This window comes from Chionomys nivalis, chromosome 1 (assembly GCF_950005125.1).
Source record: "Chionomys nivalis chromosome 1, mChiNiv1.1, whole genome shotgun sequence".
NCBI classification, from domain to species: domain Eukaryota; kingdom Metazoa; phylum Chordata; class Mammalia; order Rodentia; family Cricetidae; genus Chionomys; species Chionomys nivalis.
The window spans coordinates 17,433,909-17,578,087 of NC_080086.1; the positions used below are offsets into that span (position 1 = coordinate 17,433,909).

Consider the following 144,179-nt stretch of genomic DNA (forward strand, 5'->3'; position numbering starts at 1 on the left):
CTGGAACAGACCCTCCCAGACAGAGCTGGGAACCACTTGTATAGACAAGGCAAATGTGATTAGGATTTTTGTAAAATTACAATTTCCTACCTACTACATATCATACAGATCTATCCTCCTATTACCACCATTCTGCACTAAAATGAACATTATGGAACTTTCAACAAAGTTTTGAATGATAAGAGGCAGCTACTCAATTAACTGATTTATGTTTCCCAAGGAAAGGATCAACAGATTCTGGGTGTAACAGTAAGCTGCACAGAAATAGAACATGCACAGACTAGGGACTCAAAGAAGACATCATGGAAGCATACTACATTGTTATTGCCTTTAAAAACTAAGAGCGGATACTGAAGAGATGGCTCATTAGTCAAGAGCACTTGCAGCTCCTGTAGAGGAACTAGATTTGGTTCCCAGCTTCCACAGGGTAGCTCACCACTGTCTGTAACTCAAGTTTCAGGGGATCTGATACCTTCTTCTAGACCCTACAGGTGCCAGGTACACATGCATACTATAAATATTCATACACATAAATTAAAAATATTCCTTTAAAAAATAAAAGTAAGACTCAAACAATGGCAATTCAGAGAACTGTTATGCTTAATATAAAAGGTCAAATAGAGATATTTTCTTGAAATAAATGAAAAAAGATGACAGCCATGAACAGAAAATAGAAGAAAGAATAGTACATATCAATATACATGTATGTATCATTTTCTCAAGATATATGGGGAATAATAAGGACCAGACTCTTATAAAAAAAAATCTCATGTGCTGAGGACTAATCTGATAGAACAACACTAATTGAGACTATAACTTAAGGGCATATCTCATGTCCAACTACTGACAGCCATTGACAGTCAACTCAATGGACTATTTGTAGACTTTTAATTCCATGTTTGAAAATTTTTTTATTCTAGCCTTTTGTATAAATATTATAGTTTCCATTTTAAAATTATTTTTGTGTGGCCACTTCTCTTTTCCTTTATTCTTTTCTTTTAATCTGTTTTCTTTGAGATTTTACTTGTTTATTTTCTAAAAAAATAGAAAGAAAAGGCTGGACTTGGGTGGCTGGGGAAGGTTTTTGAGGAACTGGGTGAAAGGAAGCAAAATCAGAATGTACCGTATGAAATTATATTCAATAAAAAGTGAGTGTAAAGAAGAACATGATGGTAATGTAATGGAAAATAAAAAAAACTGTATCAAACTAGCTCAGTCAAACATCAACTTCAATGATCAACAATATATTCTAGAAGAAATAATGTGCAAAATTCTGTAAAATGCACAAGGCTTGAATAAAAAGTATGCAGAAGGAGGTTGCTTGTTGGTTCCCGGCCACTTAGCCCTGAAATAATCACACGGAAACTGTATTAATTAACAACTGCTTGGCCTATTAGCTCTAGCTTCTTATTGGCTAACTCTTACATATAATTTAACCCATTTCTAGTAATCTATGTATTGCCACATGGCTGTGGCTCACAGGCAAAATTCCTGCATCTGTCTCCAGCAGGGCGACATGGCTTCCCTCTGACTCTGCCTTTCTTCCTCCCAGCATTCAGTTTGGTTTTCCCTGCCTACCTTAGTTCTGCCCTGCTATAGATCCAAAGCGGTTTCTTTATTCATTAATGGTAATCACAACATACAGAGGGAAATCCCACATTACCTCCCCTTTTCTGTTTAAATAAAAAAGGAAGTTTTAACCTTAACATAGCAAAATTACATCATCACTATAAGTCCCTCTGTCTCTAGGTGTGAATCTGGCTCAAGCTATCATTATCCTTTCAAAAGTGGAACTACCAATTTTTTTAAATTTCATTTAACCTTGCTCTAATACACCTCCCCACCCTGTGTGTTACTCTTTTTTACTTTTACAATTCTCACCCCAAACAATTTTCTAACTGTCATTTCAGGCTAAACCTACACTGACATACCTCAGGTCAACACAAACACAGCACATAAAGTGGTAAAGAGCAAAATCCAGGAGCCTGTTTAACTGTGAACATCACTCAGAGATACCTGAGAAATATCTTGTTAGTTCTTCAAAAATTCTAAGTATCTCCAAGATCCAAATATCATGTCTTTACTCCTTTAGAAGGATGCTTTAAGATTATAGTTACTTTTCTCTGTTTTTATATACTACATTTCTAAGTTCTTTCTTTCTTTTTTTATTTTATGTTTCTTAATGCTTTGTTTTTTAAAGTTGCTTTTGTAAAGCCAAACACATATCATAGAGCAAATATAATACATGTTTATGAAATCCATAACTAAATTATTTAGAACTCTTTTTAGTGTTTTGAATAATAACAAAAATATCTAGCTTCAGAGAGTGTAGTATTCCAGGTAGGAAGGAAAGCATTATACAAATCAATGGAATAAAAATCTGATTCAAATTTGTATTTTAATATATTTGACTTGAGCATTTCAAACATTATTTCAGGGGGAAATTCAAGGCTACACCAGTGATTATGTGGGCATAGAAACTGTTTGGATCAGGATTTAATGATTCTTTTAAAAAAAACTTTTGAATAGGATTATGAAAACTGTATTAATAACAGATATTTACAGATTAAGTTTGGTATTAAAGTTAAATAAGACAAAATACCCATGATTTAGAATTTCCTCAAGTATGTGTGAAACTCTATCCAAAGGAAGGAGATTCTGATCAGAGCTGAGATTACAACAAAAGGAAAAAAGATAAATATGGGAAACAGGAAGTTCTGTAGAAATTTGACTAAGAACTGATCAGCAAAGCAACGTGGTAGAAGTGTGGATCCTTTTTCCTATAAGACTGCTTACCTGATGGGATTAAATGTTTATGACATTGATGACAGCAGGATTCACCACTGGAATGCTGGGGAATGTGTTCATTGGACTGGTAAACTGCTCTGACTGGGTCAAGAACCACAAAGTCACCTTCACCAACTTCATCCTGATCTGTTTGGCAGTTTCCAGAATGAGCTCCCTGCTTGTGGTATTTGCTGATGCAATTATATTGAAACTAGCTCCTCATGTCTATGATTCTTCCAGTCTAGCAAAATGCTTTGATATATTATGGATCATGACTGATCAACTGTCTATATGGTTTGCCACCTGCCTCAGCATCTTCTACTTCCTCAAAATTGCCCATTTCTCCCATCCCCTTTTCCTCTGGTTGAAGTGGAGAATGAGAAGCATGATTGTTGTTTTTCTTGCATTTTCTTTGTTCTTACTGATTTTTTATTTTCTACTGCTTGGAACACTTCCTATTTTCAGGGAGATTTACATGATGGCTAAAAACAATCAGACTTTATTTTCAGATACACTTGAAACCATTGCTGTAAAAAACCTAATTGTTTTTCACCTGATATACTTGGTACCATTTCTTGTGTCCCTAGTATCATTGCTCCTTTTATTTTTGTCCTTGGTCAAGCACTCCAGAAACCGCCACCTCATTTCTACCAGCTCTGAAGATTCTAGAACCAAAGTCCACAAGAAGGCAATGAAAATTCTGTTGTCTTTCCTCATTCTCTTTATAATTCACATTTTTTTCGTGCAGCTGACACGTTGGTTATTTATGTATTGTCCAATGAACAGCTCAGTTAACTTGATTATGTTAACATTAGATATCTTTCCTTTAAGTCACTCATATATTCTGATCCTGGGAAATAGCAAGCTTCGGCAGACAGCAGTGAGGGCCCTTCAACATCTTAAAAGCCAGCTGCAAGAGATGATCCTCTCCCTTCATAGATTCTCCAGAGTCTTTACTAAGTGACTAAGCTAATGGGGAGCCTCGGAAAGTCACTGTTCTTCTGCTGGGTTCTAAATACTGCTGAACATACACAAACAGTTCTTTAAACACACTACCTTTTCTGACAGTTTGCACATAGTCAGGCTATAAAACAGAAACCTATCCTTTTTGTTTCCAGCATTGGTAATCAAACCTAGTAGTCTCAAACATTTTAAACATTTTAACTATTTAAAGGAATCAAATAGTTAATTTTACAGGCAAAAGAAATGTAATAACCATTAAGAAGGAAGGTTTGTTGATGTAGGATTCCCCTCTGTATGTTGTGATTACCATCAATGAATAAAGAAACTTCTTTGGACCTATAGCAGGGCAGAACTTAGGCAGGGAAAACTAAACTGAATGCTGGAAGAAAGAAGATGGAGTCAGGGAGAAGCCATGTAGCCCTGCCAGAGACAGACACCAGAACATTATTCGGTAAACCACAACCTTGTGGTAATACATAGATTACTAGAAATGGGTTAAATTAATATGTAAGAGTTAGCCAATAAGAAGTTAGAGATAATTGGCCAAGAAGTGATTTAATTAATACAGTTTCTGTGTGGTTATTTTAGAAGTCTGGGCAGCCAGGAAATGAACAAGCAGCCTCCTTACAACAAATTGGTTCTCCAACGTGGCTAATTATATCCACATAAAACCTGAGAAAGCTTGGAAAGGAACTCTAGACACTAAAAAACAAAGTTTAGCCGCATACCCCCTCCCCCCCATGGGCTTTGCTTGCTGGAAACATGCTGCAGCTCCTTTAAGAGATGTCTTCCTGATTCAGCAGGGTTTCAAATGGCAGTAGATTGTGGCTCTTTCTAGAGGCTGAACACCTGAATGGCGTTTGTAGGCATGGGTGCTTATGTACCCACTTGGGATCAGGAGCAAAGTAGCTGAGACCATGCCCACAGCTCAGCGCTCCCTGCCTTGGGCAGGCAGTGGAATCAGGTCTGCCAAGCATGTACAGGGAGGTAAGCATGGCAGATTCCTGACACCAGACACTGAAATATTCCCAGACTGTACATTGTGCTGCATGGCAGATTTAGCTATTACTCAGATAAAAAGGATTTATGTGCTGCATACTCCTGCTCAGAGTTAAAACTGGTGAGCACAGATCCTACCTGGAAGTCCCAGAGCTGGTGGTAATGGTACTTTCACCATTTTAAAAAGCAGAAAGAGGTGGAGCCAGCACCCAGGGCCATTGTGACCAAGCTGCTTAGCATTTTAAAAGCTCTCTAGGACAGAAAAGGATCACTAGATACACAATAAATAGAAATTCAGATGAAAAGGACCTCTGCATGGGTCACAATGTTGGATAAATCTACATAGGCTTGGGATAGAAAAAGAGAATAGAGAGTCATAAAAGGAAGTAAATGGTTTAGAAAAACCCAAGTCTTTAAAGAGACAGTCACAGATTAAAGGAGTAAAAGTAATAAAATAAATATTAAACATAGGGTTAAAAATAATAAGCCAAATAAAGATGGAAAATACACAGAGTCTGGATTATGTGTATTATTGTGTTTTCTTTGAATTTTTTTGACTATGAAGGAGCTAAGTAACCAACATATATACTTTAGAGGTATTTTGTCTTCGAAATATGGATCTAAGGATATGTTGTTTTGGTAAAGAGGTTCTTCTTTTGTTTCCACAGAGGATGAGAACCTGTGTAATCCTTCTAGATTAATGTGGTTTGATGGACTAAGACTCCAGAAAGGTTACCGTGAACACCTCCAAAAATTACTTCATCCAACAAAAATCAGGAAGCAGTTTGGATAGAACTATGCCCAAATTCCTTAAATGATTGTTTATAAATGTTTGTTTACATTTAAAGGGGGATATGCTATAGAGATTTGCATTGGTAGGATCGTGGTTTATTGATACAAATTTAAGGTCAATTTTGTTATACTGTGTCTATGTATATTTCCGCTCTTGGTTAAGGTATTATGTTTGTACAGCTCATTTAAAAATGTAAGAAATACAGGTTAATAGATAATCATCTATAATAGTCAAGCTTCTAGTCATGTTAGTTAGGTTTTTCTAGATACATAGAGATATATTTCTGTTAGATAGGTATTCTTCAAATTTTTCAGAGACCTTCAGAATATGGCACTTAAAATTTTAATAGCTTAAGACTTTTCATGACAGTGAGACACATATGCTTCTGGTAGCACCAATTACTTAAAGAGGAAGATGGGCATTGAAGAGGCTCCTTATGGAGTTTGTTAACCATTTGGGCAGGAAACTGTTCTTGCCTGGACTGCTTGATGAACTGGACATGCAGGACCCACAGAGAAATGACTGGTGAACTTGCCTAAAGGTGAGACGATCCTTTGGGTTTCCTGTTTCATGAAAGATTCTGCCAGACATTCTGCAGGACACAGAAGAAAGCAACTAATGTACTTTGCCATTGAAAGGCAGAACAGATAGATCTTTAAATTTCCTGCTTCATGGAAAACTCTGTTGGATACTATGTGCCCGTTGGCTGAAGATTGGATGCCCCAACAACACAGAAGAATTTTGGATGACTGTTAGGGCAATGAGATGTCTCTGTCATTTCTAGAGTTTTGGAAGTTGCTTACAATGCATTTCCTGTTAATTTAGGTAATATTATATCCTTCTGGAGTCTTTGATGAAGTTGAAGAATATGTAGTTATAGTTTTTCTTAGTTATCATTAAAGGTAAAGTACATATAAATATTGTAACTGAGAATGAAAACATATTTGTGCATACATTTCATTGCAATCTGATTTCCAGAGTTCTGAGCGTAAGTCACAGTTATTAGACGAAGGAAGATGAGGAGGGCAAAGTTTATAGTAAATGGCAAATTTAATGGGGAGTGTGGATGTGTAGATGCATTTGTAATGCTGTAATTTAAGTGTAGATATAATAGATGTAAATTCCAAATAAGAGAGTGGTAGTGGGAATTATAACATTACACAGCTACTAGACATTACATACAATATACTAGCGGTTGCATTTGTTTAGTCTATATAGTCATAATGTAAATAAGAAGCTACAATGATGATATATACTTGCTGGTTTGGCTCAGATGAGTTATAAGTAAGTTATTGTTAGAAATATTCACATTTTCTATCCAACTATATCTGAGCTGTGTGGTTCTTCTACATATAGACGGTAAGAATGATGTTGACAATGGCTTTCATGATAACAGAGCATATATTTATTAGTAATCTCTATTTGATAAAGCAAAACATATAATTTCAGTCATTATATTTTAGTTATCTTGCCTTGGAAAATAAAATGGGCAAATTCAGCCTTAGATATTGACCTTGTTTTTATTTTAAAGAATTTATTTTATATTTATTTTATTTAGTGTTTAGTGTTACTGAAATTCGATAATTAAGACAAGCTAATGAAGTAAACTTGTGAGCAACTTTTGATTCTAATGAAATGGTTTTTTGGTGGAATGAGCTAATGAATAGCTAGGAGTAACCCATACTTAAGAAACAAACTTTAGAAGCTGGGCAGTGGTGGCACACATCTTTAATAACAGCACTCAGGGAGGCAGAGACAGGCAGATCTCTCTGAGTTCAAAGTTATCCTGGTCTACAGAGTGAGTTCCGGGACAGCCAGAGCTACACAGAGAAATCCTGTCTCAAAAAACCAAAAAACCAAACAAACAAAAAGAAACAAACTTTAGGAGAGAGAAATATAAAGACTGGGGTTTTATTCTTGACAGTAGAAGAATGGCAAAATATCAGTAAATGAATCCCAGGCCATAGCTAGGTTATTTAGTGACTGGTTTGTAATCCACATTTGAATGGCAAGTGACTCAAGTCCTGTGCCTCCACCATCTCCATCTGCCACTTTCCTGTCAGCCTCAGCAGCATGAGATCCTCTGCCAGCACATTCATGCAACCTGGAATTAGTGACCAAAATGTTGGGGAAAGAGGGAAATCATTACTTCTTTTTCACCACTAACCTCTTACCTGACAAATAAATGTTCATTTTGAGAATTTATTTTGAATAATTTCTTCTTTCCATTCAGAGAGGTAGGCAGTTGACAGGAGAGGAATACCTGACTCTGCTGATAAAACTGGCTAAACTCTGATGCCAAGTCCTAAAGCTATCAGGTATACCAAGGCATGCTTTCTTGAGTATATCTGGATACATATACCAGATAAAAACTTCTATCTGTACTGACTTCTGAGAATGGTTTATAGATTTGTTTCAAGTGGGTCACATGCCACTTTTTAGGTGGTTTCTGCTAGCAAAACCTCACTAGACCTTTTAATCGTTGTTCACATTATGCAAAATGCTCCCAAATGTCTCATTTTAGATATGCACAAGAAAAATTATCTGAAATTTTGTTAAATGCATTGAAAAACAAACAGGCAATCATTTTTGACTCCTCATACACCAAATCTCATTTAGAGCTTTTCTAATTGTTTTGTGTGTGTTTGCTATAACAAAATTAATATATTCTCTGAGACTGAGAACATGTCCAGTCATTCTCATTCTAACCCTATACTATACTTCCTGCCACTGAGGAACCTGCCCTTCTATGTTAGGCTAGTTCTACCTTATGTTTGCTGTGAGCAAGAGCCAGTGAAGGGTATTTTCCTCTATTTTAATTTTGTTTCCCCTTTTCTGTGATAAAATATTCTGACAGAACAACTTAAAGGAGACAGAATTTATCTTAGTTCACAGTTCAAGGCACTGTCCATTATGGTAGGAAAAATCACTATCAGGAGTTTGAAGTAGGGGATCACATCAGACCCACAACTGGGAAATAAAGACCTAAACTCAATTTTTGTTCAGCTTCTTTCTTCCATGCACACAGTTCAGGATCTTCAATCCAGGCAATGATCCCACCCACAATTAAGGTACTTATTCCAACATCAATTAATATCATCAAGATAAGTCCCACAGCCATACGCAGAGGCCCATCACCTAGGTGAGAGTAGATCTGTCAAACTGGCAATTAACACTAACCATCACATCCTTTGAGAATTGTGAAGAACAACTGTAGCCCTCGGGTTTGAAAATGAAAGGGGTATGCTATTCGAAGTGAATCAGGAATCCACAGAGAAACACAAGTGGAGTATTTGTAGTCGACAGTGATAAAGTTGGGGAAATACTCTTTAAACGTGGGAGATGAATGTGACACTTAAAATTTTGTTTTTGGTCCCTGGTATAGCTCTTTGTGTTAGGATTAGCCCTTAAAAATTTAAGACCTCTTACAACTTAAAAGTGCCAAAAGGCTTTAGTTTGGTGTCTCTCAAAGGAAAAGTTGCTAAGGTCAGCATATTAGAACAATAACAAGAATTGGGCACATTTCTTTACTCATGAACATCTTCCTATTGATGGAACATCAGAGTGTCATGGTGTTGGGAACACTTGCCACTGGGCTTTGTTGGCCATTGAGACCATTGGGAGACTTAAAGATAAGTGTTGAAGTGGTGAGAGAAACAGAAAAAGGCAAACATGAAGTTCACTGGAGTATCACACACACACACACACACACACACACACACACACACAGATTTAAAAGGCTGTGCAATTCAAACAGAAAAATGAGATGTGTTCGTGAAAAGAGGTGATAAGATCATTCACAGATAAAGTTCTTTGTTTTGATTTTTTAAACTTCCCATCATGTTTTGTATTAATTAGGTCAGAGTGGATTTCCATAAGTGCTTTCTCACTATTCCTTGGATTGGTGCCAGCATGGTGGACTAAATCCATGTAAAACCTAAGAGGGCTTGAAAAAGAATTCTAGAAAAAATAATATAGAGTTTAACACAGCTTCTTGCTGTTTGCTGGCAGCTTGCCGCAGCTCCATTAAGAGTTTTTTCTGATGCTGCCATGGCAGAAAAAAAAAAGCTACAGTTTTAAAACGTGGCTTCCTGGACCATGCTGCCAGCATGAACTCTGGCTATGTAGCATTTGAATGGCATTTGTGGGCTTGGGTGTTTGTGTGTCCACTTGGGGTCGGGAGGAAAGTAGCTGAGACCATGCCTATGGCCCAATGCTCTCCGCCTGGGTAGGTGGTAGGATCAGGTCTACTGGGCATGCACAAGCAGGAGAACATGTCAGATTCCTGCTACCATACACAGAGATATTTCCAGGCCACACAGTGTGCTGCATGGCAGATTTAGCTATTACTCCAATAAAAAGGGTTCATTTGCTGCATGCTCAATCTCAGAATTAAAGTGTTGAGTGTGGCCCCTACCAAACCTGGCAGTAATGGTACGTTCACCATTTTAAAAGTGAAGAGAGGCAGAGCCAGCATCCAGAGCAGCTGCAACCAAGCTGCTTACCATTTTAAAAGGTCTTCAAGACAGTAAAGAATTACAGATAATGCAGTAAGGACAGATTCAGACATAAAAGATCTCCAAATGGGTCACAGTGTTGCATAAATGTATGTAGGCTTGGGAATGAGAAGAAAAAGAGTACAGAGAATTGGAAAAGAAGTAAATTGTTTTTTTAAAAAAAAGTCTTTAAAGAGACAAAGTACAGACAGTCATAGATTAAAAGGAGTAAAGAAAAATAAGCTACGTAAAGATGAACTATGCACAGAGTCCGAATTATGTATATTATTGTGGTTTTTTGAATTTTTTGACTGTGAAGGAGCTAAGTACAGGGAGACATTTTGTTGTATGGGCTGTTAAGCTAAACCAGCATGTATATTATAAAGGTATCATGACTTCCAAATTTGGGTCTAAGGATATGCTGCCTTGAAAAAGAGGTTGTTCTCTTGTTTCCACAGAAGAGAAAAACCTGGGGATTGTTTCCAGATCAATATGGTTTCATGGATCAAGACCTCCTGAAAGGTTGCCTTGAACACCCCTCAAAAAGTTACTTTGTCCAATAAACAGCAGGAAGAAGTTTGGACAGACTGCTCCCATATTCACAAATATTATTTGTAAATGTTTCTTTACATTTAAAGAGGGATATGATATAGACATGAATAATTTGCATTGGTATGGATCTTGGTTTACTGATACAAATATAACATTTTGTTTTATGTATATTTCTGTTCTTGATTAAGGTACTGTTACTGTGTAGCTCATTTAAAAAATGTAATATATAATTAAGAAATATAGGTTAATAGATAATCATTTATAAAAGTCAAGCTTGTAGTCATGTTAGATTATCTAGATGTATAGAGATATATTTCTGTTAGATAAGTATTCTTTAAATCTTTCAGAGACCTTCAGAATATGGCATTTAAAATGTTTTAATAACTTAGGATTTTTCATAATGAGACACATCTGCTCCTGGCAGCACCAAGCTAGTTCAAGAAGGAAGATAGGCATCGAAGAAGCTCCTTATGGAGTTGGTTAGCCATTTGGGCAGGAAACTGCTTTTGCCTGGGCTGCTTGATGAACTGGACATGCAGGACCCACAGAGAAATGACTGCTGAACTTGCCTGAAGGTGAGATGATCTTTCAGGGTTCCTGCTTCATGAAAGAGTCTGTGAGACAGTCTGCAGGATAGAAAAAAAAGTGACTGGCAAACTGCCAATATAGGCAGAACTGTCTTTGAAATTTCCTGCTTTGTGGAAAAGTCTGCTGGATGCTATGGGTCTGTAGGCTGAAGATGGATGCCCCAATAACACAAAAGAACTTTGGGTGACTGTCTAGGTAGTGGGATGTCTGCCATTTCTAGAGTTTCAGAAGTTGCTTGCAATGTACTTCCTGTTTACTTAAGTAATATTATATCCTTCTGGAGTCTTTGATGGAGTTGAAGAATTTATAGTTATAGTTTTCCTTAGTTATGATAAAAGATAAAGTATATATAAATATTGTAATTGTAATTTTTGCTTGATATCTGTTTCATTATATGTAATTTTTCTATGTTAAAGTCAAAACCTTCCTTTTTATTTAAACAGAAAAGGGGAGGTGATGTGGGAGTCCCTCTGTGTGCTGTGATTACCATTAATGAATAAAGAAACTGCCTTGGCCTGTTGATAGGGCAGAACTTAGGTAGGTGGGGAAAACTGGACTGAATGCTGGGAGAAGGAAGGCAGAGATGAGAAGCCATGGAGCTGCCACTGTCAGAGACAGACATGTTGAAACTTTGCTGATAGACCATGACCTCATGGTGATACACAGATTAATGGAGATGGGTCAAATTAATATGTAATATTAGCCAATAAGAAGCTAGAGCTAATTGGCCAAGCAGTGATTTAATTACTACAGTTTTTGTGTGATTATTTCAGTGCTAAGCTAGCTGGGCAGCCAGGACGAACAAGTGGGCCCTCCTCCTACACCTTGGTGAGAAATATTATTTGCTTTTTTTAGCCCAATACATCATGGAATCAATGATCATCTGTTTTCTGATTTTCAAATTTTATCTTAATATGTATGTATGAGTATTTGCCTGCACATGTGTATGAGCAGCATGTATATTCCTGGTGTCCGTGGAGACTACAAGAGGGCATCAGATACCCTGGAACTGGGGTTACAGATAGTTGTGAACCATTATGTGCTACTGAGTTCTGTGAGAGGAGCAAATACTCTTAACAGCTGAGCCATCTCTCCATCCAAATTTTCTGATTTTAACTATAGCTATCATTAGATTGTTTTGATTGCAACTATAAAACATAAAGATTAATTCAGCCAAGTTACCTGTACATTTTTTTTTTTTTTTTTTTTTTTTGGTTTTTCAAGACAGGGTTTCTCTGTAGCTTTGGTGCCCGTCCTGGAACTAGCGCTTGTAGACCAGGCTGGCCTCGAACTCCCAGAGATCTGCCTGCCTCTGCCTCCCGAGTGCTGGGATTAAAGGTGTGCGCCACCACTGCCCGGCACCTGTACATTTTATAGTGATACACATTATATATACATTAACAATTTCTCAATCATCTATAGCTCAACCATTTGATATTTTAAAGAAAGTTATAAAAATTCAACATAGGATTATAAATAATATCTATAGTTATATAGCTTTTAAAAATGCAAATATTCACTTGGATTTTTATTTGCTTATAGTATATGATAGACATGATTATATAATTCGCAACGTTTTCTTCATAAAGAACTTCCTCTTTAATGTAACTATGAACATAAATGTTTTTCAGTGAGTATCACTGGACTTGTTTTCTTATTTTTTTTTAAACTTAACTCTCATGTTTTGGTCATTTTTCAAATCATGTTTACATATGATTCTTTTTCTGGTGGCCTTTCTATTATCTTCAGAGTATTTCTTTTTTTTTTTTTTTTTTTTTTGGTTTTTCGAGACGGGTTTCTCTGTGGTTTTGGAGCCTGTCCTGGAACTAGCTCTTGTAGACCAGGCTGGTCTCGAACTCACAGAGATCCGCCTGCCTCTGCCTCCCAAGTGCTGGGATTAAAGGCGTGCGCCACCACCGCCCAGCCAGAGTATTTCTAAAGCATCAGTAACTTCTAGGTCTCTTGGTTTCCATACCATAATATCTAGGATTATCTAGCCCTTTCCAAATCTCGGGACTAGAAGGAATTCCTTCGTATGTGGGTCTGACAGGTGCTTTGAGGCACACGTTTTGGGGAAGCTCCCAGGAAATACATGAGTTGGCTTTTCATTATGTGGCTCAGGATAGCCCAATATTCACTGTATAATTTCAGCTGGGCTCAAACTCAAAATCCTTCTGACTCAACCCCTGGAGTACTAGAATTACAGACATGTAACACCATGCCTAATACTTTTTCCAAATCTCTCAAATTAATTATATAATGTAGTCAAGATAGAACCTGATTATATTAGAATCATAAAATATCTATTTACAATGATTAGCTTTTATAAGGTATAAATTAATAAAAAGAATATTACTGTTGTTCTCTACCTCAACTGGACAGATATGTTTAAAAAGCCATTATAGAAGAGAAGGAAAAAAGTAAAAGGGAGGACGAGGAAGAGTGCTATGAATTTCAAACTTTTAGATATGATATGGCTATTACACACATGAGCTGCAATAATCACATTAGACCAGCCAAGATTAAGCCAGTTCAAAGACTCTATCATGGAATAAGTGGGGATCCTGTGGCCCAGTTCCCAGCTGAGGGGCTATAGGCAGATAGCTACTGTCACTTTTCTTTTTTTTAAAATTTATTTATTATGTATACAATATTCTGCCTGAGTGTATGCCTGAAGGCCAGAAGAGGGCACCAGACCTCATTATAGATGGTTGTGAGCCACCATGTGGTTGCTGGCAGGACCTTTAGGAGAGCAGGCAATGCTCTTAATCGCTGAGCCATCTCTCCAGCACCATCACTTTTCTTTAGGTATATGGATGACCCAACACCCATGTATATATGGGTAACATGAATTGGACTCTAGATTTAAAGAAAAAAGGATAAAAGGAGGATATTAAGTAGGGAGATGTGCAGGAGGCAGCTAGTGGTTAAACACTGAGTATAATTCTTCAGGCATTGTTAAAGACAGCGATTTTCAACATCCTAGAACTTTCCAAGTAGGCTAGGGTTGCTGGTTAGAGCCTCAGGGATCCTTAGCACTGTGGCTGCAAGCATACTACCAAGCCTGGCTTACTTGTGAATGCTCTGGGGGATTAAACTTATATCTTCAAGCTTTTACAGAATGTACTGCACTGACTGAACTATGTTTCCAGATCTTTCTCTCTGTGGTCACTGTTTCTGTCCTATTACAGTCAGATTTTTCTGATATTTTAAAACATCTGTAATATTTCTTTATCAATTAAAAACTGATGATTTTTCCCTTCAAAGCACCCATTTAGACTAAAATTTTAGCAAAGGAACCTTAGTCAAATAGCCTTGGGACTCATCTGGCAAGATTAAATACTTATTTGCACGTCAGGGGGATCAGTCTTGTCTATACAGCAAATTCCCAAGCAACCCTGTCAAAACAAAACAAAACGAAACAAAAAAAGAAAAAAAGAAGGAAGAAAAAGCACAAACAAAATAGTACAACAAAAGAAAAATGAAATCTTTGGGTTCTTAAGCTTTTCTAGAATTAAACTAATAAAGAGACACTGGATTTCCGTCTGAAATATTGTTCTTAATCACTGGACCCTTTAGCTTTTGTTTCTGTGGTACAGATTTTTCAACACGTGGCCCAGGTTGTTTTTGAACACATGATGCTCCAATTCAACCTGAGTACTGGGATAACAGCTGTGTACTACTATGTCTGGCTCTCACTTTGATCCTTTTAGTTATCTTTGAGCATCATGAGATTTTCCTAGAAGAGCCTAGAAACTGGCAATTTGCTCACAAAGACGGCAGAGGGCTTACAAAAGAGCATGCACTATCTTAACATGTGCTCCTAGGGAGGAAATAACCGTGACAGTTCCACTTCCATGTCAAGTCTGTAGCAGCATATATTCATCTTACATGAGTTTAGAACAAATACAATTACATTTATATGCAAGGAAAATCACAAGTAGAAATGAAAATTATTTCCAAGCTAGAGTAGGTAGAATGTTTCTATATTAATATATATTAATATTATCAAGCAGGAACAGTGTTCTGTATGATTTAGAATTTCAATCCCACGATCTTTGTGCATCATTTAAACTGTAGCACACATAATTACCTGGGGAACTATTTTAAATGAAATATTTTAAATTAGACTTTAAGAAAATCATATACATGATTAAATACGAATCACATAATAGTGTTAGACTAGTAACAAAAAAGAACAAACCGTTGCTTTTCCTCTATTTCCATTTCTTTTCTTCAGAAATAACGATTTTAACTCTTAGATGTTTCTGCACTGATTTTTCTAATCATAGTTTATGCTTCCTTTTATATATCAGATCTTTTTTTTGTAGTGTTGGGGACCAAACATAGAGCATGCTAGGCAACACTCTGCAACTGAACCAAATCTCCAGTCCTCTGTAACAGCTCCTGATGGACTTCCCATCAGTACATACACAGGCTTTCCCTCTTCAAGCTACCCAATGTTACATTATCATTTCTTGCCAACCAAGTACTTATATTACAGGTACAGTATTAGTCACATGAGGTATGACAGTATAACTTTTGACTATTTTATTTCTCATGGGGTTTATAATGACTTCAGTTTTAATTTCAAAATAAAATATAAGTACTAACTCACCCCAGACTTGGAAAAATCTCTAGCATACATTCACACATACACCAGACATTTGCTCTTTTTTGGAAGTTCGGTACACTCCATCCTTGGGCATTTCCTGTTTATTTCATCTGGTTACCCCCTCCATTTTAGCAGTTAGAAACTTCCTGGCTGTCCATAATGCACAAAACGTCCCAATCATTCACAACAGATCATATATATTACCCTCCCACTGCACAAGGACAGCAACATTCCATTTACTTTCTTGTCCTTCCACGTGTCAACTGTATTTTCGCAAGGTTTGTAACTTCTGTATTTTACTCTGTAACCGAAATTAAGTATTCCCTTTAAAGAAGAAAGCCATGTTTGGTCCATTTGCATTACTATCAGTTTGCATTACTAGCAGAGAATAGTCAGTTCCTTTCGTTTTGCTTCGACTGGACCTTTTTTTGGCTCTAATGTCTCTTTGACAGGGACATCTTCTCACACTCCCACCATTTGTTCAAAAGCCCGGTGTCACATTTGGCAATGGGGACAAGCTTTCCTGTAGTCCGGCTCTGATCCAGTTTCAATGTATCCTCTTGTGTGAGGAAGCGACACATACTTTTCAGGTCACATTCATGGTATATCAGAGGGATTCAATGACAGTCCAATATTCTCAGAATGTAAGTTGGATGTAAATCTGTGTTCTTGAAAACCTTTTTTCCCCCTTTCTCACAATGCAATCTGTGAATGCCAAGATTCGCCAGGGATTTACTGAAGCGTACTCCTTAGGTACGTCCTTGGGCTTTAGTTTCTCTGCTTCTGGAACGTCTTTGCTCTTAACAGACCGGGCGAGCTTTCAAAAACCACCTCCAAACCCCAGGCAGGGGAGGCAGGGAGCAGGTCGCGCGCGAGCGCGCTCTCGCGAGTCTGCCCGTTCTTCACGCGCGTCCCGGCGGCGCCGCGGGCGGGGCGGCCCGGGCGGAGGCCATTTTGCGGGTGTCCCCGGAGGCCGGCCAAGCAGGCGCGCCCCTAAATGTGTACCTGCAGGCGGATGTTGAGGATCACCGAGCCGGCGATGTAGAAGTACGGGAAGTTCGTGCGCAGCTGCCAGGCCAGCTCGAAGAAGGCGAGCAGGGTCCGGGAGAGCCCCTTGCAGAAGGCACAGTACGGGGTGGCGGCCGCGGGGCCCAAGGCCGTGAGCGCCAGGGCGGACGGGACGTCGGCGGGGGCCATGGTGCTGTCCCACTCGGCTGAGGGTCTCCGCAGCTCCGCGCGGTCCCGAGCAGGGTCGGGCCGTGGCCCGGACGACTTGGCCACCCGTTCCCCGCTACCCTGGCAACGGCTTCCGCGCCCTCCGCGCCCTCCGGCCGCTCCTTCCCTAGTGGCGCGGGGCTGCGTGGGCTCCGCCCCTTCCTGTCAGCTTCCCGGGGAAGGTCCGCTGCTGGCGGTTATGTAACGTGTAGGGACAGCTGCGCAGAGATCGCTGTCGCTTTAAAGAGCTCAGTAAGCTGATGCAATTCAGCCAACAGTACACATTTTTTTTTTTTTTGCAAGGATCAAAGGTGGATTAAAATGAATTCGTCTGCTCCGTGATCCTGTAGCGTTCACTCTGATACTAAGACAAGATGGTTACCGTACACAAGCTGATACAGGCAGTCTGCATTTGTAGCATGCTGTAACTGTGAAAAGTCACCTTATTAGGTTATGAATTTAACTGTGTATTAGGACGATTTAGATTGCTAGTTACGAGCAAAAATATATACGCTCCCTATTCACTGTGTGTCTATCTATCTATCTATCTATCTATCTATCTATCTATCTATCATCTATCTATCTATCGTGTGTCTCCACTTAATATAAACCCATAAAAAGTGTAGATTAGGTATAAAACGCAGCTTTTTTGCATGGAAATGTAATGGTGAGAAACCTAAAGTAGGCTCTAATGATAACACTACTATTATCTATTTTCATATCCTTGGTACCCTTATAGAAATATGTGTCTTCATTAGTCACAATGCTTTATGTGGTGCACTTTTATTGTGTTTTTGAGTGATCCCTTCGTTTAGCTACATGTATGTATAATTCATGTACATTAGTGCTGATCATGACTTTCACAATACAGTATAGTTTTAAATATCAATGTTAAAATGCTCCATATCTAACCCTGAACTGCATGTGTGTGTTACATATTCAAAGCCCCCCTGTGCTCTAAATAGTGTCAGGTGGAAAGGACACTCTAATCCTCCAAACTTCAAAAGGAAGTTCAAATATCGAAAAATGAACTCAACCTGGACTGTAGGAAGCTTCTTGGTGGTTAGATAAAAGCCAACATTCCAGAAGTCAGGGTTATAACCACAGAGGAAGGGTTCATTATTATTTCTATTATACTAATTGATACAGTGTTAGTTTGTATCTTTCCCTTTTCCTCTCAAAAAAATAGAATATATAATATTGATTGCTGGCCAGAAACTTTATTGTATGAGTGACTTCTAATTGCATTGTTATAGTAAATATGTCATTATATAATCAAATGCAACACATCACTTTCTCTGTTAATAAATGAGCTGTTCTCTTGCATACTAAAAAAAAAAATAAAAATAAAAGCCAGCATTCCTCCAGGAACCTGTTTCTATCTGGCAAAAAAAAAAAAAAAAAAAAAAAAAAAAAAAAAAAAAGCCAGCATTCCTCCAGGAACTTGTTCCTATCTGCCAAAGGGGGTCATTTCCCTTACCTCTTGCCAATAGGACATATAGCTCTCTTGTTAACACATACTTCTGGGCTCCGTCAGCATATCAAGGTCCTTAGCCTTATCCCTCAGTCCCTACTCATAGTACTTATACATTTCAAAACCCATATGTCCATCTCCTAGCCCTTCCTTCCCTCCAGCACCTCACTCTTCTTTTAACCATTGCTATTCTCATTATGCCTTATAACCAATATTCTCAGATGGTTAAGAAGAAGAAAGGAAGAAAGAAGAAAGGAAAGAAAGAAAGGAAAGGAAGAAAAGAAAGGAAGAAAGAAAAAGAAAAAAGAAACACACTAATCCTTCCAAATGTTTTGACAAATTCAATATTACTCTAATATAAAACTGAGATAAGGCTACATCAAAAACCAGACAGATGCAGGTTAAGATCTTCCCTTGTAAGCCAGCTCGTGGTGCTACACAGAATATTAGAAATGGGTTAGATCAATATGTAAGAGCTAGCCAATAAGAGGCTGGAACTAATGGACCAGGCAGTGTTCAAAAGAAAAAAAACAAGTATTTCAGACCAAGGACAATCTTCTCACTGACAAAGGTAGGTGGCAAGTACTGGAAGGGGCCTTAGTGTTAAAAAGAATTCATAAGGTAGCCCGGTTCTGAGACAAGGTATTAGACAAGTGTTGAGAGCTTTTCGATTGTTTAATGTGTGGCTGCTACATGTTAAAATCAATGCAAAAAGTGTTTTCCAATAAATGCAATTCTTAAAAAAAAAAAAGAAAATTGCAGAGTAATGTCTGTGATGAACAAAAATGCTATAATCCTTATGACAAGGTTTGATATAGAAAAAAGATCACCTATCACAACCAAGTTGGGTTTATCCTGGAGATGCAGAGATAGATCAACATACATAAGTCAATAGTATAATAAATCATAACAGTGGACATAAAGACAACCATAAAATCCTCCCAATCGATGTAGAAAAGATCGTTGAAAAAATCCAACATGACTTCATGATAAAAGTTCTGGGGAGAAAAGGAGAGAAATACAAAGGAAGGAAGCACATGTGGATATGCTGATAGAGATGCTAAAGTGAAAAGAACATGGATCTGTTAGAGAAGCTAGGCAAAGTGGTACACAGCACTTGGGAGACTGGTGTAGGAGGATTGCCACAAGTCTGGGTTAGAAAGCTTTGCCTATTAGGCTATAAAGATTATAAGAATATTTTCTCACTTGTCTAGAATTATTATTATTCGTTTGTAATAAGGTTTGTTACCAACTCACATTAACGTTTTGTTTTATGTGGAATTTGAGTAGAAGTTCATTTTTTCCATATTGTAATCAAGATTTTCAGTCTCATTTATTGAAGAAAATTTTGTTTACAATTTAATATGATTGGTGCTTTACTTGAAAGTATTTGTGGACTGCATAAGTGAGTTGATCATTAGACTCGTTATTCTGATTTTTGATCCATTTATATAAGCAAATTTACTGTGTTTGTACAGTATTGAAATCACAGGAAAAATTTAAACCTTGATCATGTGAATTGCAGATTATTTGAAAAAAATTAATTATTTTAAAACTGGACCCAAACCAGTAGCTTCACCAAAGGTCTAAATATGAGGAATATTTTTGACAAACGATGATAAAAAACTGAAAAGTCTGAAGGGCATGAAAGGTGCTTTGACTTTTAATTATCTACAAGAGAAACACATTTGAGAAGATAAACAATAATTCTCTTAGGAGGCATGTGTGTGTGCCTCTGTATAAGTGCACAAGTGCACAGTTTTAAACAAAGTTACACATAGTTACTAGCTCTTGAAGGAGTATTAGTTTCCTGGGTTCCCAAGAAAACACTCTGAATAATCTACTTATTAAATCTGACATTTTATTAACAGAAAACCAAAGTTGTTTAACACAAATAATGGAGAAATTAAGTAAAAGTGTTTACAAATGTTGAAACAGAATATGTCCTTATTTGCATGCTAGCAAACAAGAATACTGCATCAATCCAAAGTCAACCATGAATTCCATTATCTATATGAGGGACAAAGAGTATGTAAACAAGAGTTAATTTGAGCAGTTATGGGAATTTACTGTTTGCAGAAAGATGGGATCGAGTAGATCTACTGACACACTGTAGTGCTGTTTGCTTGACATTGGTCATAGAATTGTAAAGAATAACTGACTACATCCACAATTCAAGGGCACATGTAAAGTAGATATATTGAAGGAGAGGCAGGGAAGATGACTTATCTAGTAAGAGAATCTTCACTGCCATGGAGATCTAAGTTCAAATCCACAGAACTCATAAGAAACAGGGCATGATGGTGTGTGTCTGTAACACCAGCACTGTGGGGGGTGGGAACTGCAGACTGGAGGATCACTGAGGCTTGCTGGCCACCAGCTCTGCTCCAGGCTCAGTGAGATATCCTAGCTCAAGGAAATGGGACAGAGTAATAAATGAAGATACCTGATATCCTCTATGGTCTTTTCTTTGTAGGGCATGTATACTATCACACATGAGTATGCAAATATCACATACATACACTCTCACAAATGTGTTGCTTGTTTTTTATTTTTATTTTTATGAATACAGGCAAGACAGGTCTGGTGAGAAAGTATGAAAGCAACATGACTGGAAAGACAGAGATGAAGGGCACAACAGCTTTTCACATGTGCCTATTCTCATGTAGACTCTTCACACTCACATGGGACTGTCCTCACTGTGGACACTTCACCCTCTACACTACATCCCTGCTTTGTGCTCTGGGGTTAATCTTCCTGTGCCAGAGGCCCAGAAAGATGTTGCTCCACACAATGGATGATAAGATCCCAACATCACAGTCCACATGAAGGGCCTGCAAAAGGCGAGCTCCTATATCTTTAAAATTGAGGTGTTATGAAATCTTATCATCATTATGTAAAAGTAAAGTCAGATCACTTCAGTCACAGAATTAATCTGTTCATCATCAGTCTCCTTAAATACATGAAAAGCATCCTGGGAGGGGAAATCATGCCAGTTCTGTTTATTTTTAGCACCTAAAAGTGAAAACAAAATAGTTGTCAAAATATTTTATAGAATTAATAAATGGGTGAAGGAATGAGTGAATTATGTGAAGGCTGTCAAGCTATTTCTGCTTTCATTTGGTTCACTTTGAGATTGAAAACTTATACAAACAGAAGCATTTCTCAGAAAAAAGGCTAGCTATTATACAATTTTCAGTGAAATGTTAGTAGATTATTAAAATGCCAGAAGTATCAACTGCAGCATGCAGGAACACCAAAGTATATGGCATTTGTGAAAATATGGTAGTTTTTGAAAACCATATAAAAGATTTTAATAAAATCTCATATACTTTTCAACTGTGGATAATGTTACTATCATTACATTTCCTAATACTTATTTTGTTTGTAAAATGCCACTTAACATTATAAAATCTAGTTAGTAAGAAGAATAATTTCCTTATTTTTTATTTTTTTTAAATATTTATTTATTTATTTATTATGTATACAATATTCTGTCTGTGTGTATGTCTGCAGGCCAGAAGAGGGCACCAGACCTCAATCCAGATGGTTGTGAGCCACCATGTGGTTGCCGGGAATTGAACTCAGGACCTTTGGAAGAGCAGGCAATGCTCTTAACTGCTGAGCCATCTCTCCAGCCCCCTTATTTTTTATTTTTATGGTTGTTGATTAAACCCAGGGTCTCGTACCTCCACTGAAGTACACTGAAGGCCTACCAGCATCCTTTCTCAATTGTTACTTTTGTATGATTTTTTCCCCCAACATTTCTAAAAGCTTTTTAAGTGTGCATATTGTATGATTATAGAAGTGAAGCAGCAAAATCTAGACTACAATGGATATTTTCCCTGGCACCATCCAGTTCCTGATGGCCATTTTCAAAATTAGACCTAATGCCCATAATGTTCCATTATAGTTCAAAATGCAAGGATATCCTTGTTGACACAAAATATTCACCAAGAAAAAATAGAAAACAAAATATCTGAGGTCTCAAACAGATTCATGATCAAAATATTCATGGACTGTGCCACTTTTAACAGTGAATTTATAAACACATGACTACACCGTTGCTAAGTTACCTGCGCTGGGGATAGAGACTATGCTTGTTCTGTAGCTCTGTTTTTGCTGCATTGTCTCTTGAATATGGGTTACTTCTCTCTTGAAGCAGTGCCTTGTATCAGTTGAGTAGGAGTTTGGGCTCTTTGCCTACAACTGTGTCAGAGACTTTTACAGCAATCTTGTCACTATAATACAGTTGTAGCTTTGAATCTGAACAAAGCAACTTAGCCTACAGAGTTCAGCAGCTACAGATATTCCAGTAGAACCTCAAATGTTTCCTTTCCAGAGTGTAAGGTGGAGAAAAGGGGTTCAGGGAAGCTTCTGGGCTGGCTTTACTGTCTCCCATGGATACAAGCTTTGTCACTTTTCCTGAAGCCTTGAAGCTCTTGTACCAGCGTTTTCCCCTCACTGCCCCACCCTCAATGTGTTTTGCATTTCTCTTTGTCTTCTTCTGTCTCTCTGTTATGGAAGGAGCCATCCCATGAGGACCTTTCTGTGTTCAGGTATGTTAATGTTTCTGTTTTAGAAATTTTGTCACTTTCTTTGTTCACTATTGCCCCAATTTCCAGTTATAATCCATCTTTCACATACTAACCTTTGCTTTTCCTTCCATCTAAACATTTTTGTTAGTGTTATGTTTATACAGGGTCTTACCAACTAGCCCAATCTCCTTTAGTGCTGAGCCACATATACCAGTGTGCTGTCTTATTTTGATGCTTCTCTTTTGTGTTATTGATTCTTTGACTATCCATTAGGTCTTGAAGAATATTCTGACCCATAATTTCATTCCCTACTTGACTGGGGTTTGTATTGATCTTTATATGCCTTGATGCCTACAGTGACACTACAGGAGCAGATGTCAGCGAAAACTGGAGAAAAATGAATAGTGCCTAGTGCTCACACTGGTGAAGGAGTCAGATGCATTAACAAAGGTAGGAGACATGGATAATGAAAAAGATTCTTGTTGTGCAAATGAATTCATGTAAACTTATTGTCTGCTTTGTAACAGAATAGGAATTATTCCATATTTATTTACGTGTCACAATTAATAAGATAGTCACAACTCTTTAGAATATTTATATTACTATTGCATCAATTAAAAATGAAAGTAATTTTATACCATCTTCTAACAACTACCGTAGCACTAATTGTAAGTGAAATGCACAATGAATTTTAAGAAAATGATAAACCTTAAGTAAGTCAGAAATGTAAGGCATTATGATGTAAAAACTGCATATTTACGAACTATCATATATTAGTTTATGCATGTTATGCATGCATATATGACCTTATAAAAAGTAAAATTATTCATTTTCCCAGTCCCAGGTATTTGAAGAATAACTAACTAACTATGTAAGATTATTAGGTAATTGTTTTCTTGTAGAAAGAAGTTTGGAAAATATGTATAGGGCTTAAGTGGCTTCATTTTGAAATATTTAATAGAATTCTTATGTTACATAGAAGTTAAGATACTTTGCCTTTTACGTGAGTCAGAATTTTATATTTTTTCCTTGTTAGAGATTAAATAGTTACAATTTAATGTGCAAACTGTCAAAGCAATGCAAATAAACTTATTTGTTTTGATGACAGTGCATGAGAATTCTGCTTTTTTCAGCATCAAGTATGGAGGACTCCAATCTATTGTGTGTAATGTATGAAGCATCTGCATGAAGCTCAGCTGGGTTTTCTTGCAAAGTGTAAGATTTTTGTGAAGAAAACGATAAACCACTTCTTTAGTACATCTTGTTGTTTAATTGATATTGTACATATGAGTTCAGTAAATTAGTATGTTATGAATTGTCAAGAGTCAGCTAGACATACATCAGAAGTCTATATTTACAAATATGACACTATAGTGGAATTTGGAACATCATCTTGGAAACAATGAATGGTGTCCCACATTACATATTATTAATTACTCTAAGTGTGGAATTTCTAATGGGAACTTTAGGCAATGCATTCACAGTGCTAGTGAACATTATGGACTGGGTAAAGAGGAGAAAGATATCTTTCATAGATCAGATCTTGACTACTCTGGCAATTTCCAGAATTGCTTATCTCTTTTCACTTACTGCAAATTTATTTCTATATGAACGGTATCGAGCCATAATAATGACTTCAAGAATTTTGAGACACAAAAGTACTTTTTGGACAGTAACCAATCATTTCAGTATCTGGCTTGCTACATGTCTCAGCATCGTCTATTTTCTCAAGATAGCCAATTTTTCAAACTCTATTTTTCTTCATCTAAAGTGGAGAATAAAAAAAATGGTTTCAGGAACACTTTTGGCATCTCTGCTATTCTTGTTTTTAAACATTTTAGTTGCAAACACACGTGTTCATGTCTTCATTTACAGAACTGAAGCAAATACTTCCTTCAGTGCCATATCAAGTAATTATTCTCAAGTTCCTAGGCACATTATACTCACCAACACTATGTTCACACTCATTCCCTTCACCGTGACCCTGACTGTGTTTCTCCTGCTCATCTTCTCCCTGTGGCAACATCTGAAGAGCATGCGGTACAATGCCCAAGGGTCCAGAGATGTCAGCACTGTGGCCCACATAAAGGCTCTGCAAATGGTGGTCAGTTTCCTGTTACTGTATTCCTTTTATTTTCTCTCACTTCTTTTGCAGTATTGTAACATTAAGTATAAGCAAAAAAGCTCAGTTTCTCTCCTTTTCTGGGCTATTGGAGTTGTTTTCCCTTCTGGCCACTCGTATGTCTTGATCCTGGGAAACACTAAGCTTAGACAAGCATTTATTTCCATGGTGTGGTGGCTGAGGTGCAGGCTCAGTGTTGTGGAGCCCTCAGTTTCCTAAAATGTACATCATCTTTTGTATTTTAGAGAAACATTAGTTCTTAATAAATTATTTTTGTATAAATTTCAAACTTCTGTATTTCATTTGTAGCCTTGTGAATTTTGCAAAATTTTGTGTAGATTAGGTACTTCCCTAACCATTAAAGCCTTGGCAGAAAATATGGAAATATCTATATTGTTTTTATAAGGATAGATATGAACATGGACTTAATAAATATATGAACACAAAATATTAGCAAAATTAATTTTTCTATCTATAATCAGACACTTTGACATTTTCAATTGATTTATGTTTAATGTAAAATACATGGGATATGTAGTCATGTGGCAAGTATTCAATGTTGTTAAAACTGTTGTAAGAAATCTGGGACTCTTTAGAAGTGACCCCTTTATATTACTAGATTTGTTTTATCAAAGTTTTGTCTTCTAAAATTGTTAATTTATTTTCATACTTATTGGAAAAAAATGTTGTTTTCATTTTCTGTATGTCTTTCAGAGACAATTTGAAGGGGATGCGCATGTTATAAAATGTGAACATGTGTAATAAGTAGCTACTTGGAGGATGATGTTATAGTACTCACACATGGCTCATTGACATTTGAAAATTTCAGCCTATTTTTGAATATTGTATGAATAAGTTCTCTTATTGAAAAGAGGTTAAAGTTCTCAATTGGGAAACAGGAAAATTGTTCAGTGAGTAGTTGTTTGTTATTCTGTTGCTTAGGAAACATTAAGAAAAGGAAGTATGTATATATTCAATGCTGAGAGAAATGCTCTGCTTTGTAAAGTATCTGAAGTTGAATAAATTTTTAGAGATGGAACCTATGAATGTGAAATGCTAACAGTCAAAGATGAAGTTCAGTAAAAGAAAAACTAGATAAGAGTCAATGTATAGCTTTCTTGATGAAAATAATTAAATAGAGTAAATATGAATAAAAGATAAAATGTAAATTGTGTAACGAAAACATTTCAAACACAGTTTAATTCACAGGGCAATAAAAATGGAAGTACACAGAACAATTTTCACTAAAAAACATCTCAGAGAAATCTCACATTTTCAGCATCAAGATGGAAGCCTGTTTAGTTTCCTTCTACTATGCTGCCAAGGTACTGGTAAACCACAGAACACAGCATTCAATAGGCTTTTAAAACACTATTTTAAATAACTTTTACACAACACGTCTACCAAGATTCCTGTCTGTTAGTAGCTTTCACTTCATCAACACACTAGATTTACTGCCATACCTAGACAGTGGAATTCTAGCTCAGTGATTACAGCAATGATTTCTTGAATGGTGTCTTGTTCTCAGCCTTGAATTGGTGTGTGCGTGTGTCACTTTTTCACTTAATATAATGAAGGCATAAGATATTAATTACCATCAGATAATTGTAGAGCAGAAAAATTTCCCAAGGAGATACTATAAATAACAAGACACCTTAGAAAGAAAAAGCTCTTCTTCATGAATGCAATTTATCTGCTGAAACAAAATCCTGATGTTGAAGAACCATATGATATCACCTGAGTGTTGAAATATCTGTGGCAGGGCTACGTCCCCGGGACCCAGCCGCCCGCATGGTTAGCTTATACCCCGAAATAATTACACGGAAACTGTATTCTTTTAATCACTGCCTGGCCCATTAGTTCCAGCCTCTTATTGGCTAGCTCTTACATATTGATCTAACCCATTTCTAATATTCTGTGTAGTATCACGAGCTGGCTTACCAGGAAAGATCTTAACCTGTGTCTGTCTGGAGTGGGAGAATCATGGCGACTCCTTGACTCGGCTTCTTTCTCCCAGCATTCTGTCTGTTTACTCCACCCACCTAAGGGCTGGCCTATAAATGGGCCAAGGCAGTTTCTTTATTAAATGAAAGTAACTCCTCCATCACCTGAGGACTGAAGCTCACACATTCCTGCATTCACCAGTTCTTCTTCTTTTTTTATTAAAAAAAGGTTTGTAACTTTAAAAATTTAAAGCTTTGCTGCATGGCATTCACACTTCATGAACTCAAATTTCAAAGATGCTAGACAAAGGAAAATGCTTGCAAAACAATCAAAGAGAGTCTGCCTTTATTTGCATGCTAGTAAATGAGAATTCATCTTTACCTCCAGGACAAACAGATGACGCCTGGGGCTGGGGTAAGGGTGTACAGTGCATGGTTCGAGTTATTTTTGGATAGCAGGTTTTTTTATTTTTTTTCTATAAACTAGCATTGAACTAAGGTGTTGTTTAGTTAATGTTGCATTCCTCCTTAACATGGTTCACAGAAAATAAAAGTCAGTAGAAAATCATTCAGACTGAAATGTTTGTTTGTGTGTGTACCAAAAATTATGAAAAAAACAAGTAGTGAATTTGAAAGCTAGCAAGGAGAAGTAAATGGGAGAGTTAAGATGGAGGAAAAATGATGTAGAAATGTTGCAAATACACTAAACTCTAAAAGGTAAATGACAAAATGAACAGAAAAGAAATAAGATTTTATTGTCCACCCAGAAACGGTATTTGTAGAGATTTTTGTGTGGAGATTACACAGGCTTAGTTACTATTGAGCATGCTTTTCTTCCAGTTATTGAGAGAATTTGGTTTTGGAAAATCTGCCAATGTCTTCATAGCATTGAAAATGGCTTGAGTGTTACTGGGAGAAAAGACATCCCTGGTGATAGAATTCTTACCCCTTGAACTATCTTCAGAATTATGTCCTTAGGCAAATATAACATAGTGCATTCAACTGTAGTTCACCTGGGTTCAAATAACGAGCACGTGAAGAAAAGTGTCCTTAAAACCCATTGTGGAAGTGATCCTTGTACTGTCTGGTGGGCCTCAACTTGTTTTGTTTGTTCAAGGTAGCTAAGATCTCTAATCTACATTTCCTTACCTAAAAAGGAGAGAATAATTTTCCCTGGTGATATTTAGAGTTTTTGTTTTCTTTTCTTTGATTCTTTTATTTTAAGAATATTTTTTATTATTTCCTTGAAAATTTCATGCAATGTATTTTGAACATATTATCTCAGTCCTCCAACAGCTCCCATAACTGTCATCTCCACTTTCTCTACCTTCACACCCAAACATCGAGTTCTCTTCATTTCTCTTCATCCACATAGAGTCCTCTTTTTTGTATGTTTTTTCCTTGTAATATTTCTAAAAGTTTTTATTTTTATTTTTATTTATTAAAAATTTCGACCTCCTCCCATTTTCCTCCCCCTCTCCCGTTTCCCTCCCCCTCCCTTTCCAGTCCTAAGAGAAGTCAAGATGTCCTGCCCTGTGGAACAACCAAGGCCCTCCCCCTTCCATCTAGGTCTAGGAAGGCGTGCATCCAAACAGGCTAGGCTCCCAAAAAGCCAGTACATGCAGTGGAAGCAAAACCCAGTGCCATTATCATTGGCTTCTCAGTCAGTCCCCATTGTCAGCCACATTCAGAATCCGGTCTGATCACATGCTCATTTATTCCCAGTTCAGGTGGCCTTGGTGAGCTCCCATTAGATCAATCGCACCATCTCAGTGGGTGGATGCACCCCTCTCAGTCTTGACTTCCTTGCTCATGTTCTCCCTCCTTCTGTCTCTTCATCTGGGCCTTGGGAGCTCAGTCCAGTGTTCCGATGTGGGTCTCTGTCTCTATCTCCATCCATTGCCAGATGAAGGTTCTATAGTGATATGCAATATATTCATCAGTGTGGCTATGGGAGAAGGCCAGTTCAGGCACCCTCTTCTCTGCTCAACAAGGACATAGCTGGGGACATCCCGTGGACACCTGGGAACCCCTCTAGAGCCAAGTATGTTGCCAACCCTAAAATGCCTCCCTTAATTAAGATATCTTCTTCCCTGTTCCCATATACACCTTTCCTCCATCTCAACCATCCCATTCTTTCAAGCTCTCCCCAATCCTCCCCTTCTCCCTTCTCTCTTCCTATCTTCCCTCCTCCCCCACCCCATGCCCACCCCCGTGCTCCCAACTTTTGCCCAGTGATCTTGTCTACTTCCAATATCCAGAAGGATAAATATATGTTTTTCTTAGGGTTCATCTTATTATTTAGCTTCTCTAGGGCCACGAACTATAGGCTTAATGTTCTTTGTAGGATACAAGATCAACTCCAAAAAATCAGTAGCCCTCTTATACAGAAAGAACAAAGAAGCAGAGAAGGAAATCAGAGAAACATCACCTTTCACAATAGCCACAAATAGCATAAAGCATCTTGGGGTAACTCTAATCATGGAAGTGAAAGATCTATTTGACAAGGACTTTAAGCCTTTGAAGAAAGAAATTGAAGAGGATACCAGAAAATGGAAGGATCTCCCATGCTCTTTGATTGGGAGGATCAACATAGTAAAAGTGACACTTCTACCAACAGCAATCTATAGATTCAATGCAATCCCCATCAAATCTCAACAAAATTCTTCACAGACCTTGAGAGAACAATAATAAATTTTATATGGAAAAACAATAAACCCAGGATAGCCAAAACAATCCTATACAATAAAAGTACTTTCGGAGGCATTACCATCCCTGACTTCAAACTTTATTACAGAGCTATAGTAATGAAAACAGCTTGGTACCGGCATAAAAACAGAGATGTTTCGGCTCCCACAAAGCCAGAACCTGAAGTAGGATCAAAACCCCATGCCATTGTCCTTGGCCTCTCGTCAGCTCTCATTGTCCGCCATGTTCAGAGAGTCCGGTTTTATCCCATGCTTTTTCAGTCACAGTCCAGCTGGCCTTGGTGAGCTCCCAATAGATCGGCCCCACTGTCTCAGTGGGTGGGTGCACCCCTCGTGGTCCTGACTTCGTTGTACATGTTCTCCCTCCTTCTGCTCCTCATTAGGACCTTGGGAGCTCAGTCCGGTGCTCCAGTGTGGGTCTCTGTCTCTATCTCCATCCATCGCTAGATGAAGGTTCTATGGTGATATGCAAGATATTCATCAGTATGGCTATAGGATAGGGTCATTTCAGGTTCCCTATCCTCAGGTGCCCAAGGAACTAACTGGGGACATTGCCCTGGGCATTTGGTAGCCACTCCAAGTTCAAGTCTCTTGCCAACCCTTAGGTGGTTCCCTTAACTAAGATATGAGTTTCCCTGCTCCCCTATCCAACCTTCCTATATCCCCAATCATCTCGTTTCCCCCTAGATCTGGATGGAGAGGGGAGGACCTTGGACTTTCCACAGGGCAGGGAACCCTGACTGCTCCTGGAACTGGAGAGGGAGGGGAAGAGTAGTGGGGGCGGGGGAGAGGGGCGGGAGGAGGGGGAGGGAAATGGGAGGCGGGGAGGAGGCGGAAAATTTTTTTTTCAATTAAAAAAAAAACCAGAGATGTTGATCAATGGAATCAAATTTAAAAGCTTTTTAAGTGTGCATATTGTGTGCTCATAGAAGTGAAGCAACAAAATCTAGACTTCAATGAATATTTTCCCTGTCACTGTGCAGTCCCTGGATGATCACTTACAAAATTAGACCTAATGCTCACAAGTTCTGTTATAGTTCAAAATGGAGGAATATCATTGATGATATAAGATATTCACCAGAAAAATTTCAAAACATAAAAAATTTGAGGTCTCACACAGGTTTATAATTAAAATAATCATGAACTGTGCCAATCAAAGAGTGACTGAATTTATAAACACATGAATTACACCTTTGCTGAATGCCCTGCACTGGGGATGGAAGGCTATGCTTTTTCTGTAGCTCTGTTTTTGCTACTTTGTCTCTTGAATTTAAGTTACTCCTTTTGCAAAGGAGTGCCTTGCATCAATTCAGTAGGAGTTAGACTCTTTTCCTACAACTGTGTCAGAGACTTTCACAGCAATCTTGCCGCTATTAATACAGTTGAGGTTTTGAATCCGAATGAAGCAACTTGGCCTAGAGAGTACAGCATCTACAGCCATTCCAGTAGAACCTCAAATGTTTGCTGTCCAATTGGAAGGTGGAGAAGAGGGGCTCAGGGAAGCTCTTGGGCTGGTGTTACTGCCTCCCACGAATACAAGCTTTGTCACTTGTCCTAAATGCCCTGAAGCTCTTGTACTAGCAATTTCTCCACAAAGCCCCACCCTCAATGTGTTTTGCATTTCTCTTTGTCTTCTTCTGCCTTTTTGCTATGGAAAGAGCCATCCCATGAGGACCTTTCTGTTTTCAGGTATGTTAATGTTTCTGTTCTAGAAGTTCTGTCACTTTCTTTGTTCACAATTACCAGTTATAATCCATCTTTCATATGCAATAGTCTGTGGCTTTTCCTTCTATTTCAGAACTTTTGTTAGTGTTATGTTGATACAGGGTCTCACTAACTGGCCCAGTTTCCTTCAGTGTTGAGCCACGTATACTGGTGTGCACCACTAGGCCAAGTTTACTATAGTTAATGATACATGTTTTTCTGTTTTCTTGCTTTAATACTTCTCTTTTGTGTTTTTGCTCCTTTGACTATCCATTAGGTTTTGAAGAATGTTATGAACCATTGCTCCATTCCCTTTCTTTCCTGGGCTGTATATTGCTCTTTATATGCCTTGATACCTACAGTGACATTACAGGAACAAATGCCAGTGCAAACTGAAGGAAAATGAATAATGCCTAGTGTTCATACTGGTGAAGGAATCAGATGTATTAATGAAGGTAAGAGGCATGGATAATGAAAAAGATTCTTGTTGTGCAAATGAATTCATGTAAACTTATTGTCTTCATAACCGAATAGGAATTATTCCATATTTATTTACATGTTTGAAGAAGATAGTCCCAAGTCTTTAGAATATTTACATTACTATTGCATCAATTAAAAATGGAAACAATTTTATACCATCTCCTAACAACTATCACATTACTAATTGTAAGTGAAATGCACAATAAATTTAAATAAACTATAAATCTGAATTATTTCAATCAGATACGAAAGGGATTATAATGTAAAATGAATATTTATGAACTAGCATATTTTAGTATCTATGGATGTGTATTCATGCATATATAACTTTATAAAAAGTAAAATTGTTAATCTCAGTCCCAGATATTTGAAGAGTAACTAAGTAGGTAAGATTACTAGGTAATTGTTTGCTTATAGAAAAACTCTTTTGAAAATATATATAGGTGCCTACCTGGATTCATTTTGAAATATTTAATGGAAATCTTATGTTACATAGAAGTTAAGATACTTTGCCTTTTATGTGAGTTATAATTTTATAATTTTTCCTTATCAGAGATTAAATGGTTACAATTTAATATGCAAACAGTCAAAGAAATGCAAATAAATTTATTTATTTTGATGACAGTGTGCATGAGAATTCTGCTTTCTTTAGCATCAACTATGGAGGACTCCGGTACATTGTGTATAAGGTATGAGGCATCTGGATGAAGCTCACCAGGGTTTTCTTGCAAAGTGTAAGATTTTTGTGAAGAAAACTACAATCCACTTCATTAGAAAATCTTGATGTTTACTTGACATTGTATGTATGAGTTCAGTAAATTAGTATGTTATGAAATATCAAGAATCAGCTAGACATACATCAGAAGACTGTATTCACAAATATCACTATAGTGTAATTCGGAACATCGTCTTGAATACAATGAATGGTGTCCTGTATTACATAGTATTAACTACTTTAAGTGTGGAAATCCTAATGGGAACTTTAGGCAATGCATTCACAGTGCTAGTGAACGTTACGGACTGGGTAAAGAGGAGAAAGATATCTTTCATAGATCAGATCTTGACTACTCTGGCAATTTCCAGAATTGCTTTTCTCTTTTCACTAATTGCAAATTTATTTGTATATAAATGGTATCCAGCCATAATAATAACTAGAAGAATTGTGAGACAAACTTTTATTTTCTTGACAGCAACCAATCATTTCAATATCTGGCTTGCTACATGTCTTAGCATCTTCTATTTTCTCAAGATAGCCAATTTTTCAAACTCTATTTTTCTTCATCTAAAATGGAGAGTAAAAAAAGTGGTTTCAGGGACACTGTTGGCATCTCTGCTCCTTTTGTTTTTAAATGTTTTAGTCATAGACACACACACTGATGTCTTCATTTACAGAATTGAAGCAAATATATTCTTCAGTATTATCTCAAGTAATTATTCTCAAGTTCCTAGGCTTATTTTATTCACCAACACTATGTTCACACTCATACCCTTCACCGTGACCCTGACCGTGTTTCTCTTGCTCATCTTCTCCCTATGGAGACATCTGAAGAGTATGTGGTACAAGGCCAAAGGCTCTAGAGATGTCAGCAAGGCAGCCCACATAAAGGCACTGCAAATGGTTGTCACATTCCTTTTACTATACAGCATTTTTTTCTGTCACTTCTTTTTCAGTTTTGTAACATTAAATATAAGCAGAAAAATTCAGTTTCTCTGCTTTTCTGGACTGCTGGAATTGCTTTCCCTTCTGGCCACTCATATGTCTTGATTCTGGGAAACACTAAACTTAGACAGGCATTTATTTCCATGTTGTGGTGGCTGAGGTGCAGGCTCAGTGCTGTGAAGCCCTCAGTTTCCTAAAATGTCCATCATCTTTTGTATTTTATAAGAACATTAGTTCTTAATAAGTTATTTTTGTATAAATTTCAACCTTCTGTACTTTACTTGTAACAATTTGAATTTGGCAAAATTTTGTATAGTTTAGGTACTTCTCTAACTATTACTGCATTGGCAGAAAATATGGAAATATATATATATTGTTTTATAAGGATCAATATAAATATGGACTAATACATATATGAACACATAACATTAGCAAAATATAATTTTATATATAATTAATCACTTTGACATTTTAAAATGTTTTATGATAATATGTGAAATACATGTTTGTATATATTTATGTGGCATGTGTCCAATGATGTTAAATCTGTTGTAAGAATTCTGTGAATCTTTAGACGTTATCCCTTCATATTGCTAGGTTTGTTTTATCATTTTCCTCTTCTAATATTGTTTATTTATTTACCTATTTATTGGAAAAATGTTGAGTTTATTTTAGTATGTCATCCAGAGACAGTTTGATGGGGATGCACTTGTTATAAAATGTGAACATTTGTAATAGGTAACTACTTGGAGCAGGATGTTATAGTACTTATAGATGACTCATTGAAATTTGAAAATTTTATCCTATATTTGAATGTTGTATGAATAAATTTCATTTTTGAAAAGATGTTAAAGGACCGAATTGCTAAGGAGGAAAATTGTGTAGTGAATAGTTGCTTGTTATTCTGTTGCTTAGGAAACAATAAGAAAAGAAAGTACATATATATTCAGTGGTGAGAGAAATTTTCAGCTTTATAAAGTATCTGTAGTTGAATGAATTTTAGCGACGGAACCTATGAATATGAAATGCTATCAGTCAAAGTTGAAGTTCAATAAAACAAAAACTAGATAAGAATCAAAGTATGAATTCTTGGTAAAAGTAGATAGAGTACATATCAAAGAAAGATGAAATGTAAATAGCATAATGGATACATTTCAAACACAATATAATCCACAGGGAGATAAAAATGGATGTATACAGAACAATTTTCACTAGAAAAACAGATTTCAGAGAAATCTCACATTTTCAGTATGAAGTTGGAAGCCTGTCCACTTTCCTTCTACTATGTTGCCATGGCACTGGGAAACCACAGAACACAGCACTCAGCATGCTTTTAAAGCATTATTTCAAATAAATCATACACAGCACTTCTAACAAGATTTCTGTCTGTTAGATACTTTTACTTCCTCAGGACACTAGATTTACTGCAATAACTAGACAGTTGAATTCTAGCTCCGTGATTATAGAAATGATTTTTTGAATGGTGTCTTGTTCTCAGACTTGGATTGCTGTGTGTGTGTGTGTTTGTGTGTGCACTTTTTGACTGAATATAATGAAGCTATAATACATTAATTACCAGCAGATAATTGTAGAGAAGAGGAATTTCCCAAGGAGATCCTATAGACAATGAGACACCTTAGAAAGAAAAAAAACCTCTTCTTAATGAATGCAATTTATCTGCTGAAACTAAATCCTGATGTTGAAGCACCATTCATGATATCACCTGAGGACTAAAACTCACCCTTCCCTGTATTCATCATTCATTCCTTTTTCTTCTTTTTTAAAAAATTTATTTATAAAATTTCCACCTCCTTCCATCCTCCCATTTCCCTCCAACTCCCTCCACTCTCTCTTCCCCCCCGCCTCCAATCCTAAGAGAAGTCAGGGTGCCCTGCCCTGTGAGAAGTCCAAGGGTCTTCCCCCTTCCATCCAGTCTAGGAAGGTGTGCATCCAAACAGACTAGGCTCCCAAAAAGCCAGTACATGCAGTAGAATCAAAACCCAGTGCCATTATTATTGGCTACTCAGTCAGCCCTCATTTTCAGCCACATTCAGAGTCAAGTTTGATCACATGCTCATTCAGTCCAAGTCTAACTGGATTTGTTGAGCTCCCATTAGATCAGTCCAACCATTCTCAACAGAAGAAGTTCAAATGGCCAAAAGACACTTAAGGTCATGCTCAACCTTCTTGGAGATCAGTTAAATGCAAATCAAAACAACTTTGAGATACCATCTTACACCTGTCAGAATGGCTAAAATCAAAAACACCAATGTTAGCCTATGCTGGAGAGGATGTGGTGGGAATTGTTGGTGGGAATGCAAACTTGTGCAACCACTTTGGAAATCAGTGTCGTAGTTTCTTAGGAAATTGGGAGTCAACCTACCTCAGGATCCAGCAATATCACTCTTGGGAATATACCCAAGAGATGCCCAATCATACTACAAAAGCATTTGTTCAACTATGTTCATAGCAGCACTATTTGTAATAGCCAGAACCTGGAAACAACCTAGATGCCCCTCAATAGAAGAATGGATAAAGAAGATATTGTGCAAATATACTTTAGAGTTCTACTCAGCAGTAAAAAACAATGACATCTTGAATTTTGCATGCAAATGGATGGAAATAAAAAACACTTTCCTGAGTGAGATAATCCAGACCCCAAAAGATGAATATGGTATGTACTCATTCATAAGTGGATTCTAGTCACAAACAAAGAACATTGAGCCTATAATTCATGATCCTAGAGAAGCTAAATAAGAAGGTGATCCTAAAGAAAAACATATATTTATCCTCCTAAATACTGAAAGTAGACAAGATCGCCAGGCAAAAGTTGGCAGCACAAGGGTAGAGGTGGGGTGCAGGGAAGGGGAGATGGGAAGAGAGAAGGGAGAAGGGGAGGACTGGGGAGAGCTTGGAGGAATGGGATGTTTGAGATGTAGGAAGGACAGATATGGGACCAGGGAAGAAGATATCTTAATTAAGGGAGTCATTTTAGAGTTGGCAGGCACTTCACTCTACAGGGGTTCCCAGGTGTCATTCTTCTTTTTTAAAAACAAAACAAAACAAAACTTTGTAATGTTAAAACTTATAAAACTTTGCTGAATGAGTTCAAATTCCAAAGATGCTAGACAAAGGAAAATGTTTGCAAAACAGTGAAAGAGAGTATGCCTTCATTTGCATGCTTGTAAATGAGAATTCAGCTTTACCTTCAGGACCAGCAGTTGAAGTCTGGGACTGATGTTGCGGGCAAACAATGGATAGTTCAAGTTGTTGTGGGCAAGTAGTTTTTTTTCTATGGAACTAGCATTGAGCTAAGGAGTTGTCTTAGTTAATGTTGCGTTCCTCTTTAACATGGTCCAGTCCACAGAATATAAAAGTCAGTAGAATATCATTTAGACGGAAAGATTTATTTGTGTGTGTGTAACAAAAATTATGAAAAAAAATATGTCATGAATTTGAAAGAGAGCAAAGAGAGGTATATGGGAGAGTTCAGAGGGAGCTAAAAGGATGTAGAAATGGTGCACATTAACCAAACTCTCAAAGGTAAATGAAAAAATGAACACAAAGGAAATAGGACTCCTTGTCCACCCAGAAACAGTATTGCTAGAATTTTGGTCAGGAGATTATTAATCATAACCAGTAACAAGGCTTAGTTAATACTGAGCTTGTTTTTTTCATCCAGTTAGGGTGAGAATATTTGGATTTGGAAAATCTGCCAATGTCTTTATAACATTGAAAATGGCTTGGGTATTACTGGGAGAAAAACATGTCCCTGGTGATAGGATTATTACTCCTTGAACTGTCTCTAGAGAATTGTTTCCTTTGGTACAGTTAACATGGTGTACTCAATTGTAGTTCATCTGTGTTCAAATAACGAGCACATGAAGAAGTGTGTCCTTAAAGCTCCTGGTGAAAGTGAGCCTTATACTGTCTTGTGTACCAATAGCCTCAGCTTGTTTTGTTTGTTCATGGTGGCTAAGATCTAATCCTACATTTTCTTACCTAAGAAAGAGAGATAAGAATTTGCTCTGGTGATATATACGGTTTTTGTTTTCTCTTTTCTTTGATTCTTTCATTTTAAGTATATGATGGAGGAGGGTCATCTGTCTATCTGTTGCTTTCATTGGTTAATTAATAAAGAAACTGTTTGGCCTGATAGGTCAGAACATAGGTGGGTATAGTAGACAGAACAGAATGCTGGGAAGAAGAGAAGTGAGGCAGACATGATGAAACTCCAGCCCAAGATGGATGTAGGCTAGAATCTTTCCCGATAAGCCACCACCTCGTGGTGCTACACAGATTATTAGAAATGGGTTAATCAAGATGGGAGAATTAGCCAGTAAGAGCCTAGAGCTAATGGGCCAAACAGTGTTTAAAAGAATACAGTTTCCATGTAATTATTTCGAGTAGAGCTAGCCGGTGGCAGGGAGCTGGGAGGTGGGAAGCGGCCCGCAGCTCCCATCAACAAGTATATATTTATTAATTCTTCGGAAATTTCATGCAATGTATTGGGAACTGAGTACATCCCGTGTTCCTCTTTTTGGGTCTGGCTTACCTCACTCAGGATAGTGTTTTCTATTTCCGTCCATTTGCATGCAAAATTCAAGAAGTCATTGTTTTTTACTGCTGAGTAGTACTCTAATATGTATATATTCCATACTTTTTTCACATTTGAGTCTTTTTGTAGTTATGAGTAGCAGTGTGTGCGTGTATGCATGACCCTGCAAAATGTAAGATGATCATTTTTCTTAGTACAGAATATCAGAAGCACAATCATATCTATGAGACTCTTAGGCAACTCTGTTACCTTGCTATAAAAACTAGGGAAACATGCATAGTTCCCTAAGCAAGCACTACTTTGATATACATACATATATATATATATATATATATATATATATATATATATATATATATATATTGTTTTTTTGAGGCAGGGTTTCTCTGTGGTTTTGGAGCCTGTCCTGGAACTAGCTCTGTAGACCAGGATGGTCTCGAACTCACAGAGATCCGCCTGCGTCTGCCTCCCAAGTGCTGGGATTAAAGGCATGCGCCACCACCGCCCGGCTACTTTGATATATTTAATGTTGTTTTTCTTCTGTATGTCACTGTGGATTTGGTTACTGGCTATGAGTTATAATTCCTTAATGTTACTTGTCCATAAATCAAATATCTAGGTTAAAATATGTATAAAGAAAAACCAGTAAAAACCAATGCATGTAAGAATATCTTTATTTTGATAACAACATATAAAAATTATGTGTTTCTTCCATATCTACACAAAAAACTATAGGGTGCATTATGTAAGGTACATAATATCTGAATAAACTCTAACCTACCTTCCTCACGGGTTCTTAAATTTTGTGCAGAAAATTGTGGACCAACTCAGTAGTGAATCAATATTTGATTGGCACTGTGTTAAGGGGTTATGGCAGTGAATGCTATGACAGTCCAAGAATTTCATAGCATTTTAGAGGACTGATTAGCACAACTTCATCAGTGTGCCATGAACTAAAGCATCCTCCTAGTAACAATGAGTTATATTCTACATGTCACATTAACATTTATTTTAAGTGTGGAATTTGTAATAGGAAACATAGGAAATGGATTCATGGCACTGGTGAACATCAAGGACTGGGTCAAGAGAAGAAAGATCTCTTTAGTGGGTCAGATGCTCACTGCTCTGGCCATCTCCAGGATCACTCTCCTCTGGTCTCTTCTCATAGTCCATTTGATATCTGAGTTGTTTCCATCCTTACTGATAACTGGAAAAGTAGAAAGAAGAATCAATATTTTCTGGATGGTGACCAGTCATGTCAGCTTCTGATTTGCTATAAACATCAGCATCATTTATTTGCTCACAATGGCCATTTTTTTCTTTTTTTAAAATTTATTTATTTATTAAAGATTTCTGCCTCCTCCCCACCACCACCTCCCATTTCCCTCCCCCTCCCCCAAACAAGTCCCCCTCCCTCGTCAGCCCGAAAAGCAAGCAATCAGGGTTCCCTGCCCTGTGGGAAGTTCAAGGACCACCCACCTCCATCCCAGTCTAGTAAGGTGAGCATCCAAACTGCCTAGGCTCCCACAAAGCCAGTACGTGCAGTAGGATCAAGAACCCATTGCCATTGTTCTTGAGTTCTCAGTAGTCCTCATTGTCCATTATGTTCAGCAAGTCCGGTTTTATCCCATGCTTTTTCAGACCCAGGCCAGCTGGCCTTGGTGAGTTCCCGATAGAACATCCCCATTGTCTCAGTGTGTGAGTGCACCCCTCGCGGTCCTGAGTTCCTTGCTTGTGCTCACTCCTTCTGCTCCTGATTTGGACCTTGAGATTTCATTCCGGTGCTCCAGTGTGGATCTCTGTCTCTGTCTCCTTTCATCGCCCGATGAAGTTTAATATTCAGGAGGATGCCTATATATTTTTCTTTGGGTTCACCTTCTTATTTAGCTTCTCTAGGATCACGAATTATAGGCTCAATGTCCTTTATTTACGGCTAGAAACCAAATATGAGTGAGTATATCCCATGTTCCTCTTTTTGGGTCTGGCTTACCTCACTCAGGATAGTGTTTTCTATTTCTGTCCATTTGCCTGCAAAATTCAGGAAGTCATTGTTTTTCACTGCTGAGTAGTACTTTAATATGTATATATTCCATACTTTCTTCCATTGAAGGGCATCTAGGTTGTTTCCAGGTTCTGGCTATTGTGAACAATGCTGCTATGAACATAGTTGAGCATATGAAGAAAGAAATTGAAGAGGACACCAGAAAATGGAAGGATCTCCCCTGCTCTTGGATTGGGAGGATCAACATAGTAAAAATGGCAATTCTCCTAAAAGCAATCTATAGATTCAATGCAATCCCCATCAAAATCCCATCAAAATTCTTCACAGATCTGGAGAAGACAATAATCAACTTTATAGAAAAACAAAAAAACCCAGGATAGCCAAAACAATCTTATACAATAAAGGATCGTCTGGAGGCATTACCATCCCTGACTTCAAACTCTATTACAGAGCTACAGTATTGAAAACAGATGGTATTGGCATAAAAACAGAGAAGTCGACCAATGGAATCGAATAGAAGACCCGTACTTTAACCCACAAACCTATGAACACCTCATTTTCGATAAAGGAGCTAAAAGTATACAATGGCCATTTTTTCCAAACTCTAAATTTCTTCACCTAAAGTGGAGAGTTAAAAAAGTTGTTTTGATGACATTGCTGGAACCTCTGCTTCTCTTGTCTTTGAATATTTTAGTCATAAACAGACATAATCATGTGTGGATTGATGGACATGAACCAAATATATTCTATCTTGTTATTTCAATCCACTCCAGGATTATTTTATTCACCAACAATATGTTCACACTTATCCCCTTCGCCATCACGTTGATTACTTTCCTCCTGCTCATATTCTTCCCGTGGAGAGGTATTAAGGGCTTGCAGAAATGGACACTTTTTTTAGATGAATACCATATACCAAAGTTAAACCAGGACCAGGTGAACAACCTAAATAGACCTGTTAGTCGTGAAGAATTAGAAGCGGTTTTCAAAAAAATCCCTTCCAAAAAAAGTCCAGGACCAGATGGTTTCAATGCGGAATTCTACCAGAACTTCCAAGAAGACCTAATACCTATACTCCTTAATGTATTTCACAATATAGAAACAGAAGAGTCATTGCCAAATTCCTTTTATGAAACTACAGTAACTCTGATACCAAAACCACACAAAGACCCAACCAAGAAAGAGAATTACAGGCCAATCTCACTAATGAACATCGACGCAAAAATCCTCAACAAAATACTGGCAAACCAAATCCAAGAACACATTAGAAAAATTATCCATTATGATCAAGTAGGCTTCATCCCAGAGATGCAGGGCTGGTTTAACATATGCAAATCTATCAATGTAATCCATCATATAAATAAACTGAAAGAAAAAAACCATATGATCGTTTCATTAGATGCTAAAAAAGCATTTGACAAAATTTAACATTCCTTTATGATAAAAGTCTTGGAGAGATTAGGGATACAAGGGTCATACCTAAATATAATTAAAGCTATTTACAGCAAGCCGACAGCTAACATCAAATTAAACGGAGAGAAACTTAAAGCCATCCCACTCAAATCAGGAACATGCCAAGGCTGTCCACTCTCTCCATACCTCTTCAATATAGTTCTTGAAGTCTTAGCAATAGCAATAAGACAACATAAGGGGATAAAGAGGATTCGAATTGGAAAGGAAGAAGTTAAACTTGCATTATTTGCAGATGATATGATAGTGTACATAAGCGACCCCAAAAACTCCACCAAAGAACTCCTACAACTGATAAACATTTTTAGTAATGTGGCAGGATACAAGAACAACTCCAAAAATCAGTCGCCCTCTTATACACAAAGGATATGGAAGCAGAGAGGGAAATAAGAGAATCATCACCTTTCACGATAGCCACAAACAGCATAAAATATCTTGGGGTAACTCTAACCAAGGAAGTGAAAGATCTATTTGACAAGAACTTTAAGTCATTGAAGAAAGAAATTGAGGAGGATACCAGAAAATGGAAGGATCTCCCTTGCTCTTTGATTGGGAGGATCAACATAGTAAAAATGGCAATTCTACCAAAGGCAATTTATAGATTCAATGCAATCCCCATCAAGGTTCCATCAAAATTCTTTACAGATCTTGAGAGGACAATAATCAACTTTATATGGAAAAACAAAAAACCCAGGATAGCCAAAACAATCTTATACAATAAAGGAACTTCTGGAGACATTACCATCCCTGACTTCAAACTCTATTACAGAGCTACAGTAATGAAAACAGCGTGGTACTGGCATAAAAACAGAGAAGTCGACCAATGGAATCATATAGAAGACCCGGATTTTAACCCACAAACATATGAACACTTCATTTTCGATAAAGGAGCTAAAAGTATACAATGGAAGAAAGAAAGCATCTTCAGCTGGCACAACTGGATGTCAACCTGTCAAAGAATGAAAATAGACCCATATCTATCACCATGCACAAAACTCAAGTTCAAATGGATCAAAGACCCCAATATCAATCTGAACACACTGAACCTGATAGAAGAGAAAATGGGAAGTACCCTACAACATATGGGCACAGGAGATCGCTTCCTATGTATAACCCCAGCAGCACAGACATTAAGGGCAACATTGAATAAATGGGACCTCCTGAAACTGAGAAGCTTCTGTAAAGCAAAGGACACTCTCATTAAGACAAAAAGGCAGCCTACTGACTGGGAGAAGATCTTCACCAACCCCGCAACAGACAGAGGTCTGATCTCCAAAAAATATAAAGAACTCAAGAAACTAGACTATAAAATGATAATTAACCCAATTAAAATATGGGGCACTGAACTGAACAGAGAATTCTCAACAGAAGAAGTTCAAATGGCCAAAAGATACTTAAGGTCATGTTCAACCTCCTTAGTGATCAGAGAAATGCAAATCAAAACAACTTTGAGATAACATCTTACACCTGTCAGAATGGCTAAAATCAAAAACACCAAGGATAGCCTTTGTGGGAGAGGTTGTGGAGAAAGGGGTACCCTCATCCATTGCTGGTGGGACTGCAAACTTGTGCAACCACTTTGGAAATCAGTGTGGCGGTTTCTCAGAAAAATTGGGATCAACCTACCCCTGGACTCAGCAATACCACTCTTGGGAATATATCCAAGAGATGCCCTATCATATGACAAAAGCATTTGTTCAACTATGTTCATAGCAGCATTATTTGTAATAGCCAGAACCTGGAAGCAACCTAGATGTCCTTCAATGGAAGAATGGATGAAGAAAGTGTGGAATATATACACATTAGAGTACTACTCTGCGGTAAAAAACAATGACTTCTCGAATTTTGCATGCAAATGGATGGAAATAGAAAATACTATCCTGAGTGAGGTAACCCAGACCCAAAAAGAAGATCATGGGATGTACTCACTCATAATTGGTTTCTAGCCATGGATAGGGGCCACTGAGTCTATAATTTGTCGTCCTAAAGAAGCTAAACAAGAGGGTAAACCCAAAGAAAAACATATAGTTATCCTCCTGGCTATGGGAAATAGACAAGATTGCCGGGCAAAAAATTGGAATCTTGGGAGTGGGGTGTAATGGGGGTGAGGGGAGATGGGGAGAGAAAAGTGTGAATGAGAGGATGAGGGGAACTGGGGGAAACGGGATGATTGGGGATAAAGGAAGGTTGGATAGGGGAGCAAGGAAACTCATATCTTAGTTAAGGGAGCCACCTAAGGGTTGGCAAGAGACTTGAACTTGGAGTGGCTACCAGATGCCCAGGGCAATGTCCCCAGTTCGTTTCTTGGGCACCTGAGGATGGGGAACCTGAAATGAACCTATCCTATAGCCATACTGATGAATATCTTGCATATCACCATAGAACCTTCATCTAGCGATGGATGGTGATAGAAACAGAGACCCACACTGGAGCACCGGACTGAGCTCCCAAGGTCCTAATGAGGAGCAGAAGGAGGGAGAACATGAAAAAGGAAGTCAGGACCACAAGGGGTGCACCCACCCACTGAGACAGTGGGGCCGATCTATTGGGAGCTTACCAAGGCCGGCTGGATTGTGACTGAAAAAGCATGGGATAAAACCGAACTCTCTGAACATGGCGGACAATGAGAGCTGGCGAGAGGCCAAGGACAATGGCGCTGGGTTTTGATCCTACTTCATGTTCTGGCTTTGTGGGAGCCTAGACAGTTTGGATGTTCACCTTCCTAGACCTGGATGGAGGGGGGAGGACCTTGGTCTTTCCACAGGGCAGGGAACCCTGACTGCTCTTGGGACTGGAGAGGGAGGAGAAGAGGAGTGGGGGAGGGGGAGAGGGGCGGGAGGAGGGGGAGGGAAATGGGAGGCGGGGAGGATGCGGAAATTTTTTTTTCCAAAAAATAAATAAATAAATAAAAAAATAAAAGCCTGTTTTTTTAAAAAATTTAGTTCTTTAAGAATTTCACATATTTTGATCATATTCATTTCTTCCAAGTATTTTCCAGACCTCCCACTCTTCCTTAACATCTAACTTTATATCCTTTTAAAAACCTGTCAAGATGAATTTGTGCCACCGAAATAGTCTTAGATATGTGGTTTTTCACTGTATCATGGTCAAATTAGCAGAAGTTACACATCATAGAAAACAGTCTCTCTTTCTCTTGGCATCTGTCAAGTAGCCAATAGCTTCAATGGTGGGAGTGGGATTTATCTGTCCAGCTGAAACCTACATAGTTTTCTATAAGGAGCCTAAGGTGCAGAGATAGGACATAGGGAAGCTCCTCAAGGTGCATCTCATTGGATAAAGTCCTGTCACTTCTCAAAAAGACCTGGATGTTCCTACAGTAGAACCCGCTTTGCACAGCCCCTCCCCAGGGTGTTTTGAATTTGTTCCTGACTCTCTCATTTTTTGACCTTTCTATCTCTACAATGAAGGTATCATTATAGTTTCCTTAAATCATTTTCTAAATATTTAATTTTTTATTTCAAAAGAAAACTATCCTTTGCATTTTATATAGCAATCTCAGTTCCCACTCTTTCTCCTCCCCCATTCCCTGTACCTACCTTCTACTCCACCCCCATCCACTCCTCAGAGAGGGTAAGGCACATTGCTTTGGGGAGGGTCTAAGGCCCTACCTACTGTATATAGGCTGAACAAGGTATCCATCTAAAAAGAATGGGTTCCCAAAAATCCAGTACAGGCATAAGGGATAAATCCTGGAGCTGCTACCAGTGGCCTCACAGTCTGCCCAATTCCGAGGGTCTAGTTTGTTCCTATTCTGGTTTCTTTTCTGTCCATTTGGAGTTGGTGAGCTCCCATTAGCTCAGGTAAACTGTCTCAGTGAGTGTCCCTATCATGGTCTTGACCTCTTCTCTCATATTCTCACTCCTCCCACTCTCCAACTGTAAACTCAGTCCAGTGCTCTGCCATAGGTCTTTGCCTCTGTTTCCATCAGTTGCTGCATTAAGGTTTAATAGTGACATTTAAGATATCTGTTTGCTTCCAATTTCAAGAGGATCTATATATGTTTTTCTTTGGCTTCACCTTGTTATTTAGCTTCTCTAGGCTTGCGAACTATAGGTGTAATGTCCTTTGCTTATGGTTAGAGTCCACTAATGAGTAAGTACATACCATATTCATCATTTTGGGTTTGGGTTAGCTCACTCAGGATAGTGTTTTCTATTTCCATCCATTTGCATGCAAAATTCAAGATGTCATTATTTTTTACCACTGAGTAGTACTCTAATGTGTATATATTCCACACTTTCTTTATCCATTCTTCCATTGAGGGGCACCTAGGTTGTTTCAGGATCTGGCAATTACAAATAATGCTGCTATGAACATAGTTATGAACATAGTTGAACAAATGCTTTTGTAGTATGATTGGGCATCTCTTGGGTATATTCCCAAGAGTGGTATTGCTGGATTCTGAGGTAGATTGATTTTCAATCTCCTGAGAAACCGCCACACTGATTTCTAAAGTGGTTGCACAAGTTTGCATTCCCACCAGCAATGGATGAGTGTTCCTGTTCCTCCACATCCTCTCCAGCATAGGCTATCATTGGTTCTTTGATTTTAGTCATTCTGACAGGTGTAAGATGTTATCTCAAAGTTGTTTTGATTTGCATTTTCCTGATCACTTGCTTAGGAGGTTGAGTGTCTTTTGGCCATTTGAACTTAATCTGCTGAGAATTTTCTTTTCAGTTTAGTACCCCATATTTAATTGAATTAATTAGAATTTTCATGTCCAGTTTCTTGAGTTCTTTATATATTTTGGAGATCAGACCTTTGTCTGATGCAGGGTTGGTGAAGATCTTCTCCCATTCAGTAGGATGCCTTACAAGGTGAACCCAAAGAAAAACATATATAGATCCTCCTGGAAACTGGAAGCAAACAAGATTGCCAGGCAAAAGTTGGGAGCATGGGGGTGGGGGTGGGGGTGGGAGAGAGAAGGAGAAGGGAAAGCTTGGAAAGCTTGGGGGAGTGGGAGGGTGGAGATGGAGGAAGGGCAGATATAGGAGCAGGGAAGAAGATATCTACATTAAGGTAGCCATTTTAGGGCTGCCAAGAGACTTGGCTCTAGAGGGGATCCCAGGTGTCCACGGGGATGTCCCCAGCTAGGTCCTTGAGCACCAGAGCAGAGGGTGCCTGAACTGGCCTTGCCCCACTATCACACTGATGATTATCTCGAATACCACCATAGAATCTTCATCCAGCAGCGGATGGAGACAGAGACAAAGTCCCTCATCAGAGCAATGGACTAAGCCCCCAAGGTCCAGTTGAAGAGCAGAAGAAGGGAGAAGATGAGCAAGGAAGTCTGGACCATGAGGGGTTGGTCCACCCACTGAGGCAGTGTGCCTGTTCTAATAGGAGCTCACCAAATCCAGCTGGACCGGAATGATTGAGTATGAGATCAAACTGGACTGTCTGAATGTGGCTGACAATGGGGGCTGACTTGTTTCTACTGCGTGTACTGGCTTTTTGGGACCCTAGTCTATTTGGATGCATCCTAGGCCTGTATGTAGGGGAGGGCTTGGACTTCCCACAGGGCAGGGTTCCCTGCCCTCTCTTAAGGAGAAAGGGCCAGGGAGGAGGGTGAATGGGGGAGTGGGAGGAGAATGGGAGGAGGGGAGTCAGTGTAAATTTTTGAATGGAAAAATAAATAAATAAATAGATAGATAGATAGATAGATAGATAGATAGATAGATAGATATTCGTCTGACTACAGGACAAAGCCAGATTGGGGACCCTCTCTATCATTTTGGGTCTTAGCAGAATTCCCTTAAATCTTAACAGATGAACTAATTTGCCTTCCCACTGTATCTGTCCCCTCAATGTTGAGCATTTCCTTCAGGATTATTTGGTTGTGTTCTCTTTGTCACACTGAAATATTCCATGTCTTTCTCCACTGTATCAAAAAATGTGTGTTTTTAGACAGTATCTCATTCATATTGTAGGTTGACTTTGAATGTTAATATCCTTTGTCCATTTTTTATTTTTCATCTTTACGTGGCTTTATTTTAACCTCTATTTCTTTTATTTTTATTTTTTTACTTTTTTTTTTTATTGAAAATTTCCACCTCCTCCTCTCCTCCCACTTCCCTCTCCTCCCTCCCTCTCCTTCCCCCTCCCTCTCCAGTCCAAGGAGCAGTCAGGGTTCCCTACCCTATGGGAAGCCCAAGGTCCTCCCCTCTTCCCCCAGGTTCAGGAAGGTGAGCATCCAAACAGATTAGGCGTCCACAAAGCCCGTCCATGCGGTAGAATCAAAACCCAGCACCATGTCCTTGACTTTTTAGTCAGCCTTCACTGTCAGCCACATTCAGAGAATATGGTTTGATCACATGCTCTATCAGTTCCAGTCCAACTGGCTTTGTCCATTTCTTCACTGATGAGCTGGTTTTACCAGTGTAGACTACCACATCAATTTTTACTGAAGTCTTTGATCACTATTTTTCTGCTATATTTGTTACTAATATTGTATTTATGTTCTTTATTCTCTGATGACTCTTAGCTCTTGAACATTCCTTACTTGTCTAGGTAATGCACTATGTTTTACGTGCCTTGATGTTTTTAGTGAATGTAATGGAGCCAATGTTGGTGCAAAGTGATAGGAAATAATCAATACCCACAGTTCTTGGTACTAAAGTGGGAAGTAGACATTCAAACAAAAAGACATGGAGAATGGAAAGGATTTTTGGTGTGTAGATGAATTCATTTTTAGCTCTTTTTTATATTACAATAGGGGGACTTCAAAATTATTCATATAATTGACTATAAAGTCATAGGTTTACATAATATATAACTATATCTGTAGCAATTATGTTTTAATGCAATTATATACCGTATCTTGACAGCTATCACAAGTGTTAGATGCACAATAAATGCTGAGTGAAAAAATAAACCTGAGTTATTCAAGGAGAAGAGTGAAGAGGATTTCAATCTAAATAAATGTATATTTCTGTGTTGGTGGATGGTTGGGTATGTGTGTGTAGGACCATGTCAAAAGTAAGATTATTAGCATTCTTAGTACTAAGTATTTGATGAATGAAGATGTCTAGAAGTTTATTAGGTAGCTTGTTGGAAGATCTTTGGAAAATATGCACAATTCCCTGTACAGAACTAATTTTGATTTATTTAATGATGTTCCTCTTCCACATTTTGCTTGTTATGAGTTACAACTTCCAAATACTATTTGTCTAGAAACCAGATGAAAATATGTAAAAGACAAAATTAGAAAAACAATGCAAATAAATGTATCTTTCTTTTGATGACAGCACATTAGAGTCTTGTGGTTTTCCTAATCAATTAAAAAAGACTTCAGGCTAACATGTAATGCACACAGAACCTGCATTAATTTCAACTGGTGTGCCTTCAACTCTGAAAGATATTCATGGAGAAATACATAAATAAATTCATTAGTAAATGTTGCTGTTTGGTTGACATTGTTTATGGAATGTTAAAAGTATAGAACTTAAAAGTGAATGTCCTATAGATTTTCAAGAATCAGGTTGATCTAGTTTTAGACTGTATTAACATATCTACAGCAGTGTAATAGAAACTGGAGAATCCTGCTCACAATGTGTGATTTCCTACAATTCATGTTGACTCTCATTTTAAGTAGAGCATCAATAGAAGAAAAGTTAGGAATTGTATTTGTGGCATTGGTAAACATCATGGACTGGGTCAAGAGAAGAAAGCTCTTGATAGTGGATCAGATTCTCACTGCTCTGGTCATCTCCAGAATCCCTCTGTTCTGGTCTCTTCTCATAGTCCCTTTTATATCTGAGCTGTACCCATCCTTACCGATAACTGGAAAAGTAGAGAGAAGAATCAATATTTTATGGATGGTGACCAATCATGACAAATTCTGACTTGCTATAAACATCAGCATCATTTATTTTCTCAAAATGGCCATTTTCTTCAAACTCTAAATTTTTTCACCTAAAGTGGAGAGTTAAAAAAGTTGTTTTGATGATGTTGCTGCAATCTCTGCTTCTCTTGTCTTTGAATATTTTAGTCATAAGAAGACATGCTCATGTCTGGATTGATGGACATGAACCAAATATATTCTATTGTGTTATTTCAATCCACTCTGGTCAACTCTAGGATTATTTTATTCACCAAAACTATGTTCATACTCATACCCTTCACCATGACCTTGATTACTTTCCTCCTGCTCATATTCTTCCTGTGGAGAGATACTAAGGGCATGCAGCTCATTTCCAAAGGCTCCAGAGACCTTAGAACACAACCCACATAAAGACCTTGAAAATAGTGGTCAGCTTGTTACTGTATACCACTTTATTTCTGGTGCTTTTCCTACTATTTTGTAACAATAACTTTAAGCAGGGAAGCCCAATAATTTTGTTTGTACTAACTCTGAGATTTTCTTTTCTCTCTGCCCATTCTTGTCCCCTGATTCTACAGAACAGGATCTTGAGACAGGCATTCCTTTCTATGCTGTGTAGATTTGTACAGGTCATTGAGAAACTATCTGCTGCATAAGATGTACTTTTTCTATGGAGTACTCAATTCATAAGTGTTACATTTCCAAGATGATCATGAATGGAGACATGGAAAGAGATCTGTCATTTTTTAGTCAAAGCATTTATTAGAGTCAGAGGAGCAGTGTGTTTGTTAACATGACAGGGTGCTGGTGTGGGTATACCCTCTGTATGCTGTGAATACTATTGGTTAATAAAGAATCTGCTTTGAGCCTATTGCAGTGCAGAATAGGGCAAGGTGGGAATTCCAAGCAGAGAGAGGAGGAGAGAGTAGGCAGAGTCAAAGAGAAGCTATGTAGCCACTTTAGGAGACAGATGCCTGATGCCAAACAGAACCTTACCAATAGGCCCCAACAACGTGGTGATACATCAATGAATAGAAACAGGTTAAATTAAGTTATAAGAGCCATCCAATGAGAAGAATGATCTAATAGACCAAGCTGTATTGTAATCAATATAGTTTCTGGGTGATTATTTGAATCAGACAGGATGGAAAACAAAGAGTAGCCTTTGCCAACAGGCTGTACAGAAAGGTCAAAAGTACCAGCCTCCCAGGGAAAGCAGGTTTTCTATTTCAAGGTTCTATTTTCTACTGTAGAAAGGAGGGGGGATGGAGAAAGTGTTTGGTCAGGATGGATTGGTTCTGCTATTAACTGATACTACCTAAATGCACTTAGAGGTATTGTACTTCCATTTATTTTTTGCCTGAAACAGGTTTTTAAAAAAAACATAATAAAATCATAAGAAAAATTTAAACCTTGATTCTGTGAATTGCAGATTATCTTGAAAAAATAATTATTTTAAAACTTAATGGACTCAAGCCAGTAACTTCACCAAAGCTCTAAACATGAAAAATATGTTTGACAAACATTGATAAAAGGCCAAAAGTCTGAATATCATGAAATGTGGTTTGAATTTTATTTATATACAAGAGAAACACATTTGAGAAGATAGAACAATAATTCTCCTATGAGGCATGTGTGTGTGCCTCTATGTAATTACACAAGCACACAGTTTTAAACACAGTTATGCATAGTTACTAGCTCTTGAAGGAGTATTAATTTCCTGGGTTCCCAAGAAAACACTGTGAATATTATGCTTATTGAGTCTAACATGTTATTAAAAGAAAACTAAATTATTTAACACAAATAATGTGTTTACAGATGTTGAAACAGAATATGTCCTTATTTGCATGCTGGCAAACAAGAATGCAGTTTCAATTCAAAGTCAACTGTGAATTCCATTGGTCTACAGTAGGAACACAGAGTATATGAAGAAGAGTTAATTTGAGCAGTTATGGAATTTACTATTTTCAAGAAGAGAGGATTGAGTTCACCTGTAACACACCGTGGTGCTGTTTGCTTGAACTTGGTCATGGAATTGTAAAGAATAACTGACTACATCCACAATTCAAGGGCACATATAAAGTAAATATATTGAAGGGGAGGCAGAGAAGATGAATTATCTGGTAAGAGAATCTTCACAACCATGGGGATCTCAGTTCAAATACACAAAATTCATAAAATCAGGGCATGATGGTGTGTGTCTGTAACACCAGCACTGTGGGGGGTGGGAACTGCAGACTGGAGGATCACTGAGGCCTGCTAGCCACCAGTTCTGCTCCAGGCTCAGTGAGATATCCTAGCTCAAGGAAATGGGACATAGTGATAGATGAAGACACCTGATATCCTCTATGGTCTTTGCTTTGTGGAGCATGTATACTATTTCACAGGAGCATGCAAATACCACATACATACACTCTAACACATGTTTTACTTGGTTTTATTGATTTACTTTTTATTTTTATGGGTGTGAGCATAGGAAAGATAACTCTAGTGAGAAAGTATGAAAGCATCATGACTGGAAAGACAAAGATGAAAAACACAACAGCTTTTCACATGGTACTGTCCTCACTACATTGCACCCTCTGCACTATATCTGGTGCAGGAGAATTGTCTATATTCTATCAATTATATTTTATATAAACACTGATTGGCCAGGCAGGAAATATAGGTGGGAAAACCAGACAGGAAGTAGAAATGATGTAAAGAAAAAGGAGAATTCTGGGAAGGAGGAAGTTGATTCATCCCACTCCTGCCCAGACCATCGAAGCAGCAGGATGTGATCTGCCTCACTGAAAAAGGTACTGAGCCACATGGCTAACATCGATCAGACAAATGGGTTAATCAAGATATGAGAGTTAGCCAGTGAGAAGCTAGAGCTAATGGGCCAATCAGCTTATAATTTATGGAGACCTATGTGTGATTTTCTTTGGGGCTAAACAGTTGAGGGGAACTGGGCAGGGCAGAAACCACAACAACTCAGGCCCTCATGTTACAGAATGGCACCCATGTGGATAACTGCATCCACAGAAAGCTTGAAAAAGCTTTTAAAAGACTAGAGTAAAGCATTTTGGTTTTCAGTCATAGGAAAAAAAAAAAGCTAAACTGTTTTAAAATGCCGGCTTTCTAGGCTGTCCTGCCAGGGAAAACTTTGACTCTTTCAAGCAGGCAGTCCCAATGGATACACTGTTGCAGCTTGCTTCCTGGAAAGGACCTTAAAACACCATAGAGTTGTGGCTAAAAACTTCTCCATATTCCTTAGAAAATTAAAGACCCATGTGTTCAAAAAAGGAGAGAGATACAGTAAAGAGAAATTCAAAGAGTAAGAAAACCTATAACTGGTTTACAGTATGTTAAAAATATATACAGGCTAAAGATTAAAGTTCTCAAAAAGAAAAGAAAAAAAAAAAAGAAAGAGAGTAGCCTAGGAGGCAGAGACAGATGTATCTCTGTGAGCTCAAGGACAGCCTGGTTTACAGAGGGAGTTGCAGGACAAAGATACACAGAGAACCTGTCTCAAAAAGCCAAAAGTTAAAAGTAAAAATAAAAGGAATAGAGGTTAAAATAAAGCCACGTAAAGATGGAAACTACATCGAGAATCTTGATACTGTATGCTATTATGCTCTCTTTGAATTATTTGAATGCTGAGAAAGGAGCAAAAGCTGTTAAACGATATTTGCTTATAAATGCTGCTGAATTAATCCAAGATAGGTATTTTGAAATACCTTGGCTTTAAAATTGAAGTCAGAAGGTATGTTACTTTGGAGAAGAAATTTTGCTTCTGTTTCCACAGAAAATGAGAGGCTGTGGATTTCTTCAGAGTTAAGAAAAATCAGCTTTGATCAAGGAAGACCACCTGAGAAATCTCTGGCAAGAATAGATGGCCCAGATGTCTGAGTTCTTCATCCAGAATAGGTTCAAGACTGTTGCCTGAGATGATCAAAACTCACAGGATACTTCAGTCAGGATGTCATAACTCTAAATTTTCTTTAGGTCCCTATAATATTATCAGCACCCCCAACCAGCTGGAAGTAGCCTGGAATACTATGCCCACATTCCCAAAAAATGGACTATGGATATTTTCCTTTTTTTTTTAGAGGGGGAAGTGGTGCGAGAGAATTGTCTGTATTCTGTCAATCATATTTTAAATAAACACTGATTGGCCAGGCAGGAAATATAGGTGGGAAAACCAGACAGGAAGTAGAAATGATGTAAAGAAAAAGGAGAATTCTGGGAAGGAGGAAGTTGATTCATCCCACTTCTGCCCAGACCACCAAAGCAGCAGGATATGATCTACCTCACTGAGAAAGGTACTGAGCCACATGACTAACATAGATCAGACAAATGGGTTAATCAAGATGTGAGAGTTAGCCAGTGAGAAGCTAGAGCTAATGGGCCAATCAGCTTATAATTTATGGAGACCTATGTGTGATTTTCTTTGGGGCTAAACAGTTGAGGGGAACTGGTCAGGGCAGAAACCACAACAAACAAGACCCTCTATGTTACAAATATCCCCGCTTTGTGCTCTGGGGCTAATCTTCTTCCTGTGCAAGAAGCCCCAAAAGATGTTGCTCTACACAATGGATGATAAGATCCCAGCATCACAGTCCACATGAAGGGCCTCAAATGGTAAGCTCCTATATCTTTAAAACTGAGGTGATATGAAATCTTATCATCATTATGTAAAAGTAAAGGCAGATCATTTCAGTCACAGAATTAATCATGTTCAACATCAATCTCCTCAAATATATAAAAAGCATCCTGGGAAGGGAAATCATGCCAGCTCTGTTTATTCTTAGCACCTAATAATGAAAACAATAGGGGTGTCAAAATATTTTACAGAATCAATAATGAGTGAATTATGTGAAGGCTTTCAAGATGATAGCAAATAAAGACATTATGAAATCTGTGTGTAGCATGACGTATTTGGTTCTGTCTTCATTCGGTTTAATTTGAGGTTGCAAACTTAAACAAAGAGAAGTATCACTCACAGCAAAAGACTGGCTATTGAACAATTGTTAGGTGAAATGTTAGTATATTATTAAAATGTCAGAAGTACTAACTGAAGAAATCTTCTATGCCAAAGTAGATGGCATTTGTGACAAAATGGTAGTTTTTGAAAATCATGTAAAAGATTTTAACAAAATATATACTTCTCAACTGTGGATAATGTTACTATCATTATATTTCTTAAACTTATTTTATATGCAAAATAACATTTGACATTAGAAAATCTAGTTAAGAAACAGATTCCTTTCTTTATTATTTTTTTTAATGTTTAAGGTTATTGATTAAACCCAGGGTCTCGTACGTGACGGAAACTTATTCTTCCATTGAACTACACTGAAGGCCTACCAGCATCCTTTCTCAATTGTTACTTTTGTATGTTTTTTTTCCTCGTAACATTTCTAAAAGCTTTTTAAGTGTGCATGTTGTATGCTCCTAGAAGTGAAGCAACAAAATCTAGAATACAATGAATATTTTCCCTGCTTCTGTGCAGTCTCTGGATGACCACTTACAAAATTAGACCTAATGATCACAATGTTCTGTTATAGTTTAAATGGAGAAATATCAATGATGACACAAAATAGTCACCAGGAAAAATATCAAGACACAAGACATTTGAGGTCTCACACAGATTTATGATTGAAATATTCTGGAACTGTGCCAACCAAAGAGTGACTGAATTTATAAACACATGAATTACACCTTTGCTGAATGCCCTGTGCTGGGGATGGGAACCTATGCTTTTTTTGTAGCTCTGTTTTTGTTGCGTTGTCTCTTGAATATGGGTTACTCCTTTTGCAAAGGAGTGCCTTGAATCACTTCAGTAGGAGTTTGGGCTCTTTTCCTTCAATGTGTCAGAGACTTTCATGGCAGTCTTGCAGCTATTAATACAGTTGCAGTTTTGAATCTGAACAAAGAAACTTGGCCTACAGATTCCAGCAGCTACAGCTATTCTAGTAGAACCTCAAATGTTTCCTGTCCAGAGTGGAAGGTGGAGAATAGGGGCTCAGGGAAGCTCTTGGGCTGGTGTTACTGCCTTCCATGAATATAAGCTTTGTCATTTTTCCTAAAGGCCATGAAGCTATTGTACTAGCATTTTCTTCACACCGCCCCACCCTCAATATGTTTTGCATTTCTCTTTGTCTTCTTCAGCCTTTTTGTAATGGGAAAGAGCCATCCCATGAGGACCTTTCTATGTTCAGGTATGTTAATATTTCTGTTTTAGAAATTTTGTCATCTTCTTTGTTCACTATTGCTCCAATTACCAGTTATAATCTATCTTTCAAATGCAATAATCTGTGGCTTTTCCTTCAATCTAAACATTTTTGTTAGTGTTATGTCGATACAGGGTCTTACCAACAGTTTCTTTCAGTGCTGAGACATTTATACCAGTGTGCACCACTAGGCCAAGTTTACTATAGTTTTTGATACATGCTTTTTCTGCTTTCTTATTTTAATACTTCTCTTTTGTGTTATTGCTTCTTTGACTATCCATTAGGTCTTGAAGAATGTTATGATCCATTTCTCCATTCCCTTTCTTTCCTGGGCTGAATATTGTTTTTTATATGCCTCAATGCCTACAGTGACATTACAGGAGCAAATGTCAGTGCAAACTGAAGGAAAATGAATAGTGCCTAGTGTGCATACTGGTGAAGAAATCAGATGCATTAATGAAGGTAGGAGACATGGATAATGAAAAAGATTCTTGTTGTGCAAATGAATTCATGTAAACTTATTGTCTGCTTTGTAACATAATAGGAATTATTCCATATTTCTTTACATGTTTGTAGAAGATAGTCCCAAGTCTTTAGAATATTTATATTACTATTGCATTAATTAAAAATGAAGTAATTTTATACCATCTTCTAACAACTATCACATTACTAATTATAAGTGAAATACACAATAAATTTAAGTAAATGATAAACCTGAATTATTTCAATCAGACATGAAAGGGATTATGATGTAAAATGCACATTTATGAACTAGCATATATTAGTATATGTATGTGTAGGCATGCATATATAACCTTATAAAAAGTAAAATTGTTAATCTCAGTCCAAGATATTTGAAAAGTAACTAAATAGGTAAGATTACTATGTAATTGCTTGTAAAAAAATTCTTTTGAAAATATATATAGGTGCCTACCTGGCTTCATTTTGAAATATTTAATGAAAATCTTATGCTAAATAGAAGTTAAAATACTTTACCTTTTATGTGAGTTATAATTTTATGATTTTTTTCCTTGTCAGAGATTAAATGGTTGCAATTTAATATGCAAACAGTCAAAGCAATGCAAATGAATTTATTTGTTTTAATGACAGTGCATGAGAATTCTGCTTTCTTCAGCATTAACTATGGAGGACTTCAGTACATTGTGTGTAAGGTATGAAGCATCTGGATGAAGCTCAACAGGGTTTTCTTGCAAAGTGTAAGATTTTTGTGAAGAAAACTATAAACCACTTCATTAGAAAATCTTGATGTTTGCTTGACATTGTACACAAAAGTTCATTTAATTTGTTTGTTATGAATTCATAAGAATCAGCTAGACATACATCATAAGACTGTATTCACAAATATTTATCAGTATAGTGTAATTTGGAAATCATCTTGGAAACAATGAATGGTGTCCTATATTGCATATTATTAGCCACTTTAAGTGTGGAATTTCTAATGGGAACTTTAGGCAATGCATTCACAGTGCTAGTGAACATTATGTACTGGGTAAAGAGGAGAAGGGTATCTTTCATAGATCAGATCTTGACTACTCTGGCAGTTTCCAGAATTGCTTTTCTCTTTTCACTAACTGTACATTCATTTGTATATAAATGGTATCCAGGCATAATAATAACTAGAAGAATTGTGAGACAAACTTGTATTTTCTTTACGGTAACCAATCACTTCAGCATCTGGCTTGCTACATGTCTCAGCATCTTCTATTTTCTCAAGATAGCCAGTTTTTCAAACTCTATTTTTTTTCACCTAAAATGGAGAGTGAAAAAAATGGTTTCCGGGACACTGTTGGCATCTCTGCTCCTCTTGTTTTTAAATGTTTTAGTCATAGACACACAAATTGATGTCATCATTTACAGAACTGAATCAAATATATTCTTCAGAGCTATTTCAAGCAATTATTCTCAAGTTGCTATGTTTGTTTTATTCACGAACACTATGTTCACACTAATACCCTTCATTGTGACCCTGATGGTGTTTCTCCTGCTCATCTTCTCCCTGTGGGGACATCTGAAGAACATGCAGTACAATGCCCAAGGGTCCAGAGATGTCAGCACTGCGGCCCACATAAAGGCCCTGCAAATGGTTGTCACATTCCTGTTACTGTACAGCACATTTTTTCTGTCACTTCTTTTGCAGTTTTGTGACATTAAATATAAGCAGAAAACTTCAGTTTCTCCCCTTTTCTGGGTTATTGGAGTTGCTTTCCCTTCCGTCCACTCCTGTGTCTTGATTCTGGGAAATACTAAACTTAGACAGGCATTTATTTCCATGGTGTGGTGGCTGAGGTGCAGGCTCAGTGATGTGCAGCCCTCAGTTTCCTAAAATGTACATCATCTTTTGTATTTCAGAGGAACATTAGTTCTTAATAAGTTAATTTTGTATAAATTTCAACCTTTTGTACTTCACTTGTAACATTGTGAATTTTTCAAAATTTTGTATAGTTTAGGTATTTCTCTAACTATTACTGCCTTGGCAGAAAATATGAATATATATATATATATATATATATAGTTTTATAGGATAAATATAAAATAAATATGTTCCAAATAAATATATGGACACATAACATTAGCAAGATATAATTTTCTATATATAATTAATCACTTTAACATTTTAAAATGATTCATGTAAATATGGAAAATATTTGTGTGTATATATTCATGTGGCATGTATCCAATGATGTTAAATCTGTTGTAAGATTTCTGTGAAGCTTTAGAAGGAACCCCTTCTTATCACTAGGTTTGTCTTTATCACTTTCCTCTTCTAACATTGTTTATTTATTTACCTACGTATTGTGAAAAAGTTAATTTATTTTCTGTATGTCTTTCAGAGAGAATTTGATGGGGATACACATGCTCTAAAATGTGAACACGTGTAATAAGTAGCTACTCAGAGGAGGATGTTATAATACTTATACATGGCACATTGACATTTGAAAACTTTAACCAATTTTTGAATATTGTATAAATAAATTTCATTTTTAAAAAGAGGTTAAAGGACTGAATTGGGAAACAGGAAAATTGTGTTTGTTATTTTGTTATTCTGTTGCTTAGGAAACAATAAGAAAAGGAAGTACATATATTCAGTCCTGAGAGAAATGTTCTGCTTTGTAAAGTAACTGCAGTTGGATGAATTTTAGAGGTGGAACCTATGAATATGAAATGCTAACAGTCAAAGTTGAAGTTCAATAAAAGAAAATCTAGATAAGAATCAAAGTATGGATTCTTGGTGAAAATAGAGTACATATCAAAGAAAGATAAAATGTAAATTGCATAATGGTAACATTTCAAGCACAATACAATCCACAGGGAGATAAAAATGGATGTACACAGAACAATTTTCACTAAAAAATAAATTTCAGAGAAATCTCACATTTTCTGTATGAAGATGGAAGCCTGTCCACTTTCCTTCTGCTATGCTGTCAAGGCACTGGTAAACCACAGAACTCAGCAGTCAGCAGGCTTTTTTAGCACCACTGCAAATAACTTACAGAGAACACTTCTAGCAAGATTCCTGTCTGTTAGTAGCTTTCACTTCATCAGCACACCAGATATACTGCCATACATAGACAGTGGAATTATAGCTCAGTGATTACAGCAATGATTTTTTGAATGGTGTCTTGTTCTCAGCCTTGGATTGGTTTGTATGTGTGTGTGCGTGCACTGTGTGTTTATGTGTGCAATTTTTGACTGAAAATAGTAAAGCTACAAGACATTAATTACCAGCAGATAATTGTAGAGAAGAGAAATTTCCCAAGGAGATCCTATATACAATGAGACACCTTAGAAAGAAAAAACCTGTTGTTCATGAATGCAATTTATCTGCTGAAACAAAATCCTGATGTTGAAGGACCATTCACAATTACACCTGAGAAATAAACCTCACCATCCCTCTATTCATCACTCATTCTTTTTTCTTTTTTCTCTTTCACAACGGAGAATTTATTGGTTGAGGAGTAAAGTACACAGACATTTCAATTCTTAAAACATGTACCCAAACTCTGAGGAGTCATACATTGTGTTCACGTACCCAAAAGAGCCATGTGTTGTTTCTCTTTGAACTTACTCCAAGTGATGTTCCATCCTCAAACTTGGCAAGTCTTCCCGAAGACCTCACATAAACTGCTCACAATCCTCAACTCCACTGACTCACCATTTTATGCCACACACAGGACACACTCTAAAGTTCAATGTTTCACAGCACATTGTTACACTTGTTAGGAAAATGGACTGCCGTGGGCAGACAGTCCTGACAGGGCAAGGACCGAGGAGTGGGTTTTTAGCCAACAGTTCTACAAAACACGACACCGGATATAATGGAAAATATTCCAGATACAAACGCATGACCAAGACACCAAATTACCAATTAGTATATGCTTTGTGTTGTAGGATATAAAACTAGCCCCCTCTACGGAATGTTATGGTGACCCCTGAGACAGTCACTGCCTCTCTTGATTCAGTATCACTCATTCTTGTTTTTTTAAAAAAAGCAAAGCAAAACTTTGTAATGTTAAAGCTTATAAAACTTTGCTTAATGACATTCATACTTCATGAGCTCAAATTTCAAAAATGCTAGGCAAAGTAAAATGCTTGCAAAACAGTGAAAGAGAGTATGCCTTCATTTGCATGATAGTAAATGAGAATTCAGCTTTACTTCCAGGACCAGCAGTTGAAGTCTGGGGTTGGTGGTGAGGTCATACAATGCATGGTTCAAGATGTTGTTGGCTAGTAGTTTTTTCTATGAAGCTAGCATTGAACTAAGGGTTTGTCTTAGTTAGTGTTGCGTTCCTCCTTAATATGTTCCACAGAATGTAAAAGTCAGTAGAATATCATTCAGACTGAAAAATTTATTTGTGTGTTTGTGTGTAACAAAAATTATGCAAACAAACAGGCCATGAATTCGAAAGAGAGCAAGGAGAAGTATATGGGAGATTTCTGAGGTGCAAAAAGGATTTAGAAATTGTGCACATACACTAAACTCTCAAAGGTAAATGAAAAAATGAACAAAAAGGAAATAGGGCTTGTTGTCCACCAGAAACAGTATTGCTAAAATTATGGTCAGGAGATTATTAATCATAACTTGTAACACAGGCTTAGTTAATATGAGCTTGTTTTTCATCCAGTTAGTGTGAGAATATTTGGATTTGGGTTTTTCTCTTAACAACAGGTTTGGAATTAGAGAGGGACTGAGCCAGAGTCCAACTCCAAACCCAGCTCTATATACTTATGAATATAAATAAGCAAAAAATATTTGTAAACATTATTACTTATAGAACCTATTAGATTTTCTTGGTGATCTATATTGGGTAGTAATTTTTTTCATCTGTCAGTATTCAAATATCCAGGGTCCCTTGAATTTTTTCAAGATGAGTGCTTTCCTACAAAGACAAGAACAGAATCCTGCCTCCCATCCTCTATGTTTTTCTTACCACCTGTATGAATATCATCATTGTCTCCTTTCCAAGAGGTGTCTTCTCTTCAAACTAAACCTTTATTAATTTTGATGGTATCCACAATTTTTCTTCTCCTGTGGAAACAAGAACAAAACCCCTTACCCAAAGCATCACATCTCCTGGCTTCCATTGCAAAGGCAGCACATTCTTGAAATAAATTGGTTGATTTAGTTCAGCAGACTTTTCCATTATCCAATGTCTTTCTGCTGCTGTTGTTCCTTTCTCATTAGCGTTAAGAAAATTCAAGGTTAATAAGATATTATGCAATATATTTCTGGGGGCATTTTCCACCCATTTCTGTTTATTTAACATATCCTTTATAGTTCAATTTGATCTTTCTATGACTGCTTGGCCTGTAGGATTGTATGGTACCTGTAACATGCTTAATATTATAATAAGCAAAAACCCGTTTCATCTTCCTAGAAACATAAGCTGGACCATTATCTGTTTTTATTTGTGCAGGTATACTCATGATGGCCATAACTTCTAATAAATGTGTGATTACTGAATCAGCTTTTTCTGAGCTTAAAGCAGTTGCCCATTGAAAGCTTGAATAAGTGTCAATGATGTGATGTACATATTTTAATTTTTCAAATTCTGCAAAGTGGAACATACCCATCTGCCAGATTTCATTCCTTTGAGTACCCTTCAGGTTAGTCCCTGCAGATAGCGGTGTTTGGTTATATAAAGAACAAGTACGACAACTCTTTATAATCTCCTTAGCTTGTTCCCATGTAATGGAAAACTCTTTCTTTAAACCTTTGCTATTGACATGATGTTTTTTTTTTTTATGAAATCTGAGGCCTGCAACATGCTTCCAATCAATAATTGATCAATTCTGCATTACCTTGTGCTAGAGGACCTGGCATATCCGTATGGGACTGAATGTGTGTTATGTACATCGGACAAATCCTATTCCTGATTATGTCTTGTACCTGGATAAACAATGAAGTGAACTCTGTATCATCTGGTATAAATTCAGTGGTTTCAATATGCAAGATAACTCTTTCTGCATATTGTGAATCTGTAACTATATTAAGAGGTTCTTTAAAATCCCCTAGCATCATAAGAATGGCATATAATTCTGCCTTCTGGACAGAAGTATAAGGGCTTTGTTCCATCTCACTCAATTTGTATGATTTGTAACCCACCTTTCCTGATTTATTAGCATCAGTATAAAATGTACAGGCTTCAGTTATTGGAGCATCAAGTACAATTTGAGGAAGAATCCAAGAAGTTCTCTTTATAAGGTAGTGTCTACTGCTTTTGGGATAGTAGCTATTAATTTCTCCCCCCAAATTAACACAAGCCCTTTGCCATGGTTTATTGTCTTCCCATAACTTTTTTATTTCATCAGTAATGAAAGGCACTATTATTTTTGCTGGGTCTTTACCTGTTAGTTGATGAAGTCTCAGTTTACTTTTTATAATTAATTCAGAGATATTTTCTATATAAGTTTTTAATTTTTTATTTGGTTTGTGTGGTAGAAAGATCCATTCTAAAATAATATCTTCCCTCTGCATTAAAATTCCCATAGAAGAAATTCTGGAAGGCAATATGACTAGAATATAACTAAGATTTGGATTCACCCTATCCACAATTGCCTTCTGTAATTTTTCCTCAATCATCATCAGTTCCTTTTCTGCTGCAGCTGTTAATTCTCTGAGACTATTAAAATCTTTGTCACCATCTAAGATTTTGTTTAAATGAACTATTAGATCAGGTGTTATCCCAACAGCCGTTTGTCAACTGGAAATGTCTCCTAATAATCTTTGAAAGTCATTAAGAGTCCCTAACTGGTCTCCCCTAATTTGTGCCTTTTGTGCCCTAATTTTCTGTAAACCTATTCTGTAACCTAGGTAATTAACAGAATCTCCTCTTTGAATCTTTTCAGGAGCAATCTGTAATCTCCATTTAGGCAAAACTATATTTTCTCAAACATTCTTTTCAAAGTATCTATGTTTGAACTGGATAACAAAATGTCATCCATGTAATGATAAATTATAGACTTAGGGAATTGCTTACATATTTCCAATGGCTGACTTACAAAGTATTGACACAGGCTGGGGCTATTGAGCATTCCCTGTGGTAGGATAGTCCACTGGTATCTCCTAGTGGCTAAGAATTATTATAAGTAGGCACTATGAAGGCAAATTTTTCTCTATCCTTTTCTTGTAAAGGTATAGTGTATAAGCAATCCTTCAAGTCAATAACTATAAGAGGCCATCCTTTCGGTAACAGAGAAGGCAGAGGAATTCCAGACTGTAGAGGGCCCATAGGTTAAATTACCTTGTTGACGACCCTTAGATCTGTCACTATTCTGCATTTATCAGATTTCTTTTTTACAACAAACACAGTAAAATTCCAAGGGCTAGTTGACTGTTCTATATGTCAAGCATCTAATTGCTCCTGTACCAATTGTTCTAAAGCCTGCAATTTATCTTCAGCTAGAGGCCATTGCTTAACCCATATTGGCTTCTCAGTTAGCCATTTTAAAGGTAGGGCTGTTGGTACCTCTAAAGGTTTATTAGTTGCTTTATGTTCTTGTACAGCCTGAATGGCTGGTGACCTTCATGCATAGTACCTTATTACAACCTTCCCAGTATTATGAGTTCCTCAGACTGCAGGAATGTTAATCTGGGTATTCCATTGCTATAGCAGGTCACAGCCCCATAAATTTATTGCAATATCAGCTACATATTGTGGAGACACAGAACTGGCTTAGAATGCAGGCTCCTCCTGGGACAGATGAGACAAAATTGGGAAACGGTTGCTTGGCAAACCAAGCATAGATAAAAGCAAACTTTCTCTACCCATTTCTCAAACGTTCTGTCAGAATCTGTACCCTGGATAAGGAAGTAGCCTTTGAGCTCAGTCCTTTATGCTCTACAAGTTACAAAGGAGTGCTTTGCTTCTGTATGCATGTTGCCTTGTTTCTATGTACTTCTTTTCATTTTTATTACTGTTATTAATTGAGGTATTGTTTCATGCAAGGAGAGGCAAGGGTTTCTCATGATCATGTATGTGAGTAAAGGGGGGGTTTCAGAGTTGAGGTAATTCTTTTTAGTCTGTATAAAAGGCCATACAAAATAAAGCTTGTTATGCAGTTGTTCACACTCTGCATCCTCTGGTCCTGATTTGCATGAGACCCTTACCCAGGGACCCCAACACACTAGACGTTGACAACATATGGCATTAACTTTTCTCTTTGACCTTCTGACCCAATACAATCAACCCATCTTGTGCTTTGTTTAACTCGAGATATGGTTCCAATTCCTAGTAACTGAACATCTGCCTCTTGAAGAGTCCAATTTGGATGCCAAGATTCTGTAGTGATGATACTCACATCTGCTTCTGTGTCTATAAATCCAAGAATCACAATTCCATTTATACATAATCTTAGCCTTGGTCTCTGATCATTTATAGAGGTTTGCCAAAATATATGCTTCTTATTTTTTATTTGAATTTCTGACTTATCCTCTATATTTGAGCCATCATTTAGAACCTTGTGATCTTGCACAGAAGTTTCTAGAGTTTTTAATTTTTCTGGTGTGACATGTCTTCCACGGTTTCTGGGAATGACTGGGCCACTTTTGGCTTGGGGGCCTCCGAGAGGCCCCTCAGGGAGTTTCCTGATGTATCAGGTTGCCTTGTCTGTCTGTTGTTGATCTGCATTCATTGGTCCAATGTTGTCCTTTACCACACCTCTTACATACACCTGAAGACCGAGGTTTCCTATTCCTTCCAATCCCAGATGAAGTGTTATTCCTAAAGATTCCTTGCCTGCAATCCATTTTTAGGTGTCCTAATTTACCACAATTAAAACATTTGGCAGGTTGATGTCCACTCATCGCTTTAGAAATCGCTTCTCCTACCCAAGATTCATCATTGTAATTTAAAGGTCTGAAAATTCATGGTATGCTGGATCCATTCATCCATAGGTGCTGATCTAGACTTTCAAGGCCCAATTATCTTTTTGCAGTCTAAGTTTGCATTTTCAAAAGTCAGTGATTCAAAGAATTAGTCATCTAGCTTCTGGGTCTGTTATGCCTCTGTACAGAGCCTTAATTAATCTTTGGAAAATCAGTCTAGGGTTCTCCCTGTCCCTGCATAATCCTTGTATATTACTCTATCTTTCTCTTTAGTTCTTTTATCCTATCCCAGTCATTCAAGGCTGCTTAGTGGCATAGGGACAATACTTCTTCATCATAAAGAGCTTGGACCCATGGATCAGCATATGTTCCTATGCCAAGAATATGATCCTGTGAAACCTCCACACCTTTTGCTCTTCCTTGCTGTTTCATATGTTTGGATTCTTGTCTGAAATAAACTACAAACATCAAGGAAGTTCCATCTTCTAACACTGCTGATGCTAACTGGAAGAAATCATATGGGAGAGCACTGACATTAGAAGCCCAAGTTCTTATCATTTCCTTAACAAATGTAGAGTGCAAGTCATAATTAATGACGACTTGCTTAATTTTCTTTAGGTCATTCTTTCCCACTGGCATCCATCTAACTTCTTTGGCTCCATTTGGGCCTTTAGAATTTGATGCTTTGTCAGAATAAATTACAGGGTATGTCGCTAAAACCCTGGATAAATCAGTTCTGACAACAGGTGGTGGCATTGTATCCTGCCCTTGTATCTTCTCAACCACTTTGTCAGCTCCAATAATTTCTTCTTTTTTTATTTACTTTATTCTTTTTAAATTAAAATTTCCGCCTCCTCCCCGTTTCCCATTTCCCTCCCCCTCCTCCCACATATTGCCCCCTCCCCCACTCCCCTCCCCCTCTCCTCACTCCTCTCTCCCTCCTCCCACTCCATTCCCCCTCCCTCTCGGTACTGAAGAGCAGTCCAAATTCCCTGTCCTGCGGGAAGTCCAAGGTCCTCCCACTTCTATCTAGGTCCAGGAAGGTGAGCATCCAAACAGGCTAGGCTCCCACAAAGCCAGTTCATGTATTAGGATCGAAACCTAGTGCCATTGTCCTTGGCTTCTCATCAGCCTTCATTGTCTGTCATGTTCAGAGAGTCCGGTTTCATCCCATGTTTATTCAGTCCCAGTCCAGCTGGCCTTGGTAAGCTCCCAATAGATCAGTTCCAGTGTCACAGTGGGTGGGTGCACCCCTCGTGGTCCTGACTTCCTTGCTCATGTTCTCCCTCCTTCTGCTCCTCATTTGGACCTTAAGAGCTCAGTCTGTTGCTCCAAATTGGGTCTCTGTCTCTATCTCGATCCATCACCAGATGAAGGTTCTAAGGTGATATGTAAGATATTCATCAGTATAGGATAGGGTCATTTCAGGTTCCCTCTCCTCAGTTGTCCAAGGTACTAGCTGGGGACCTCTCCCTGAACACCTGTGAGCCCCTCTAGAGTCAAGTCTCTTGCCAACCCTAAGATGGCTCCCTTAATTAGGATATATATTTCTCTGCTCCCGTATCCACCCTTCCTATATCCCAACCATCCCATTCCCCCAAGCTCGCCCCATCCTCCCCTTCTCAAGTTTCTCACCCCATTTCCCCTTAGCCCCATGCCACCTCACCCGCAACTTCCCAGTTTTTGCCTGGCAATCTTGTCTACTTCCCCTATCCAGGTGGATGACCATACATTTTTCTTTCTGTTCACCTTCTTATTTAGCTTCTCTAGGATCACGAATTATATGCTCAATGTCCTTTATTTATGGCTAGAAACCAATTATGAGTGAGTACATCTCACGTTCCTCTTTTTGGGTCTGGGATACCTCACTCAGGATAGTGTTTTCTATTTCCATCCATTTGCATGCAAAATTCACGGTGTCATTGTTTTTTACCTCTGAGTAGTACTCTAATATGTATATATTCCACACTTTCTTCATCCATTCTTCCATTGAAGGGCATCTAGGTTGTTTCCAGGTTCTGGCTATTACAAACAATGCTGCTATGAACATAGTCAAACAAATGCTTTTGACATATGATAGAGCATCTCTTGGGTATATTCCCAAGAGTGGTATTACTGGATCTTGGGGTACGTTGATCCCGAATTTCCTGAGAAACCGCCACACTGATTTCCAAAGTGGTTGCACAAGTTTGCATTCCCACCAGCAATGGATGAGTGTGCCCCTTACACCACAACCTCTCCAGCAAAGGCTATCATTGGTGTTTTTGATTTTAGCCATTCTGACAAGGTGTAAGATGGTATCTCAAAGTTGTTTTAATTTGCATTTCCCTTATCGCTAAGGAGGTTGAGCATGACCTTAAGTGTCTTTTGGCCATTTGAATTTCTTCTGTTGAAAATTCTCTGTTCAGTTCAGTGTCCCATTTTTTTAATTGGGTTAATTATCATTTTAAAGTCTAGTTTCTTGAGTTCTTTATATATTTTGGTGATCAGACCTTTGTCTGTTGCAGGGTTGGTGAAGATCTTCTCCCAGTCAGTGGGTTGCCTTTTTGTCTTAGTGATAGTGTCCTTTGCTTTACAGAAGCTTCTCAGTTTCAGGAGGTCCCATTTATTCAATGTTGTCCTTAATGTCTGTGCTGCTGGGGATATACGTAGGAAGTGACCTCCTGTACCCATATGTTGTAGAGTACTTCCTACTTTTTCTTCTATCAGGTTCAGTGTGTTCCGACAGATATTGAGGTCTTTAATCCATTTGTACTTGAGTTTTGTGCATGGCGATAGATATGGATCTATTTTCATTCTTCTACAGGTTGGCAACCAGTTCTGTCAGCACCATTTGTTGAAGATGCTTTCTTTCTTCCATACTTTTAGCTCCTTTATCAAAAATCAGGTGTTCATATGTTTGTGGGTTAAAATCAGGGTCTTCTACTCGATTCCATTGATCGACTTCTCTGTTTTTATGCCAATACCAGGCTGTTTTCAATACTGAAGCTCTGTAGTAGAGTTTGAAGTCGGGGATGGTAATGCCTCCAGAAGTTCCTTTATTGTATAAGATTGTTTTCGCTATCCTGGGTTTTTTGTTTTTGCATATAAAGTTGATTAATGTCCTCTCAAGATGTGTGAAGAATTTTGATGGGATTTTAATGGGGATTGCATTGAATCTATAAATTGCCCTTGGTAGAATTGCATTTTTACTATGTTGATCCTCCCAATCCAAGAGCAAGGGAGATCCTTCCATTTTCTGGTATCCTCCTCAATTTCTTTCTTCAAAGACCTCAAGTTCTTGTCAAATAGATCCTTCACTTCCTTGGCTAGAGTTACCCCAAGATATTTTATGCTATTTGTGGCTATCGTGAAAGGTGATGCTTCTCTGATTTCCCTCTCTGCTTCCTTATCCTTTGTGTATAGGAGGGCAACTGATTTTTTGGAATTGATCTTGTATCCTGCCATGCTACTAAAGGTGTATATCAGCTATAGGAGTTATTTGCTGGACTTTTTGGGGTCGCTTATGTACACTATCATATCATCTGCAAATAGTGAAAGTTTAACTTCTTCCTTTCCAATTTGAATCCCCTTGATCCCCTTATGTTGTCTTATTGATATCGCTTGAACTTCAAGCACTATTTTGAAGAGGTATGGAGAGAGTGGACAGCCTTGTCGTGTTCCTGATATTAGTGGGATAGCTTTGAGTTTTTCTCTATTTAATTTGATGTTAGCTGTCGGCTTGCTATAAATAGCTTTTATTATAGTTAGGAACGACCCTCGTATCCCTCATCTCTCTAAGACCTTTATCATAAAGGGATGTTGAATTTTGTCAAATGCTTTTTCAGCATCTAATGAAATGATCATATGTTTTTTTTCTTTCAGTTCATTTATATGATGGATTACATTGATAGATTTATGTATGTTGAACCAGCCCTGCATCCTTGGGATGAAGCCTACTTGATCATAATGGATAATTTTTCTATTGTGTTCTTGGATTCGGTTTGCCAGTATTTTATTGAGGATTTTCACATCGATGTTCATGAGTGAGATTGGCCTGTAGTTCTCTTTTTTGGTTGGGTCTTTGTGTGGTTTTGGTATCAAGGTAACTGTAGCTTTATAAAAGGAATTTGGCAATGACTTCTCTGTTTCTATATGTGAAATACATTAAGGAGTATAGGTATTAGGTCTTCTTGGAAGTTCTGGTAGAATTCTGCATTGAAGCTGTCTGGACCTGGGCTCTTTTTGGTAGGGAAGTTTTTTATAACAACTTCTAATTCTTCTCGACTAACAGGTCTATTTAGATTGTTCACCTGGTCCTGGTTTAACTTTGGTATATGGTACTTATCTAAAAGAGTGTCCATTTCTTTTACATTTTCCAATTTTGTGGCATACAGGCTTTTGTAGTAAGATCTAATGATTCTCTGAATTTCCTCTGTGTCTGTGGTTATGTCTCCCTTTTTGTTTCTGATCTTGTTAATTTGCGTATTCTCTCTCTGCCATTTGATTAGTTTGGATAGAGGTTTATCAATCTTGTTGATTTTATCCAAGAACCAGCTTTTTGTTTCATTGATTCTTTGGATTGTTTTCTGTGTTTCTATTTTGTTGATTTCAGCCCTCAGCTTGATTATTTCCAGTCTTCTAGTCCTCCTAGGTGAGTCTGCTTTTTTTTTCTAGAGCTTTCAGGTGGGCTGTTAAGTCTCCAATGTGTGCTTTCTCCATTTTCTTTAAGTGGGTATTTAGTGCTATGAACTTTCCTCTTAGCACTGCTTTCATAGTGTCCCATAGATTTGAGTATGTTGAGTCTTTGTTTTCATTGAATTCAAGAAAGACTTTAATTTCTTTCTTTATTTCTTCCTTGGTCCAGGTGTGGTTCAGTAGATAACTGTCCAGTTTCCATGAGTTCGTAGGCTTTCTGGGGGTAGCATTGTTGTTGAATTCTAACTTTAATCCATGGTGATCTGATAAGACACAGAGGTTTACTGATATTTTTTTTGCTACTGTGTAAGTTTGCTTTGTTACCGAGTATGTAGTCAGTTTTTGAGAAGGTTCCATGAGCTGCAGAGAAGAAGGTATATTCTTTCCTATTTGGGTGGAATGTTCTATAGATTTCTGTTAAGTCCATTTGATTTATTACCTCCCTTAATCCTCTTATTTCTCTGTTAGGTTTCTGTCTAATTGACCTGTCCATTGGTGAGAGAGGAGTGTTGAAATCTCCTACTATTAGTATGTGTGGTTTGATGACTGCCTTGAGTTTTAGTAATGTTTCTTTTAAATAAGTGGGTGCTTTTATATTAGGGGCATAGATATTCAGGATTGAGACTTTGTCATGATGAATGGTTCCTGTTATGTGTAGAAAATGTCCCTCTCCATCTCTTCTGATTGATTTTAGTTTGAAGTCAACTTTGTTAGAAATTAGTATGGCCACACCTGCTTGTTTCTTGGGTCTGTTTGCTTGATATACCTTTTCCCAGCCTTTTACTCTGAGTAGATGTCTGTCTTTGTGGTTGAGGTGTGTTTCTTGTAAACAGCAGAATGTTGGATTCTGTTTTCGTATCCAGTCTCTTAGCCTGTGCCTTTTTATAGGTGAGTTGAGTCCATTGATATTAAGTGATATTAAGAACCAGTGGTTAACTCCAGTTTTCTTTCTTTCTTTCTTTCTTTCTTTCTTTCTTTCTTTCTTTCTTTCTTTCTTTCTTTCTTTCATTCTCTTCTTCGAGTTGTGCTGGTGAAGGGTCATTAGATGTCTGAGTTATTGTGGGTATTGTTGGACTCCTTGGGTTGTGATTTTCCTTCAATTACTTTCTGTAAGGCTGGATTTGTGGCTATGTATTGTTTAAATTTGTTTTTATCCTGGAAAATTTTGTTTTCTCCATTTATAGTGAATGAAAGCTTGGCTGGGTATAGTAGTCTGTGCTTGCATCCATGGTCTCTTAGTTTCTGCAGTACATCTATCCAGGACCTTCTGGCTTTCATGGTTTCCATAGAGAAGTCAGGTGTAAGTCTGATAGGTTTACCTTTATAGGTAACTTGACCTTTTTCCTTTGCAGCTCTTAATATTCTTTCTTTATTCTGTATGTTTTGTGTTTTGATTATTATATGGCGAGGAGATGTTTTTATTTTGATCCAGTCTATTCGGTGTTCTGTATGCTTCTTGGACCTTCAAAGGAATATCTTTCTTAAGGTTGGGAAAGTTTTCTTCTGTAATTTTATTAAATATATTTTTTGGACCATTGAGCTGTACTTCTTTTTCTTCTATCCCAATTATTCTTAGGTTTGGTCTTTTTATTGTGTCCCATAATTCCTGAATGTGTTATGATGAGAATTTGTTGGTTTTGCTGTTTTCTTTGAACAGTGTGTTTATTTTCTCTATGGTATATTCAGTGTCTGAGATTCTTTCTTCTATCTCTTGTAATCTGTTGGTAGTACTTGTCTCTTTAGTTCCTGTTCGTTTACCCAGATTTTCCATCTCCATCCTTCCCTCAGTTTGTGTTTTCTTCATTACTTCCTTTTCATTCTTTAAGTCTTCAACTGTTTCCCTTACCTGTTTGATTGTTTTTTCTTGTTTCTCTTGGTTTTCTTCTGTATCTTTGAGAGATTTATTCATTTCCTCTACCTTTTTGTTTGTAATCTCTAATTGATTATGGCAGTTTTTCACCTCCTGTTTAAGGTCCTCTATTATTTTCATATAATTCACTTTTGAGTCGAATTCTTCTAATTCTTCTGGAATAGGGTGTACAATTCTTCTTATTTCGGGATTCCTGGATTCTGGTGATGTCACGTTGCCTTTCCGGTTGTTGGAGGAATTTTTGCATTGGCGCCTGCCCATCTCTTCCTTCAAATGGAGCCAGGAGAGGCCTGGTGTCTTGGTCCAGTCTTTGCTGTGACTAACTCTCTGGGTGTATCTCCTCAGTGTAGGGGCAGGAACCGTTCCCTTCCAGATGGACTCCTCAGCACCAAAACATGGATGCCTGGTAGGTAGTCCAATGACCCACAGACAAAAGGGCAAATGTGGGGGGTTGGGCGTGGTCAAGTAGAACACAGGAGACCCTGCTGTACAAGCTGAAGGAGCCTGTGCTCCCTTTCGGGGGTCTTTGAGGCCTGCCCGGTAGGCAGGCACTCACCACTCTGAGTGGGTAGCCTTAGTGTAGGAGCAGGAAGCTGTTCCTCAGCAAAGGACCTTGCAGACAAGGCAGTCTTGGGGGGGGGGTCGTGTGTAGGAAAGAAAGCTCTGCAGCAGGAGCTGGGGGAGGAGGGTTTGTGCTCTCTTCTTGGACAGTCTGCCCCTTGATAGCACACACTCACCCGTCCAGATGGAACTCCTCATCACCTAAACAGGGATGCCTGGTAGCCCAATGAGCCAGGGACAAAAGGAAGAATGTGGCAGGCGGGGCGGGGTCCAGAAGAGCACAGCAGACCCTGCAGCCCAAGTTGAAGGTGCCCGCGCTCCCTTGAGGGGGACCTTGAGGCCTGCCCTGTAGACAGACACTCACCACTCTGGGTGGGTAGCCTTAGTGTAGGAGCGGGAAAATTGTTCTTGAGCAGAGGACCTAGCAGACAGCAGGGCAGGCTTGGGGGAGGGGAGCTGGGGGGCTGGGTCGTGTGTAAGAAAAGGGGCCCTGCAGCAGGAGCTGGGGGAGGGGGGTTTGTGCTCTCTTCCAGGACAGTCGGCCCCTGGATAGCACACACTCACCCATCCAGATGGAACCCCTCAGCACCTCTCCAATAATTTCTTCAATCATTTCAAATCTCTTAATCATTCTCTCACATAAGGCCTGAGTCTCCTGACCTGCAAAGGTTTCTAGTGATTTCCCTATTGTATTAATTTTCTAGTCCCCATTCTGCACCTGTGATTCCAAGATCTTAATGTTTCCTTTCAAAGATAACATCTCCTCCTTGAACTGCCCCCGGATAGCATGTAAGTTGCCATCCTGGAGGTATATTCTGTCTGTTACCTTATCAAAACTCTGTGATAACTTCTGAAAGTCAAATTCAACAGCCTGGACGCTTTCAGGTAAGTTCCTAGTACCCTTAGATAAGGAGTCAATTTTGCCTGTCATGTTATTAATCCTATCAATTAATGCCATATACTTCCATAATCATATAGTATAAAGAAGGAAACTGAAACCTAATAACCAGTAAATTGAGGTACCTCTATAGGCATATCATGTGATTTCTTCCAAAGTGGCAGCAAAAGCTGTGGCTAGTCTCATTAAAAATGAAACATACCACTTTACCTGTTAACCAGCAGATGGCGCTGTTCCCGAGTGGCTACCAGAATCAATGGAATGGTGTCAGGATAGCATGGCTCACCTGGGTGCCTGCCCTGTTCCGACCTGATACAAGGGGTCGTGACATAGCCGCTGTGAGAACAGTTGACTGCCCACCCAGCATCCTTATGCTGTTCCACTGGGACAAAGTCACAGTGCAAACACAAATGCTGTGGCGGGTATTTCAAATAGTGCTTCTGCTGGATGTGGCAACGGCTTGCACTCTGACTTGCGCTGCCCAAGCACTGCACTTAAAACCCACTCAGAGTGTTGCTTTAATGATGAAATATGTGGGAACTATTCCTGGTGCTAATGTCATCTTGTCTGGGCAAGTCTGGACATCCTAGGAACTGCTTGCTCTTCAGGTGCAACCTCACGTGTTTTTTGTGCAGAACAGAAGATGCAGAGCAGGAGCTCAGGGGTGCCCATTATGTGTTATATTTTGATCTTTCCTGGTGGAAACAAGTTCTGATACTTTTAAAAACCTTGCTCTTCTCCGCACTGCCCCACCCTGGACCCTGGAGTGTATTGCATTTCTCTTTGCCTCTTTTTTTTTTGTCTTATAGAAGGAGCCATGTCAGGAGGACATTTCTGTGTCTACAATGATGGTTTGCTTATTCTTCTATTCTTAGCAACTTCCCCTAAAACTTTCACCAACCCCGCAACAGACAAAGGTCTGAGCTCCAAAATAAAGAACTCAAGAAACTAGACTTTAAAATGCTAATTAACTCAATTAAAAAGGGTGCACTGAACTGAACAGAGAATTCTCAACAGAAGTTCAAATGGCCAAAAGACACTTAAGGTCATGCTTAACCTCCTTAGCAATCAGGGAAATGCAAATCAAAACAACTTTGAGATACCATCTTACACCTGTCAGAATGGCTAAAATCAAAAACACCAATGATAACCTATGCTGGAGAGGATGTGGAGTAAAGAAAGCATTTGCTCAACTATGCTCATAGCAGCATTATTTGTAATAGCCAGTACCTGGAAACAACCTAGATGCCTCTCAACTGAAGAATGGATAAAGAAAGTGTGGCTCATTTACACATTAGAATACTACTCAGTGGAAATGACATCTTAAATTTTACATGCAAATGGATGGAAATAGAAAACACTATCCTGAGTGAGATAAAACAGGCCCCCAAATACGAATTTGGTATTTACTCACTTATTAGTGAGTTCTAGCAATAAACAAAGGACATTGAGCCTATAGTTCACGATCCTAGAAAAGCTAAGTAATAAGGTGAACCCAAAGAAAAACATATATAGATCCTTCTTGAAATTGGAAGCAGACAAGATCATTAGGCAAATGTTGGGAGCATGGGGGTGGGAGTGGGGTTGGGGGAAGGGGAGAGGGGGAAGAGAAGGGGTAAGGGGTGGATGTAGTGGGAGCTGCGGGCTGTGTTCCTGCTGCCCCACCTCCTGGTAGCCTGGCTAGCTCATGCCCCAAAATAACAACACACAAACTGTATTCTTTTAAATACTGCTTGGCCCATTAGCTTTAGCCCTTACTGGCTAATTCTCATACCCCGATCAACCCATCTCTAATAATCTGTGTAGCACCAGTCTTACCAGGAAAGATTCAGCATGTCTGACCTGGCGGCTTGCTTCATCGTGTCTGGCTCCAGCGAGGAGAGCTATTGAGTGTGAGCTCACTTCCTCTTCCTCCCAGCATTCTGTTCTGTTTACTCCACCTACCTATGCTCTAACCTATGAGGGCCAAGCAGTTTCTTTATTTTTTAACCAATGATCTTCCTCCATCATTTCCCCTTTTTCTGTTTAAACACAAAAAAGGGAAGGCTTTAACTTTAACATAGCAAAATTACATATAACAAAACAGTTATCAAGTAAAAATTACAATATTTACATCTATTTTATCTTTTTCATAACTAAGGAAAACTATAACTATAACTAACTATTCTTCAACTCCATCAAAGACTCCAGAAAGATACAATATTACCTAAGCAAACAAGAAATAAGCAACTTTCAAACTCTAGAAATGACAGAGACATCTTGCTGCCTTGACAGTCACCCAAAGTTTCTCTGTACCGTTGGGGCATCCATCTTTGGCCTACAGACCCATAGTTTCCAGCAGACATTTCCATGAAGCAGGAAATTTCAAAGGCAGTTCAGTCACTATCTGCTGTGTCCTGCAGAATGTCTCGCAGACTCTTTCATGAATCAGAAACCCCGAAAGATCATCTCACCTTTAGGCAAGTTCAGCAGTCCTCTCTTTGCGGGTTCTTTGTGTCCAGTTTATGCAACAGTCCAGGAAAGAGCAGTTTCTTGCCCAAATTGTTATCAAACTCCATAAGGATCCTCTTCGAAGCCCATCTTCTTCTTGAAGTAGATTGGTGCTGCCAGGAGCAGAGTGTCTCATTGTCATGAAAAGTCCTAAGTTATTAAAACATTAAATAGCATATTCCGTAGTCTTTGAAAGATAAGAAGAATGTCTATCTAAAATATATCTATGTACATCTAAAAAATCTAACATGAGTACAAACTTGACTATTATAGATAACTATTCATTAACAACTTATATACATAACATTTTGACATGAGCTACACAATCACAATACCTTAATCAATATCAGAAATACATATACATATAACAAAATTGACCTTAAATTTAAATCACTAAAGCAAAATCCATATCAATGCAAATTATTCATACCAATATCATCTCCCCCTTTACATGTAAAAGAACATTTATAAACAATATTTGGGAATATGGATGTGGTTATTTCTCTCCAAACTGCTTCCTGCTGAATGGGGCCGCTGTTAATCAAATATTTCATGGTATAACCTGTGTGTTAGGTTCATCTCAGTCGTCAATTGAGTGAAGTAATTTTTTGAAGGTGTTCACAGCAACCTTTCAGGAGGGCATGGTCTATCATACCATATTGGAATGGAGGCAATCCGCAGGGTGTCATTGTCTGTGAAAACAAAAGAAGAATCTCTTTTCCAAAGTATCATATCCTTAGATCCAAATTCTGAAGTCAAGGTATTTTCAAAATGTCTATGTTGGATTAGTTCAGTAGCATTTATAAACAAATATCTTTTAGCAGCTGTTGCTCCTTCCTCAGCATTCAAACAATTCAAAAAGAGCATAATAGCATACAGTATCAAAATTCCCTGTGTATTTTCCATCTTTGTGCACTTTATTTTAACCTCTATTTTGTTTATTTTTAGTTTTATTTTTTGCTTTTTGAGACAGGTTCTCTGTATCTTTGCCCTGGAATAACTCTGTAGACCAGGCTGTCCTTGAACTCTCAGAGATCCTTCTGTCTCTGCCTCCCATGCATTGGGATTAAAGGTGTGTGCTGCCACACATTGAAGTCACAGAGGTCAATCTCCCTCTGCCTCCCAAGTGTTGGGATTAAAGGTGTGTACTGCCACACCCAACTACTTTCTTCCTTTTTTTCTTTTACTTTTAAGAACTTTAACTTTTAGCCTGCATATATTTTTAACATACTGTAAATCATTTAGAAGTTTTCTTTGTTTTTGATGCTCTCTTTACTGTATCTCTCTCTGTTTTTCTGACCACATGAGTCTTTAATTTATCAAGCAATCTCAGTAGGACTAAAGCCGTGGCTTTGGTGCCTGGATCCTGTCCATTCCTTAGCTTTCCAGCCTCATGTCGGAGTTACTATTGGAGCCATCTTTATTGCCACAACTCTATGGCGTTTCAAGGTCCCTGCCAGCAAGCAAGCTTCAACAGTATATCCACAGACAACACTCAAGTACTCTCTCTGTAGCTGGCCCTCCTGCCTCAAAGAGTCAGAGTTTGCCCTGGCAGAATGGCCCAAAATGCCAGCATTTTAAAACAGCACAACTTTTTTTCTTCCTCCAGCTGAAAACAAACAAGCATGTAGCCAGTTTTTATCAATACCATTTAGTGTTTCATGGCAGGACCTCTTAATGAGCTGCAGGGTTTTGCAGCTAAAGCTGAGTCAGGAAGCCTCTCTTAGATGAGAGTGCTTGCTTGCCTCTAGCAAGCAGAGCAGACCCAAGAAATTGCTGCTACCAAGAAAAGATGCTTTACTCTATTCTTTCCCAAGCTTTCTCAGGCTTTCTGTGGATATAGTCATCCACACATTGGGGGCCAGGTGGGTTGGGGAGAGCTTGGGGAGTGGAATGGTTGAGATGGAGGAAGGGTGGATATGGGAACAGGGAAGAAGATATCTTAATTAGGGGAGCCATTTTGGGCTTGGCAAGAGGCTTGTCTCTAGAGGGGTTCCCAGGTGTCCATGGGGATGTCCCCAGCTAGGACCCTGGATAGTGGAGGAGAGGGTGCCTGAACTGGCCTTGTCCTGTAGTCAGACTGATGACTATCTTGAATATCACCATAGAACCTTCTTCAGGTGACCGATGAAGATAGAGACAGAGACCCACATCGGAGCACTGGACTGAGCTCTCTAGGTTCAGTTGAAGAGCAGAAGGAGGGAGAATATGAGCAAGGAAGTCAGGACTGCGAGGGGTTGTTCCATCCACTGAGACAGTGTGCCTGATCTAATGGGAGCCTGCTAAAGCAAGCTGGACTGGGACTGCACTAGCATGTGATCAAACTGAACCCTCTGAATGTGGCTGACAATTTGAGCCAACTGAGAAGCCAATGATAATGGCACTGGGATTTGTCTCTACTGTGTGTACTGGCTTTTGGGGATCCTATTCTATTTGGATGCATACCTTTCTAAGACTGGGTGGAGTGGGGAGGGCCTTGGAATTTCCACAGGTTAGGGTACCCTGCCCACTTTTAGGACTGGAGTGGGAGGGGGAAGGGTAAGTGGGGGAGCAGGAGGGAAACTGGAGGAGCAGAAGAAGTGGAAATTTTGAATTGTATTATTTATAAAGCAATAAAACAATAAACCCTAGCAAAGAGCTTACATTTTCTTTTTAGGAAAGATTAATAGCAATTATCCTAAAGCAATAAAATTAACCTTATAAGAGAACTACATGGATTTTCTCCTGAATTGTATGTGATGCACCAATAGCTGAAGTCTGTACCTGTATAAAATTATACTGATGCAAATAAATTAAAAAATGGCAGGTTAAAAATCAAAATATTTAAGTAAGGTGGATAAAAACCCTTATAATTCTGTCTAAAAGGCATAGGTATATGCTATTTTCATGGTACTGAGGGATTTTAAAAAGGCTCTCAATACAGTTATTGATTTACAATATGCAGAAAGAGGATTTTTGCATATTAAAACCTCTGAATTTATATCAGATTATATATAATTGACCTCATTATTTATTCAGTTTCAAGTTAATTAGATATATGTCCTATATACATAACACATATCCAATCCCATATGTGTCTGCCAGGTTTTCTAGTACAAGGTAGTGCTGAAATTGATTGATTATTGGTTGAAAGTGTGCCAAAGGTCTCAGAATTTCATAAAAAATATCATGTCACTAGCAAAGCTTTGAAGAAAGAGTTTTCTACTACATGGTAACACATTAAGGAGATTATAAAGACATGTCCTACTTGTCTCTCTATAACCAAATACCATTAACTGCAGGGAATAACCCAAAGGGTATGCAAAGGAATAAAACATAACTGATGAATGTGTTCTAATTTACAAATTCTAAATAATTAAATAACTATCGCAACCATTGACACTTATTCAGGTTTTCAATGGGCAACTGCCTTGAGCTCAAAAAAAGGCTAATTCAGTAATCATGCATTTATTAGAAATTATGGCCATCATGGGTATACCTGCAAAAATAAAGACCAATAATAGTTCAACATATGTCTCTAAGAAAATAAAGCAGTTTTTTTTGCTTATTATAATATAATGCATATTGCAGGTATACCAAATAATCCTACAGGTGAGGCAGTTATAAAAAGGTCAAATTGAACTATAAATGGTATCCTAAACAAACACAGAGGGATAAAAATTATCACCCAAAATAAATTACTTAATGTTATATTAAACATTAAGTTTTATTAATATTAAACATTAAACTTAAATTTTCTTAATGCTAATGAGAAAGGAACAACGACAATGGAGAGACACTAGATAATAAAAAAACTTTTAAATTATGTCAGTCAGTGTATTTCAAGTATTTGTTGACCCCAAAAATCAGGAGATGTGCTATGTTGGTAGGGGTTTTCATAGGAAATATGCTCCTGTTTCTGTTTATATTTGTATACCTATGCAAGGTATTTTGTCAGATTGTATGCATGCTTGTTTTTACCCATGTTTAAGACATTTTATATATTGTACAAATTTAGGATATATTTATATTATTGAGTTATACATTTGTACCTCTGATCAAGATACTTATACATTGTTTACGTCTTGAGGTCATTGTCCTCATTTGTTGCACATTTGTTTAAAGATGTCTTAATATTCTAATATGTAGTCTCAGTTTTTTAAGTTATATATGTGTTAATTATAATAGGTCAATAGTCATCAACATTTGTCAAACTTATAGTTAGACTAACCAGGTTCTTTAGATACATAGAGATTGTATTCTACATAGATTTGTAATCTTCAACCACTTCAAATAACTGCAGATGTTGTATAAAAATAACTTAAGGTTCTTTTGATGTGAGACATGTTTGCTCCTGTTGGCAATGATCTATTACTAGGGATGCTGAACAGTTTATGAGATATATCTTAGTCATTTTATGTTTTCCTTTGTGTTGCAGGAGCTCCTTCCGCTCCTTCTGCCAATAGCCACTGAGATACCAATCCACTGGGGTGTGGTCTCTCTCCCTTTAAAAAAGTGGCCACTTCCCTCTGCTCTCACTCTGGCTTTCAGCTCTTCTTCCGGTGACTAGGCTCCCTTCCTGATTGAGCAGAGGGCTGTTGTCTGGGATGGTGATCTGTAAGTTTTTGCCCTTTAAATAAATAGCTTCTCTATTGGTCATAATTCCAAACTGGTGTGGGATTGTTTGTGACTTATGCCTTCAATTGGCTCCTGAACGTGTGGCTTTTTGACTAAGTGCCTCAGAGCCTTTGGTTGCTGCACGGCTGCCAGGAGCCAGCGACCTCTCTGCCCAGGCCTCCTTCCCCACTCCACACAGCCCAGAGCTGCTCTCAGCCGCCGCCACCACAGAAAAAGCAAGCGAGTAGCAAACAGAGCTCAGAAAGCATGACTCAGCTCGACCTCCCCCACCCCAAGCCCACCCATCTGCCATATTTGCCCACGTCTAGCAGCAATAGCAGCATGGCCAGGGCACAGCGCCACTTAGCACATGCGACTGCTCTGTGTCCCCCTCCCCGCGGATGGCTGAGTCCGACCTATGCTGCTGCCCACCTGTAGTTAAATAATTCACACAGCACATGGTCTGTGAGTTTAACTTCTGGATTTGAGTATATATTTTAGAATTTTTTTTCCAGTTCTGACTCCTCAGCCATGTGGATTCAGGTGCACCCTGCCACCTATTGGCAGGCAACGGTCATTACAGGTAAAATTTATTTTGATTAAATACAAATAATTACAGGTTTCCTTGAAAATGTAGGACATTACCGTTCAAGGTTTTCACAGCTTTTCTAATTATACCATGGCTGATATTTTACAAGAGGATATCCCACTGGTTTGGATATTCCTGGGGCTTATTATTCTACTTTTTTTGGCGACTTCTTTAAAATATGGTTTGATATTAGAAAAATGATACAGTCCTTACAGAATGAATCCAGGATTCTTAGGGTAGAGGTTGAATCTTTAAGAAAGGGCACAGCTGTTTTGAGTGACAACTTTCAGTCAGTTGAGGTAATTTCAAAAACATTTCAGACTGACACCAACCTCCTCAAGAAAGAGTTTGAAATTCTGAAGGAGGAGAATAGATCTTTGTCTAATGTAACTCAGTCAACTGAGCAAAATTTAGAAAAGGTGCAGTCTAATATTAAAGAGAGCTTTGCTGCTCTGGAGGAGGGGACAGCTGATTTGGCTCGTAAACTTCAGTCCCTGTCTGTAGGTGCTGAAACATTATTTGAGAGGATTCAAACCTCTAATAGGACGTTATCAAAGGGGTATGAAAGATTAATGGACAGAATTTCAATACAAGAAGGCACAATTCATGCTATGAAAATTATGTCCAAGGATGAGATATTATCTCTAACAAACAAATTTCATACCTTAGAATCCTCAATGAAGGCTTTGGAGCATAATTCTGGACAGGAGATTCAGGCCTTGCAGAAGGCAATGGTAAACAAATTTGAAAAGATTGAGGAAATTCTAAATTCTGATGAACAGGAGCAAGCGGTAGAAAGGCAAATTTCAACTCCATCAGTGAGTAAAACTCTCCGGGATAATTCCCATAAAATTCTACCCGCCTTTCCAGTAATAACAACAGAGAAGGTGACTGGTTCCAGAAACCCTAGAGTCGTCAAGGAACATACATGGGAACCCGTCCGTATGAATGATCTGTAAGAAATCAAACAGGCTGTTATGAGTTTGAAGCTACATTCCTCCTTCATTAAAGATATGCTAAAAACATGGTCTATCAGCAACAAGGTCATGCCCCATGATTGGATTCAATGGGTTTCAGGACCACAATTGAATTGGAAATGCTTATTCAGGCAAGAGGCTAGACTTTTAGAACAGCAGGAAAGAGCAAAGGGAATTGAGATTTCCATAGATCAAATTCTAGGTGAAGGGCTCTTTTACGACCCTCTGGAACAAGCTAAATATGATGAACACACATTATCCATATGTACCACAGCAGCCTTAAAGGCTTGGGACAGGGTTCAAGACCCAGGACAGAGAATGGAAGCATATATCAGAGTTAAACAGGGTCAGAGAGAACCATTTAGTGAATTTTTACAAAGACTAACTAAAGTTGTACAAATAGGGATATCTGACCCAGAAACAAGACATATAATTATTGAGTCTTTGGCTTATGAGAATGCCAATGTGGAGTGCAAAAGGATCTTGGGACCATTAAAGATCAGATCAGCACCCTTGGATGAATGGGTCTTGCATACACTAAATGTTGATACATTTGACTATGGCACTGAAGCATGGGTAGAAGAAGCAATTTCCAATGGTAAAAGAAGGCATCAAAATACCAAATGTTTTAATTGTAGCAAAATGGGACAAAGGATTTCCAGAAATACTAATAATGCCTCTTCTAGAAATAACAGAAATAGAAGGACTCAGCCTTCAGGTTTATGTAGGAGATGTGGAAAAGGCAGGCATTGGACAAATGAGTGTAGATCAACAGGAGATAGACAAGGCAACCTGTTACCATCGGGAAATGCAATGAGGGGCCTCTCACAGGCCCCCATGGTGAATGTGGTCCAGTCATTTCTGGTTACTGTAGAGAACGTGCCTTGTCAGGAAAATTAGAAAGCCTCATGTCTGCTGTTAAAAGCAATAATGGCTTGAAGGATGAGTTACGTGCATTTTGGCAGACTTCTATAAATGAGCAAAGACCAAAGCTAAGAGTGTGTGTAAATGAAATTTTTATTACTGGCTTACTGGACACAGGTGCGGATGTAAGTATCATTACTCAGGAATCTTGGCATCTGAATTGGCCTCTTCAGAAGGTAGATGTTCAGTTTCTGGGAATTGGAACCCTCTCTCGAGTAATACAAAGTACGAGATGGGTTGAATGCATAGGGCCAGAAGGGCAAATAGGAAAACTAAGGCCATATGTAGCCAATGTCGTAGTGAATTTATGCGGCCGTGACCTATTGCAGCAATGGAATACCCAAATTAACATTCCTGCTGCTTCTAGAGCCTATATTTCTGAGGAGGAGCAGCCCCTGCAGAGGGTATCAGCCTTCGCAGGCTTACTAGGGGGGTGAAGGGGGTCTGAGAATGCTCCCGCGACGTTTCCTGTATCCTGGCGGTCCACCGCTTCAGTCCGCGGGGCCGGGTTTCCGCCGCTTCCGTCCTCGCGGGCCGGGGTTCCGCTGCTTCCGTCCGCCGAAGCAAATATATTCTTCAGTGTTATCTCAAGTAATTATTCTCAAGTTGCTAGGCTCGTTTTACTCACCAACATTATGTTCACACTCATCCCCTTCACTGTGACCCTGATGGTGTTTCTCCTGCTCATCTTCTCCCTATGAAGACATCTGAAGAGTATGCAGTACAATGCCAAAGGCTCTAGAGATGTCAGCAAGGCAGCCCACATAAAAGCTCTGCAAATGGTTGTCACATTCCTGTTACTGTATAGCATTTTTTTTCTGTCACTTCTTTTGCGGTTTTGTAACATTAAATATAAGCAGAGAAATTCAGTTTCTCTGCTTTTCTGGACTGTTGGAATTGCTTTCCCTTCTGGCCACTCGTACGTCTTGATACTGGGAAACACTGAACTTAGACAGGCATTTATTTCCATGATGTGGTGGATGAGGTGCAGGCTCAGTGCTGTGGAGCGCTCAGTTTCCTAAAATGTACATTATCTTTTGTATTTTATAAGAACATTAGTTCTTAATGAGTTATTTTTGTATAAATTTCAACCTTCTGTACTTCATTTGTAACATTTTGAATTTGGCAAAATTTTGCATAGTTTAGGTACTTCTCTAACTATTACTGCGTTGTTAGAAAAATATGGAAATATATATATATTTTATAAGGATAAATATAAATATGGACTAATACATATATGAACACATAACATTAGCAAAATATAATTTTATATATAATTAATCACTTTGACATTTTAAAATGTTTTATGTTAATATGTAAAATATATGTTTGTATATATTCATGTAGCATGTGTCCAGTGATGTTAAATCTGTTCTAAAATTCTGTGAATCTTTAGAAGGAATCCCTTCATATTACTAGGTTTGTTTTATCATTTTCCCCTTCTAACGTTGTTTATTTATTTACCCATTTATTGGAAAAATGTTGAGTTTATTTTTGTATGTCTTCCAGAGACAGTTTGATGGGGATGCACTTGTTATAAAATGTGAACATTTGTAATAGGTAACTACTTAGAGGAGGATGTTATAGTACTTATAGATGGCTCATTGAAATTTGAAAATTTCAACCTATATTTGAATATTTTATGAATATCATTTTTGAAAAGAGGTTAAAGGACTGAATTGGGAAACAGGAAAATTGTGCAGTGAGTAGTTGTTTGTTATTCTGTTGCTTAGAAAACATTAAGAAAAGAAAGTATGTATATATTCAGTGCTGAGAGAAATTGTCTGCTTTGTAAAGTATCTGCAGTTGAATGAATTTTAGAGATAGAACCTATGAATATGAAATGCTATCAGTCAAAGTTGAAGTTCAATAAAACAAAAACTAGATAAGAATCAAAGTATGGATTCTTGGTGAAAATAGATAGAGTACATATCAAAGAAAGAGAAAATTTAAATTGCATAATGGTAACATTTCAAACCCAATATAATCCACAGGGAGATAAAAATGGATGTACACAGAACAATTTTCACTAAAAAAAACCAAATTTCAGAGAAATCTCACATTTTCAGTATGAAGTTGGAAGCCTGTCCACTTTCCTTCTACTATGTTGTCAAGGCCCTGGGAAACCATAGAACACAGCACTCAGCATGCTCTTAAAGCATTATTTTAAATAACTCATAAACAGCACTCTAACAAGATTCCTGTCTGTTAGGAGCTTTTACTTCATCAGGACACTAGATTTACTGCAATACCCAGACAGTGGAATTCTAGTTTAGTGATCATAGCAATGATTTTTTGAATGGTGTCTTGTTCTGAGCCTTGGATTGTTGTGTGTGTGTGTGTGTGTGTTTGTTTGTGTGTCCACTTTTTGACTGAATATAATTAATCTACAAGACATTAATTACCAGCAGATAATTGTAGAGAAGAGGAATTTCCCAAGGAGATCCTATAGACAATGAGACACCTTAGAAAGAAAAAAAAGCCTCTTCTTTATGAATACAATTTATTTGCTTAAACAAAATCCTGTTGTTGAAGGACCATTAATGATATCACCTGAGGACTAAAACTCACCCATCTCTGTCTTCATCATTAATTCCTTTTTCTTCTGTTTTTAAAATTTATTTATAAAAATTTCCACCTCCTTCCATCCTCCCATTTCCCTCCAACTCCCTCCACTCTCCCTCCTCTCCCTCTCCAGTCCTAAGAGAAGTCCACGTGCCCTGTCCTGTGGGAAGTCCAAGGCCCTCTGCCCCTCCATCCAGGTTTAGGAAGGTGTGCATCCAAATGGACTAGGCTCTCAATAAGCCAGTACATGCAGGAGAATCAAAACCCAGTGCCATTATCATTGGTTACTCAGTCAGCCCTCATTGTCTTCCACGTTCAGAGTCCAGTTTGATCACATGCTCGTTCAGTCCAAGTCTAGTTGGGTTTGTTGAGCTCCCATTAGATCAGTCCCCCTGTTCTCAACAGAAGAAGTTCAATTGGCCAAAAGACACTTAAGGTCATGCTCAGCCTCCTTGGAGATCAGGGAAATGTAAATCAAAACAACTTTGAGATACCATCTTACACCTGTCAGAATGGCTAAAATCAAAAACACCAATGATAGTCCATGCTGGAGAGGATGTGGAGTAAGGGGAACACTCATCCATTGTTGATGGGAATGCAAACTTGTGCAACCACTTTGGAAATCAGTGTGGCGGCTTCTCAGGAAACTGGGAGTCAACCTACCTCAGGATCCAGCAATTCCACTCTTGGGAATATGCCCAAGAGATGCCCAATGATACTACAAAAGCATTTGTTCAACTATGTTCATAGCAGCACTATTTGTAATAGCCAGAACCTGGAAACAACCTAGATGCCCCTCAATAGAAGGATGGATAAAGAAGGTGTGGTACATATATACTTTAGAGTTCTACTCAGCGGTAAAAAACAATGACATCTTGAATTTTGCATTCAAATGGATGGAAATAGAAAACACTATCCTGAGTGAGATAATCCAGACCCCAAAAGATGAATACGGTATATGTTCATTCACAAGTGGATTCTAGCCATAAACAAGGGACATTGAGCCTATAATTCATGATCCTAGCAAAGCTAAATAAGAAGGTGATCCTAAAGAAAAACATATATTTAACCTCCTGGATATTGGGAGTAGACAAGATCGCCAAGCAATAGTTGGGAGCATGAGGGTGTGGGTGGGGTGGGGGGAAGGTAAGATGGAAAGAGAGAAGGGAGAAGGGGAGGATTGGGGAGAGCTTGGAGGAATGGGATGTTTGAGATGTAGGAAGGACAGATATGGGAGCAGGGAAGAAGATATCTTAATTAAGGGAGCCATTTTAGAGTTGGCAGGCACTTGGCTCTAGACGGTTCCCAGGTGTCATTCTTTTTTTTTTTTTTAAAAAAAAAACAAACAAAACTTTGTAATTTTAAAACTTATAAAATTTTGCTGAATGAGTTCAAATTTCAAAGAAGCTAGGCAAAGGAAAATGCTTGCAAAACAGTGAAAGAGAGTATGCCTTCATTTGCATGATAGTAAATGAGAATTCAGCTTCACATCCAAGACCAGCAGTTGAAGTCTGGGGCTGGTGGTGACGTCATACAATGCATGGTTAGAGTTGTTGTGGGCTAGAAGTTTTTTTCTATGGATCTAGCATTGAGCTAAGGGGTTGTCTTAGTTAATGTTGCGTTCCTCCTTATCATGGTCCACAGAATGTAAAAGCCAGTAAAATATCATTCAGACTTAAAGATTTATTTGGTGTGTGTGTAACAAAAATTATGAAAAAAAACCCAACAGGTCATGAATTTGAAAGAGAGCAAGGAGAAGTATATGGGAGAGTTCAGAGGGAGCAAAAAGGATGTAGAAATGGTGTACATACACTAAACTCTGATAGGTAAATGACAAAATGAACAAAAAGGAAATAGGACTCATTGTCCACCCAGAAACAGTATTGCTAGAATTTTGGTCAGGAGATTATTAATCATAACCAGTAATAAGGCTTAGTTAATACTGAGCTTGTTTTTCATCCAGTTAGTGTGAGAATAATTGGATTTGGAAATTCTGCCAATGTCTTTATAACATTGAAAATGACTTGGGTATTACTGGGAGGAAAAGATGTCCCTGGTAATAGAATTCTTATTCCTTGAACTGTCTCTAGAATTGTTTCCTTTGGTAAAGTTAACCTAGTGTACTCAATTGTAGTCCATCTGTGTTCAAATAATGAGCACGTGAAGAAGGGTGTCCTTAAAGCCTCTGGTGAAAGTGATCCTTATACTGTCTGGTTTGCCAATAGCCTCAGCTTGTTTTGTTTGCTCATGGTGGCTAAGATCAAATCCTACATTTCCTTACCTCAGAAGGAGAAATAAGAATTTACTCTTGTGATATATACAGTTTTTGTTTTCTCTTTTCTTTGATTCTTTTATTTTAAGAACATTTTTATTAATTCTTTGGAAATTTCATGCAATGTATTGTGAACATATTATCTCAGTCCTCCAACCGCTCCCATAACTGTTGCCCACTCTCCTCTACCTTCACACCCAAATTTTGAGTTCTCTTCATTGCTCTTCACCCACATGGAGTCCACTTTTTGTTGCTACACCATTCTTAAATGGGGCCTGCCCCAGTGTGTGGTTGACCCACTGACTCCACTGATTCTTCTCTCACAGCTATCAAAGCCTGTAGCTTCAAAGTTAGAGGTAGGGCTTTGTGTCTGCCTTCCTCTCTCTATGATGGGGTTTTGTCTTGATTGAGCTTGTTTAGGTTTTATGCATGTTGTTACAATTGCTGCAAGTTCACTTGTCCAACTGTCCTGTTTTATCAGAAAAAGAAAGCCAACCATTTTTGTTTTTGCTGTTACCCACTCTTTCCATCTCTCACAGTCTTCCTAGTCCTATTCCTTGATAATACCTGAGGCTTGAGGGGAGGGGTGTGTTATGAGTGCTCAGTTTAGAGCTGAGAAGTCGCCAGACTTTTCTTCTGTATATGTGGGCAGGTTAGCGTTTCTATATTCATTGTTATTTACCACAAATAGAAGCTTCTCTGATGGTGGCTGAAATATGCTATAATTTATATTTCAAGTCATCAGGAGTCTGTAAATTCATTTGGTGGTTTTTTGAAAGTTTAATACAATGTACTTGATTAGAGCAACAAGTCATTAGGAGTCCTTAAGTTTATTTGGTAGTTTTTTTAAAATTTAATACAATGTATTTTGATCATATTCAGCTCTTTCCACTTCTTCTCACCACCCCTTATATCCTCCATTCTCCCAACTTTCCTTTCTGAGGAAATGCTTTATGAAGTTGCTCTAAAGATGAAATATGTGCAAACTATTCCTGGTGCTAATGTCATCTTGTCTTGACAAGTCTGGCCATCCTAGGAACTGCTTACTCTTCATGTGGAACCTTAAGTGTTTCTTGTGCAGAACAGAAAATGCAGAGGTAGAGCCCATTAGTGTGGTATGTATTACTCTCTCCTGGTGAACACAAGTTCTGTTACTTCTAAAAACCTTGCATTTCTAGCAGTAGCATCCTCTCTACACTGCCCCACCCCTGGACCTTGGAGTGTATTTCATTTCTTTTTGTCTCCTTCTCATTTTTGTTTTATAGAAGGAGCCATGTCAGGAGGACATTTCTGTGTCCACAATGATGGTATGCTTTCTTCTGTTCTTAGCAACTTCCCTGAAAACTTTTTACATGCTTATGCAATTACCTTTTTTATCTTCCCAGCATAGTTGTTTTGTCATTGTTGGGCATTTGCTCCACTCTTTATCCTGCAATACCTCATGCCTTGCCTGTAATCTATAAAGGATTTGTTTTAAACAGTGTCTTATTTATCTCTTCGTCTTGCCTTGTATTAGTTATCCTCCTTCATGTATCTCTTCACAGCTAAGCTAAGTTTATCTGTGTGCACCACCATATCAATTTTACTGTAGCCTCTGACTTAATTGTTCCTTTTATTGTCTTTGAATCAAAAATTCTTTTACTACCGTAAGCTCCTGAAGAATTTTAATGTCATGTTTTGATAGGATAAAATTGTAAATTATTGAATCTACTATGAAAAGAAAAAAGGGAGGATAGAGATATGATAGATAAAATATTAGATTATTGAATCTGCTTTTTAAAAGCAACTACTAGTTTTAAATATTCTGCATTGGATTGAACTTTTTTATAGTGTATACAAATTTTGTAAATATAAAAAATGTTAATTTTTGTTAAAACATATTGTACATATATTTCTAATCTTTTCAAGGTATTCTATCTATACAGTTTATATAACTATGTAATGCAAATTTCTATCCCTTGAAAGTTATTATTACCAACTTTTTAAAATAATAGGAAATTGCAGGTTGGCAGTTAGTCATCTATTAAGATTGAATATGTTGAATCATATTAGGTATAGTTTCAAGGACAAAGAGTTACATTTTAAATAGACAGGTTGTCTTCATTCACTTTAGAGAATTAGTTATTTAAGATGTTTCATTAGCATAGGCTCTTTTTTATGACAATGAGACTACTGTGCTTCTTGTAGCACCAATTACTTCAGAGAAGATAGGGACATTGAAGAAACTCCACATGAAGTTTTCCTTCTTTATGACAAAAATAAGTCACTGGCCATGAAAATGTCCTTCCCTTGACCGCTGACAGTATGTTGTCCTAATTGGATAAGCAGAACACAAAAGAGAGTGGGTGCCAAACCTTGTCAAGACAAGGTGGAAGAGTCCTTCAAAAATCCCCCTCTATAGAAAAGCTTGTTGAATATTATCGGCCTTTATCCTGAAGATGAATGTACCAATGTTGCAGAGGAACTTTGGCTGACTGTCCAGACATTCAGTTGTTTTTGTCATTTCTCACATTTTTTTTTTGGAATTCTTTTGCTTGTACTTATTGTTTACTCAGTTAATATTATTTCTTTCTTAGGTCTCTGAGGTGGTTGAAGGCTAGACAATTATTGTTTTCCTTGTTTATGAGACTCAGAACAGAAATTCATTAAAGAAGTGTAAAATGTATAAGGCAGAGAGATATCAAAAGGTAGTTGTGGATCATTTTGATAGAAAGTAAATTAGATACAAGACTTTGGCCTCACCAAGATAGGATAGATATGGAGTACTTTTTCTGAATTAGTAAAATGCAAATGGACTTGACATTGTTGATGTACTTATTACCTATATATATATATTATATATAATTATTGTAGTTAATGCATAGCTTTTTATATTAGTTATAGCCCACTTTTTTGAAATTTGGAAAAAGGGTAATATAATGCATGATATTTTATTTGTATTTTAATAAATAAAGCTCTCCTGAAGAGTGCAAGGCAGCCACACTAGTCAGCCATACAGGTCAGGTAGTGGTGACACACACTTTTAATCCCACCAGCCACACTAGTTTGTCATAGAGGCCAGGAGGTGGTGGTGCATGCCTTTCATCCCAACACTACAGAGGAATAAAAGGCAGGATGAGATAGGACCTTCCTCTCCTTTCAATCTGAAGATTTCGTAGAGATAAGAGTTCTCTAGAGGACTTGATTCTAGAGGGGTTCTCAGGTGTCCAAGGAGATGCCCCCAGCTAGTTCCTTGGACAGCTGGAGAGGGAGCCTGAAATGGCCCTAACCTATAGCCAAACTGACGAATATCTTGCATATCACCATAGAACCTTCATCTGGCTTTGGATGGAGATAGAGACAGGACCCACATTGGAGCACTGGACTGAGCTCCCAAGGTCCAAATGAGAAGCAGAAGGAGGGAGAACATGAGCAAGGAAGTCAGGACCGCGAGGGTTGAGCTGACCCACTGAGACGGTGGGGCTGATCTAATGGGAGCTTACAAAGGCCAGCTGGACTGGGACTGATGGAACATATGATCAAACCGGACTCTCTGAATGTGGCGGTCAATGAGTGCTGACTGAGAAGCCAAGGACAATGGCACTCGGTTTTGATTCTACTTGATGTACTGGCTTTGTGGGAGCCTGGTCTATTTGGATGCTCACCTTCCTTGACCTGGATGGAGTGGGGAGGACCTTGGACTTCCCACAGGGCAGGGAACACTGACTGCTCTTTGGACTGGAGAGGGAGGGGGAGGGAAGTGGAGGGAAATGGGAGGAGGTGGAAACTTTTAATAAAATTTTTAATAAAAAAGAGTTCTCTAGGGGTTGACTGCTTCACTTCTGTAAGTAAAATAAGCTTATTTATTAACACTGTAAAATATCATTATATTAAGCTTTATTTCTTGCTTTTCTTGGTCATGTACTATCCTTGAAGCTTGTGATGTTGGCAATGGAGCAGATGATGGTCTAAATTGGAGTGAAATGGTTCTATTTGAAGGTCTTAGGTTTTAAGGGTGGCAAACGTACTAACAAAGGCAAATACAGAGATTAGGAAAGATCCTTGGTGTGTGTTTAAATTCATTAAAATTCTTTGTTTGATAGCATGATAGAACAATCTCTAAATTTGTTCATATACAGAGATAAAGGATTCACAACTTTTGAAAATATTTATATTATTATGATATCAATTATACTTGGAAACTATTTGCTACAACATCTTGTCAACTACAGCAGAATAAGCATAAGTTACATTCACAAAACCACTAATGTTGAAACAGATTTATTAAAATGGTGAGTGAATGGCATTTGAGTCTTTCTGTACTTGTGGGTAGCAGTGTGTGTGTATGCATGACCCTGCAAAATGCAAGATAATCATTTTTATTATTACAGAATATCAGAAGGACAATGAAGTCTATGAGACTTTTAGGCAACTCTGTTACCTTGCTATAAAAACTTTGGCAAACATGCATAGTTCCCTGGGCAAGCATTATTTTGATATTTAATGTTGTTTTTCTTCTATATTTCAGTGTGGATTTGGTTGCTGGTTATGAGTTACAATTCCTTAATGTTACTTGTCCATAAATCAAATATCTAGATTAAAATATGTATAAAGGTAAACTAGTAAAAAATCAATGCATGTAAGTATATCTTTATTTTGATAACAGCATATAAAAATTATGTGTTTATTCCATATCTACACAGAAGACTATAGGGTGCTCTTTGTAAGGCTCATAATACCTGAATAAACTCTAACCTAGCTGCCTTGGAGGTTCTTAAATTTTGTGCAGAATATTGTGGACCAAATCAGTAGTAAATCAATGTTTGATTGGCACTGCGTATAGAGGCTTATGGCAGTGAATGCTATGGGAGTTCAAGAATTTCATAGCATTTTAGAAGACTGATTAAAACATCTTCATCAATGTATCATGAACTAAAGCATCCTTCTAGTGACAATGAGTTATATTCTACATGTCACATTAACATTTATTTTAAGTGTGGAATTCGTAATAAGAAACTTAGGAAAAGCATTCATGGCACTGGTGAACATCATGGACTGTGTCAAGAGAAGGAAGATCTCTTCAGTGGATCAGATCCTCACTGCTGTGGCTATCTCCAGGATCACTCTGCTCTGGACTCTTCTCATAGTTCTTTTTTATATCTGAGTTGTACCATCCTTAATGATAACTGGAAAAGTGGAGAGAAGAATCAATATTTTCTGGATGGTGACCAATCATGTCAGCTTCTGACTTGCTATAAACATCAGCATCATTTATTTTCTCAAAATGGCCATTTTTTCCCCAAACTCTACATTTCTTCACCTAAAGTGGAGAGTTCAAAATTTGTTTTGATGACATTGCTGTAACCTCTGCTTCTCTTGCCTTTGTATATTTTAGTCATAAACAGACATGCTCATTTCTGGATTGATGGACGTGAACCAAATATATTCTATCTTGTTATTTCAATCCACTCTGGTCAACTCTAGGATTACTTTATTTACCAACACTATGTTCACACTCATCCCCTTCACCATGACCTTGATTACTTTCCTCCTGCTCATATTCTTCCCGTGGAGGGATACTAATGGCATTCAGCTCATATCCAAAGGCTCCAGAGACCTCAGTAGCACAACTCACATAAAGACCTTGAAAATGGTGGTCAACTTGTTACTGTATACCACTATCTTTCTGTTGCTTTTCCTACTACTTTGTAACAGTAACTTTAAGCAGGCAAGTCCAATAATTTTGTTTTTTACTAACTCTGAGATTCAGCCCACATATAGACCCTGAAAATGGTGGTCAACTTGTTACTGTATACCACTTTTTTCTGTTCCTTTTCTTACTATTTTGTAAAATTAAGAGGCAAGTACAATAATTTTATTTTTACAAGCTCTGTTATTTGCTTTTCTTTCAGCCCATTCATGTGCAGTGATTCTAGAGAACAGATGTTGAAACAGGCCTTTCTTTCTATGTTGTGGGGGCCTAAAGTATGTACAGTTCAATGAGAAACAGCCTTCTCTCTAATACCTATTTTTTTTCTAAGGATTACTCAGTTCATAAGTGTTACATTTTAGAGATGATCATAAATGGAGAGACAGAGAGGAAGAGGGGTCATTTTTCAGACAAAGCATTTATTAGAGTCAGAGGAGGTTTGTTAACATGTCAGGCTGCTGATATGGGATTTTCCTCTGTATGCCACGAATACCATTGGTTAATAAGAATCTGCTTTAGGCCTATTGCAGCACAGAACAGAATAAGGTGGGAATTCCAAGGAGAGAGAGTAGGAGAGAGTAGACAGAGTCAAAGAGAAGCTATATAGCCACTGCAGGAGACAGATGCCGAATGCTGGATGAAACCTTATCAGTAGGCCACAACCATGTGGCAATATACAGATTTTTAGAAATTGGTCAGTTCAAGATTAAAGAACTAGCCAATTTGAAGAATGAGCTAATAGGCCAAGCAGTGTTGTGATTAATGTAGTTTTTGAGTGAATGTCTGTGACAAGGCAGCTGGGAAATTAATGAGTAACCTTTGCCAACAGGTGCACAGAGAAGTCAAATGTACCATACTCCCAGGGAAAGCAGGTATTCTATTTTAAGGTTCTATTTTCTATTCATCTAAGGGAGTGGAAATGGAGAAAGTGTTTGGCAAGGATAGAATGGTTCTGCTGTTAACTGATACCAATAAACTGGGCTTAGAGATTTTGTACTTCCATTTATTTCTGCCTGAAACAGGTTTTCAAACAAACATAATGCAATAACAAAAAAAGTTTAAACCTTGATCCTGTGAATTGCAGATTACTTTTTAAAAAATGTTATTTTGAAAGTGAATGGACCCAAACCAGTAACTTCACCAAAGCTCTACACATGAGAAATATTTTTGACAAACAAAGATATAAAGCTGAAAAGCCCGAAGGTCAACAAAGGTGCTTTGAATTTTAATTATCTACAAGAGAAACACACTTGAGATGATAGAACAATAATTCTCCCATGAGGCATGTGTGTGTACCTCGGTATAAGTGCACAAGTGTACAGTTTTAAACAAACTTATACATGGTTATTAGCTCTTGAAGGAGTATTAGTTTCCTAGGTTCCCAAGAAAACACTCTGAATAATTTACTTACTGAATCTCACATTTTAAGAGAAAACTAATGTTGTTTAACACAAATAATGCAGAAATTAAACAAAAGCATTTACAAATGTTGAAACAGAATATGTCCTTATTTTCATGTTAGCAAACAAGAATACAGTTTCAATTCAAAGTCAAATATGAATTCCTTTGGTCTACAGGACGGACACAGAGTATATGAATACAAGTTAAGTTGAGCAGTTATGAGAATGTACTGTTTGCCAAAAGATAGGATTGAGTTCATCTACTAACGAACTGTGGTGCTGTTTGCTTGATATTGATCATGGAATTGTAAAGAATAATTGACTGCATCCACAATTCAAGGGTACATATAAAGTAGTTATACTGAAAGTGAGACAGGAAAGATGACTTAGCTGGTTAGAGAATCTTCACTACCATGGGGATCTAAGTTCAAATCCAAAGAAATCTTAAGAAACAAGGCATGATGGTGTGTGTCTGTAACACCAGACCTGTGGGTGAAGACATAAGTCACAAACAATCCCACACCAGTTTTGAATTATGATTAATAGGATGGTTATTTATTTAAGGGGGAAAAATTTACATATCACTGTCCCAGACAAGAGTTCTTTTCGCAATCAGGAAGGGAGCCTAGTTGCTGGAAATGGAACCGGAAGCCAGAGAGTGAGCAGAGGGAAATGGCCACTTTTTTAAAGAGAGAGAGACCACGCCCCAATGGGCTGGTATCTCAGGGGCTATTGATTGAAGGAGCAGAAGGAGCTCCTGCAACATGTGGGGGATGGGAAGTAGAGATTGGAGGATCACTGAGGCTTGCTGGCCATCAGTTCTGCTCCAGTCACAGTGAGACATCCTAGCTCAAGGAAATGGGACAGAGTGATACATGAAGACACCTGACATCCTCTACAGTCTTTGCCTTGTGGAATGAGGCATGTACACTATCACACATAAGTGTGCATACTGCACATATGTCTCTGTGTACAAGTTTTTATTTTGATTTTTATGCTTGTGAACATAGAAGAGAATACTCTGTTGAGTGAGTATGAAAGCAATTTGACTAGAAAGACCAAGATGAAGGACACAACTGCTTACACTCACATAAGAATTTCCTCACTGTGGGCACTTCACACTCTCTACACTCACATGGGACTATCCTCACTGTAGACACTCCACACTCACAGGGGACTGTCCTCAATGAGGACACTTCACACCTTCTTCACACTCAAACAGGACTGTCCTCACTGTGGACAATTCACACTCTGCACTACATCTTTCTTCTGTACTCAGTAGATAATCTACTTCCTATGCAAGAATCCCTGGAAGATGTGGCTCCACACAAAGGATGACAAGATCTCAGCATCACAGTCCACATGAAGGGCCTGCAATAGTGACCTCCTATCTCTTTAAATTTGAGTGCTATGTCATCTTTTGATTATTATGTAAAAGTGAAGGCAGTTCATTTAGTCATAGAATTAATTATGTTCAACTTTATGTTCATCTCCTCAAATACAGAAGAAGCATCCTTGGAGATGAAATAATGCCAGTTCCATTTATTTTTAGCACCTAAAAATAGAAACAAAATAGTTGTCCAAAATATTTTATAGAATTAATAAATGGATGAATGAATGAGTGAATTATGAGAAGGTTGCAAAGAGGTCAACAAAGAAATATTTATGAAATCTGTGTGTAGCATAGATATTTTGTTTCTGTTTTCAGTTGGTTCACTTTGAGATTGCAAACTTATACAAACAGAAGTGTTTCTCAGAGCAAAAGCCTAGCTATTTACAATTTTAAGTGAAATGTTAATAGATTATTAACTACAGCAAGATGGAACTCCAAAGTAGATGGCATTTGTGACAATATGGTAGTTTTTGAAAACCATGTAAAAGATTTTAATATGTTCTTAGATTTGGTTTTATTTTATTGAGAAGTTTTGCAGCCATGTTCATGAGTGTGATTGGTCTGTAATACTCTTATTTGGTTAGTTTTTTGTGTGGTTTTGGTATCAGGTAACTGTAGCCTAACAAAAAAAGTTTGACAATAATCCTTTGGTTTCTATTATGTGGAACACTTTGAGGAGTATATGTATTAGCTCTTCTTGAGAGTTCTGGCAGAGTTCTGCACTAAAACCATCTGGCATTTGGCGTTTGTTCGGTTGGGATGTTTTTATGACAGCTTCTATATCTTCTCAATAAATAGGTCTATTTAAATTGCTTGCCTGGTCTTGGTTTAATTTTGGTATATGGTATCTATCTAAAAAATTGTCCACTTCTTTTACATTTTCCAATTTTGTGGAGTACAAGTTTTTGTATAACGCCTAATGATTCTCTGAATTTCCTCAGAGTTTGTTGTTATATCCCCCTTTTCATTTTTTATTTTGTTAATTTGGATGTTCCTTCTATGTCTTTTGATTAGTTTGGATAAGGGTTGGTTTCTGAGAAAATTGGGACTAAACCTACCTCAGGATTAAGCAATACCACTCTTGGGAATATACCAAAAGAATCTCAACATACTACAAAAGCATTTGGTCAACTATGTTCATAACATTATTTGTTTTTTTTTTTTTTTTTTTTTAATGGGCCAAGAAGTCTTTTAATTAATACAGTTTCTGTGTGATTATTTCATGGTTAAGCGGCCAGGAACTAACCAGTAGCCTTCCTCATCCAGCCTTGTCCTTTGCACAGAAAGTTCCTCTTTCTTGTTCTTCATTTTTCTTTTTTTTCTTTTTTTTTCTTTTTTTTTATTAATTAATTAATTTAATTATTAAAGATTTCTGCCTCTTCCCCGCCACCACCTCCCATTCCCTCCCCCTCCCCCAATCAAGTCTTCCTTCCTCCTCAGCCCAAAGAGCAAGCAGGTTTCTCTGCCCTGTGGGAGGTCCAAGGACCACCCACCTCCATCCAGGTCTATTAAGGTGAGCATCCAAACTACCTGGGCTCCCACAAAGCCATTACATGCAATAGGATCAAGAACCCATTGCCATTGTTCTTCAGTTCTCAGTAGTCCTCATTGTCCATTATGTTCAGCGAGACGGGTTTTGTCCCATGCTTTTTCAGTCCCCGGCCAGCTGGCCTTGGTGAGTTCCCGATAGATCATCCCCATTGCCTCAGTGTGTGGGTGCACCCCACGCCGTCCTGAGTTCCTTGCTCGTGCTCACTCTCCTTCTGCTCCTCCTTTGGATCGTGAGACTTCAGTCCAGTGCTCCAATGTTGGTCTCTGTCTCTGTCGTCTTTCATCGCCTGATGAAGGTTAATATTCAGGGGGATGCTTATATGTTTTTCTTTGGGTTCACCTTCTTATTTAGCTTCTCTAGCGTCCCGAATTATAGTCTCAATGTCCTTTATTTATGGCTAGAAACCAAATATGAGTGAGTACATCCCATGTTCCTCATTTTGGGTCTGGCTTACCTCACTCAGGATAGTGTTTTCAATTTCCGTCCATTTGTATGCAAAATTCAAGAAGTCATTGTTTTTTACTGCTGAGTAGTACTCTAATATGTATATATTCCATACTTTCTTCATCCATTCTTCCATTGAAGGACATCTAGGTTGTTTCCAGGTTCTGGCAATTACAAACAATGCTGCTATGAACATAGTTGAGCATATACTTTTGTTGTATGTTTGGGCATCTCTTGGGTATATTCCCAATAGTGGTATTGCTGGGTCAAGAGGTAGGTTGAACCCGATTTTCCTGAGAAACCGCCACACTGCTTTCCAAAGTGGTTGCACAAGTTTGCATTCCCACCAGCAATGGATGAGTGTGCCCCTTTCTCCACAACCTCTCCAGCAGAGGCTATCATTGGTGTTTTTGATTTTAGCCATTCTGACCGGTGTAAGATGGTATCTTAATGTTGTCTTGATTTGCATTTCCCTGATTGCTAAGGAAGTTGAGCATGATCTTAAGTGACTTTTGGCCATTTGAACTTCTTCTGTTGAAAAGTCTCTGTTCAGCTCAGTGCCCCATTTTATAATTGGATTGATTAACCTTTTACGGTCTAATTTCTTGAGTTCTTTGTATATTTTGGATATCAGACCTTTGTCAGTTGCGGGGTTGGTGAAGATCTTCTCCCAGTCAGTGGGTTGCCTTTCTGTCTTAGTGACAGTGTCCTTTGCTTTACAGAAGCTTCTCAGTCTCAGGAGGTCCCATTTATTCAATGATGTCCTTAGTGTTTGTGCTGCTGGGGTTGTACGTAGGAAGTGTTCTCCTGTGCCCATGTGTTGTAGAGTACTTCCCACTTTCTCTTCTATCAGATTCAGTGTGTTTGGACTGATATTGAGGTCTTTAATCCATTTGGACTTGAGTTTTGTGCATGGTGATATATATGGATCTATTTTCATTCTTCTACAGATTGACTTCCAGTTTTGCCAGCACAATTTGTTGAAGATGCTCTCTTTTTTCCATTGTATACTTTTAGCTCCTTTATCGAAAATCAGGTGTTCATAGGTTTGTGGGCTAAAGTCAGGGTCTTCTATTCTATTCCATTGGTCGACTTCTCTGTTTTTATGCCAGTACCAAGCCGTTTTCAGTACTGTAGCTCTGTAATAGAGTTTGAAGTCAGGGATGGTAATGCCTCCAGACAATCCTTTATTGTATAAGATTGTTTTGGCTATCCTGGGTTTTTTGTTTTTCCATATAAAGTTGATTATTGTCTTCTCCAGATCTGTGAAGAATTTTGATGGGATTTTGATGGGGATTGCGTTGAATCTATAGATTGCTTTTGGTAGAATTGCCATTTTTACTATGTTGATCCTCCCAATCCAAGAGCAAGGGAGGTCCTTCCATTTTCTGGTGTCCTCTTCAATTTCTTTCTTCAAAGACTTAAAGTTCTTGCCAAATAGATCTTTCACTTCCTTGGTCAGAGTTACCCCAAGGTATTTTATGCTATTTGTGGCTATCGTGAAAGGTGATGCTTCTCTGATTTCCCTCTCTGCTTCCTTATCCTTAGTGTATAGGATTTTTTGGAGTTGATTTTGTATCCTGCCACATTACCAAAGGTGTTTATCAGCTGTAGGAGTTCTTTGGTAGAGTTTTTGGGGTCGCTTATGTATACTATCATATCATCTGCAAATAATGAAAGCTTAACTTCTTCCTTTCCAATACGGATCCCCTTGATCCCCTTATGTTGTCTTATTGCTATTGCTAGAACTTCAAGAACTATATTGAAGAGGTATGGAGAGAGTGGACATCCTTGTCGTGTTCCTGATTTTAGTGGGATGGCTTTGAGTTTTTCTCCATTTAATTTAATGTTAGCTGTCGGCTTGCTGTAAATAGCTTTTATTATATTTAGGTATGCCCCTTGTATCCCTAATCTCTCCAAGACCTTTATCATAAAGGAGTGTTGAATTTTGTCGAATGCTTTTTCAGCATCTAATGAAATGATCATATGGTTTTTTTCTTTCAGTTTATTTATATGGTTGATTACATTGATAGATTTGCGTATGTTGAACCAGCCCTGCATCTCTGGAATGAAGCCTACTTGATCATACTGGATAACTTTTCTAATGTGTTCTTGGATTCGGTTTGCCAGTATTTTATTGAGAATTTTTGCGTCGATGTTCATGAGTGAGATAGGCCTGTAATTCTCTTTCTTGGTTGGGTCTTTGTGTGGTTTTGGTATCAGGGTAACTGTAGCTTCATAAAAGGAATTTGGCAATGACTCTTCTGTTTCTATATTGTGAAATACATTAAGAAGTATAGGTATTAGCTCTTCTTGGAAGTTCTGGTAGAATTCTGCATTGAAACCATCTGGCCCTGGGCTTTTTTTGGAAGGGAGATTTTTGATAACTGTTTCTAATTCTTCGCGACTAACAGGTCTATTTAGATCGTTCACCTGGTCTTGGTTTAGGTTTGGTATATGGTACTTATCTAAAAAAGTGTCCATTTCTTTTGCATTTTCCAGTTTTGTGGCATACAGGCTTTTGTAGTAAGATCTAATGATTCTCTGAATTTCCTCTGTGTCTGTGGTTATGTCCCCCTTTTCATTTCTGATCTTATTTATTTGCGTGTTCTCTCTCTGTCGTTTAATTAGTTTGGATAGGGGTTTGTCAATCTTGTTGATTTTCTCCAAGAACCAACTTTTTGTTTCATTGATTCTTTGGACTGTTTTCTGTGTTTCTATTTTGTTGATTTCTGCCCTCAGTTTGATTATTTCCAGTCTTCTACTCCTCCTGGGCGCGTCTGCTTCTTTTTTTTCTAGAGCTTTCAGGTGTGCTGTTAAGTCCCCAATGTATGCTTTCTCCGTTTTCTTTAAGTGGGCACTTAGTGCTATGAACTTTCCTCTTAGCACTGCTTTCATCGTGTCCCATAGGTTTGAGTATGTTGTCTCTTTGTTTTCATTAAATTCAAGGAAGACTTTAATTTCTTTCTTAATTTCTTCCTTGACCCAGGTGTGGTTCAGTAGTTGACTGTTCAGTTTCCATGAGTTTGTCAGCTTTCTGGGGGTAGCTTTGTTGGTGGCTTCTAACTTTAATCCGTGGTGATCTGATAAGACACAGGTGGACACTGATATTTTTTTGTATCTGTGGAGGTTTCCTTTGTTTCCAAGTATGTGGTCAATTTTCGAGAAGGTTCCATGAGCTGCCGAGAAGAAGGTGTATTCTTTCCTATTTGGGTGGAGTGTTCTATAGATGTCTGTTAAGTCCATTTGATTCATTACCTCCAACAATTCTCTTAATTCTCTATTAGTTTTCTGTCTGATTGACCTGTCCATTGGTGAGAGAGGTGTGTTGAAGTCTCCTACTACTAGTGTGTGTGATTTGATGTCTGCCTTGAGTTTTAGCAATATTTCTTTTACATAAGTGGGTGCTTTTATATTAGGGGCATAGATATTCAGGATTGAGACTTCATCCTGCTGAATCGTTCCTGTTATGAGTATAAAGTGTCCCTGTCGATCTCTTCTGATTTATTTTAGTTTGAAGTCAGTTTTGTTAGAAATTAGTATGGCCACACCTGCTTTTTTCTTAGGACCATTTGCTTGAAAAACCTTTTCCCAACCCTTTACTCTGAGTAGATGCCTGTCTTTGTGGTTGAGATGAGTTTCTTGCAAACAGCAGACTGTTGGATCCTGTTTTCGTACCCAATCTCTTAGCCTGTGCCTTTTTATTGGTGAATTGAGACCATTAATATTAAGTGATATTAATGACCAGTGGTTGTTAACTCCGGTTATTCTTACTGCTTTTGGTAGAAGAGTTTGTGTGTCTCCCTTCTTTGAGTTGTGCTGTTGAAGGGTCACTAGATGCCTGGGTTATTGTAGGCAGTGTTGGCAATGTTGGATTCCTTGGGTTGTGATTTTCCTTCTATTACTTTCTGTAGGGCTGGATTTGTGGCAACGTATTGTTTAAATTTGTTCTTATCCTGGAATGTCTTGTTTTCTCCATTGATAGTGAACGATAGCTTGGCTGGGTATAGTAGTTTGGGTTTGCATCCATGGTCTCTTAGTTTCTGTAGTACCTCTATCCAGGACCTTCTGGCTTTCATGGTTTCCATAGAGAAGTCAGGTGTAAGTCTGATCGGTTTACCTTTATAAGTTACTTGGCCTTTTTCCTTTGCAGCTCTTAATATTCTTTCTTTAATCTGTATATTTTGTGTTTTGATTATTATATGGCGAGGGGACGTTTTTTTTTGATCCAGTCTGTTTGGTGTTCTGTATGCTTCTTGAATATTCAAAGGAATATCTTTCTTTATGTTGGGGAAGTTTTCTTCCATAATTTTGTTAAAAATGTTTTCTGGACCTTTGAGCTGTGCCTCTTCTCCTTCTTCTATCCCTATTATTCTTAAGTTTGGTCTTTTTATTGTGTCCCATATTTCCTGAATGTTTTGTGATGAGAATTTGTTGGTTTTGGTGTTTTCTTTGATCAGTCCGTTTATTTTCTCTATGTTGTCTTCAGAATCTGAGATTCTTTCTTCTATCTCTTGTATTCTATTGATTATGCTTGTTTCTGTAGTCTCTGCTCGTTGACCTATATTTGCCATATCCAGCTGGTCCTCAGTTTGTGTTTTCTTCCTTGCTTCCATTTCAGTTTTCAATTCTTGGACTGTTTCCATTACCTGTTTGATCGTTTTTTCTTGGCTTCCCAGGGTATCATTTACGTATTTACTCATTTCTTCAAACTTTTTGTTATACTTCTCATCCATTTCTATGAGGGCATTTTTTACATGTTGTTTAAGGGACTCTATTGCTTTCAAAAAGTCAGTTTTTCCCTCTTCTCCTGTGATAGGGTGTTCAAGTCCTTGTGTTGTAAGATCATTGGGTTCTGGTGTTTTCATGTTGTTTTTCAGATTGTTGGGTGAATTCTTGCCTTGGCGTCTGCCCATCTCCTCTTACCGATGCTATCTATTGGGTTTGATTTAATTGTAGCGGGGCAATCTGTTCTCAGTGCAGGCTTCCCTGTTTCTTGCCCGCACTATCCTTTATCCAGTGCCTCCGCCGCCCGGGCCTGCCTGCCGGTGCCTCCGCTGCCCGGAACTGTCTGTGCGCGGGTGCTTCCGCCGCCTAGGCCTGCCTGCCGGTGCCTCCGCCACCTGGGCCTGCCTGCGCGCCGGTGCCCCCGCCTCCTAGGCCTGCCTGCCGGGCCTGACTGTAGGTGCCTCCGCCACCCTGGCCTGCCTGCACGCCGGTGCCTCTGCCGCCCGGACTTGCCTGCGTGCTGGTGCCTCCGCCGCCCGGGCCTGTCTGTGCGCCGGTGCTTCCGCTGCCTAGGCCTGCCTGCCGGGCCTGACTGCCGGTGCCTCCGCCACCCGGGCCTGCCTGCACGCCGGTGCCTCTGCCGCTAGGACTTGCCTGCGTGCTGGTGCCTCCGCTGCCCGGGCCTGCCTGCGCGCCATTGCTTCCGCCGCCTAGGCCTGCCTGCCGGTGCCTCCGCCGGCCGGAACTCCATAACATTATTTGTTATAGCCAGAACCTGAAACAACCTAGATGCCCCAAGACCAAAGAATGGTTAAAGAAAGTGTGGCACATTTACACATTAGAATATCACTCAGCGGTAAAAAGCAATGACATTTTAAATTTTGCCTGCAAATGAATGGAATTAGAAAACACTGTCCTGAGTGAGGTAACCTAGACTCCCCCCAAAAGATTATGGTATGTACTCAGTCATAAGTGGATACTAGCCATAAACAAAAGATATTGAGCCTATAGTTCATGATCCTATAAAAACTAAGTAGTAAGGTGAACATAAAGAAAAACGTATATACACTCACCTGAAAATTGGAAACAGAGAAAATCACCTGACCAAATTGGGAGCACAGGTGTGGGTAATAGAAGGGAGAAGGAGAGGGTTGAGGAAAACTTGAGGGAATAATATAGTTGAGATAGAGAAAGGACAGAGATGAGATTGACTAAGGACAGAGATGAGAGCAAGGAAAGAGATATTGATTGAGGGAACCATTATGGGGTTAACAATAAACCTTGCTCTAGAAAAATCCCCAGGAATCCACAAGGATGAACGCAGCTAAGACCCTAAGCAATAGAGGAGAGGGTGCCTGAACTGACCTTGCTCTGTAGTCAGACTGATGATTATCTTAAATAGCACCATAGAACCTATGTACAACAACAGATGGAAACAGAGGCAGAGACCAACATAAGAGAACTGGACTGAGCTCCCAAGGTCCAGTTGAAGAGTGGAATGAGTGAGAGTATGAGCAAGAAGGTCAAGACCATGAGGGGTTCATCCACTGAGACAATTAGCCTGAGCTAATGGGAGCTCACCAACTCCAACTGGACCGGGAGTGAAAGAGCATGGAATTAAACTAGTCCCTCTAAATAGAGTTTACAGTTGGGGCATACTGAGGGTCCACTAACGGTGGCAATGGGATTCGTCTCTACTGCATATACTGTCTTTTAGGGATCCTATTGTCTTTGGATGTATACCTTGCTCAGCCTAGATGTAGTAGGGAGGGCCTTGAACTTTCCACAGGGCAGAGTGCCTTGCCCTCTCAGGATTGGAAGGGGGTGGGATGGGAGAGTTTGTGAAGGAGTGGAAAGAGGGGAGGAAGTGGGAATTTGGATTAGTATTTTAAATTTAATAATAAAAATGATTTTAATAAAATCTCATATACTTTTCAACTGTGGATAATGTCACCATCATTATATTTCTTATTGCTTATTTATATGCAAAATACCATTTAACATTATAAAGTCTAATTAGTAATAAAATTCCTTTCCTTATTTTTTATTCACCAAAAAATAGAAAACAAGATATATGAGATCTCAAACAGATTCATGATCAAAATATTCATGAACTGTGTCACTCGAAGAGTCACTGGATTTATCAACATATGACTTATACGTTTGTGGAGTGTCATGCACTGAGAATAGGACACTAGGACACTATGCTTGTTTTTGCTGCTTTGTCTCTTGAATATGGGTTACTTCTCTCTTGAAGCAGTGCCTTGCATCAATTCGGTAGGTGTTTGAGCTCTTTTCCAATAACTGTGTCAGAGACTTTCACAGCAATTTTGCCACTATTAATACAGTAGCAGTTTTGAACTTGAACAAAACAACTTGGCCTACAGAGTCCAGCACCTACAGCTACTCCAGTAGAACTTCAAATGTTTCCTGTTCAGAGTGGAAGGTGGAGAAGAGGGGCTCAGGAAAGCTCCTGGGCTGGTGTTACTGCCTCCCATGGATACAAACTTTGTCACTTTTCCTAAAGGCCTTGAAGCTCTTGGACTAGCATTTGCTCCACACAGCCCCATCCTTAATGTGTTTTGCATTTCTCCTTGTCATCTTCTGCCTTTTTGTTATGAGGAAAGAGCCATCCCATGAGGATCTTTCTGTGTTCAGGTATGTTAATGTTTCTATTCTAGAAATTTTGTCATTTTCTTTGCTCACTATTGCTCCAATTTCCAGTTGTAATGTTATGTTGGTCTATTTTTCACATACAATAACCTCTGACTTTTCCTTTAATCTAAACATTTTTGTTAGTGTTATGTTTATATAGGGTCTCACCAACTAGCCCAGTTTCCTTCAGTGCTGAGCCACATATACCATTGCATACCACTTGTCCAAGTTTAGTATGTTTTTGTCATACGTTATTCTGCTTTCTTATTTTAATACTTCTCGTTTTGTGTTATTGCTTCTTTGACTATCCATTAAGTCTTTTTTATTTTTATTTTTTATTGCTTTATAATAATACCATTCAAAGATGTGGACATTATCCATTAGTTCTTGAAGAATATTTTGACCCTTTGCTCTCTTCCCTGGCTTGACTTGGCTATGTATTGTCCTTTATATGCATAGATACCTACAGTGACATTACAGGAACAAATGTCAGTGAAAACTGGAAATGAATAGTGCCAAGTGCTTAAACTGGTGAAGGAATCAGATGTATTAACAAAGGTAGGAGACATGGATAATGAAAAGGAGTCTCGTGCAAATGAATTCATGTAAATTAATTTCTGCTTTGTAACAGAATAGGAATTATTCCATATTTATTTAGTCACAAGTCTTTAGCATATTTACATTACTACTGCACAATTAAAAATGAAAGCAATTATACCATCTCCTAACAACTATCATATTATTAATTGTAAGTGAAATGCACAATATATTTTATGTATATTATAAATATGAATTATTTATGTCAGAAATGAAAGGGATTATGATATAAATAACTGCATAATTATGAACTAGTATATATGTGATTATGTATGCACACACATATGACTGTATAAAAAGTAAAATTATTAATCTTCTCAGTTCCAGTATTTGAAGTATAACTAACTATGTAAGATTGTTAGGTAATTGTTTGCTTGTAGAGAGAACTTTGGAAAATATGTATAGGTGCCTAACTGGCTTCATTTTGAAATATTTAATGGAAAATTTTGTTGCATAGAAGTTAAGATATTTTGCTTTTTATGTGAGTTAAAATTTTATAATTTTTCTTGTCAGAAAATAAATGATTAAAATTTAATATGTGCATAGTCAAGATAATGAAAATAAATTTATATGTTTTGAATACAGTACATGAGAATTCTGCTTTCTTCACCATCAACTATGAAGGACTCCAGTCCATTATATATAAAATATGAAGCAACTGGATGAAGCACACCTGGGTTTTCTTGCAAAGTGTAAGATTTTGTGAATAACTCTATAAACCACTTCATTAGTAAATCTGATGTTTACTTGACATTGTACAAACAAGTTCATTTAATTAGTATGTAATGAATTCTCAAGAATCAGCTAGACATACATCAGAAAATTGTATTCACAAATATTTTGAATTATAGTGAAATTCTGAACAGTCTCTTAGAAACAATGAATGGTTTCCTACATTACATGTTATCAACTACATAAGTGTGGAATTTCTAATGGGAAATTTAGGCAATACATTCACAGTTTTGGTGAACGTTATGCACTGGTTAAAGAGGAGAAAGATATCTCTCATAGATCAGATCTTGACTACTCTGACAATTTCCAGAGTTGCTTTGCTCTTTTCACTACCTGTAGGTTTATTTGTATCTGAACAATACCCAGACATAATAATAAACTAGAAGAATTATGAGACAAATTTGTATTTTCTGGACAGTAACCAATCATTTCAGTATCTGGCTTGCTACATGTCTCAGCATCTTTTATTTTCTCAAGATAGCCATTTTTTTCCAACTCTATTTTTCTTCATCTAAAGTGGAGAGTAAAAAACATGGTTTCAGGGACACTGTTGGCATCTCTGTTTTTCTTGTTTTTAAACATTTTAGTTGTAAACACACATATTGATCTCTGGATTGACAGAGTTGAAGCCAACGCATTCTTCAGAGTTATCTCAAGTAATTATTCTCAAGTTCCTAGGCACATTATACACACCAACACTATGTTCACACTCATTCCCTTCACCGTGACCCTGACTGTGTTTCTCCTGCTCATCTTCTCCCCGTGGCAACATCTGCAGAACATGCAGTACAATGCCAAAGGCTCCAGAGATGTCAGCAAAGCAGCCCACCTAAAGGCTCTGCAAATGGTGGTCAGCTTCCTGTTACTGTATTCCTTTTATTTTCTCTCACTTCTGTTGCAGTTTTGTAACATTAAGAATAAGCAAAAAAGCTCAGTTTCTCTACTTTTCTGGATTATTGGAGTTGCTTTCCCTTCTGGCCACTCCTGTGTCTTGATTCTGGGAAACACTAAACTTAGACAGGCATTTATTTCCATGCTGTGGTGGCTGAGTGCAGGCTCAGTGCTGTGGAGCCCTCAGTTTCCTAAAATGTGCATCATCTTTTGTATTTTAGAGGAACATTAGCTCCTAATAAATTATTTTTGTATAAATTTCAAACTTCTGTACTTCATTTGTATCATTGTGAATTGTGTAGATTAGGTACTACCCTAACTATTACAGCCCTGGCAGAAATTACAGAAACATATGCTGTTATATAAAAATAAATATGAATATGGAATAAATAAATATGTGAATACATAATATTAGTAAAATATAATTTTTTCTATATAGAATGAATCATTTTGATGCTTTTAAATGTTTTATGTTAATATTTAAAATACATGTGTGTATGTATTCATGTGGCCTGTGTTCAGTCATAACGATTCTGTGAATCTTTAGAAGGAAACTATTCAAATTACTAGGCTTACATTATCAACATTTTTCTCCTTGAATATTTTTTATTTATTTGTTTGCACATTGGAAAAATGTTGAATACATTTTCACATGTATCTCGGAGGCAATTTGATGGGGACTCATATGTTATAAAATGTGTACTAATTTGATTTTGTCTTGTCCCTCTATGTTGAGCATTCCCTTCAGGGTTATGAGCTTGTATTCTCTTCTCACACTGAAATAGTCCATGTCTTTCTCCACTGTATTAAAAAATTATGCTTTTAGGCAGTATCTCATTTATAATATAGGCTGACTTTGGACAGTTAATAACCTGTTCCACCTCGTCAATGACAATTTGGGTTTTCCAGTGTGAACCACCACACCAATTTTACTAAATTCTTTGATAACTATTTTTATATTCTCTTGCTAATTTTATTGTATTTGTGTCTTTGATTCTCTGACGAACTTTAGTTTCTGAACATTTCCCACTTGTCTAAGTAATGCATTATCTTTTACTTGCCTTGATGCCTTTAGTTAATGTAATGGAGCTGGTTCAAAGTGATAGGCAATAATCAATTGATGTGGGAGGGTCTTCTGTTTGTGTTGATTTCATTGGTTAATAAAGAAACCGCCTTGGCCCATTTGATAGGCCAGCCCTTAGTTGGGTGGAGTAGACAGAACAGAATGCTGGGAGGAAGAGGAAAGTGAGGAAATCGCCATGCCTTTCCTCTCTGGGGCAGACTGCCATGGAGCCAGCTGCCAGGTCAGACGTGCTGAATTTTTCCTGGTAAGCCACCACCTTGTGGTGCTACACACATTATTAGAAATGGGTTAATCAAGATGTAAGAATTAGCCAAGAAGAGGCTAGAAATAATGGGCCAGGCAGCATTTAAAAGAATATAATTTGTGTGTTGCTATTTCAGGCGTAAAGCTAGGTGGCAGGAATGCAGCCTGCTATTCCTTCTAAAATCAATACCCACAGTTCTGGTAATAAAGTGGGAAGTAGACATTCAAGCAAAAAGACATAGAGAATGAAAAGGTTTCTTGGTAGGTAGATGAATTAATTTTAGCACTTTTTTTTAACCACAATAGAAAGACTTCAATGTTATTGATATACATGGACAATACAATCATAGGTTTACATAATACATATACCACATCTGTAGCAATTATGTTTTAATGCAATTTTTACATAGTGTCTTGACAGCTACTACATGTGTTAGATGCACAATAAATGCTGAAAAATGTAAACCTCCATTGTTTGTGTTGAAGAGTGAAACGTATTTTAATCTAAATAAATATATATTTCTTTGTTGGATATGTGTGTGCAGGACCATGTCAAAAGTAAAATGATTAGCATTCTTAGTACTAAGTATCTGATGAATGAAGATGTTTAGGAGTTTATTAGATAGCTCGTTGGAAGATCTTTGGAAAACATTCATAACTCCCTGTATAGAACTAATTTTGATTTATTTAATGAGATTACTCCTCCACATTTTGCTTGTTATGAGTTACATCTTCCAAATCTTACTTGCTCAGAAACCAGATGAAAATATGCACCAGACAAAACTAGAAAACAATGCAAATAAATCTATCTTATTTTGATGACAACACATTAGAGTCCTGTGGTTTTCATTCTAACAGGTAATGCACAGAGTATCTGCATTAACTTGAACTGGCTTGCCTTCAACTATGAAAGATATTCACGGAGAAATACATAAATAATTTAATTATTGAATGTTGCTTTTTGGTTTACATTGTTTATGGAATTTCTTAAAAGTTAATGTGCTATGGACTTTCAAGAATCAGGTTGATCTAGATTTTAGACTGTATTATATATCTACAGCAGTGTCATAGAAACTGGAGCATCACATTGACAATGTGTGATTTCCTACAGTTCATGCTAACTCTCATTTTAAGCATAGAATCAATAGCAGAAAAGTTAGGAATTGCATTTGTGGCACCTGTGAACATCATGGATTGGGTCAAGAAAAGAAAGGTCTCAACAGTTGATCAGATCCTCACTGCTCTGGCCATCTCCAGAATCACTCTGCTCTGGTCTCTTTTCAAAGTCTTTTTGCTATCTGAGCTGTACCCATCCTTACTGATAACTGAAAAAGTAGAGAGAAGATTCAATATTTTCTGGATGGTGACAAATCATTTTAGCTTCTGACTTGCTATAAACCTCAGCATCATTTATTTTCTCAAAATGGCCATTTTTTTTTCCAAACTCTTTTTTTCTTCACCTAAAGTGAAGAGTTAAAAAAAGTTGTTTTGATGGCATTACTGGCATCTCTGCTTTTCTTGTCTTTGATTATTTTAGTCATAAATAGACATGGTAATGTCTGGATTGATGAACATGAAGCATAAAACATCCTATAGTGCTATTTCAAGCAAATCTCAACAATTTTTAAGGCTAATTTTATTCATCAACACTATATTCACATTCATTCCCTCTTCTATGACCCTGATTATTTTCCTTCTGCTCATCTTCTTCTGTGGAGACATATGAAGGACACAAAGCTCATTGCCGAAGACTACAGAGATGTCAGCAGTACAGTCCACATAAAGGTCTTAAAAATTGTGGTCAACTTCTTGTTTTTGTATACTGTTTTTTTTCTGTTGCTTTTCCTACTATTCTGTAGCAGTAACTTTAAGCAGAAAACTCAATAATTTTGTTTTTACCAGCTCTGGGATTTGTTTTTCTCTCAGCCCATTCTCGTCTCCTGATTCTAAAGAACAGGAAATTTAAGTATGTCTTCCTTTCTGTGTTTTGGGGACTAAGGTGTAGGTTTGTACACTTCAATGAGAAGCAATCTGTTCCCTAAGATGTATTTTTTCTAGGGATTGCTCAGTTCATAAGTCTTAGATTTTAGAGATAATCATAAATGGAGAGACAGGGAGGGAGAGGGGATATTTTACAGGCAAAGAGTTTACTAGAGTCAGGAGAGCAGTGGGTTATTAACATGACAGGCTGCTGATGTGAGATTCCTGTTGACAGAAATTTCTGTTCTGCCCAGTCCAGCAGCCATTGAATCCCAACAACTGTACATAGGTCTACATTAGTTATAAACTGGTTGGCCTATTAGATCAGGCATTCTTATTAACTAACCCTTACATTGTTCACTAACCCATCATTCTTGTCTGTGTTAGCCACACGGCTTGGGACCTTTCATCAGCGAGGCATTTTCTTCTTGTTTCCTCTGTGTCTGAGTGATGATTGCAGACTGAGCCTTTCCTCTTCCCAGAATTCTGTTCTGGTAATCCCATCTATACTTCTTGACTGGTCATTGACCAATCAGCATATTATTTTTTAAATTTTTTCTTCATAGGTTTTTTTCTGTATTGTTTTTTATTGAGCTCTAAATTTTTTCCTCTTCTCCTCCCTGCCTCTCCCCTCTCTTTCAACCCTCTTCCATGGTCCCCAATTCTCCTAATTTACTCAGGAGATCTTGTTTTTTACAACATCCCAAGTAGATTAGATCCATGTATGCCTCTCTTAGGGTCCTCAGTGTTGTATAGGTTCTCTGGGATTGTGATTTGCAGGCTGTTTTTTTTTTAACTTTATGTTTAGAAACCACTTATGAGTAAGTACAGATGATAATTGTCTTTCTGGGTAAGTGTTACTTTACTCAGTAGGACATTTTTTAGCTCCTTCCATTTGCCTGCAAAATTTAAGATGCTATTTATTTATTTATTTATTTGTTTATTTTTGCTGTGTAGTACTCCATTGTGTAAATTACCACATTTTTCTTATCCATTCTTCAGTCTAGGGGCATTTAGATTGTTTCCAGGTTCTGGCTATGACAAACAATGCTGCTATGAACATAGTTGAGCATATGTCCTTGTGGCACGAAAGAGCATCATTTGGATATATACCTAAATGGAGTATTGCTGGGTCTTGGAGAAGGTTGTTTCCTAATTTTCTGAGAAATCACCATACTGATATCCAAAGGCATTGTACCAGCTTTCACTCCCACCAGCAATGCAGAAGTGTTCCCTTATCCAACAACCTCTCCAGCATAAGTTGTACATTGGTGTTTTTGATTTTGGCCATTCTTACAGGTGTAAGATGGAATCTCAGAGTTGTTTTGATTTGCATTTCTCTGATGACTAAGGATGTTGAGCATTTCCTTAAGTATTTTTCAGCCATTTTTGATTACTCTGTTGAGAGTTCTCTGTTTAGGTTTCTACTCCACTTTTTATAAGATTATTTGTTCTTTTGATGACCAATTTCTGAGTTCTTTGTATATTTTAGAGATCAGATCTCTGTCTGATGTGGGGTTGGGGAAGATATTTTCCCATTCTGTAGACTGTTGTTTTGTATTATTGACCATGTCTTTTGCTTTACAGAAGCTTTTCACTTTCAGGAGTTCTCATTTATTAATTGTTTCTCTCAGTGTCTGTCCAGCTGGAGTTATATTTAGGAAGTGGTTTCTTGTACCAATACATTCAAGTATCCTTCCCACTTTCTCTTCTATGAGGTTCAGTGTGGCTGGCTTTTTGTTGATGTCTTTGATCCATTTGGACTTGAGTTTTGTGCATGGTGATAGATATGGGTCTATTTTCATTCTTCGATATGTTGATATGCAGTTATGCCAACACCATTTGTTAAATATGATTCTTTTTTCCATTTGATATTTTTTTTGCTTCTTTGTCAAAAATCAGGTGTTTGAAGGTGTGTGGATTGATATCTGGGTCTTCAATTTGGTTTCATTAGTCCTCCTGTCTGTTCTTATGCCAATACCAGGCTATTTTCAATATTGTAGCTCTGTAGTAGAGTTTGATGTCAGAGATTGTGATGCCTCCAGAATTTCTTTTATTTTATAGAATTGTTTTGGCTATTCTTCGTTTTTTGCTTTTCCATATGAAGTTGTGTACCATTCTTTTGAGGTCTTTGAAGAATTTTGTTGGGATTTTGATGGGCATTGCACTGAATCTGTAGATTGTTTTTGGTAAGATTGTCATTTCTATCATGTTAATTCTACCTACCCAAGAGCATGGGAGTTCTTTCCATTTTCTGGTATCTTCGTTAATTTCTTTCTTCAAAGATTTAAAGTTCTTGTCAAACAGGTCTTTCACTTTTTTTTTATTAGAGTTACTCTGAGATACTTTCTAAACTCTTGTCAAGTTTTCATATTGTAAGTTCATAGAAGGCAAGGAACAAAATATTTAATTCACTGGATATTTTCCCTGCCCCCATCAGGACCTGGATAGCCACTTAGAAAATTAAACCTAATGCTCACAATGTTCCATTATAGTTCAAAATGTCAGAATATCCTTAATGACATAAGATATTCACTAAGAATATAGATAACAAGATATCTGAAGTCTCACACAGATTCATGATTAAAATACTAATGGACTGTGCCACTCTACCTGTGACTGAATTTATAAACACGTGACTTACAGTAGAACCTTAAATGTTTCCTGTCCAGTGTGGTAGGTGGAAAAGAAGGGCTCCTGGTGTTATTGCCTCTCATAGATACAAGCTTTGTCACTTTTCCTAAAGGCCTTGAAGCTCTTGTACTAGCATTTGCTATACACAGCCCCACCCTTCCCTTAATGTGTTTTGCATTTCTCTTTGTCATCTTCTGCTTTTAGGTTATGGCAAAGAGTCATCACATGAGGACCTTGCTGTTTTCAGGTATGTTAATGTTCCGTTTCTAGAAATTTTGTCACTTTCATTGCTAATTATTGCTCCAATTTCCAGTTATAATCCATCTTTCACATGTAATAACCTATAGCTTTTCCTTCAATATAACATTTTAGTCAGTGCTATGTTTATACAGCATCTCACCAAGTAGCCCAATTTCCTTCATTGCTGAGCCACATATACCATTGTTCACAACTAGGCCAAGTTTACTAAAGTTTTTATAACTTTTTTTGATGTCTTATTTTGATACTTCACTTTTGTGTTATTGTTTCTTTGAATATCCATTAGGTCTTAAAGAATATTCTGACCCTTTGCTCCATTCCCTGGCTTGCCTGGGCTATTTATTGTCCTTTATATGCATTGATCTTTACAGTAACATTACAGGAACAAATGTCAGTGAAAATTGGAGAGAAATGAATAGTGCCTAAGACTCATACTGTTGAAGGGATCAGATGCATTAACAAAGGTAGGAGACATGGATAATGAAAAGGATTCTTGTGCAAATGAACTCATGTGTTATAGGAGATCCTTTTGCATTTGTGTTGATTTTATTGGTTGAATAAAGAAGCTGCCTTAGCCTATAGGGCAGGCCTTAGGTGGGTGGAGTAGACAAAACAGAATTCTGGGACGAAGAAGGCAGGCAGAGAGCCTCCTGCCAAGAAGCTGCCAGGTCAGACATGCTGAATCTTTCCTGGTAAGCCACGGCCTCATGGTGACATACAGATTATTAGAAATGGGTTGAATCAAGATGTGAGAGTTAGCCAATAAAAGGCTGGAGCTAGTGGGCCAGCAAGTGATTTAATGAATACAGATTTCCTTGTGGTTATCCTGGGGGTTAAGCTAGCCTGGCCAGAACACAGCCTGCTCCTCCAACAACACTCATGTAAAATTATTGTCTGCTTTGTAACAGAATAGAAATTATTACTTATTTATTTACATGTTTGAATAAGATAGTCACAACTTTTTAGAATATTTACATTACTACTGTATCAATTAAAAATGAAACCAATTTTATACCATCTCCTAAAAACTACCATATGACTAATCATAAATGAAATTCACAATTAATTTTAAGTAAATGATACACCTGAATCATTTAAGTAAGAAATGAAAGGGATTGCAATGTCAGATGCATGTTAATGAACTAGCATATATTACTATATGCATGTGCATGAATGCATATATGACATTATAAAAAGTAAAATTATTAATCTCCTCAGCCCAAGATATTTGAAGAATAACTCACTATGTAAGATTATTAGGTAATTGTTTGTTTGTAGATAAAACTTTGGAAAATATATATAGATGCCTAAGTGGCTTCATTTTGAAATCTTTAAAGGAATTATTATATTAAATAGAATTCAAGATACTTTGCCTTTTATATAAATTAGAATTGTGTAATTAAATGGTTACAATTTAACATGCAAACATCCAAAGCAATGTAAATAAATTTATTTGTTTTGATGACAGTACATAAGAATTACGTTTTCTTCGACATCAACCATGGAGGACTTTGGTTCACTGTGTGAATTGTATGAAGCATCTCAATGAAGCTCAGCTGGGCTTTCCAGCAAAGTGTAATATTTTTTGGGAAGATCTCTATAAATCACTTCATCAGTAAATCTTGATGTTTATTTGACATTGTACCTATGAGTTCACTAAAATTAGTATGTTACGAATTCTCAAGAATCATCTAGACTTACATCAGAAGACTGTATTAAGAAATATTTAGCACTACAGTGGAATTTGGAGCATTGTCTTTGAAACAATGAATGGTGTCCTACGTTACATATTATTAATTATTTTAAATATGGAATTGCTAATGGGAACTTTAGGCAATGCATTCACAGTGCTAGTGAGCATTATGAATTGGGTAAAGAGGAGAAAGACATATTTCATAGATCAGATCTTGACTACTTTAGCAATTTCCAGAATTGCTTTGCTTTTTTCACTAACTGCAAGTTTATTTGTATCTGAACGGTTTCCAGCCATAAGAATAACTAGAAGAATTGTGAAGCAAATTTGTATTTCCTGTACAGTAACCAATCATTTCAGTATCTGGCTTGCTACATGTCTCAGCATCTTCTATTTTCTCAAGATAGCCAATTTCTCAAACACTATTTTTCTTCATCTAAAGTGGAGAATAAAAAAAATGGTTTCAGGCATGCTTTTGGCATCTCTGCTTTTCTTGTTTTTAAATATTTTAGTCATAAACACACACATTGATATCTTCATTTACATAATTGAAGCAAATGGATCCTTCAGTGTTATCTCAAGTAATTATTCTCAAGTTGCTAGGCTCATTGTACTCACCAACACTATGTTCACACTCATCCCCTTCACTGTGACCCTGACTGTGTTTCTCCTGCTCATCTTCTCCCTGTGGAGACATCTGAAGAGCATGCAGTACAATGCCAAAGGCTCCAGAGATATCAGCACTGTGGCCCACATAAAGGCTCTGCAAATGGTGGTCACCTTCCTGTTACTGTATGCCGTTTTTTTTCTGTCACTTCTTTTGCAGTTTTGTAACATTAAATATAAGCAGAAAAAGTCAGTTTCTCTGCTTTTCTGGGCTATTGGAGTTGCTTTCCCTTCTGGCCACCCCTATGTCTTGATCCTGGGAAACACTAAACTTAGACAGGCATTTATTTCCATGGTTTGGTGGCTAAGGTGCAGGCTCAGTGATGTGAAGCCCTCAGTTTCCTAAAATGTAGATCATCTTTTGTATTTTAGAGGTATATTAGTTCTTAATGTTAATATTCACACTTCATGAACTCCAATTTCAAAGAGGCTAGACAAAGTAAAATGCTTGCAAAACAGTGAAAGAGAGTATGCCTTTATTTGCATACTAGTAAATGAGAATTCAGCTTTACCTCCAGGACTAGCAGATGAAGTCTGGGGCTTGTGGTGAGGTCATACAATGCATGGTTATAGTTGTTTGGGATAGCAGTTTTTTTTTTTCTATGAAACTGGCATTGAACTAAGCATTTATCTTGGTTAATGTTGCATTTTTCCTTAATATGGTCTACAGAAAGTCCACACTCTGCACTTCATCCCTGTTCTGTACTCAGTCTAATTTCTGTACAAGAAGCTCTGGAAGATGTGGCTCCACACAAAGGATGACAAGATCTCAACATCACAGTCCACATGAAGGGCCTGCAATAGTGACCTCCTGTCTCTTTAAATTTGAGTGCTATGTCGTTTTGTGATTATTATGTGATTATTATGTAAAAGTGAAGACAGATCATTTCAGTCACAGAATCAATCATGTTCAACTTAATGTTCAACTCCTCAAATACAGAAAGAACATCCTGGGAGGGGAAATCATGCCACTTCTGTTTATTCTTAGCACCTAAGAGTAAAAACAAAATAGTTATCAAAATATTTTATAGAATTAATAAATGGATGAATGAATGAGTGAATTATGAGAAGGTTGTAAAGAGGTCAACAAATAAACATATTATGAAATCTGTGTGTAGTATTAATATTTTGTTTTTGTTTTCATTTGGTTCACTTTGAGGTTGTAAACTTATACAAACAGAAACATTTCTCAGAGCCAAACCCTGGCTTTTATAATTTTAAGTGAAATGTTAATAGATTATTAATATGCAAGAAGTATTAACTTCAGCAAGCTGGAACTCCAAAGTAGATGGCATTTGTAACAATATAGTAGTTTTTGAAAACCATGTAAAAGATTTTAACATGTTCTTGGATTTTGTTTGCCAGTATTTTATTGAGAAGTTTTGCATCCATGTTCATGAGTGTGATTGGTCTGTAATACTCTTTCTTGGTTGAGTCTTTGTATGGTTTTGGTATCAGGGTAACTGTAGAACCATAAAATGAGTTTGGCAATGATCCTTCGGTTTCTATTATGTGGAACACTTTGAGGAGTATAGGTATTATCTCTTCTTGAGAGTTCTGGCAAAATTCTGCACTAAAACCATCTGGTCCTTGGCGTTTTTTGGTTGGGATGTTTTTGATGAAAACTTCTGTTTCCTTGCGACTAATAGGTCTTTTTAAATTGCTTGCTTGGTCTTGATTTAATTTTGGTATATTTCATCTATCTAAAAAACTGTCCATTTCTTTTACATTTTCCAATTTTGTGGAGTACAAGTTTTTGTATAAGGCCTAATGATTCTCTGAATTTCCTCAGAGTTTGTTGTTATATCCCCCTTTTAAGTTTTGATTTTGTTAATTTGGATGTTCCCTCTCTGCCTTTTGATTAATCTAGATTAGGGTTGGTTTCTCAGAAAATTAGGACTAAACCTACCTTAGGATTAAGCAATACCACTCTTGGGAATATACCCAAAAGATGCTCAATCATACCTCAAAAGCGTTTGGTCAACTATGTTCATAACAGCATTCTTTGTTATAGCCAGAACCTTGAAACAACCTAGATGCCCCTCAACTGAAGAATGGATAAAGAAAATGTAGCAGATTTACACATTAGAGTACTACTCAGCAGTAAAAAACAGTGACATCTTGAATTTTGCATGCAAATGGATAGAATTAGAAAACACTATCCTAAGTTAGGTAACCCAGACACCCCCAAAATGAATATGGTATGTGCTCACACATAAGTGGATACTAGCTGTAAACAAAAGACATTTAGCCTATAGTTCATGATCCTAGAGTAGCTAAATACTAAGGTGAACCCAAATAAATACGTATACAGACTCAGTTGGAATTTGGAAACAGAGAGGATCATTTGACTAAATTGGGAGCATGGGGTCAGGGGGCTAGAAGGAAGGGGAGAAGGAGAGGGTTGAGGAGAACTTGATGGAATAGGATAATTGAGATGGAGAAAGGACAGAGATGAGATGGTGGAAGGACAGAGATGAGAACAAGGAAAGAGATATCTCTATTGAGGGAGACATTATGGGGTTAACAATAAACCTGGCTCTAGAAAAATTCCCAGAAATCCACAAGGATGAACCCAGTTAAGACCCTAAGCAATAGAGGAGAGGGTGCCTGAACTGGCCTTGCTCTGTAGTCAGACTGATGATTATGTTAAATAGCACCATAGAACCTATGTACAACAACAGATAGAAACAGGCAGAGACCCACATCAGAGAACTAGACTGAGCTCCCAACATCCAGCTGAAGAGTGGAATGAGTGAGAGTATGAGTAAGGAGGTCAAGACCATGAGGGGTTCATCCACTGAGACAGTTAGCCTGAGCTAATGGGAGCTCACCAACTCCAATTGGACTGGGAGTGAACGAGCATGGAATTAAACTAGTCCCTCTGAATGGAGTTTGCAGTTGGGGCATACTGAGGGGCCACTAACGGTGGCAATGAGATTTGTCTCTACTGCATATACTGGCTTTTCGGGATCCTATTCTCTTTGGATGCTTACTTTGCTCAGTCTAGATGTAGTAGGGAGGGCCTTGAACTTTCCACAGGGCAGAGTGTCTTGCCCTCTCTTAGGACTGGAGGGGGGTGGGATGGGAGGGTATATGAGGGAGTGGAAAGAGGGGAGGTAATGGGAATTTGGATTGGAATTTTTTAATTAATAATAAAAATGATTTTATTAAAATCTCATATACTTTTCAGCTGTGGATAATGTCACTATCATATTTCTTATTACTTATTTTAAATGCAAAATACCATTTTAACATTATAAAATCTAATTAGTAAGAAAATTTCTTTCCTTATTTTTTTTTCCTCATTTTTTTTATTCTTTTTTAATTAAAATTTCCAACTGCTCCCCGTTTCCCATTTCCCTCCTCCCACATATTGCCCCCTCCCCCCACTCCCCTCCCCCTATCCCCACTCCACTTCTCCTCCCCCCAGTCCACTCCCCCTCCCTCTCGATACTGAAGAGCAGTCCAAATTCCCTGCTCTACAGGAAGACCAAGGTCCTCCCACTTCTATCTAGGTCCAGGAAGGTGAGCATCCAAACAGGCTATGCTCCCACAAAGCCAGTTCATGTATTAGGATCGAAACCTAGTGCCATTGTCCTTGGCTTCTCATCAGCCTTCATTGTCCGCCTTGTTCAGAGAGTCCAGTTTCAGCCCATGCTTATTCAGTCCCAGTCCAGCTGGCCCAGAATTCTCATCAGAAGAAGTTAAAATGGCCAAAAGATACTTAAGGTCATGCTCAACCTCCTTAGTGATCAGAGAAATGCAAATCAAAACAACTTTGAGATATCATCTTACACCTGTCAGAATGGCTAAAATCAAAAACACCAAGGATAGCCTTTGCTGGAGAGGTTGTGGAGAAAGGGGTACCCTCATCCATTGCTGGTGGGACTGCAAAATTGTGCAACCACTTTGGAAATCAGTGTGGTGGTTTCTCAGAAAAATTGGGATCAACCTACCCCTGGACTCAGCAATAGCACTCTTGGGAATATACCCAAGAGATGCCCTATCATATGACAAAAGCATTTGTCCAACTATGTTCATAGCAGCATTATTTGTAATAGCCAGAACCTGGAAGCAACCTAGATGCCCTTCAATAGAAGAATGGATGAAGAAAGTATGGAATATATATACATTAGAGTACTACTCTGCGGTAAAAAACAATGACTTCTTGAATTTTGCATGCAAATGGATGGAAATAGAAAATACAATCCTGAGTGAGGTAACCCAGACCCAAAAAGAAGATCATGGGATGTACTCACTCATAATTGGTTTCTAGCCATGGATAGGGGCCACTGAGTCTATAATTTGTGATCCTAAAGAAGCTAAACAAGAGGGTAAACCCAAGGAAAAACATATAGATTTCCTTATTTTTTTAATTCACCAAGAAAATAGAAAACAAGGTATTTTAGGTCTCAAGCAAATTCATGATCAAAATATTCATGAACTGTGCCACTCAAAGAGTGACTGTATTTATCAGCATATGATTTATACCTTTGCGATGTGCCCTGCACTGAGAATGGGAGACTATGCTTGTTTTGTAGGTCTGTTTTTCTGCTTTGTCTCTTGAATATGGGTTACTCCTCTCTTGAAGGAGTGCCTTGCATCAATTCAGTAGGACTTTGGGCTCTTTTCCTACAACTGTGTCAGAGACTTTCACAGCAATCTTACCACTATTAATAAACTTGCAGTTTTGAATCTGAACAAAGCAACTTGGCCTACAGAGTTCAGCAGCTACAGCTATTCCAGTAGAACTTCAAATGTTTGCTCTCCAGAGTGGAAAATGGAGAAGAGGGGCTCAGGAAAGCTTCTGGGTTGGCTCTACTGCCTCTCATGGATACAACCTTTGTCACTTTTCCTGAAGGCCTAGAACCTCTTGTACTAGCATTTTCTCCACATTGCCCCACCCTCAATGTATTTTGCATTTCTCTTTGTCTTCTTCTGTCTTTTTGTCATGGGGAAGGAGCCTTCCCATGAGGACCTTTCTGTGTTCAGGTATGTTAATGTTTCTGCTCTAGAAATTTTGTCACTTTCTTTGCTCACTACTGATCCAATTTCCAATTGTAATCCATCTTTATATACAACAACTGTTGGCTTTTCCTTCAATCTAAACATTTTTCTTAGTGTTATGTTTATATAGGGACTCATCAACTAGCCCATATTCCTTCAGTGGTGAGCCACATATACCAGTATATACCATTTGGCCAAGTTTACAAATGTTTTTGTCATATGTTATTCTGCTTTCTTATTTTAATACTTCTCCTTTTGTATTATTGCTTCTTTAACTATCCTTAGGTCTTTTTTATTTTTATTTTTTATTGTTTTACAAATAATACCATTCAAAGAAGTGGACATTATCCATTTGGTCTTGAAGAATATTCTGACCCTTTGCTCTCTTCCCTGGCTTGACTGGGCTATGTATTGTCCTTTATATGCCTAGATGCCTACAGTGACATTACAGGAGCAAATGTCAGAGAAAACTGGAGGGAAACAGTGATTCCTCACACTGGTGAAGGAATCAGTGCATTAACAAAGGTAGGAGACATGGATAATGAAAAGAATTCTTGTGCAAAGGAATTCATGTTAATTTATTTCTGCTTTGTAACAGAATAGGATTATTCTATATTTATTTACATGTATGAATAAGATAGTCTCAAGTCTTTAGAATATTTACATTACTATTGTACTGATTAAAATTGAAATCAAAATTTATACCATCTAAAAACTATCATATTACTAATCATAAGTGAAATGCACAATAAGTTTTAAGTACATTATAAACATGAATTATTTATGTCAGAAATGAAAGGGATTATGATCTAAATAAATACATACTTATGAACTAGCATATATTATTACTTGGATATGTATGCATGTATATATGATAGTATAAAAAGTAAAATTATTAATCTTCTCAGTCCCAGTATTTGAAGTATAACTAACTATGTAAGATTATTAGGTAATTGTTTACTTGTAGAAAGAACTTTGGAAAATATGTATAGGTGCCTAACTGGCTTCATTTTGAAATATTTAATGGAAAATTTTGTTGCATAGAAATTAAGATTTTTGGTTTTTTATGTGAGTTAAAATTTTATAATTTTTCTTGTCAGAAAATAAATGATTAATATGTGAACAGTCAAAACAATGAAAATAAATTTGTTTTAAATACAGTACATGAGAATTCTGTTTTCTTCAGCAACAACTATGGACAATTCCAGTCCATTGTGTAAAAAGTAAGAAGCATCTTGATGAAGCACACCTGGGTTTTCTTGCAAAGTGTAAGATTTTTGTGAAGAATAGTATAAACCACTTCATTAGTAAATTTGACGTTTACTTGACATTGTACATACAAGTTCATTTAATTAGCATGTAATAAATTCTCAAGAATCAGCTAGACATACATCAAAAGATTGTATTCACAGATATTTTGCATTATAGTGTAATTCTGAACATCATCTTGGAAACAATGAATGGTCTCCTACATTACATGTTATCAACTACATTAAGTGTGGAATTGCTAATGGGAAATTTAGGCAATACATTCACAGTTTTGGTGAACGTTATGGACTGGTTAAAGAGGAGAAAGATATATTTCATAGATCAGATCTTGACTACCCTGGCAATTTCCAGAGTTGCTTTGCTCTTTTCACTAACTGCAAGTATATTTGTTTCTGAACAATACTCAGACATAATAATATCTAGAAGAATTATGAGACAAATTTGTATTTTCTGGACAGTAACCAATCATTTCAGTATCTGGTTTGCTACATGTCTCAGCATCTTTTATTTTCTCAAGATAGCCAATTTTTCCAACTCGATTTTTCTTCATCTAAAGTGGAGAGTAAAAAACATGGTTTCAGGGACACTGTTGGCATCTCTGTTTTTCTTGTTTTTAAACATTTTAGTTGTAAACACACATATTGATCTCTGGATTGACAGAGTTGAAGCCAACACATTCTTCAGAGTTATCTCAAATAATTATTCTCAAGTTCCTAGGCATATTATACTCACCAACACTATGTTCACACTCATCCCCTTCACTGTGACCCTGAGGGTGTTTCTCTTGTTCATCTTCTCCCTGTGGCAACATCTGAAGAACATGCAGTACAATGCCAAAGGCTCCAGAGATGCCAGCAAAGCAGCCCACATAAAGGCTCTGCAAATGGTGGTCAGCTTCCTGTTATTGTACAGCATTTTTTTTCTGTCACTTCTTTTGCAGTTTTGTAACATTAATTATGAACAGAAAAATTCAGTTACTTTGTTTTTCTGTATTACTGAAATTGCTTTTGCTTCTGGCCACTCCTGTGTCTTGATTCTGGGAAACACTAAGCTTAGACAGGCATTTATTTCCACGGTGTGGTGGCTGAGGTGCAGGCTCAGTGATGTGGCACCCTCAGTTTCCTAAAATGTGCATCACCTTTTATATTTCAGAGGAACATTAGTTCTTAATAAGTTATTTTTGTATAAATTTCAACCTTCTGTACTTCATTTGTAGTCTTGTGAATTGTATAGATTATGTACTACCCTAACTATTACAGCCCTGGCAGAAATTACTGAAATACCTATGCTGTTATACAGGAATAAATATGAATATGGAATAAATAAATATATGAATACATAATATAAGTAAAATATAATTTTTCTATATAGAATTATTTTGTTGTTTTTAAATGATTTATGTTAATATGTAAAATACATGTGTATATGTAGTTATGTGACCTCGGTTCAGTGATGCCAAATCTGTCATAAGGATTCTGTGAATCTTTAGAAGGAAACTATTCAAATTACTAGGTTGATTTTATTAAAATTTTTCTCTTTGAATATTGTTTACTTGTTTGCACATTGAAAAAAATGTTGAATATATTTTTGCATGTCTCTCAGAGACAATTTGATGGGGACACATATGTTATAAAATGTGTACATGTGTAATAGGAGGAGGATGTTATAGTACTTATACATGGCTCATTGACATTTGAAAATTTCAGACTATTTTTGAATATTGTGGAATAAATTCATTGTTTGAAGGGAGGTTTAAGGACTGAATTGGGAAACAGGAAGATTGTGAAGTGAGTAGTTGTTTGTTATTATGTTGCTTAGGAAACAATAAGGAAAGAAAGTATGCACACACACATATATTTATATGCAGTGGTAAGAGAAAAGTCTGCTTTATAAAATATCTGCAGTTGAATGAGTTTTTGAGATGAAACTTATGAATGTGTAATACTAACACTCAAAGATGAAGTTCAGGATACAAGAAAACCTAGATAAGAATCAAAATATAGATTTCTTGGTGAAAATAAATATAGTAAATATCAATGAGAGATAAAATGTAAATTGCATAATAGTAATATTTAAAACACAATGCAATCCACAAGACAATAACAATGGACATACACAGCACAATTTTTACTAAAAAACAAATCTCAGAAAATTTCATATTTTTAGTATGAAGATAGAGGCCTGTCTATTTTCCTTCTACTATGCTCTCAAGGCACTGGGACACCGCAGAACACAGCACTCAGCAGGCTTTTTAGCACCACTGCAAATAATCTATACACAACATTTCTAGCAAGATTCCTGTCTGTTAGGAGCTTTCACTTCATCAACACACTAGATTTACTATCATACCTAGACAGTGGAATTCTAGCTCAGTGATCATAGCTGTGTTTTCTTGTTTTTAGTCTTGAATTGGTGTGTGTGTGTGTGTGTGTGTGTGTGTGTGTGTGTGTGAGAGAGAGAGAGAGAGAGAGAGAGAGAGAGAGAGAGAGAGAGAGAGAGAGAGAGAGAGAGAGAATGTACGTATGCTTCTAGGTTGGATATAATGACGGTATCAGATGTTAATTACCAACAGAGAAGAGGAATTTTCCAAGGAGATCCTATAGACAATAAGACACCTTAGAAAGAAAAAACTCTATTACATGAATCCAATTTATCTGCTGAAACAAATTCCTGATGTTGAAGGTCCACTCATGATATCACCTGAGGACTAAAGCTCATCCATCCCTGCATTCATCATTTCTTCTTCTTCTTCTTCTTCTTCTTCTTCTTCTTCTTCTTCTTCTTCTTCTTCTTCTTCTTCTTCTTCTTCTTCTTCTTCCTTCTCCTTCTCCTCCTCTTTCTTCTTCTTCTTCTTCTTCTTCTTCTTCTTCTTCTTCTTCTTCTTCTTCTTCTTCTTCTTCTTCTTCTTCTTCTTCTTCTTCTTCTTTCTTCTTCTTCTTTTCTTCTTCTTCTTCTTACTCTTCCTCTTCTTCTTCTTCTTCTTCTTCTTCTTCTTCTTCTTCTTCTTCTTCTTCTTCTTCTTCTTCTTCTTCTTCTTTTTAAAAAGCTTTGTAACTTTAAAACTTTTAAAGCTTTGCTGCATGGCATTTATACTTCATGAACTCAAATTTCAAAGAGGCTAGACAAAGGAAAATCCTTGCAAAACAGTGAAAGAGAATATGCCTTTATTTGCATGCTAGTAAATGAGAATTCAGCTTTACCTCCAGCAGTTGAAGTCTGGGGTTGGTGGTGATGTCATACAACTCATGGTTCGAGTTGTTGTGGGATAGTAGTTTTTTTCTTGAAGCTAGCATTGGACTAAGGGTTTTTCTTAGTTAATGTTTTATTCCTCCTTAACATGGTCCACAGAATGTAAAAGTCAGTAGAATGTCATTTAGACTGAAAGGTTTGTGTGTGTGTGTGTAAAAATTATGAAAAAAAGTTCATGAATTTGAAAGAAAGCAAGGAAAAGTATATGGGAGAGGTCAGATGGAAGAAGGGGATGTAGAAATGATACAAATATACTAAACCCTCAAAGGTAAATGAAAAATGAACAAAGTGGAAATAGCACTTTTTTGTTTATTCAGAAACAGTATGCTAGAACTTTTTGTCAGGAGATTATTAACCATAAACAGTAACACAGTCTTAGTTACCATCGAGCATACTTTTCATCCAGTTAGTGTGAGAATGTTTGGTTTTGAAAAATCTGCCAATGTCTTTATAGCATTGAAAATGGCTTGATTATGGATGGGAGGAAAAGATGTCCTGGTGACAGAATTCTTACTCTTTGAACTGTCTCAAGAATTGTTTCCTTTGGTAAGGTTAACACAGTGCATTCAATTGTAGTTCATCTGGGTTCAAATAATGATCACTTGAAGAAGGGTATCCTTAAAGCCCCTGGTGGAAGAGATCCTTGTACCATCTTGTGTGCCAATAGCCTCAGATCTTTCTTTGTTCAAGGTGGCTAAGATCTCTAATCCTACATTTCCTTACCTGAAAAGGAGAGATAGAAATTTGCTCTGATGATACATAGGGTTTTTGTTTTCTCTTTTCTTTAATTCTTTTATTTTAAGAATATTTTCGTTAATTCTTTGAATATTTTATGCAATGTATTTAGAACAAATTATCTCAGTCCTCCAACTGCTCCCATAACTGTAAACTAGTAAAAACCAATGCATATTAGTCTTTATTTTGATGACAGCTTGTGAAAATTCAGTATTTCTTCCACATCTACGAAATAGAGTTTAGGGTACCCTTTAAAGGCACATAATATCTGGAAGAATTCTAACCTAACTGCCTTGAAAGTTCTAAACTTTGGGCAGAAAATCATTAGTGAATTGATATTTGATTGGCACTGTGTCTAGGGGCTCATGACAATGAATGCTATGCTGGAATGCTGAATTTAATCATAGAAGTCTCATAGTTTTGTTTTTACAGATAATGGGAACTGCTTTCCCCTCAGTCCATTCATGTGTCCTGATCCTAGTGAACAAGAAGCTGAGTCAGTCCTTGTTTCTGTGCTGTGTTGAATGAGGTGCAGTCTCAAAGATACAAAATAGTCTTTTCCATAAAACGTATTGGGGATCAGCTTCTATATTCTAGAAAAAAACCAATTCGTAGTTGTCACGTGTTAGAGATGACCAGGGTGGAGATCCTCTTTCAGGTGAAGGATTTGTTAGAGATGCAGATAGTATGTAGGTTTCTATTCATATGAGAGAGACCACAAGCAAGGGCAAAATGTGGGTAAGATCTATCTCATAATAACAGGGTTGTTTCCTTCTAAGTGTGGCAGGAATGGGAAAATACTATACCTTGTATGTGTGGATCTGAGATTAGCTGACACCATCTAACTACCTAGAGAGTGACATTATGCTTTCCTGGATTTCTGGCTTAGTAGTGGGACAGAATGACATTCCTGGACAAAGGAGTTCCCCTAGAATATTAGTATGTGTTATAACAGTTGTTACTTGTTTGCCCTGCACATCTTCTATAGTGTTAATAAAGGACTATTCCCAAGAGATGGGGCAAACTGGGCTCTTGTGAGAGCTGTGAGTAGAGGAAGACAGCCTGGAGAGTGCAGTCACATCTGTTGTCAGGAGCACCAAAGGAATAGAGTCCACTACAGGTGTGGGATATATAATAAAGACGTCTTTTGTATAAATTTACATTTTAAAAATTACTCAGGTGTCTGTAACTTTATAGATTTAGAAGATTCTGTGTAGATTAAGAACTATTCAAAAATTTTGTATCTCTACAGACAAGGTGCAAGCAAGTTTTTTGTTGTACAGAGATGTATTCGTGTATTTGAACCACCTAAATACAAGAACTGGCATCTCTATTTATCAGTCATTAAACTTTTAAAGATTTTAAAATGATCAATGAATAACAAGTGAGGTGTGTATATGTATGCATTCAAGTGAGGCACTTAAAAAGGAAAGCAGTAATTGTGTCAGTAAATGAATGACCTTTATTCTCTAAATAGGTCATGTAATAAAGTATAAAATATAGACTCGGACATAAGGTATACTTAACCCATTTTTCCGACATAAAATCAATTTAGAAAACCTAAGAAGTAACTGTGGGCCAGCTACAAAGCAATTTTTCTTTTTGAAATACTTCATTCCACTTTTAACTGGTTCTTGGGATGAAATTGATTCCTAAATATACAAGTCATCTTTGTACACATATACCAGAAGACCTGTGAGCTGCACACAAACACACACACACACACACACTCACACACATAGCGATGACGACAACAACAACAACAATTGAGAAATAAAAATGCGTTAAGTTTATCTCAAGATTCCTATGTATATTACTAAAATGTCCAATTCTTGAAACATGTTTATCACTGGGAATTTTTATTTAGTTCTTATGTGTATATTATAATAATTTTAGTTTTTATGTTCATAATTGTCAAACATGCCTATGATAGTGTCTTTGTCAAATATCACAGCAGGAATTTGGTTGTAATATTTTCTTTTATGTAATTATGTACCTGAAATTTTCTGAGGTGACCAAAAAACCAAGTTAGCATAGTCATGAAAATTTAGACTAATGTAGAATTAATTAACACAAATGTCATACATGTATGTTATTAGCATAATATTCAGGCAAATATACATTAACTTAATCAAATAAGTGAATTATTTGAAATAATTTTGGTCAAAGAAGGAAACTTATACAGCTTAGCAGGCCATTTTCACACCCAAATCCCTTCAGACTGTTGAGTTTATGTTTGGCATACATTATATCTTCAGTAAAGCTTTTTAAACTTTTAAATTAAAGAAATAAAATTTGAACATATTTCTGTATGTTTTCTAGAGATAATTTTATGAGAAACAGATGATTTCAAATGGGAATAGAGAAATAGACATCCACTAATGGAAGATGTTATGTTATTAATTTATTGATCATTTGTCAACTCACAATGGTGGAATGCTGTTTCTCATGTATAGAAAACAACCTTCCTTGATGATAATTAGAGCAATAATCTCTTCAGAGGGAGGCCCTCCTTTAAATCCATGTGAAGTATCCAGAAGAAGCTGCTCACAGCCACTCTTGAAATCTGGTGGAAAAACACAGAAAAGAAATGGGAAGTCTTTATGCTTAATTTAAGCCTTGCCATTTCTTTCTGTGATACTTGATAACTATTTAATTTATACAGACAGCTCATGTATGATGTTTGTTTAATACCTCGGTATCTGCCTTACTCATTTTTCTTGTTTTTATGACAAAATACCTGGCAAAAGCATTTTAGGGAAGAAATAGGAATGTTTTAACTGACAGTTTGAAGGTGCACTTTATGTTAGAGAATGCAGGACAATGGGACATTCAGGGAAATGGTCATGTTGTGTCTGGAGTCAGAAAGCAGAGATAAATGCTACTTCTCTGATGACTTTCTCATTTTCTATGTCAGGAATTCAATTCATGAATATCATGACTCACAGTAAGAGTAGATTCCCCACCACAATTAACTAATGCAGAAGGTCTCTCTTATACATGCCCAGAGGTTTGTCTTCTGGCAAGTTTAGATCCTGAGAAAATTATGATTAATATCAAACTTCACATAAATATCTGTTTAGTAAAGTATGAAAGAAGTTTTGTGCCTAAAGCTCATTCTTGTCTTTTGCAGATACAAAATCATATCACCCGTAATAATTATTTATGTGGATATCTAGCTAAACAATACTCCTAAGTATCTATATTTTTTGCTTATTTTATTTTTTTGTTTATTTCATTTTATGAAGTAGCTTAAACATGCAACTTTTTAAGTACTTTAAACAGTTGCTAAGAGAGGGAACTGCTTCAGCTATCAGCAGGACGTTCTCGGAGCTGCAGTGATGGAACTCTTATGAGTTGTCACCAGGCTCTGTAGGGGTTGACTTTCTGGGATAAAACTGCCCTTATGTGTCAATGTTATTGCAAGGAGCCCTCACCCATGTCCCTGCAAGTAATCATAATAAAATAATTGGTTCACTGAACTAGACTTGAGTAGAGTCATTTCTTGTGCTGTTGTGGGTGCCTTTCCTGGAGTAAGTAGACATCTGTTGACATCTCCCTAGGAAACATCAGGGAAGAGTTTATACTGCAAAACACTAATCCTACCAAAGTCAAAGTCAAATTCAGACAATGTCTACAAAATTATGGCTGTAAAAAGTATATTCACATGAGAAATCATTTTAGAAATTTGTGCACTGGAAGGTTACTGATTGATACTCTTAAAATGCTGAAGAAGGTAAATATAAACTTAATTTGTACTCAAGATTTGGTCTTATATATTCACTTAAGGACTGTCATTGCATATCAAAAACAAAAAACAGTGTTATTGAAATGTTTACCTTATACTTGTGAATAATATTCCTGATCCAGGCACAGGAAGAATGTGAGAGACCAACTTGCTTGTCCTAAAAATGTAAGTGTTGATGCTATACTGCTGAAAATGCCCAAACAGAATTTATTGATATGGTTAGGTATAAATGAAACCATCGGGTAAAACTGTAATATAATGCAATCAGTGTCCATAAGACAAGGGGATAGATAGGAGAAGTCTATAGACATAGAGGGAAATATGTTAGCTTACCGAGGAAGGCCTTGTGAGAAGGTGATTTGCTATATAGTCCTTCATTCTCTGTGGGCATCTATAGCTGTAGAAATAGAGTCTTACCTTCAGTAATTGAGAGTCAACCAAGGACAAGAACAATATCCTATATTTTTGAGGGAGGGTTTTGTAGACACCTATAAGCAACAATCTTCCCATTTATAGCCCTGGGTTTTATATATATATATATATACATATACACACAAATATATGTATATATATGAATGTGTGTGAATATATATGATGTATGTATGTATAATACTTATAACTTATACACATGTATGTATTTGTGTGCATATACCCTTATATTAGCTTATGTAATTTTAAGTAAACATGGAAGAATATTATTCCCTATTGCTTTTTGAAGGATATCCTTGGTGACACAAGATATTCACTAGAAAATAAAAATCTAGATATTTGAGGTCTCACACAGAATAATGATCAAAATTTTCGTGGACTGTGCCACTCAAACAGTGACAGAATATATAAACACATGACTTAAATCTTTGCTGAGGACCTGTGCTGGGATGGGAGACTATGCTTGTTCTGCAGCTCTGTTTTCGCTGATGTGTCTCTTGAATATGGGTTACTACTCTCTTGAAGGAGTTCCTTACATTAATTCAGTAGGAGTTTGGGCTCTTTTCCTACAACTGTGTCAGAGACATTCAAAGCAACCTTGCTGTTATTAATACAGTTGCAGTTTTGCATCTGAGAAAAACAACTTGGTCTACAAAGTTCAGCAGCTACAGCTATTCCAGTAGAATTTCAAATGTTTTCTTTCCAGAGTGGAAGGTGGAGAGGAAGGGGTCAGGGAAACTCCTGGGCTGGAGTTACTGCCTCCCATGAATACAAGCTTTGTCACTTTTTCTAAAGGCCTTGAAGCTTTTGTACTAGCACTTGCTCCACACTGCCTCACGCTCAATGTGTTTTGCATTTATCTTCTGCCTTTTTGTTATGGGAAAATAGCCATCCTGTGAAGACCTTTCTGTGTTCAGGTATGTTAATGATTCTCTTCTAGAAATTCTGTCACTTTCTTTGTTCACTATTGCTCCAATTTTCAGTTATAATCCATCTTTCACATACAATAACCTTTGCTTTCCCTTCAATTTAAACATTTTTTTTAGTGTTATGTTTATACAGGGTTTTACCAACTAGCCTAGTTTCTTTCAGTGCTGAGTTACATGGACTAGTGTGCACCACTAGACAAAGTTCACAAAAATTTTTGACATATGCATTTCTGCTGTCTTATTTTGATTCTTCTCTTTTGTGTTATTGCTTCTTTTACTATCCATTTGGTTTTAAAGAATGTTATGACCCATTGCTCCATTCCTTTTCTTTCCTGGGTTATGTATTGTCTTTTATATGCCTTGATGTCTACAGTGACATTACAGGAGCAAATGTCAGTGCAAACCGGAGAGAAATGAATAGTGCCTAGTGCTCATACTGGTGAAGAAATCAGATGCATTAACAAAGGTAGGAGACATGGATAATAAAAAGGATTCTTGTTGTGCAAATGAATTCATGTAAATTTATTTCTCCTTTGTAACAGAGTAGGAATTACTCTATATTTATTTTCATGTGAGAATAAGATAGTCCCAAGTCTTTAGAACATTTACATTATTATTGCATCGATTAAAAATTAAAGCAGTTTTATACCATCTCCTAACAACTATCATTTACTAATCATAAGTGAAATGCACAATAAATTTTAATTACATGATAAACCTGAAATATTTATGTCAGAAATAAAAAAATTATGATCTAAATAAATACATACTTATGAGCTAGCATATATTAGTATATGGATATGTATGCATGCATATATGACTGTATTAAAAGTAAAATTATAAGTCTTCTCAGTTCCAGTATTTGAAGCATAACTAACTATGTAAGATTATTAAGTAAATGTTTGCTTGTAGAAAGAACTTTGAAAAATATGTATAGTTGCCTAACTGCCTTTATTTTGAAATATTTAATGGAATTTTAGTTGCATAGAAGTTAAGATACTTTGTTTTTATGTGAGTTAGAATGTTATAGTTTTGCTTGTCAGAAATTAAATGATTAAAATTTAATATGTGAACAGTCAAAACGATGAAAATAAATTTATTTGTTTTGATGACAGTACATAAGAATTCTGCTTTCTTCAGCATCAACTATAAAAGACTCCAAACCATTTTGTGTAAGGTATGAAGCATCTGGATGAAGATCAGCTGAGTTTTCTTGCAAAGTGTAAGATTTTTGTGAAGAATATTATAAACCACTTCATTAGTAAATCTTGATGTTTACTTGATATTGTATATATGAATACATTTAATTTGTGTTTTATAATTTTCAAGAATCAGGTAGACATACATCAAAAGACTGTATTCAGAAATATTTAGTACTATAGTAAAATTCTGAACATCAATTTGGAAACAATGAATGATGTCCTATATTACATATTTTTAACTACTTTAAGTGTGGAATTTCTAATGGGAAATTTTGGCAATGCATTCACAGTTTTGGTGAACATTATGGACTGGTTAAAATGGAGAAAGATATGTTTCATAGATCAGATCTTGACTACTCTGGCAATTTCCAGAGTTGCCTTGCTCTTTTCACTAACTGCAAGTTTATTTGTTTCTGAAAAATACCCAGAAATAATAATAACTAGAAAGATTATGATACAAATTTTTATTTTATGGACAGTAACCAATCATTTCAGTATCTGGCTTGCTACATGTCTCAGCATCTTCTATTTTCTCAAGATAGCTAATTTTTCAAACTCTATTTTTCTTCATCTAAAGTGGAGAGTAAAAAAAATAGTTTTAGGGACACTGTTTGCATCTCTGCTCATCTTGTTTTTAAACATTTTAGTTGTAAACACACATATTGACCTCTGGATTGACAGAATTGAAGCAAATACTTTCTTCAGAGTGATCACAAGTAATAATTCTGAAGCTGCTAAGCTCGATTTACTCACCAATTCTATGTTCACACTCATTCCCTTCACCGTGACCCTGACCATGTTTCTCCTGCTCATCTTCTCCCTGTGGCGACATTTGAAGAACATGCAGTACAATATGCCAGGCTCCAAAGACATCAGCAAGGCAGCTCACTTAAAGGCCCTGCAAATGGTGGTCACATTTTTGTTACTGTACAGTATCTATTTTCTGTCACTTCTTTTTCAGTTTTGTGACATTAACTATGAGCTAAAAAATTCAATTTCTCTGCTTTTCTTTATTACTGAAGCTGCTTTCCCTTCCGGCCACTCCTATCTCTTGATTCTGGGAAACACTAAACTTAGACAGGCATTTATTTCCATGGTGTGGTGGCTGAGGTGCAGGTTTAGTGATGTGGAGCCCAGAGTTTTATAAAATGTACATCATCTTTTGTATTTTAGAGGAACATTAGTTTTTAATAAATAATTTGGTATATATTCAACCTCCTGTAGCATTGTGAATTGAGATGATTAGTTATTATACTAACTATTAGTTATTATACTAACTATTGCATCCTTGGCAGATAATATGGAAATACCTATGCTGTTATTCAAGAATAAATATGAATATGGACTAAATAAATATATGAAGATATAATATTAGCAAAATATAATTTTTCTATATAGAATTAATAACTTTGACATTTTAAAATGATTTTTGTTAATATATAAAGTATATGTGTGTATGTATTCACGTGTTCAGTGATGCTAAATCTGTCATAAGGATTCTGTGAATCTTTAGAAGGAAACCCTTCAGATTACTAGGTGTGTTTTATCAAGATTTTTCTCTTTGAATATTGTTTATTCATTTGCATATTGAAAAAATGTTGAATATATTTTCTGCATGTCTTTCAGAGAAAATTTGATGGGGTCAAATATGTTATAAAATGTGTATATGTGTAATAAGAGGAGGATGATATAGTATTTATATTATAGCTCATTGACATTTGAAAATTTCAGACTGTTTTTAGAATATTATTAAATAAATTCATTTTTTCAATGGAGGTTAAAGGACTGAATTGGAATGCAAAAAAATTGTACAATCTATAGTTGTGTGCTCTTCTGTTGCTCAGGAAACAATAAGGAAAGAATTAAGTGCTAAGAAAAATGCTTTGTGAAATATCTGCAGTTGAATGGATTTTTAAATATGAAACTTATGACTGTGTAATACTAACAGTCAAAGATGAAGCTCTGGCAAAGAAAAGCTAGATAAAAGTCAAAGTATAGATTTCTTGGTGAAAATAAATAGATATAGTAAATATCAATGAGATATAAAATGTAAATTGTATAATAGTAACATTTCAAACACAATACAATCCACAGGGCAAAAAAATACACAGCACAACTTTCACTAAAACACAAATCTCAGAGAAATCTCACATTTCCAGTATGAAGATGGAAGCCCGTCCGCTTTTCTTCTACTATGTTGCCATGGCGCTGGGAAACCACAGAACACGGCGCTCAGCAGGCTTTTTTAGCGCAACTTCAAATAATTACAGAGAACACTTCTAGCAAGATTCATGTCTGTTAGGAGCTTTCACTTCATCAAACACACTAGATTTTCTGCCATACATGGTGGAATTCTAGCTCAATGATCATAGCTATGTTTCCTTGAATGGTGTCTTGTTCTCAGCCTTGGATTGGTGTGTGTGTGTGTGTGTGTATCTAAGTGTGCTTCTTGGTTAAATACAATGATGTTATTAGACGTTAATTATCAACAGATAATTGTAGAGAAGAGGGTTTTTCCAAAGAAATTCTATAGACAACAAGACACATTACAAAGAAAAAACTCCGTTACCTGAATCCACTTTATCTGCTGAAACAAATTCCTGATGTTGAAGGACCATTTATGATACCACCTGAGGACTGAAACTCACCCATCCTTGCATTCACCCTTCTTTTTTTTTTTTTTTTAAAAAAAATACGTTGTAACTTTAAAACTTTTAAAGCTTTGCTGAATGACATTCATACTTCATGAACTCAAATTTTAAAGAGGCTAGACAAAGAAAAATGCTTGTAAAAAGTAAAAAAAGAGTATGTCTTCATTTGCATGCTAGTAAGTCAGAATTCAGCTTTGCCTTCAGGACCAGAGGTTGAAGTCTGGAACTCACGGTGAGGACATACAGTGCATAATTCATTTTTTTTGGAATAGTAGTGTTTATTTACATGAAACTAGCATTGAACTAAGGTCTTGTCTTAGTTAATCTTGTATTCCTCCTTAACATGGTCCACAGAATGTAAAATTCAGTAGAATATCATTCAGAGTGAAAGGTTTGTTTGTGTATGTGTGTAAAAATTATGAAAAAAGGTCATGAATTTGAAAGAGAACAAGAAGAAGTATATGGGAGAGTCCAGAAAGAGGAAATGGATGTAGAAATGATACAAATATACTAAACTCTCAAAAATAAATGAAAAAAATGAACAAAAAGGAAATAGGACTTCACTGTCCACTCAAAAACAATATTGCTAGAACTTTTTGTCAGGAGATTATTAATCATAACTAATAACACAGGATTAGTTACTACTGAGCATGCTTTTCACCCAGTAAGTGTGAGAATATGTATATATTGGAAAATCTGCCAATGTTTTTATAGCATTTGAAAATGGTTTGAGTATTACTGGGTGAAAAAGATTTCCCTTGTGATAGAATTCTTACTCCTTGAACTGTCTCCAGAATTGTTTCCTTAGGTAAAGTTAACACACTCATTTTAGAGCTGAGAAGTTCCCAGTCTTTTGTTCTGTACAAATGGGCAAGTGAGGGTTCCTGTATTCATTGTCATTTACCACAAGGAGAAGCTTCTCTGATGGGGTGTTAAACATGCTATGATCTGTGGATATAGTAACAAGTCATTAGAGTGTTTAAAGTCATTTGTTAGTTCTTTGAAAGTTTAATACAATGTATTTGGATATAGCAACAAGTCAATATGTATCTTTAATCTTATTGGTTAGTTCTTTGAAAGTTTAATACATGTGTTTTGATCATATTCAGCTTTGCCCAATTCTTCTCAACCTTCCTCCTTATGTCCTCTATACACCCAACTTTATATTCTTCCTCCTTTCTGAGGAAATGATTTATCATGTTGCTCTAGAGGAAACAGTTCATGATGTCATTGCTATCTTGTCTGGACAAGTCTGGTGGTCCTAGGAAATGATTACGGTTCAAGTAAAACACTTACAATTTCTTGTGCAGCACAGAAGATGCAGAGGAGGAGCTCAGGGGTACACATTAGGGTGGTATGTGTTGTTTGCCCCTGGTGGACACAAGTTTTGTTACTTTTAAAAAGACCTTTCATTTCCAGTATTAGCATTCTCTCCACACTGCCCCACCCCTGGAGTATTTTGCATTTGTCTTAGTGTCCTTTCTCTTTATTGTTGTATGGAAGGAGCCATGTCAGGAGGATGCTTCTGTGTCTGCAATGATGGTATGCTCACTCTTCTATTCTGAAGATGGATTCCCTAAAGTTACAGAGGAATGTTGGGTGACTATTCAGACATTCAGTTGTTTTTGTCATTACTCACAAACTTTGAAAGTCTTTTGCTTGCACTTCTTGCTTACTCAGTTAATATTATTTCCTTTTTGGATCTCTGAGGTAGTTGACAGCTAGACAGTTATAGTTTTTCTTGTTTATGAGACTCAGAAAAGATATTCACTAAAGAAATGCAAAATGAGTATGGCTGAGAGATATCAAAAGATAGTTTTGGATGGTTATGTGTTGTGGGGGCTGCGGGCCTCTTCCCACAGTCCGGCTCATGGCTGCTTGGCTAGCTTATGCCCTGAAATAACAACACACAAACTGTATTTTTTTAAACACTGCTTGGCCCATTATATCTAGCCTCTTCTTGGCTAATTCTCACGTATTAATTTAGCCCATTTCTAGTAATCTGTGTAGCACCTCAAGGTGCGCTTACTGGGAAGATTCTAGACTACGTCCATCCTGGGTTGGAGCTTCATCACGTCTGCCCTGGCGATGAGCTGCTTTGCGTCTGTCTCTGAGAGGAGCTGCCTTGCATCTGAGCTCACTTCCTCTTCCTCCCAGCATTCTGTTCTGTTTACTCAACCCACTTATGTTCTAACCTATGAGGGCCAAGCAGTTTCTTATTTTAATTAACCAATGACCTTCCTCCATCAGTTATGATAGAAAGTAAATTAGGTAGAAGACTTTGGACTCACCAAGATAGAATAGATATCTAGTATTTTCTCTGAATTTGCCAGTTACAATTGGATTATACATTGTTGATGTACTTATTACCTGTATACATTGTATAAAGCTATTGTAGTTATTACATATAGTTTTTCTCATATTAGTTATAGCCTTTTTAAAATTTATACAAAAATGGGAAATATAGTGATATTTTATTTGTGTTTTAATAAATAAAGCATTTCTGAAGAGTGAAAAGTCAGTCACATTAGTCAGTCATGCAGGCCTGGCAGTTGTGGCACACACCTTTAGTCCTAGCAGCCACACTAGTTAGCCATAGAGGCTGGGGAGTTGGTGGTGCACGCCTTTCATCCTAACACTAGAGACAAATATAAAGTGGTATGAGACAGGAACTTACTCTCTTTTCAGTCTGAAAATTTCATAGAGATTGTCTGCTTTGCATCTCTGAACTGCAGGTAAGTTTTATTTATTAAAATAGAATAAATATCACTACATTGCTTCATTTCCTGCTTGTTTAGGTCATGCTTCATCCTTGAAGCTTGTGATGGAGCAGATACTTGGAACATGAAGGGCCGGATTTGTTGGGGTTTATGTCTTGCCCAGTTCCCACAGCTGGCAAGTCCCAAAGAAAATCACATGGAAGTGTACATACATTAGATATAAACTGATTGGCCCATTAACTCAGGCTTTGTTTTAGCTCTTATAACTTATATTAACCCATTATTCTTATCTATGTTAGCCACATGGTTCGGTACCTTTTTCAGAAGGGCAGGTCACATCCTGCTTCTTTGGTGGTCTGAACAGGACTGGGGAGCAATGGACTTCTTTCTTCCCCGCATTCTCCTGTTCTTATTGCCCCAACTTTACTTCTTGTTTGGTTGTCCCAACTATACTTCCTACCTGGCCAATCACCATTTATTCAAAACATGATTGACAGAATACAGACAATTATCCCACACCCCCCCCCCCGTTTTTTTAAACAAAGGAAAATATTCATAGTCTATTTTTTGGGAATGTGGGCATAGTATTCCAGGCTACTTCTGGCTGGTTGGGGGCACTGATAATCTTATGGGGACCTAAAGAAAATTTAGAGTTATGATCAAGTCCTGACTGGAGTATCCTGTGAGACTTGATCATCTCAGTCAGCATCTTGAATCCATTCTGGATATAAAACTTACATCTGGGCCATCTGTTTCTGCCAGAGATTTCTCAGGTGGTCTTCCTGATTTTCCTTAACTCAAAATGAATTCACAACCTCTCATTTCTTCTGGAAACAAAAGCAAAATCTCTTCTCCAAAGAAACATACCTTTTGACTTCAATTTTGAAGTCAAGGTATTTTCAAAATACCTATCTTGGATTAATTTAGCAGCATTTATAAACAAATATCCTTTAGCAGCTGTTGCTTCTTCTTCAGCATTCAAAAAATTCAAAGAGAGCATAATAACATACAGTATCAAGAGTCTCTGTGTATTTTTCATTTTTACATGGCTTTATTTTAACCTCTTTTTCTTTTATTTTTTACTTTTTTGCTTTTTGAGACAGGGTTTCTATGTATCTTTGTCCTGGAACTTACTCTGTAACCAGACTGTCCTTGAACTCACAGAGATCTGCCTGTCTCTGCCTTCTCAGGGCTGGGATTAAAGGTGTCCACCACCACGTGTTGAATTCACAGAGGTCTGTCTGCCTCTGCCTCCCAGGCATTGGGATTAAAGGTGTGTACCATTACACCCAACTACTCTCTTTCTTTCTCTTTTATTTTAAGGACTTTAACCTTTCTTTTTCAAGCCTGCATATATTTTTAAAACACTGTAGAACATTTAGAGGTTTTCTTCCTCTTTGAATCTCTCTTTATTGTATATCTTTCTTTTTCTGACCCCACTTTTTCTGAGCCTCTAATTTGCTATGCAATATGGAGAGGATTAAAGCCATGGCTTTGACAACTGGATACAGCCCATTCCTTAGCTTTCTGTGATTCCAGCCTCATAGCAGAGGTACCAGCTGTAGCCATGTTTAATGCCACAACTCTATGGCATTTCAAGGTCCCTGCCAACAAGCAAGCTGCAACAGTTTGCTCACAAACTACACTCAAATGCTCCATAATTGGACTGCCTGCCTGAAAGAGTCAGAGTTTGCCCTGGCACGATGACCCAGAAAGCCGGCATGGCATTTTAAAATGGTGCAGCTTTTCTCTACTATGGCTGAAAACCAAAAATCATGTGGTCAACTTTTATCAATACCATTTAAGTGTTTTGTGTCAAGAACTCTTAAAGAGCTGCAGGGTTTTGCAGCTAAAGCTGAGTCAGGAAGCCTCTCTTAAATGGGAGTGCTTCCTTGCCTCTAGTTAGCAGAGCATACATGAGAAATTGCTGTTACCAAGAAAACATGCTTTATTTTTTCCCAAGCTTTCTCAGGCTTTCTGTGGATGCAATTACCCCACGTTGGGTACTAGATACTGGTGCAAAGTAGAGAGAAATGGTTATATCTGAAGGTCCTAGGTGCTAAGGGTGGTAAATGTACTAATAAAAAGAGATACAGAGAATAGAAAAGATCTTTTGTGTGTGTATAAATTCACTGAATTTCTTTGTTTGATAGTATGATAGGACAATCTCCAAATTTGCTCATATACAGAGATAAACGAATCACAACTTTTGAGAATATTTATATTCTTATTATATCATATATATTGGAAACTATTTGATACAGCATCTTGACAACTATAGCAGTATAAGCATGAGTTATATGACCAAAATTCTAATGGTAAAACAGATTTATTAAATTGTGAGTCAATGGCTTTTGTGTGTTTTTCTACTTAAGGGTAGAATTGTGTGTGTACATGCAAAAAGTAAGATGGTTATTATTCTTCGTACATAATATCTTATAGACAATGATATCTATGAGACTTTTAGGCAAGTTTGATAGCTTTCTATAAGAGCTTTGGGAAATCTATATAGTTCCCTGGTCAAACATGAATTTGATTTATTTAATGTACTTCGTCTATGTTCCAGTCTTGATTTGGTTAATGTCTATGAGTTACAGTTCCTTAATGTTGCTTGTCCAGAAACCAAATATCTAGACTAAAATATATATGAAGAAAAACTAGTAAAAACCAATGCATATTAGTGTATTTTATAACAACACGTGAAAATTCAGTGTTCCTTCCACATCTATGAAATAGACTTCAGGGTTCCCTTTGTAAAGCACATAATATCTGGATATACTCTAACATAGCTGCCTTGGAACTTCTAAAATTTTGTACAGAAAAATATGGACCAAATCAGTAGTAAATTGATATTTGATTAGTACTGGGTATGACAATGAATACTATGAAAATTCAAGATTTTCACAGCATTATAGAAAACTGATTAACACATCTTCATCAGTGTACCATGGGATAAAGCATCCTAGTGACAATGAGTCGTATCCTACATGTCACATTAACATTTATTCTAAATGTGGAATTCATAATAGGAAATGCATTTTTGGCACTGGTAAATGTCATGGACTAATTAAATAGAAGAAAGATCTCTTCAGTGGATCAGATTCTCACTGCTCTGGCCATCTCCAGATTCACTCTGATCTGGTCATTAATTTCATAAATATTGGTTTCATCCATCTATACAACTTTGATGATATCTGAAAAATAATGAGAATTATCAAAATATTCTGGACAGTGACCAATCATTTCAGCATTTGGTTTGCTACATGTCGCAACATCTTTTATTTTCCTCACATCTGTTGTCAGGAGCACCAAAGGGAATAGAGTCCATGTTGGATGGAAGTCTTTTATGTATATATGAGCACTTTCAAAATTATTTGGGTGTCTGAAACTTTATTATTTAGAAGGTTCTATGTAGATTAAGAACTATTCAAACATGTTGCAGCTCTACAGCCAAGGTGCAAGCATGGTTTTTGTTGTACAAAGATTTATTCATATATATGAACCACATAAATATATGAACTGGCATCTCTTTTTTTTTATTGAAAAAAAATTTTTTTCTGCTTCCTCCCCACCTCCCATTTCCCTCCCCCACCTCCCAACCCTCTCCCCCTCCCCCCTCCTCTTCTCCTCCCTCTCCAGTCCCAAGAGCAGTCAGGGTTCCCTGCCCGGTGGAAAGTCCAAGGTCCTCCCCCCTCCATCCAGGTCTAGGAAGGTGAACATCTGAACTGTCTAGGCTCCCACAAAGCCAAAACATGAAGTAGGATCAAAACCACGTGCCATTGTCCTTGGCCTCTCGTCAGCTCTCATTGTCCGCCATGTTCAGAGAGTCCAGTTTTATCCCATGCTTTTTCAGTCACAGTCCAGCTGGCCTTGGTGAGCTTCCAATAGATGGGCCCCACTGTCTCAGTGGGTGGGTGCACCCCTCGTGGTCCTGACTTCCTTGTTCATGTTCTCCCTCCTTCTGCTCCTCATTAGGACCTTGGGAGCTCAGTTCGGTGCTCCAGTGTGGGTCTCTCTCTCTCTATCTCCATCCATCGCTAGATGAAAGTTCTATGGTGATATGCAAGATATTCATCAGTATGGCTGTAGGATAGGTTCATTTCAGGTTCCCTATCCTCAGGTGCCCAAGGAACTAACTGGGGACATTACCCTGGGCACCTGGTAGCCACTCAGTTCAAGTCTCTTGCCAACCTTTAGGTGGCTCCCTTAACTAAGATATGTGCTTCCCTGCTCCCCTATCCAAACTTCCTTTATCCCCAATCATCCCGTTTCCCCAAGTTCCCCTCATCCTCTCATTCACACTTTTCTCTCCCTATCTCCCCTCACCCCCATCCCACACCACCCCCAAGATTCCAATTTTTTGCCCGGCAATTTTGTCTATTTCCCATAGCCAGGAGGATAACTGTATGTTTTTCCTTGGGTTTACCCTGTTGTTTAGCTTCTTGAGGATCAGAGATTATAGACTCAGTGACCCCTATCCATGGCTAGAAACCAATTATGAGTGAGTACATCCCATGATCTTCTTTTTGGGTCTGGGTTACCTCACTCAGGATAGTATTTTCTATTTCCATCCATTTGCATGCAAAATTCAAGAAGTCATTGTTTTTTACCGTAGAGTAGTACTCTAATGTGTATATATTCCACACTTTCTTCATCCATTCTTCCATTGAAGGACATCTAAGTTGCTTCCAGGTTCTGGCTATTACAAATAATGCTGCTATGAACATAGTTGAACAAATGCTTTTGTCATATGATAGGGCATCTCTTGGGTATATTCCCAAGAGTGGTATTGCTGGGTCCAGGGGTAGGTTGATCCCAATTTTTCTGAGAAACCACCACACTGATTTCCAAAGTATTTGCACAAGTTTGCAGTCCGATATTTTATGCTGTTTGTGGCTATCGTGAAAGGTGATGATTCTCTTATTTACCTCTCTGCTTCCATATCCTTTGTGTATAAGAGGGCGACTGATTTTTTGGAGTTGATCTTGTATCCTGCCACATTACTAAAGGTGTTTATCCGCTGTAGGAGTTCTTTGGTGGAGTTTTTGGGGTCGCTTATGTACACTATCATATCATTTGCAAATAATGCAAGTTTAACTTCTTCCTTTCCAATTCGAATCCCCTTTATCCCCTTATGTTGTCTTATTGCTATTGCTAAAACTTCAAGAACTATATTGAAGAGGTATGGAGAGAGTGGACAGCCTTGGCGTGTTCCTGATTTTAGTGGGATGGCTTCAAGTTTCTCTCCGTTTAATTTGATGTTAGCTGTCGGCTTGCTGTAAATAGCTTTAATTATATTTAGATATGACCCTTGTATCCCTAATCTCTCCAAGACTTTTATCATAAAGGGATGTTGAATTTTGTCAAATGCTTTTTCAGCATCTAATGAAATGATCATATGGTTTTTTTCTTTCAGTTTATTTATATGATGGATTACATTGATAGATTTGCGTATGTTAAACCAGCCCTGCATCTCTGGGATGAAGCCTACTTGATCATAATGGATAATTTTTCTAATGTGTTCTTGGATTCAGTTTGCCAGTATTTTGTTGAGGATTTTGCGTCGATGTTCATGAGTGAGATTGGCCTGTGATTCTTTTTCTTGGTTGAGTCTTTGCGTGGTTTTGGTATCAGAGTTACTGTAGCTTCATAAAAGGAATTTGGCAATGACTCTTCTGTTTCTATATTGTGAAATACATTAAGGAGTATAGGTATTATGTCTTCTTGGAAGTTCTGGTAGAATTCCACATCGAAACCATCTGGTCCTGGACTTTTTTTGGAAGGGAGGTTTTTGATAACAGCTTCTAATTCTTCGCGACTAGCAGGTCTATTTAGGTTGTTCACCTGGTCCTGGTTTAACTTTGGTATATGGTATTTATCTAAAAAAGTGTCCATTTCTTTACATTTTCCAGTTTTGTGGCATACAGACTTTTGTAGTAAGATCTAATGATTCTCTGAATTTCCTCTGTGTCTGTGGTTATGTCCCCCTTTTCATTTCTGATCTTATTAATTTGCAAATTCTCTCTCTGTTGTTTGATTAGTTTGGATAGGGGTTTATCAATCTTGTTGATTTTCTCCAGGAACCAGCTTTTTGTTTCATTGATT

The 144,179-nt window shown here is 37.4% G+C and overlaps 7 protein-coding genes and 2 pseudogenes across 7 annotated transcripts; 8 read left to right on the plus strand and 1 right to left on the minus strand.

The window, feature by feature from the left end:
* The first annotated feature begins 2,589 nt into the window (after positions 1-2,589).
* Positions 2,590-3,932, plus strand: Tas2r42 (taste 2 receptor member 42). The gene has a single exon (XM_057793155.1). The coding sequence runs from the start codon at positions 2,810-2,812 to the stop codon at positions 3,749-3,751; it is 942 nt and encodes a 313-aa protein (XP_057649138.1). The 5' UTR covers positions 2,590-2,809; the 3' UTR covers positions 3,752-3,932.
* An 11,106-nt stretch (positions 3,933-15,038) lies between these two features.
* On the minus strand, positions 15,039-17,172 carry Smim10l1 (small integral membrane protein 10 like 1). Its single transcript, XM_057786207.1, has one exon. The coding sequence runs from the start codon at positions 16,988-16,990 to the stop codon at positions 16,787-16,789; it is 204 nt and encodes a 67-aa protein (XP_057642190.1). The 5' UTR covers positions 16,991-17,172; the 3' UTR covers positions 15,039-16,786.
* Positions 17,173-24,422: 7,250 nt separating this feature from the next.
* Positions 24,423-25,361, plus strand: LOC130883203 (taste receptor type 2 member 140-like). The gene has a single exon (XM_057783438.1). The coding sequence runs from the start codon at positions 24,423-24,425 to the stop codon at positions 25,359-25,361; it is 939 nt and encodes a 312-aa protein (XP_057639421.1).
* Positions 25,362-32,896: 7,535 nt separating this feature from the next.
* LOC130883254 (taste receptor type 2 member 140-like) lies at positions 32,897-33,834 on the plus strand (annotated as a pseudogene).
* Positions 33,835-57,133: 23,299 nt separating this feature from the next.
* On the plus strand, positions 57,134-58,072 carry LOC130883331 (taste receptor type 2 member 140-like). The gene has a single exon (XM_057783543.1). The coding sequence runs from the start codon at positions 57,134-57,136 to the stop codon at positions 58,070-58,072; it is 939 nt and encodes a 312-aa protein (XP_057639526.1).
* Positions 58,073-106,925: 48,853 nt separating this feature from the next.
* LOC130883360 (taste receptor type 2 member 140-like) lies at positions 106,926-107,806 on the plus strand (annotated as a pseudogene).
* A 7,733-nt stretch (positions 107,807-115,539) lies between these two features.
* LOC130883364 (taste receptor type 2 member 140-like) lies at positions 115,540-116,478 on the plus strand. The gene has a single exon (XM_057783645.1). The coding sequence runs from the start codon at positions 115,540-115,542 to the stop codon at positions 116,476-116,478; it is 939 nt and encodes a 312-aa protein (XP_057639628.1).
* A 6,120-nt stretch (positions 116,479-122,598) lies between these two features.
* LOC130883408 (taste receptor type 2 member 140-like) lies at positions 122,599-123,537 on the plus strand. The gene has a single exon (XM_057783772.1). The coding sequence runs from the start codon at positions 122,599-122,601 to the stop codon at positions 123,535-123,537; it is 939 nt and encodes a 312-aa protein (XP_057639755.1).
* A 9,374-nt stretch (positions 123,538-132,911) lies between these two features.
* LOC130883454 (taste receptor type 2 member 140-like) lies at positions 132,912-133,850 on the plus strand. Its single transcript, XM_057783885.1, has one exon. It carries the CDS (start codon positions 132,912-132,914, stop codon positions 133,848-133,850), a length of 939 nt encoding a protein of 312 aa, XP_057639868.1.
* The last annotated feature ends 10,329 nt before the right edge of the window (positions 133,851-144,179 follow it).

Bases quoted from the DNA above. Each gene is read 5' to 3' on its own strand.
- LOC130883331 (XM_057783543.1), top strand. From the start codon at position 57,134: ATGAATGGTGTCCTATATTGCATATTATTAGCCACTTTAAGTGTGGAA.
- LOC130883454 (XM_057783885.1), top strand. From the start codon at position 132,912: ATGAATGATGTCCTATATTACATATTTTTAACTACTTTAAGTGTGGAA.
- LOC130883408 (XM_057783772.1), top strand. From the start codon at position 122,599: ATGAATGGTCTCCTACATTACATGTTATCAACTACATTAAGTGTGGAA.
- LOC130883364 (XM_057783645.1), top strand. From the start codon at position 115,540: ATGAATGGTGTCCTACGTTACATATTATTAATTATTTTAAATATGGAA.
- Tas2r42 (XM_057793155.1), top strand. From the start codon at position 2,810: ATGTTTATGACATTGATGACAGCAGGATTCACCACTGGAATGCTGGGG.
- Smim10l1 (XM_057786207.1), bottom strand. From the start codon at position 16,990: ATGGCCCCCGCCGACGTCCCGTCCGCCCTGGCGCTCACGGCCTTGGGC.
- LOC130883203 (XM_057783438.1), top strand. From the start codon at position 24,423: ATGAATGGTGTCCCACATTACATATTATTAATTACTCTAAGTGTGGAA.